The sequence below is a fragment of the Opisthocomus hoazin genome, chromosome Z, assembly GCF_030867145.1.
Source record: "Opisthocomus hoazin isolate bOpiHoa1 chromosome Z, bOpiHoa1.hap1, whole genome shotgun sequence".
NCBI classification, from domain to species: Eukaryota; Metazoa; Chordata; class Aves; order Opisthocomiformes; family Opisthocomidae; genus Opisthocomus; species Opisthocomus hoazin.
The window spans coordinates 74480892-74604153 of NC_134454.1; the positions used below are offsets into that span (position 1 = coordinate 74480892).

At 42.9% G+C, this 123262-nt stretch overlaps 1 protein-coding gene across 1 annotated transcript; it reads left to right on the forward strand.

Annotated features, from left to right (window-relative positions):
- Nucleotides 1-13873: 13873 nt before the first annotated feature.
- Nucleotides 13874-95065, forward strand: PLCXD3 (phosphatidylinositol specific phospholipase C X domain containing 3). The gene is made up of 3 exons (XM_075411591.1): nt 13874-14011; nt 64085-64793; nt 88648-95065. The coding sequence occupies exons 1-3, from the start codon at nt 13909-13911 to the stop codon at nt 88802-88804; spliced, it is 969 nt and encodes a 322-aa protein (XP_075267706.1). The 5' UTR covers nt 13874-13908; the 3' UTR covers nt 88805-95065.
- Nucleotides 95066-123262: the final 28197 nt, after the last annotated feature.

The window sequence follows — 123262 nt, forward strand, 5'->3', positions numbered from 1 at the left end:
TCTATCACTGCAAGAGTTTACCACCTCAGAGAAAAAATTTCTATAAAAAATATTTCAACATTATGCCTTACAGCTTTATGCCCTTCTTAAATTAACAAAAAACTGCCAGCTGATGAGAATTTTGATATACTATCATGAAAAGTTTTAAATGAGAGGTCTCCTAGAGAACGTCCACAGAAAGATAATTTTTTAGATCAGGACAAAAATACAAAGTAAATGGAGATGTCCTAATAAGCAGGAAATGCTCCACAATAAGACCCTGCTGTTACTTTTCCAGAAGGATGAGGCCCAAGGAAAAGATAAAAAAAAGAAAAGCGGAGGAACCATTTAGCACAAACTTACGCAAGTGAGAAGAAGCCAAGTGATCTGGAAACTTTTGCAAGTACAAGGCAAGGTGGCTATTGCCTAACGTGCTGATTTTAGGCAGGCTGGCTTCAGAGTTGAGCTGCTTAGGCAGTACTTGAAGAAGTGACAAATTCAAGGCTTAAAGGATGGTGGTAAATGAATTCCCGCCTGAGAAAGTCAGAAAATATTGTTAACTGTGGATAGCTGGGCTGGGATAAATCCTGACCCCAGCCACGTGTCTCTCTGGAGACCTTCACACACCTATGTCGCCAGTCATCAGGTCTTCCCTGATTTCAGTGTTACAGGATCTGGCACTTCCTACACAGAATAAATGCTGGTATTTTAGAAGTTTTATGGATTTCCAGTAAGACTAAAATAAGGTTGGGGATGAAATGTTGACACGAGGGAGTGCTCGCTTGCTTTTTTTTTTTTACCCCACAGATGTTAGTTCTGCACCTGAAAAACACCTAAAAAGCATTGGCTTGGGGAGACTGATGTATAAACAGCAGCTTTTCTTGCAAAACCTCATCTTCCGAAGCACATTTCACCTTAACTAAAACAGTAATTTTCTTCAGGAAAATAGTGCTATCTGTTATGATTGCGTTTGGCAAGCCTCTCTAGCTTTACAGTTGTTATTTAGAAACACAGTGTTTGCCAACACGATGCAATCATAGATGCAAGTGTCTTTACTTCAGAGAGGAAACAGCTTTGAAATGGCAAATGAAGTTTGGCAAATTTTGGCAACTACTTTAACAGCGAAATATTACTGAAAATATTTTTTTGTTATGAAATTACTCTGTTTTCCATGAGAGTTCCTGCTGAGCCAGCTCAGGGACAGCAGACTCAGTGGTACCACTTTCATCAGCTAAGGCAAAACCTTGGTGAAGTATTAACACACATCTACAGCTGTCTCCTCAGCTCTGACTGATTTGAAATAGTTTATTCTTTGCAGACTGAGCATTTGGCAGGCTGAACTGAGATGCTTAGATTATTTGATTGAATTCCTTTTCTATGATAATGCCATGTTTGTTCAGACTTGCCTCCTGTTTGACACTAGGGATAGGTATTTGGGCTCCATAGTTCTCCCTCAGCCTCCTCCATATATTGCGCGTACAAGAGTTGGCATTGCAGTTTGGTTTGTTGCTTGGAGACAGCTGCAGGGACGCACAGCGGCATAAATCACACCTGACTCTGTTGCTAAGGAAATAAGACCGTCTCCTGCTTTTCCTTCAGGCCTTGTAATAAAAGAGGCAAACAAAAATCGTATTCAGGATATTTAAAATATTGCTTTAATTTAACAAAAGTGAAAAGGAAACTACATAACGCACATCTGTAACAGCTTTCCTGGGGAACAAATACTGCATTTTCTTTCTTCTGGAGGTGATTACTAGAAACACAGGATTCGAACACATTGTGTGATGGAGGAGAATAATTAGATACAATCTGGATTTGGGGCATAAAGACTCAATAAAGTTTTTGGAGGGTTTTAAAGTTGCAGAGCAGTGCCTGCTGCTCACCTTATTGGTTGCAGAGTTTCAAAGAAAAAAAACCAAGAAAATTTTGCTACAAAAAGCTTGACTGCAAAAGTGAATATTGGACTTGAGAAGGTAGTTTTTCCTTCAGGAAGACCATAAAAGAAATTAATTTGTCAAGCTAACGAAGAATCACAGATGCATACTTCAGTTGTCCTTGACAAAATGCTAATGAGAAAATTAGCTAAGAAAATATATTTGGGGAACAACAGAGAATCTGTGAACACATTTCTCATTGTCTCCCAACCTTCCCTTAGACTTCTTTCCCAAGAGGAAACTGGGAAGCAGCGCGAGTGCGAAGGCTGGTCGGGTGGACATATTTCTGCTGCTGGTCCCTCACAGCAGCAGGCAGGACTCGGCCATCCTCTGCTCTGAATTATTCTCTCCCCTTGATGAAAGCGACGCGCATAGAATCATTGAATGCTTTGGGTGGGAAGGGACATTTAGAGATCATCCTGCCCAATTCACCTGCAGTGAACAGGGACATCTTCAACCAGACCAGGTTGCTCAGAGCCCTGTCCAACTTGTCCTTGAACGTTTTCAGGGATGGGGGATCAACACCACTCTGGGCTAGTTGTTAACTCCCTTTTTCTAACCACCACTTCACAATGTGCAGCATATGTTATTTGGCCCTTTTTCAAACAAGACAAACTTTCTTATCTTTTATCCTTTGCAAAACCCATATAAGTCCTCTATCTGCACAGCATACCAAATCTATGTCTTGCCTTGTGTTGGAAACAAAGTTCATCACCACAGGGAAATACGCGCTTGGAAATTTTGCTCTGGAGAGGTATTAAGAGGATTAGAGGTATTGAAGCATTTAGAGTCTGTTATCAGTATTGGCACTGAATTGCAGCTTTCATAATTATTTCTTTATGTCTCATTTATTTATTTTGATTTAAACCTAGATAGAACCTATCCCTGTCCCTATGCATTCCTCATAACTCTTGAGATGTGTCTTAAATTTCTCAAGCTTTATCAAACAAAGCACAAGCAACAACTTTTATTCCCTCTTATGAATCTTTTAAAGACCCCAGCTTAAATGTCCATCATTTATCCTCCTGAGTTTTGTGTTCAAAATTCAGGAAACAGAGCTGGACTTTGTAGGCTCGACCAGAATACCTTTCTTAGGCGAAACAGCAATGTCAAACAATACCTATCTTTCCCAGTAATCCCTCCCCTCTGATGCAGGGCAAGACTGATGGCCTGAATGGCTGGCCCGGTGGAGTCTGGTGGAGGCTCAGGTGGATGGTGGGCCTTGCAGCTTTTCCCCACCATGGGGAACTTTGGAGCTGTGGTAGCCACTGAGGTGAGCCGTAGAAATGCCAAAGCAAAATCCCGTGCAGGCTTTCACATGCACATCTAACCACCTGAATACTAGCATGCTAACTATCCCTTCAGGTTGTTAATTTGTATTGCACTAGTGAGTAGAGGTCCCTACTAGCACATTGCTGTGAACAACACCTGAGCTGAAGAATTCACTAGTATAGTTAAGAAAGTGAATTGCAAGGAGAGGAAAAAGTGAAGAGATACTGAGGCATTTCTGATGAGGGTGGTATGTAGCGTGGCAGAGAGTCTGCCTAACCATTGCAAGGTGTTTTGTAGGTGCTGTGCTGTAAGTGGACTAAAAGGAGGATTTAAAAGAAATTGCTCTTCTTTCTCCTTTCTCCTGCCCTCTTATCTCTCACAGACACAGGCAGTTTTAGCAGAGAGATTTATTGCCTTTTCTTACTCATATTTTTAAATATTTTCTTTATGAATTGTGTGTACATGAAATGCCAGAAGTTTCTTCTGTATCTAGCAAGACTTCCTTTTTTCAAGCACCGGGTGCACAGTAAAAGGACATTCAGATTATCCCAATGTACTTTTGTGGGGATTTTTTTTTTCCCGAAAGTTATTATTCCTTGGTTGGCAAACCATTTATCCTCTGCTGGCACACAGAGAGCTTCTGAAATCCTTTGCTCTCATATTTTTCTTAATTATCCTTCTTCATTGTCCTGCAGCTTCTCTCCATGCAACAGAAAGAAGGTGGCATTTTAAACCAATATCTCAGCTGAACTTCTCTAACACTGAAAGTTGCTCAAACAGTTTCTCCCAATAAAGAGAATTTCTAGAATATTTTATAGTGTGAACTACTGGAGAAGAAAGTTGGGGTGGTGACTAATAGTTATTCTCTTAGAGTGCTGAAATCCCTCTAGCATGGGGGATGCAGCACGTCCCAGATGGACTTCCAACCTCAAGTGTGCACGCATGAAGCACGTTTCTCACAACAGCTTTGCTTTTTCTGGAGGCAGTAGGTTTTCAAAGTACTTAATTTGCTCTCTGAGATGCCTTTAGTTTGGGGGATTAAGGACATCCATCTTCACACAGGTCACGAAAATTATGAATCTGCGATCCCGATCCCAAGTTTGTTTCCAGGAAAAAAGAACGATGCAGGAGATCAGTGCATACTTCTGATTCTTATTTGCAATGGAAAAAGTAGCCTCTGCTTTTCCTCCTCCTTCCACAACACTCTGGCTGTTTAGCCAACAGTGTGACTTGCAAAGCTCTTGCAACACCCCAGAGACAGCTAAAACAGTGCTCGTGAAGGCTGGCTCCCTCGTGTTTGGCAGGAAACCTCCTGACAGCTTCAAAAGGCTGAGGATTTCACCCACTGTGCTTCCTCAGTCTGCGCATGATTCAAGTTGTTTATCATCCAGACCGTTCATAAACTTCCTGTTGCCGCTTCTCTTTCAGCAGCTGAAAATTCTTCCAAAAATGAAATTCTAAAAATGAGAGTTTTGCTGGTTTCTTCATATGGCTAGTGGAATAACACATCAATGGTCCCATTTTTCAGATCACATACGCTTAACGTAACAGTGAGGAGACATTATCAGTCTATCTTTACAATTTAGCTGCTGCTGAATATGCTGTACCATTTCCACACAGAGATTTTCAACAAAATACTTATGTCCTCAATCAGTGTAAATTTTCCTTCATTCATAAATATATGTTGTCTGATTTTGATATGCTTATATATGTACACTTGCATAAATCTTTTGATTTACATAGAACTGCATCTTACCACACTTCAACCCAGAAAGAATACTGTTAAAACAAAAGGCTACTCAAAAATCTTCAGATTTAACAGAGCACTTAATAGTATAATAATTAAGCCTACATGAATACTTCCTTATCTTCTGCCACTGTGCTCTGCTCAGAAAGATCTTTTCATTTGTCCAGAGAGTGACGAAAGCAAACACTGGTCTTTTTCTCTCCAGCTTCTTCCTTGCCTCCAAGTCCATCCGTGCCTCCTTCATCTCACAGTGCCTTTGCTGGTGCTGGGGATGACCCTGACAGCAGCTGTGGACACAGCCCAGCCATCCCCGGGCTCTCTAGAGCCAGGCTCCATTTCAGCCCCAGCAACCGAGGAGCTTTCTCAGCACTGCAGCCCACCGATGCTGACATACCCAGCACTGCTCCGGCCAGCCTCCTCCTGAGGCTAGTTCATCTTCAACCTCAGGTATGTGGGCTTTGCAAAGCTGTAATTGCCATGAAGAAAACATCACAGATGTCCCCTTAGGTGAAAGCACGCAACAGGGGAACTAGCCGGATTAAGTTTCTGCTTCCCACAGCAGCAGAAATTGGAAATCTGTTGCTTTGCACATGCAAGAAGGGGTATTTCAGTGAAGTTTGTATGTTTGTGTGCAAGCCCTGCAGAATTATTTCGCTTTTTGTTGTCTTGTCTGTGTGAGCCCCCATTGACCTCCACAGGGTCTGGAGCCGACATGAGGAAGAGCAGATGATGCACATTATAGCAGCATCATGCTCTAACCTGTTCAGCGCTTGGAAAAAAAACACATGTTGAAAGCAGCTGGTTTGAGGAAAAGACAGGGAATATTTATTGCTGTGAAGGATTGCTTTTCCGTGTTGCCCCCCCAAATTTTAGTGAGAAGATGGAGTATGTGAAAAAAAAGCAGAACAAGTGATCGATCTAATGTACATTAAGGCAAAGAGGCGGTGTGCTGGCTTTGTTTTGTCATTGGAGTGACGCTTTGGATTTGCAAACGACACTTCGGATTTACACTCCACTTTTGATGAGAGACATTCTTCTCCCTCTAAAAAAAAGATGAGCTGTAGTGCTGGCAGGGGGTTTTGTGGGGATAAAGCATGAACCGCTGTGCGCCCAGCCCCGGCGCTGAGCACTGCCTTTCCCTCCAGCCACTCATCCCGAATGGCCTCATCCCTCCCACCGCCCTCCTCCTGGGATCCGTCTTCCCAGCACCCTGTTTCATCTACCTGATGGCAAAAGACAGCTTTTGAAGGGATGAGTTTCATTTGGCCAATGTGTACTTTTCAACAGGGCTCTGGATGTCAGGAAAATGCAACCAGTCTTTAAGGTCTAGAGTCCAAAAGCAAATGCTGAGACCTTCTTTGTTTCTGACCGCATGTAGCTGCTTCAGTGGATCAAGGCCTTATTCTGGTTTCCAAGCTACTGCATCCAATGAATAATAATTAAAATTGGGTAAAATAGGAAAACACTGCTGAAATACTGGCAGGCTGCGAGGAGCACTGTGTCAAAGCTGTAACTGCATGAGCTGCTGGAAGCGTGGAGGAGCTGCAGCGTACCGGAGGGCAGTTGGTGGGCTCTCCTGCCTGCGCGAGAGCGGTGGGAGGAGGCTGGTGGGGGCCAGACTTCACCTTCTGCCCTTTGCCTTCCTTTGTGCTGCTTGAGAGTTATGCGGGGAGAAGTCTCTGATGGCCTTTTCAACCCTGGTCTTTCCCAAGAGCATTAGAAAAATATTTTACAGGCTAGCGGCTAAAACGTGTGAGTTTTTACTGCAAAAAATAATGAGGTTTAATCTTAAGGGAATTGTACCTTTATTAGGAATTCCTCCTATCTTTTATTCGCTCAGTGTCATACGGCTCATTACATTTTCAAACTTAATTATCTTTCTAATCCAGAGCTGCACTGCATTTAGCGAAACTGTTTTTAACAACTTCTCATTCTGATAGCAGGTCGTGATGCACAGCAATTAGGGCCCGATTCTGTGGGCAGAAAATTCTTTTGGGAAACAGTGCCTGATTTCTGATGTCTAGCTAGAAATATTTACAGCCTTTTGCAATGGTTCATTAGGTACTGTGTGGTCAGGCAGTTAAGGTGCTAGGTGCATAATCTAATTTGCCATGTAGGTCAAGGGTGAGGCAGCAATTCAAAGCAGAGAGAAGCGGAGCCGAGTCCACAGGAACTGGGAGAAGCTGGATGGCAGAGGGACAGATGCTTTCTGAAGGAAAGGCGAGGCCAGCTCCTCCACCCCACCACCCTGGAGGATGGAGGCCCAAGGCCAGAGATAAGCCCCAGAACTTGGTCTGCAACCTCTTGGTGATACCACCACCTTTGGATATCGACTTTCTCCATGCCCTTGGGGGATTCTTCTCCTCTCTTTGTTACCACCACTTTTTCCATTCTCTTGTTCTATCTCTCTTTCTCTCTCACCTAATTTCCTTGGGCTGGCAGAAGAAATATCCCTGGTTTCAGGCAAGAATTTTTATGTTGTTGCATCGGATATTACCTTTGAACAACAACCCTGTAGCATTCCTTAACATCACAAGGTGGAGCGGGGCACACCATGGGAACGCTGACTTCCCACAATTAGTTGTCATCTCTGTTTCTCCAGTGTCCATGCTGACCTTTTCACACCTCTTCCTCTAGAGAAGCAAGGTGCACCACCCCTTTCTTTGGGGTTGAGACACTGCCCTGCATCCTGTGCTACCTGACCTGCGAATGCCAAGCTGGAACAACTGCATCACTCACACCAATCGTGGGGTGTGTGTAATTACCTCTCAGCCCCCCAGCAGGTACTGACGGCCGCCTGTGAAATGTGGCTACCATACCCATTTGAGCACTGTGCGAAAATCTCATTAGTCCTGCTGACTATTTTCAACACCGTTTGGGAGTGCTTCATTACCATGCAAACAGCAAGAGTCGGTTTGGAAAGCCTCATCCAGGATGCAGAAATGTATCTTTCATGAATCATGACTCCAGTTGCCAAGAGTGGAGCTGACCACTGTTAACACTCTGCAGCTTCTGTTGGAAAGTCTCTATGTCATCCATCATCCTTTTCATTTAAAAATAGAAAAGACTTTTCATCTCCAGTGGCTTAGGATATAAGCACACTAGATGCATCAGCTATTAACCAACTGATACGAGTTTCCATCCAGGGGATCCAAATCCCACTGAATTCAGTGGAGTATTTTCACTGTCTTCACTGATTTTGGACTATTCTCCAACAGGCACAGAAATAAAAAGAATTTGTTTATTATTGCTTAATATTTGTTACTTAAGCACCCATTTTTAAAAATAATCCTACAGCAAAGAAAAAGGAACTACGTAATAGTGCATATGTGCTGCTCAGTCATAGCCAGGATCAATTACAAGATGTTATTCTGAATATCTTGATGGTAAAGAGTAGTTGTAAAATCTGAGACTCGCTTTTAATAGCATTCAACTTCCATACTTTAACAAATTTTCAAAATACTCTATTATGTAGAAATATTTGCCTCTTCTCCCTCAGCTGCTAAACACCCTGTCTGATAGGTCTGAACTACATCCTAAATGGCTGACACATACAAACTGATTGTATCTTCTGCAAGGCCTCTGGTGGAGCACTGTAAAATCCTGCAAACGCTGCCCACTTTTGATAATAATCTCACCCACTTCATTCCTCCTACCTTCACTGATTTTTCTGCATATGGGTTTGTCTTTTCTTACCAATATGTGATAACACAACAAATATTGTCAATGAAAATATTTTTTTCTCTTAACTTGGTTCTGTCTTGCATTTTTAACAGTTTTTACCCGGCCTTGAACATTCCTAATTTGTCTATGCTAGCTACAACCCCAAAGGTAAGATCTCAGCATCCAGACAATCTGAATTCTTCTGGAGTGCGTTGCTTTTTAGTGAAGATTTTAGTTAGACTGGTCAAAATTTTCTATTCATAAAAAGGGCCCTTTTTTCTCACAAAACTAAGTAGAATCATGGGACTATCTGACTGTCTTGAAAACTTTTCATTCTTTTTTGCTGCTTCTGGAAAACTTAAAAGTTAGGAGGGTAGAGGTTAGTCTGGGGCTTTCAATAGCATTTTTTTAACCAAAGGTAGATATTTTCATATTGATAAAGTCTTTTCTGACCACTTCAACAGCACATTGGGTGGCTATGTGGATTATGGTCAGCACTGGAGCTGCTTTGGCATTGCCTCTGGTAAATCCACCACTAAACTAGCTCATTTAGCTCTTGTTTTTGTTAAAACATGGTTTTCTGCTTTGAGAATGTGCTGCAATTCAAATGCTTGAATCCAGCTTTCTCTGCAAGTTCTTTATAGAGCTAAACATAGGGCCGGCAAATCACAGAGGCACTTGTTCATGCCAAAATGTTCATGAGCTTCTACAGAAAATTTATAAACATGGTCAGACCTGATTAGAAACAAAAGTGACCTCTCTCTCATCCTTCCCTGTACAAAAGTCGCATACTCTCCTGTGATCTTAGCACTGGCTAGCAAACAGGGCTTTTCGTGTTCAGCCATTGCTGCTCTTGGTAATGCTAGTAGAGTCTTTGCAGTAATGCCAACATAACCAAACTCGTTTGTTTTTAACCAGCCAAAAAAGTAGCCACTGCTGCGTTTTTAAACAAACATTTTAGGTGAGACACAGCATGACTCTGCATGACAAACACAGAAAAGAAAAAAACAGAAAAAATCTTCTTCCAGAAACAAAGCAAAACAAACCTTCTTGCAGAAACCTGAGAAATACTCTACAGAGAGGAGTAGCTATGGTGAAATTGATTTCCACCTGAGGACTGGATATAAATATTATCATTCATCTTCTAGCCTCTTTATTTCAAGTTTCCAGAATTTGGTTAATTATAATAAACTGTGCTGCCATACACTTTGTTTCATTCTGTTCTAATAGTAGATGTCATATGCATTTTGGACTTGATTTTTATTTGCGTTAAGACACGTATACACCCTTGGGTCCTCTATAAAGTACTGCAACGTATCTGCTTTGGTTATAAGGTATTCAGGTAAAACTTATGTTGGATTTTTGTATTAACTCGTCATGTTCGGAGTCTCTGTAGTTCACAACAACAAAAAGTGGAGATAAGATAAACATCCTGACATTTGTCAGCTGCCCAGAACAAATATGACTCCTTCTTAGATTCAATATCAGCACCAGCAAGGTTGCTCACATTTTCTTAGTAAAGAATAACAAATCAGCGCAGAATAAACCACATTTTATTTCGCCTGAAAAGCAGAAACAGACATATTCTTTCCCATGAAATGAAGAAAAGACTATTTACACTGTTTCAACAAGGCTTTTTTTCTGTCTACTCAGAAATTTTGTAAGCTGTTTTGACAGGACAAATACTGCTAAATAGAGATTGCTTAATGAATGCATGGTGAGACTGTCAAAGTAGCCAGATTAAGTATGAACTGACAACAAAAATACTTGTCACCTCTTCTGTTCACTTTTATGGTCATGTAAAAAATTATCTCTTCTCATTCAATCAATCTGCTTACTTTGACTCTTTAGGGTTTTATATGCTTGTCTTACAGACAAAAATGACTTTTTACAGCTGTTAGCCATGAGGAGCAGTGAAGTTGAGAGTAACACAGATCCACTGTGTTCTCAGGTAATGAAGATAATTGGGAACTCAGCTGCAGACAACTGGAAGGGCTTTGCTGCCCAGATGTGACTGATGGCATCATTTAAAGCCATGAGAGCTGCAAACATGGGCTGGCAGCCAGGATTTGTTCTGAAAAACTTCTATTAATAGAAGTGGGCAGTAAGAAGGAGGAAAAGACCAAACCTCAGAAGCAGAACCTACTGAAAAACCTAAAATATTTAAACAATAGTACTTCTGCTGTTCAAAGTCTCATTTTGATTTCATTAACTACAGATTTAGAGCAGTCTCTAAATAAATCAGATACAACAGGAAAACTATAGAGAAACAATGCCCTATTAAGCCATTTTTTCTTTTATGTTTCAGAAAGGAATATACTCTACTTGATTTAGAGAAAAAGATCTTGCTACTCCTTTCTTAGATAGATGCCAAGGACATATGAAAAGGCAAAGTATCTGACTTGTAAAATGACAAAGTATAACAGTGAATGTTTACCATTAAAATGCTAATTTTTAAGAGAACAGAAACAATGGAAAGCCTTTTTTAATAACAATATTAATTTTCAGTGCTGAAGCGACATTCCTGCTGGCTAAATTACTCTGTTTTTCTGTTCCATAGAAGCAGAGGTGTCACTATTCATCCATACTGTTACAGCTGCAGACTGGAGAGAACACAATACGTGATGAACAGGTAGTACGATTTCAATTTTCCTTCTCTTCATGGCATCTTCGGTGAGCTCAGCACAGCTGTGAATAAAAGAGCAAAGGTGCTATTTATCAGTATCTTGGCATTTTCGTTGTACCTGCTCTCTTTTAAGCTTTTAAAGTATTTAATTCCTGGAATCCACTTTCTTTGACAGTTCTGACTTCTTATGTGTAGTGATTTCAGTTATTTGACCAAAAATGTTATTTTTATTTTTTTACTTTTTTTTTAAATAGGAACAAAAGTTTGTATGGATACTCTGATTTTGATTTACAGGCTGCCATTGTTTATAAAACATTTAGAATTAGTAAAATGTCAGATTCAAGCTAAACCACAGTAAGCTGCTCTTCAATCAAGGTAAGTCAAGAGTTTGCTCTAGTTTTTATTAAACTCTTCCCGAACAGATACACAGAGAAATGTTGTATGTATGTATGTATGTATGTATGATACACAGAGAAATGTTGTATGTATGTATTCAGACCACTGCAAAGCTCTAAAAAAAAGCTACCCTTCAAAGTAAAATCTTTCACAAAAATGTTCTTCAGATTGCTGTAGAAATGTTTCCAACTTTCTGTCCCATAAAAATCTTCCCCTCCTACCCCACTTCCCTCCAAATTATTTAAGCCTGCGTTCCCAAAGCTCACAGAGACTCAGAGACAGTTTTTAAGCCTGCTATCTTGTATCCACAGTTCACTAGAAACAGAGGCAAACCTCTTCAAACGTGATTGGTGTAAGACATGTTACATGGGACTGGTTTTTACAAAGCAGAGTATCCATGGTTTGAAAATCCAGACTACGAAGAATGTTACTCTGGGCATTAAAAAAAGGAAGAAGATACAAAAGTTCTGATTATTTGTGGAAGCAAAGGCCAACAAGTTGCTTGTCAGTGCAGAGAGGGACGTTTACAGCTCTCCAGTAAAGTGGAAAGCATTACTGAGAGATCTGGAATGATATCAGATAGTTTAGGCATTATTATACATAATAATACATTTTTAAATTACAGGGTTTTGTAAGTATTTGTTTTATTTTGCTCTGAGCTACACCTAAAGCTTTGGAGACTGGAAAAGATTAACAATGTGTTCGACCTTTCAAAAAGCTGTATACTTCAGTTTTATCTCAGAAAAGATAAAACACGTAGTGGAGTGGGTAAAAATTCAGCAGCAGTTTTCCAGGTAACCAGTGCAATCTGTCAATAACTTTGCCACTTAAACTGATTTGATCCAGTCATGTTGATAAAAACATTCACCACTCCTTACTTGAATGCTCTTTACAAATCTGTAATTTTTTTAACCACAATTTCCTCCTGTCCTTTGAAGATGATGCAAAGTACCAACTTCCATGTTTAGGTCCTTAGTGTATCCAAAATGTGGATTGTCTTTTTTGTTTCTTCCTGTTTACTAATACCAGTGATTTCGGAAAGGGTAGATTAGCACCCTAAGATGCAGGAAGTGACACTGAAAAAATTAAAACTGTCTCGCTGAATGTTTGCTTACGCCTCTCCTTTTTCATGTACTACTCGATTCAGATTCAGCATCTCCCCTGAGGTCAACCATCTGTTCACATTTCCCCAGTCAAATCCCACCTTAAGAGCTATTTCTATCGCAAAAAGTGAGTCAGCAGAATTTCTTTTATTTAAATACCTTGGAAATATTCACACATTTTCCAGGAAACCATTCCTTTATTTTGTGGCTTAAGGAAGAGCTTTTCATGATATTTGCTCTGGAAATGTTGACAGCAAGAGAAAAAAAGGCTGTTATTAGTTCCCTGTGTTTTTATTTCCAAGGCCAGCTGTTACAGAAGATGTTGAGTGAGAACACGAGCCACAGGACCGCAGCGGGCCCTCCTAGGAACTGAAGGTGAAGGGATAACTGATCCTGGCTCAGGTGTGGCTATCTCCAGGCTCTGTTTCTGACAGATCTACCAGGTGAGCTTCCACACAGGCATCAACAGCTTTGATCGAAAAACAGCCACACTGAAGTCAAAAGATCCGGGGTGTTCTTAACAGCTCGAGCTTACAGAGCTTTATCAGGTTTGTTCATTCACTGATCTGGAGGCAGCAACGTCAACGGTTTTGTTAATGCCAACACTGAAGATGCTTCTCCAAAGGCAGGTTGGGGGTGAGGATGGAAGATACCACTCTAGATCACCCCCAAAGGGCAATAAAAAATTACTGCCAAAAAACCCACAGATCTCCAATGGGCGTGCAAAAAACCCACAGATCTCCAAGGGGCGTTCAAGTCAGAAGCGAGGTGTTGTTTTTCTGACGTGAGCAGCCCACTGCAGAACGAGAAGCCCCTACGGGAGGCCGAGCAGCCCCCGGCCCGCCGCGCTCGGGGAGCTCCCACCAGGGCTCGGGGCCACGCAGGGGCCGGCGCAGCACCCCGCTAAGGCCCCGCTGGGCTCTGCCGTCCCGGCTGGACGGCGGTGGCTGAGCCGCGTGCGGGGGCCGTGACCCCGCTCCCTCCCCCGAGCCCCCCCGCGTTATTTCGGGCGGGTTCGCTCTCCCCGCGACCGCCGGCGAGAGGGGACGGGGCGGCGGCGGCGGGCGGCCCCGCAGGGCGGCGGCGGGGGGGCAGCGCCCGGGCTCGGCGGGGCGGGGGGAGGCGGGGCCGGGCCGGGCCGGAGCGAGCGGCGGCGGCGGGAGAGCGGCAGAGGGGCACGGCGGCGGCATGGCTTCGTCGCAAGGGAAGAACGAGCTGCGGTTCGCCGACTGGATGGCGGCTCTGCCTGGCAGCATCCACCGCACGCCGCTCACCAACCTGGCCATCCCGGGTAGGCGCTGCCGCCCTCCGCTCCCTCCCTCCCCGCGGGCTCCCGAGCTGGGAGCTTGCCTGCGGCTCTGCCCGGGGTGGGGGCCTCGTAAACTTGGGGGGGCTGCCGCTGCCGGGCGGGGGGCAGGCGGCCGGCTGGCTGTGCGGCGGTGGGCAGCCCGCACCGCCCCGCGGTTCGCGTTCCGCCTCGACGCTCAGCCGGGTCGGGTGAGAAATGGCGGGTCGCGGTGCTCTGGGTGTGAACTGCTCCTTCCTTGCGCTCTCGGCGTTTTAGGGGTTGTTTCTTTTTTTTTTTTTTTTTTGGTGAGGTGTGAACTCGCAGGATGCGTGTGGGAATGCAAAGCGGTGGCTGATTTGGACCGTTCCCGGCCCGAGGGAGCCCCTCGTTTGGCGAGACCCCTCCACCAGCCCCCCGGTCCCGCCGAGGTGCCTGGTAGGAGCGGGGTTTCGAGATGCTGAGGCTGTCACGTTTCTTAAGCTCCGCACGAGAAATGTTCGCTTTTTGCAAGTTTTGCATAGCAGCTGCTCGTGTTGCGGCAATTTTCGTAGCAGTGGTCAAAGATGGTTTTTTTAAGGCAATGTAATTGCAGGAGCTCTTTGCTAGAATGTTTTCTATAGTTTCATTTAAACACAAGCATGCCCTTGCAAGATCATGCATGTCTCAGTTTCTCACAGTTTACACAAGCTATACCTAATATTTTACTTGCTACACTCATTTTTTGCTATTGTTTGCATGTATCCTGTAAAAAATTCTGTCCCTCTGAAGCACAGGAGTCCAGCATCTGTAACTGTCAGTGTCAAATTATGTTGGAGCTGTAAAAGCTTTTGGTGTTAATAACTTTCCATTAACCCACAAGCTGTGGAGCGTTCTTGTAGAATATTTGGTATGAAGAGAAGTGAGTGTTTGTGATTCACTGGGTCTTGACAGGTTAAATGTGTTGTTTTAGAGACTTTCTGTTGCCTTTGAGGAGATCATGATCAAACTTACTTGCTTCCAGGTGCAAGAATCTGCCTTTAACGTGCATCCCCTTTAACTGGCTTCCTTGACTGAAGCATCTTGAGGCCGTTACTGGTGCATCTATCTCACCAAAATCTCTCAGTGACTTTCTCGTAGCCTTTTTGTAAAATACAGGGCAGTTTTTCACAGCTGGCCTTTTTCAGAGCTTTGGCAGTAATAATACAAGCTTTCACGCTTTGTTAGCATGTTTGAGTTTTAAAAAAAAAACCCAAAACCTACTGTGGGCTGTAAGTGCCAGTCAATCCCAATACTGCATTAAGCAGCGGGCAAGTTCTGCAGCCTGCAAGTGCAGAGATTGACCGCTTATATTGGCAGAAGGGTTTTGTTCATGTAACAGCCGTGTACACAGTCTTGCTTTTCATGAAGTTAGCAGCAAAACTTCTATGACTTGAGTGGCGTAGTGTTAAAACCTTTGAAATTTGCCCTTCTGTTATTGTGAATTGACACAAACCTCACTTATCTGCCTATTTCATTTTTAAAATGCCAGCTTTGGCAAATAGTGTCTCATAGGGAGAGAAAGCAATATATTTCATATGAATTTATCAGTTAGGGAGCCTGCCATGCGGGCTGTAGGTATTAGTGCAGTTTAAATATTAGCTTCTAACAGTGGATTTGTTATTATATTCACCATACAATGTGGAAATATGCAACATTAGTATAAAGGCAAACATGGGATTGGTTTCATCCTTTAAGAAGAAATAACCTTTGAGACATTCATAATTTGGAAGTTTCCTCTCGTGTGATCACACCTGAATGTTAATGCTATGTGTGCATAATAGCTATTAACATATAACTGCTAATCAAGTAGTTAATGCAAGAAATGTGTAGACTCCAAAACCTCGTATGTCAAATCCTTATAGTTTTAACTAGCGAATTTGTAACTGATTTGGAAACTAACATTTAATTACTAATGTATTAATAGTTAATAGAATTACTGCTATATCTTGTAAATAGCATTTTGTTTACATTGCTTTTCTTTTTCTTCTTACCAAAAGAAGTTAACAGGACTTTTTTTTTCTTTTTTCCCAGCAGGATGTAAACTTCACTTGCATAGCAGGAATACTGATTTTGACCTTAATTTGGCAGGGTAGAGTTCAGTTCTGGAGCCAGAGTAACAGTTCAATGCTAATGTTGAAGAAAACAAACTCTTAGCTTGAAAACGTTAGAATGAGTTTTCCAAATGAATGTATTATCACTTACCCAATACAGAAGACGTTCCACTATATTAGGGGAAAAAATGTTGTTGTTTCATTAGAAATCATCTGTACATTTCTCATTGTTTAGGAGGAGTGCTTGGAACTGAGATGATGTACTGTGCTGTTTTTGCACAGACATGCATGTAGTATCTTAGCTGTTGCAAAAAGAAGTGCAAAAACCACAGTATTCTGTCGTGATCATATTTAAACAGCACAGCTGGAGATGTGTTACGTTCATATTATGTTTAAATACATGATTGACCACACTTTTTTTTTTTCCAGTTAGTCAGTTGTTAAACTTATCCAGGCACAAATTCATACAGTTTATCACCACTTAAGGTTGTGTAGTCAGTTCTGGATTTTGTTAATATTCCAGTAAATTCATTTACTTGTTTCATTCTCTGCAGTTCAAGCCAGGTACTTTTCCTAAGACCAGGAATCCAGTAGATGAGGCAGAGATTTCTAATACAACTTGTGCCAGCTTTGTTAGAAACTTTTACATTTGATTTTCTTCCACATACAAGGATGATGCATTATACGATGATATTTTCTGCTTTCGTTCTGCTGTCTATGTCTATATTCTCTTGCACCACAAATGGCAGATTTTAATCAAGTGAAGGATACCAGTAGCAAGTAATAGTATACACTGTTTGTAAATAAAATAATCTCTTGGCTTCCAGCAAAAAACTGTGCGTATTTAATCTTCGTTTGCTATGACAATTAAGACAATGAAAGCATATATTCTTAGGGTTTCAGCCCAAGGTGTACGTCTCCTAGTGTTCGTAAAGTGCCTCATGTTAAAAAATCACAACAGTCTGGCTAAGAAAAAGGGGGAGAATTGTGGGTTTTCTTGTTGTCATTGGTTGGGGCGAGTAGAGGGAGTGTCTTCTGGTAGGTGGTGAAGTGTAGTTTTGTTGAACACATATGCCTCTTTGACCAGGATAAGAAATAGTTTTTTTGTAGATGATGTAAAAGAACCAAAATGTTTGTGCCTCCAAGTCTAGGCTAGAAGGTGAGGTCCAGAATGCGTATGTATTCTGCTGTGTTAATGCCCTCTTCTTAATCCGGATTGCCGATACGAGCTATGTGCAATGCGGTGAAACAGACGTCAGTAGGCAGCATTTCCTTATGAATTGACCCACTTACTGATCAATTAACTTTCTTATTGACACTCAGTAAATATATATCTGGTTTTATATCAGTCTGAGTTTTGGTACAAATACTGTGTGTAATACATGTTGCCTTTTCCCCTGAGGGTAGTATTCCAAGCATCTGAGAAGTCTATAAGAATAATTTGTGATGGAAAAAGAAATTCTTCTACCCAGGTAACTAATCCCTCTACCAAAATTGATGCTAGCCTAAGACCTGCTGTATGAGCCGTCCTGATGTGTGCTAGGAATATGTCTGTCCTTCATGTAGTGTAGATAAAATCTTGTGAATGAATCTGAGACCCAAAATATCCCTTGAGGGTGTAATTTTAAGAGTTGGGGCTCTTCAGGCTTTCATTTCACAGGAGCATTTTCTGCTTTCTTTGAGCGTTTGAAACCTTGGGCCTCAGCATGTGCTCTTGTCACTGGAGGATTCACCTCGAGCAATACAATTCTTGGTGAAAATTATTTTCACAGTGATACCAGCTTGGCAGCTGCGTTAGTTTCATATAGTTCGCTAAGAGGAATGCACAGGACCTGACTGGCTTCTTTTGTTTCTCAGATGAGATTTTTTTTGTATGTTGACCTATAAAGTTCTTTGTCCGTCAGCCAGAAAGCAATTACTAGACACAGCAGAGCTAAAGTTGGCTCATTTTAAATAAGAAGCTGTTGGCAGGTGGAATTTTTTTAAACTACCAATCTTTAGAAAGAGGCTCTGAGACTTAAAATTTGTGTTTCCCACTGTCCCCCCATCATTTCTCTGAAAAGCAAGAGCAAGACCTCATAGAGCATTAGTTTACAAAAAGGGAGGGTGTATGTTAGTGTCAAAGATGTATTAAGAGATGGGAGATAGTACAGGGAGACTTGGGAAAAACACGCATGTTGCTGTAGCTGGAATATTTTATCCATTTTGTGAATGACGACACTGATGAGGTAGAATAACCGTTCTGTTTCAGAGATTTCAAATTCCTGTCTTCCGTTGTAAATCCTTGCAAATGCTCAAGTGATTACTTCTTGGGCAGACACTTCTCATTCTCAGCCCCACGGGGAAATTGTTTTGTTTTAAAAATGGCTAGAAATACTTGCTTGTTAGTTACAAAGTTACACAACCTTTTCACTCTTTAAATGTTATTAGGGAGCTCTTTAATTCTGAGCTTGAATAACCGATGGATTGGATGTTCTTAGAGTGAAGAGTGATGAGTAATTGTCTTTGGGAAGTGCCTGGGACCTGTTTCACCCTGGTCTGTCCACTAGCGGTCAACAGAGTACCTCCGTTTCGCTTGCCAGAGCCCAGTTCTGTAAAAAATTGGCTTTGTCTAGAAACGTAAAGTGGTGATGCAGGTATACTTATAAATAAACCGGTAACGCAGGTTGCCCGTTAGCTTTTGCCATGTGTGTAAGTATCTGGAAGAACCGTTTCTTTTTCTACATGCTAATGTGTCATTTCCAACCCTTTCAGGAATATTGCTGTGTGAGACAGATTCCTGTAGCATTCGCCATCAATTTCCCCTGCCGTGACATGTTTCTAGCATGCACGAAATGAAGCTGTTTGGTTCCTCACACTGCCATAAAAACTCAAACAGTTCAAGCCCTTCAGTTACTTGCCCATCTGCTACAAGAAGTAATTTGAAACCGCTTTTGCTTGGTTTCCCAACAGCAGCTATTTATTTAATCCGGCAATCTCTGTCCACTCTCTCCTACGGCTTAGTTCCAGCAGAGCTGGCTTCTCTGACCTGCCTTGCATCCCACGAGCATGGCAGGTGTGGCAGAGGGAACGGCTTTATTGCCATCTGGAATGATTCGTCTCTTTCCACCTCATTGAATTTCTGTTTCATTTAGTCTCTTGGCTGAAAACTTCTTAACTGTTCTGTGTATCCAAACTTCCCCTACCTTCTAACAATTTTTAACTTTGTGTTTGGTATGTGTTTCATGTTTGGTAACTTTCTACAGTTCTTACTATAGTGCGACTTATTCTGTGTCTTTCACACAAAATGATACTTGCTTTGGAGATGCTCAGACATGCTCAACTGTGCAAGTAATTACAAATGCAGGTGCAATGTAGACACAGTTACGGAAACTAACTGTAAGCCTCGTAAGAGGGCTATGCGATCTCTTCTACTGCTCTGCATAGAGGTATTAATTAAAATTTAATTAGAAATTGACTGTGTATCTTTAATAAATAATTTTCAGATTTAATGAACAGATCCACGTTTAACAGTTCTGCTCTTCAAAGAGCAGCAGGTTCCAGGGAGAATAACCTCCATGCCCATCTTGTCCTTTCTTCAAAGTAGGTACAAATTATAGATGCTTATTTTGTGAGCATATCTTTCTGCAGTCCTTACAGTAAAGCCCATGGGACACTGCAAAGAATATAATTTGGAAAAAAGACTGTTCAAAATCTGAAAGTTTCGATTTCAATCTAAAGTTTTGCAAAGCTGAATGGTTGTTTGTTAGACCTATTGTAGCATACTGTGGTTTAATCTGATCTTTTCCAGCCATCAGGTCGAGGAAGGTTCTCATCCCACTCTGCTCTGCCCTAGTGAGGCCCCATCTGGAGTACTGCGGCCAGTTCTGGGCGTCTCAGTTCAAGAAAGACTAGGAACTACTGGAGAGAGTCCAGAGGAGGGCTACGAGGATGATGAGGGGACTGGAGCATCTCTCCTATGAGGAAAGGCTGAGGGAGCTGCGCTTGTTTAGCCTGAAGAAGAGCAGGCTGAGAGGGGATTTTATAAATGCTTATGAATGTCTTAAGGGTGGATGTCAGGAGGATGGGGCCAGACTCTTTAGTGGTGCCCAGCGACAGGACAAGGGGCAATGGGCACAAACTGAAGCATGGAAAGTTCCGTCTGAACATGAGGAAGAACTTCTTCACTCTGAGGGTGACAGAGCCCTGGAACAGGTTGCGCAGAGAGGTTGTGGAGTCGTCTTCTCTGGAGATATTCAGGACCCGCCTGGACAGGTCCTGTGCAGCCTGCTGTAGGTGACCCTAATTTGGCAGGGAGGTTGGACTAGATGACCCACAGAGGTCCCTTCCAACCGTTAACATTCTGTGATTGATTCTGTGATTATTTTGAATAGTTGTATAATATCAGCTAGTAACTGTACAGAAATACTGAAATGCTGGGGTAAATCAAGGTAAACAAATGCAGTGAAATACTTCTTTTCCCTTTTCAAGTAGCCTGCCAGAAATGGGATTCACTAGTGATTTCCTCTGGGGGACACCCATCTACAAGAAGTAGCAGAAGGAGGATCCGGGGAACCACAGGCCTATCAGTGTGACCTCAGTACTGCGAAAAGTTACAGAGCAGACCATCTTGAGTGCCATCAGGTGGCATGTGTAGGAAAACCAGGAGATCAGGCACAGTTGGTATGGGTTTATGAAAGGCAGGTCCTGCTTGACTAACCTTATCTCCTTCTATAACAAGAGAATGCACTTAGCGGATGAGAGAACGGCTGTGGGTGTTGTTTACCTGGACTGTACTAAGGCCTTTGACATCATTTCCCACAGCATTCTCCTGAAGAAACTGTCAGCTCATGGCTTGCATAGGCATATGCTTCACTGGGAAAAAGTGGCTGGATGACCAGGCCCAAAGTGTGGTGGTGAATGGAGTTAAAAACGTTTGGTGGCCGGTCATGAGTGGTGTTCCCTGGGGCTCAGTACTAGGGCTATTTATGTTTAATATCTTCATCAGTTATTTGGATGAGGGGACTGAGAGCTCCCTCAGTAAGTCTGCAGGTGACACCAAGCTGGGCAGGACAGTTGATCTGCTTGAGGGTAGGAAGGCTCTGCAGAGGGATCTGGACAGACTGGATCGATGGGCCAAGGTCAGGTATGTGAGATTCAACAAGGCCTGGTGCCGGGTCCTCCCCTTGGGTCACAACAGCCCCATGCAACGCTACAGGCTTGGGAAAGAGTGGCTTGAAAACTGCCCAGTGGAAAAGGACCTGGGGGTGCTGGCTGACAGCTGGCTGAAGACGAGCCATCAGTATGCCCAGGTGTCCAAGGCCAACAGCATCCTGGCTTGTATCAGGAATGGTGTGGCCAGCAGGTGTAGAGAAGTGATTGTCACCCTCTGCTTGGCCCTGGTGAGGCTGCACCTGGAGTACTGTGTTCAGTTTTGGGCCCCTCACTGCCCAAAAAGACATTGATGTGCTGGAGCGTGTCCAAAGATGAACTGGTGAAGGGTCTGGAGAACAAGTCTTATGAGGTGTGACTGAGAGAACTGGGATTGCTTAGCCTGGAGAAAAGGAGGCTGAGGGGGGACCTTATTGCTCTCTACAACTACCTGAAAGGAGGTTGTAGCCAGGTGAGCGTTGGTCTCTTTTCCCAGGTAACAAGTGATCAGATGAGAGGAAACGGCCTCAAGTTGCGCCAGGGGAGGTTTAGATTGGATATTAGGAAAAATTTTATTCGCTGGAAGAGTTATCAAGCATTGGAGCAGGCTGCCCAGGGAAGTGGTGGGGTCACCATCCCTGGAGGTATTTAGAAGATGTGTGGGTGTGGCACTTAAGGACATAGTTTAGTGGTGGACTGGGTAGTGTTAGGTTAGTGGCTGGGCTTGATGATCTTAAAGATCTTTTCCAAATTAATTCATTCTCTGAATGTACGATTTCAATGATGATTAGTTTGTGCACTTTTTTTTGTGTGTATTTATGCTTCTGATAGAAAACTGTACCAGTGCTGTGTATCTTTGCAGAGCTAGACAACTTGAGTTCATATTTCACGTTTTTACAGTAAGGGTTCCATTTCCTTGTTGGCTGTAAATAAGTAGCAAAGAAATAGTTTGTTCTAGGAAGTAGTTGCTTAATGTGGAATTCTGAAATAATTTAGTTTTTCTGTACCACTCGCTACATGGAAGAACAGCAACAATATAAATTGCAGTTTATAATACCAATAGTAACCCCTCCTTAAATTGTTATCTGTTGAAAATACTTGAGGCAAAGGTGATGATCTTTCTTCCAATCTAGATCAGTGCCTGGTAGATGGAGACTAAATGCTGAAAGGTGCTGCCAGGTCGCTTGGAAGCTGAGGGTCCTCCGTTTTTCGTCAGCTCAGGTCCAAGTATCCAGAGAGAATCTTCACTGTGTACGTTCCTACTGTAGCAAAATGTCATAGACACTTAAAAGTAGTTTTTCTTTAGGTGGACTGGAATATATTGTTTGCTCTTTTGGAAGAACAGATTTGGTCTTTTCTATCTGTTTTAAAACCATCCCACAGTTTTCACAGCGATCTAATTTAAAACAAATCACTAGAACAGTTTTCAGGTGCTTTGCCACCTTTTAAGACATCTCTGTTCATATTAAATAAAGTTTAATCTTTGCTTCATCTAATCTCTTAACTGGTTATCTCACATACCACTTGCTTAAATATTTCATCTTAGTGTTTCAATTATGAAATAAAATACTTCAATACAGCTGGAAAAAGAGAAAGGGATGGAAGAAAAAATGTGTTTCCTTAGTTGTGGTTTCAAGCTCACTCCCCTCTGTGTGTGACACTTAGGACATTTCAGATGATTGGACATGTGTGATGTGCAGATGCTATGAATGCGAAAACCTGTCCATGAAGTTTGTTGGATTATAAATTTTGCTTGTGATTTAAAAAAGTCAGGATAAAGGGCACTGAATTAACCTGGCCTTTAAATAAATTCTGTAGCTTTTTTTTTTGACAAATCAAAACCCAGTGAGATTAATAGTATACTTTATGCTTTACCTTGTTTCCGTGCTATCATCTATAATGTATTTGTATTTTGAGAGAAGTTTTTTTTTAATCATATTAAAACATTGGGCATGTATTTATACTTTGGCAGCTATGCAACTTGATTTTATATCTACGAAAGTCTGCTAAACTGGGACTTACGTGAGAGTAGCAAAAATGTACAATATATGAGTTACATGTAGTGCTGTGTGATCAAACTGTTGGCTTAGGTCCCCAAAGTGTTTTTGCTATGTCCTTTTGTTAAAACTTCATATTCTTCAAAAATAGATGCTTCAAACTAGTCTGGATGGTCACACTGAAGCCAAATGACAAGTTTGTACATCTTCTGGACCAGTGCGTCACTGAATTGTCTTCTAGTGTTTCACTCGGATGCCTGCCATTAAAATGTAGAAGAGAAATGGAGAAGTTTTAGTAATTTTTATTATCTGTGAAGCTGCTGTGTGATCTTAAGAAAGCTGTTAGAAATCTCTGCCATGTTTTCTGCTTTGTACACTGGGGCTGGCCTTCTACTTAGGTCTCAAGAAGACTGCTGATACTGGGGCTGGCCTTGTACTTACTTAGGAGGAGAGCTGGGTTAGGAATTGTGCTTCATGGGCTGTGGAACATTTCACTGACGCCTAGGCAGTGCTTTGGGAGAAAGGCTGTTTGTGGTTTTACACTGCAAAGCTCAAACAAGCTTTTGGTGGAGTGCTGCTCTTCGCCCATGTGAATGCTACCCAGAAGGTGCTTTCTCAGTAGAGATGTCTGAGTAGATATTGATTCTAATTGCTAGCGCAGGAATCCCAACATGTCTGCTGTTTTAGGATTGGCCTTATTTTTTTCTGTTGAAGCGCTTAAATTTTGCAAGACTGTTTGTTGTAATTGTGTAGATCATGTTCACAAATACTGTCTCAGAAGCCTTTATAAGTTGGGGAGGCGGCGTTCCTTATATATTGTGTGTGCAGATGCATATTCCCATCACGTGATCCAAAAATGTGAGTCTTTTGCATTGGTTGCCTCAGACTTGAAGTGTCTGCTTTGACATCTCAAAAGTGGCTTATCTGTGTGTGGTAGGCAGATCAGTAGATCACTTTCAAGCTACTGCAGAAGACATCTGCCAGTTGCTTTTTCCGCTGCTGGAAAGCAAGGAGGACTACCTTAGCACTCTGTATTGCCAAGCAGTAGGAGTGAATCATCAGTCAGTGCAGTAGGGTGAGTTGAGACTGAATGAAGCTGATTTTGAACAGAAATTCCCAAGTTATCCTCAGCCACAGAAGGGGGAAGGAGGGTGTTGACTGGAAATTCTCCTGTAGGCAAAGATCTAACTTGGACGTTGAATAGCAGATGCTGTGAGTTTTTCTGCATTCATCTCTCTATCCTCACTGCGCTAAAAAAAAAGTGCTGTTAGGGGGTTGCATCATTCCATCTCCAGAATCCCCACAACCTCTTCTCAGCAGGTGCACACTAGAATTAGTCGCTGCCTGTGCGTAATGGACCTCAGAGTACAGCACAGGAGTCAACAAATTGCATGTTTAAATTCAGGACTACTTAGGCTATGCCAAGTCTGGAATTTTCTGTTTTGGTTAGTGTTTGTGGGTTGGTCTTGTTTTTTTAATTCTTCAACTTTTCCCCCAGTTGCTATAGTTCTCTCGGCATCTCCAGGGTTGGAGTGGAGGCTTTTCCAATGGCACTAGGATGCTCAGTTTTGGTGGACTTTAATCTTCAAAGCATTGCTCTGTTGGAGTTCTGGCTTGCTCTGCATCTGATGCAAAATTGACAGCCTTTACTCTTTCCAGGAGGAGAGGTTGCCTCAAATGAGTCCTGTATGGGAGGGGAACGGGGAGCACATGTGTTTTGACCTTCTAGTCATGCTTGAAGGCTTATCTAGTAGTGCAGGCTCTTGCTGGGAGAGGGAGCTGGACTCACGCCGTTAGCCAAGCGTTATTTAGTGCATGTGCCTAGTGAGTGTTTTGAGAAACATTTTGTAAGTTGACAATAAATAAAGAGAAATCAAGCCAGCTTCAGAAATTTTTGGACGTAGCTGTCTTACAGGGGAAACGAGCCAAGGGACACTGTGACGAACATGGACAGTGCATGTACAGATGAATGCTGTTGCTTCTAGTGTGCAAGAGGTGGGAATCCCTTTAGTCACAGTGTGGAATAGGGAGAAAGCTGGTTTTTATAAGATCAGCCCAATAATTACGCAGGAATCACTCCTCATCAAGAAGCAGATTTTGAATTCTTTTTCTCTTGCCAGTGAGGTTTTTTACATGAAATGGTAGGACTGCTTACACCTTAGGAAACCTCTTACAAACCTGGAGGATGAGAACCACAGTTGAGCCTTCACTATTTATGAGTGTAATTCAGGTGAGAATTAAATTCATGCCTCAGTCCTTTAGAGGAATCAAGGCATGTTCTGAGTTAGAAGAAAATCTAAAGCACGGAAGAAGTGAGGAAATATATCGACAATTAAACGCAATGCTAGTTTCCAAGCTACAGTAATACTTTTAGGTCAGCCATCCCTGCGCTGTGAGGAACACCTGACCAGACACTGTACCAGGGCAGTTCCGTGCTGCCTGTGGCTCGCTTCCCACTGGTTGTCAGCTAGGTGGCATTAACCATTATTTTTGGCTCCTGCCAACACTGTCCTTACTGCCCTGCCAGCACTTCAGCCTTAACCGCATGGAAGAACGTCTCTAGGATCGAGGCAGAGAGAAAATCTGTCCCCTCGGTGTGTGGTTCTGGAGTGTGAGTCACATCCTGCATTACAGAAATAGTTCCATAAGATGAAGGCAAGCCAGAGTTTTGATGGTCTGGAAAAAAAATTACTAGCATCTCCCTTTCTGAAGCTTATCTTGTAAAAATGTGTACTTAAAAAGAACTCCCGTTAGTGTTAATTTACACAATTCCTGAATCTGTGTCTTAAAATGCTGTGATGTCTAGCAGGGTGCCCATATGATACCAAATTACCCTTTTCCCTTTAGAGAGTGTTGCTAATTTTCTGAGCAGTTTCTGAATCTGCAAATGAAAGAAGGAACAAAGCCAAAACCCATACAATTATCACAGTATTTGTTACTCTGCACATGCTACCTGAACAGCCCTTCCATCCCTAACGGAGTCCTCTTTTTACCCTCGTAAAGACATTATGCTTTTCAAAGAGCATTTGAGGTTCAGGAATGTGACAGTGTCATTCTACGTAAGAGTGTGTTTCTGACTGCGCTGTGCTCCGTAATCACAGTTCTGTGGTTGCCTAAGAAGAGTGTATTGCTGTATAATATGTCAGAGTAGATTTTCAAAGCCTCAGGAAGAGCAAATGGTGAGAAATCACGTCAGCCAAAGGGGGGAGGGGGAAGCTGGCGATACCAGGAGTAGAGGCTGAAATCTTTGCTGCTCCTGTCCATTTCAGTCCCAGTATCCTTGGGGGTCAGTTGAAGATGATGTCCTGTAAATTATTCTATGAGCTGCCTTTTAAAGCTTTTAATGACACATTATGTTCTCACACTAGAAATTATGAAATCCTAAGGAGATAATTTGCTACATCAAGACCATGGAGAAGATTGGTGTTAGAGACCCTGTGAGTTTCATATTTTTGATGGAACTGTCTCTTCCTACAGAGTATGCAAATGTTTCTGAGTCTGATTAAAGAATATGAGCAGTGCTTTTTTCAGAATGGCTCTCCAGTAGGAGCATAACTATCACAGCATGCTCTGGTGGTAGTCAAGGAGTGAAATACAAATGTCATTTTTACTCCATATATATTCAGCTTGGATTTAAACTGTGCATTTTTACCAATGAGACTGCTAGCACAACTGATAGATTGAGAAATGAAATCTGTTAAGTGAGATTAGAGTTCTTTCCAGAAAAAACACTCCATCTCTGCACGAGGTTTCGTGGTTGATGCAGAGTCTATTTAATGGAATTATTCTGTGGCTTGAACTGATTTCTTCTTCTGTGCTATGCAACAGTCCAGCATAAATAATCATTACCTATTGTGGCCTTAGAGGTCTGTAAAGAGACTTGGATCTGAAATCCCTTAAGGCTGTTGTTGTCTGTTTTCCAATAAATTGAATATTATCAGGGAAAAGACTTGGAAAGTAACAGATGCTTTTCTTCATTGGCAGTTGACAGAAGCCAACAAAAAAAGGAATACTTTATTTGGGATGAAAAAATAGGCATTTTCTCATTCAAAAATTAAAAGTCTTACTTCACTTATGAGCTGATTTAAATGTATTAATTCAGTAATGGCAAGATAGATCAAACTCGAAGGATTTATTTCAAGCGAAGATTTTATGTTTAAAACACCATATAAATAGCTGTGTTGCCATCTCCCCGTTGTCCTGCTCTCCAGCAGTGACCATATGCAATTGTAGGGAAAAGCAAGATGAGGAGCAAGCAGATCTGCTGCTTCGCTTGTATACTCTTGCAGATTCCAGCTGCTAAAAATGGGGTAAATTTTTCTTTTATTTCACCGAAATACTCATGCATCTTCTAAATCTTTTGGTGATGCTGGGTGGAAATACTCATGTTTTTTCAAGACCATGAAAAAATACTCAGCTAGTTCTGCTCAGAAAGCCTCTAAGGTCGATATAGCTTTTTATTTTGTGAGTTTTTCCAGATCTTGAGGGTTTTCTAACTGCTGTCGGGATTATTTTACAAGTAGGACATTTATTGTAAAGGATTCATTTCCAGGGAGCTGAATGCCCCTGTAAAGAATGATGTACTTCACCAAAACAATGCATATTAAGCTCCTATTTTAAAGCTGTTTTAAAAAATGAACAGATTTTTTGTTGAAAGCTTCCCTTACTGTGACATCTGTAATACAGGTTTGTTTTTTCAAAAAAACCCCACGCTTATGTTATATATTTCAGTTTCTGGTTAGTGTGGACTTATATCAGAAGTAGGACTTGTAGGATGGAAACACTTGGCGAAGAGCCAGGACGAGCTGGAAATACTCGAGAACGAAGTGTGTTTCTGCCTCCAGTGTTTTAAATCCACTTCTGTTGTGGAGCTGGCTGTTGTAGGCTGGTTTTGTTGAACAGCTTGTATTGAGTTCTACTACGATTTTGGTGTGGATCTGTAGATATGTCTGTTGATTCCCTTGGGTGTTTCTGTTCTGTAAGCCAACCATGGAAGATTACTTTCCTCTAAAATAATACCTCGCAGGCATTCTTGAACAGTAAAATGTGTAAGCTTGGATTAATAGGTGATCACACATAAAAAAATGTTCTTTCTTACTGATTTAAGTAATAGACAATATTTTATAGAATGGACAACATGCCTTGTTAGTTTAGATCTAACAAAAATAATCCTTTTTCTGTCACCTGCAAGACCTGAAAAGTGTGGTAGTATCACCACTTTGCAGAGGCTTCCGAGATTTATGTCGGAAACTGAACCGTTACCACTTCTTTTTATTAAAAAAAAAAAATATCTGCAAGAGGCAGAGGCTACTCCTGACAAGGTTATGAAAGAATATTTTACTGCAGTGCCAATTTTGCTGCGTGCTTCAGGAGAAATTTTACCTGGATCGCTAAATGACTGTTTTACTTGTACGTGCCCTGAAGCAGTGAGTATTTTTTAGTCTTTTAGGACAAAAAGTTTCGTTTTTAGGAGCCAAAAGTGGTCAGTGTTATCTAAAATACTCACGTAAACAATATGGAGAGAATACGTGGGCTGACACAATGTTGCTCTCCAGATTGAACAAGGAGTGATAACTCTGGCAAAGTTAATCAGGGGTGTTTAAGCATGGCTATAACAATTTCTTATAACCAGATTTTTTTTTCTCACTTTATTTTTTCCTTCATAATCACTACACTTACTTAGTTGACTTATACAACTGATAGTGCAATCCCACTGATGGGTAGTTTTTGCTTTCCCTAGTCTTACTGTCTTTTGATATTATTTATGAAATTTTTCATCCTCAGTTTTTAAAAATCAAACCATTATTATTTAGTATTGGAATTAGGTAGTTTCTTGTGTCTTTTCATCCTTTTTTGGCAGAAAAAGTAACATTTGCTAAGAGTTTTCCTTTGGATGTTTATTTTCCCTGAGGCAGAGTAATATCTCAAATATGGACAGTTTAGAATGAATTTATAAACATAGACTGTTGTGTGGTAGATTGGGGTAGATAGAGCTGGGTGTAGCAATGAAAACCACATTGTTTTCAGCTATAACCTGTATTCAGTTTTTCTGGCTAGAGTATAATCCTTCCAGTATCAGAGTTGCTTAGGTAGAGCTTTGTTCTCAGGTTGTTTTATAAAAGCTCAAATTCTAAAAGCTTACTCATATCCTCAGAATAGAAAAAGTTAGAATGTGAATAGGGTACAATGTGTCTGTGATCCTGGTTCAGTAGGTTAAAAACATTTGGGATATAGTAAATTAAAATCATGAAAAGGTACTTCTTGAATGTCATGATCCAGGGAACTTACCTGAACACTGACATAACCTTTAAGAGAATCAGCTATGTGTGGGAAACTAATTTGCGGGAGTTTGCTCACTCCTACGTGCTATAAAGACTACACATGGGAAGACGGATTGATGAATCTGGCTGATAAATAGGCTGCAAAATGCAGACAGTATTATTATATGCTGACTGGATACACTCGTGCTGACCAGACCCACTTCTTAGGGAAGTCTGCTGCCTCCCTGGGGCTGGGGTTAGAGATGTGATGGGGAAACTTTCTGCTCTGGTGCAGCCCTCAGATTTTTAGCCATTATTGCTTTTTCACGTGGACTATGATGAAGTTGCAATAAGAAATCGAAGGATGATGAAAAGACACTTTAGGGCCTTGGGACAACTGGTTAAGGGATCAGGAGCACAAGTAGCTTTTTTCCTTTATCTTTCTGGTTGCAGGGAATGTTGTTGGAAGAAACAGGAGGACGCAGCTGATCAATGTCTGTCTCCAAGCCTGGTGTCACTGGCAGAATTTTGGGTTTTTTGATCATGGGTTGGTCTACATGGCACCAGGCCTGGTCTCAAAGAGGAAAAAGGATCTTTGCACAGGAGTTAGCAGGGCTGATTAAAAGAGCTTTAAACTAGATTTGAAGAGGGTGAGGGATAAAGCCAGGCTCACTAGTGATAAGCCTTGAGGAGGCATGCCAATGTTAGAGGTATGGTGTGCTAGCGAGGCCTTTGGTCTGCTCCATGATGTGCTGAGTACACTGGAGCACATTTGAAATGTCTCTGTACTAATGAGTGCAGCACCTTAGCCATGTCAGTGAGGGCAAGGTATGGAGACTCAAAGATGCAAGGGTTGTCAATGCATTAGAAACCACAGAAGCACCTGACAGCAGTCACATAGAAATTAGGGCTTCTTGCCAAAAAAAGGTGACAGGATGAACAGCCCAACTGAAGTGCATCTACGCTGATGCAGACAGCATGGGCAACAAACAGGAGGAGTTGGAAGCCACTGTGCAGCTGGAAAACTGTGATACAGTTGCAGTCATGGACACATGGTGGGATGACCCACATGACTGGAGTGCTTCCATACGTGGCTATGAACCTTTCAGAAGTGATAGGCAAGGAAGGAGACATAGTGGAGTAGTCCTGTGTGTTAGGGAGTGTTTTGACTGTTTAGAAGTTGACAAACGGTGATGAAATGGTTGAGTGTTTATGGGTGTGAATTAGGGGAAAGGCCAATGAGGCAGCTATCGTGATGGGAGTCTGTTATAGACCACCCAACCAGGATGAAGAGGCAGATGAAATATTCTATAAGCAACTGGCAGAAGTCTCACAATCGCTAGCTCTTGTTCTCATGGGATACTTCAGCTTACCAGATGTCTGCTGGAAATACAGTACAGCGGGGAGGAAACAGTCCATGAGGTTCCTTGAGTGGAAGATAACATCCTGACACAGCTGGTGAGGGAGCCAACGGGGCAAGGCACCCCACTGGACCTGTTGTTTGCGAACAGAGAAGGACTTGTGGGTGATGTGATGGCTGGAGACCATTTTGGGCACAGCAATCATGAAGTGATAGAGTTTGCGATTTTTGGAGGGGGGTTAGCAGAATTGCTGCCGGAGGGCAGACTTTGGCCAGTTGAGGGGCCTGGTTGATGGATTCCCTTGGAAGGCAGACCTGAAAGGCAAAGGAGTCCAGGAAGGCTTGACATTCTTTAAGAAGGGAATCTTAAAAGGTGCAGGAGCAGGCCGTCCGCATGGACCAAAAGACGAGCCAGTGGGAAAGAAGATCAGCTGGGCTGAATGGAGAGCTTTGACTAGAACTCAGGAAAAAAAAAGAAAATTTATGACCTTTGGAAGAAGGAGCAGGCAACTCAGGAGCTGAGTACAAGGATGTTGTGAGGTTATGCAGGGAGAAAAGTAGAAGAGCCAAAGCCCAACTACAAGTTAATCTGGCTACAGCAGTAAAAGACAATAAAAAGTGTTTCTATAAATACATTAGCAGAAAAGGAGGGCTAAGAAGAATCTTTATCCTTTATTGGATGCAGGGGGAAACACAGTGACAAAGGATGAGGACAAGGCTGAGATACTTAATGCCTTTTTTCCCCTCAGTCTTTAATAGTAAGACCAGTTGATCTTGGGGTACCTAGCACCCTGAGCTGGAAGACAGGGACAGGGAGCAGAATGAAACCCGCATAATGCAAAGGGAAATGGTTAGTGACCTGCTACACCACTTGGACACACACAAGTCTATGGGGCCGGATGGGATCCACCCAAGGGTACTGATGGAGCTGGTGGAAGTGCTCACCAAGCCACTCTCGATTATTTATCAGCAGTCCTGGCTAACTGGGGAGGTCCCAGCTGACTGGAGGTTAGCAAATGTGATGCCCATCTACAGGAAGGGCTGGAAGGGGGATCTGGGGAAACACAGACCTGTCAGTCTGACCTTGGTGCTGGGGAAGGTTATGGAGTATATCATCTTGAGTGCCATCACTTGGCATGTACAGGAGAACCAGTGATCAGGCCCAGTGGGGATGGGTTTATGAAAGGCAGGTCCTGCTTGATTAACCTCATCTCCTTGTACGACAAGATAATCTGCTTAGTGGCTGAGGGAGCTGGGGTTGTTTAGCCTGGAGAAAAGGAGGCTGAGGGAAGACCTTATTGCTCCTTACAACTACCTGAAAGGAGGTTGTAGCCAGGTGAGCATCAGTCTCTTCTCCCAAGTAACAAGTCATAGGATGAGAGGAAACGGCCTCAAGTTGCGTCAGGGGAGGTTTAGATTGGATATTAGGAAAAATTTATTTGCTGGAAGAGTTATCAAGCATTGGAGCAGGCTGCCCAGGGAAGTGGTGGGGTCACCATCCCTGGAGGTATTTAGAAGATTTGTAGATGTTGCGATTAGAGACATGGTTTAGTGGTGGACTTGGCAGTGTTAGGTTTGCAGTTGGACTCAAAGCTCTTTAAGGTGCTTTCCAACCTTGATGGTTCTGTGATTAATGCCAGCCGAATTTACTGTTTCGAAGCAAACTGTGGACTACATTACATGATATGAAGGGTGAATTTGTATGCTTGGAGTATGTGGAATGACTGGAAGCATGAACAGCTTAGCTACAAGATAATGAAAAGAAATCTCTAAGACACATAAAGGCGGTGAATCTTTTCGAGAGGTGATCAGCAAAAGGCAAAGGTAATGAAAACCTTTTAAATTCCTTGTTTATGACGCAAGTGCTGGACTCCCATGAAGCAAATGATATCTGCATAGATTTTTCAGGCTTCTAAGTGCTTAATGTCAGGTGGTGATTTACAAAATGCAAATATTTTTTTGTGATATTTAACATATTTAACATATTTTATTAAAGTGCATACCTGCCAGTCTGGGATTTTTGCTGGTACTTGCTCAGGTAACGTGTATGTGAGTTTACTTTCATGGGAGCTTGTAAAAGTTTTAAGTGTAGATTTTCAAATGCACCTGGAATTCACCACACCATACTCTCAAGAAGTCAGAATTAGGTCAGTGCTGAGGTCCATGTACATGTTGGCCTAAATTGGCCCATCTGAACCTTAAGTGCATGCATATGGACTAGCTGAGGACAGCAAGTTTTTTATGTTTTCAAGGCATTTTGAAAGTGGCCCATTAGGTGACTGTGTTTATGACTGTCTGTCCTGATTTCACCATATTCTTGAATTCCTGGAGATGGCAGTGAGTAGGGTTGGGATATAACAAATTATTGCAAGGATCCATCGCAGCCCTTTAAAAGTGGCTGTACACCTTGCAAGGTAACTCTTTAGGCTCCCATTCAAAAGTCTTGCACACTTTTTCATTCATATTTGTATATGAATGAAATATATATGATTTTTATATTTTTTAATTTGTGTGTGTGTATATATATATAATTTGTCCATTCATGTTTTTTCCAACTGTAGTGATCTTCTCAATTAATTATGCTCTGTGTACAGGTCTTCAGTGTAAAGAAGTAAAAATGCAGTATGACTTTTCTGCTCAAAGTTCATAACTACTTAATTGGTATGTTGGAGCTGGTAATATTCAGTGTCCTTAGTCCTGTGTTGGACACCAGCTGTGCCACTGATTTGATAAGTGCTTATTAAAAGTACCTTTAAGACTAAATGCTTTTAATCAAATACTTTAACCAGCTAAACGTGGGCATTTGTAGCTGACTTACCTCCTCAGAGCTGAGATATCACTCATATCTGGACTTCAAGACTACTCGCTCACCTTTCCTCCAGAGATGCCTTAGTGACTGGTGTTTTATTCTTCAATTTTGGAAATTAGCTCTTTGAAACACGTCGTTAAAAATGAACTCCCAGAGTCAGGTTGGTCCAACCTGTCCCTCTCCCTGCTGTGCATACACAAAGGGCTTGAAGATTAAAGAGCCTGGGCTTTCTCTGCATTTTACTTGGGCACAGGCCTCGCATGCTGAGAGTAGTAGTTAGCAGAAGCATTATTTTAAATCCTGTTGGATTTGTACAGTTATAAAGAATCACAGAATAGTTTGGGTTGGAAGGGACCTTTAAAGGTCATGTAGTCCAACCCTCACCTGCAATGAGCAGGGACATCATCATGATCAAATGCTTGCTAGAGACCAGCACGATGTTACTTTGGTGAGTCGGCTCCTTGTTAGACCAACCCTCCAGGCAGGACTGCTGAAGGTATTGCTGGCAGTAGCTGTGTTGCTCTTCATGCACTGGGAACAGGTATGCAAACAGGACATAAACAAGAACAGGGATTTGAAAAATCCATTTGCTCTCCATTCATGGCTGCCACTGCTAGTGTTACGCAGATTTGTCTCTTTCTCCCTTTGTTTTCTTTTGTCTGTCCGTCTCTTGTCCCTTTCTTAGACTGTACAATGTCTAGGGCAGAGGCTGCCTGTGGCAGCCAAAGTTCTACTGAGGGGTAATTTTAGTGAAATCCTAAACTCCTTTAAAAGAAACAAAACCACAAACCCCAAACCAAATAAAAAAAAAAACCCAGGGTAAAGGACCACACTTGGTGTTGCGCTGACTGCTGAGTTTTTTTGATGAGTGAGAGAAAGTAGAGGTCTCAAGAACTAAAAAGCTGTCCTGGGCCCAAATCCTGATTGTTTTGAAGTCTGCCTTTTTGAAGACAAAGCAAAACTTTTGCTCCCCAGGAAATCAGATTACCCCTTCAAAGGATAAAGAATTAGGCTTCACATGATGCTAAAGTAATCACTTGGTTAATAGATACAATAATTTGGACATGCATTATCATTGCATTGACTCTAATACGTATGTGTGTGTATGTGTACAGATATTTTTCTGCATCTGTTCATTAAAGTGATGAGTCCCCATTGAAGTCTTATAAGGGATGAAATTAAAACTTATTTTGCAAGCTGCACAAACTATATCAGACAAGTTGAGTGACAGATGAACAAGCTAGAAAAGGAAAGCTTGTCTGGAAAGTTCTTTCCCTTTGTAGGAAACCCTTAGAAGCTGAACAGTCCTTTTTCAGAGTAAACGTGGCCACTGTCTTCACCAATTCTGTTCCTCTGTTCTCTGTTTGTGTGGCACTGTTGAACATATGGGCACCCTGTACTGGGTGGTGCAGAAGTGGTTGACTAGCAGTACCTGTCTTGCTCTGGCAAGAACCCACGTGGGAACTCTCAGAGAAGACAGGTAAGTTGTGTGTCTGCTCAGATACTTTATAGTAGTGATTGCTGTAGTGTTTGACAAAGAAAAAGAGTGTGCTTGTCAAGGCAAATTATTTTTATTTACTGGATAGGTCTTATCTTTACATGTTGTAAATGAAAGTGCCCCAGAGAAGTTGGGTTCAACTACCAGATTCTTGCACAGACACTCAACTGCGGTGCCTGGACGTCTCCCAGGTTTTTAAAAGATAAATGACAGTTATTTTCTTTCTCTCAATTTATTTTGTTTCCCCAGCACCTGTACATGATCTGTCTGTTTTGGCTGGAAAAAACTGCTGGGGGGAAGCAAACTTGGGAAGTGGGGATTGTGTACTGGTGTGGGGTGGCTTTAATTCCCCGTCTCCGCTGCGTGTGAGAGCTGCAGCCCACCTTCCCACTGCAGGCGGCTGCCAGGCACTTGGAGCAGCCCCACGCTTTGGTCTTGCACATTTGCAGGATTATGCCTAAACTAGTAGCCCTGTCCTAGGGGCATGTTCCCTGCAAATAACTCAGTGTTGATACTTCCTCTTAGGTTATGAAACTCTAGGATTTAGGGCCACGGGTCAAATGCCATCTCTCTCCTCAAAGCCTTCTTGGTAGCTAAAGCCCGCCTTTGGCAAAGGTCCATCTGTGTGTGAAGTGTAGAGTGGGCTCCTTCAGGACTCTGACCGTGACCGTTAACAGCAGCTGCTGACAGGGCCTTCCCTGGAACACACGTATTTTACCTATAGAATAAAGCATGGGTCGTCTGAAGCGAAATGACAAATGCCTATATGCAAACCTCCTCTGCGTTCCCTTGGCTCTGCTGAAAACCTCCTTCACTGTAGACAAGGTTATTATGACTCTGTTTCAGTCCCCTTGCACAGCCTTTTCTTCTGTTCTTATCTGGTCTCTTCTGCTGTAGATGATCTGTTTTATTGCATTGTCTCTTCCTGTCTTTTCTTTTGAGGTTTTTCCATTTTCCACTTACGAGTTGCGATTTTCAGTATCTTCTCTCTCTGCCCTCCCTCTGCCCCCAGCTGCCGAGTATTTGTGTTTGGTACAGTGGTTGGCAACCGTTAGCAAGACAGTCATCTGGCCAGGAGTCATCATTGCCAAGGATCAGTAATTACTTTCTCTGGACAGACAGAGATATTTCAGCTCCCTCCTTGAGAAAAGAGACGTGGAGTAAAAGTTGAGAGCAATTCAGAACTGCTACAGTGAGACTGGAATTTGTAAGATGATGTGGTCAGATTACCCACATTCACTGGTGTCACCGCTGAGAGCAGGGCGGCAATGAACAGAGTGGCAGATGCTCTCTATTAACCGCTGCCCTCCCACCAGGGGATGGGAAGAAGGGGGAAAAGGGAAGGAGACTTACGAAATGGATACAGAAACACCTTTGCTAATAACACTAATAATACCAATTGCAATAAAACTAAATACACAAAACCCAGTTTCCCAGCACTGGGTGCTGCGGGCGCTGGCGTCCCAGCAGCAGCTGCCAGGCAGCACCAGGAAGCCCTGGACTGGACATTGCAGTAGACAGGAACTGGACTTGGAAATGCACAGATCGGAATCAGGATCGCAGGCAGGACAAGGAGCAGGGTCCTCTTCAGAAGCCGGCCATGGACAAAGAGAGCGAGACCCCCATGATCCCCCAGCTTTAAACTGAGTATGAGGTGCATGGCATGGAATACAGCGTTGGTCCATGTCGGGTCACCTGTTCTGCTCACCCCCGCGCAAGTGCGACCCTTTACGGCTCCTCACTTGCTGAACATAAAGGGTCTGTCAGGGACCTTGGCTGCTATAGAAATAATTATAAACATGGGCCTTTTTCTGCCTTCCATTCCTACCGTTAGCTCAGTAAAACTACAAACACCAGGTGTTATCAGCTCTGGAGTGGACACTGAAAAATAAACAACCAACTTCAGAAAAATGCCATTACTTAGAAGAACTTAGATGTAATGAAGACTCACTAAAAGAGAATCGGTTCTGTTTTAACCAAAACCAGGACAATTCGGTGCCACAGTTTGTTTCCAGTTCTAGTGTTGTTCTGGTGGGTTTTTAGAGCTTCAGAAATGGTGATGATTATGGAGAGAGCAGTCACTTGTCCAGGGACAATATCATGAAGAAGCTGTGCCAGGTTGGAAGTCTGCAAAGGTGAAATGGACCACGTTTTCAAGCTGAAATGGATGCTATCTCTGTAACTGCACGTATCACCAGTTTGACTGAAGGAGGAGTCTTACTTAATTTCACTGTGATGCTGCTTTTGAAGTGAAATTTATATGTTCGTAGATCAAAGAATATGGACACAGGAACCTTGTCTGCTAGGATTCATCAGAGATAAAAAAATTTTCAAAGGTGGAATACAGATGTAGGATTAAACTTTTGGCAGTGAAATGGGCACTGGCTTTGGAGACTTTAGGCAAACTCCATGTCTTTCTGCTTTCATCAGTTAAAAGCTTGTCATCTTCCCCAGCTTTGCTGTGATTGTTCTATAGGATGCTGCTGGATGTGTGCTAAGGAAGTTCTCAACTGAATGGAAACTAATAGGGCTTTGAAATATTGATGAATAAAAGGTTAATTTTTAATTCCCCATCAATCTAAACTAATTGGAATTCAATGTGCTTTTGTACAAGAGACTTTCTGACATCATACGGTTTAATGTGTCTGCACATTTAAGGAAGTGTGGTACTACAGGATTTTACTTTCCCGGAGGCCAAGGTGTTAGGTTACTAGAAGAAAATTGTTTTGTGTGCTTCTGTTTATAGTTATGCTAGTGGTCAAAATTCTGTTCTTGCATATTCTGTGACTGTTGTCATGTAGCAAGCACAGCTTCTGTTGAACTAATACAGCCATAAGGTCTTCCAGAGCTCGTGCCACGGATCATATGTTAATAAATTAATATTGAGACCACCTGTAAGCACAGATATAAAGCTTGTTGGTGTGCATTTATGTGTTCCTTCCTTGTGCTGGATCACTGACCTGCTGTGGCTTCAGTCTTGAACACTTGCATTTGTGCTTGTGGCTTGGAAGAGCTGAACCAACTGGAATGATGGTTGTCTCACTTCTCATTCATGTTTTGGCTGTCTGATGGTTTCACGTAATTAAATTTCAGTAATTTCTGTTGTGTCTGTATTTGGAAATAGAGAATGGTTGTCACAAATCCTGATTTTCGTTAGTGGGATAGAAGTTAACAAAGTACAGTGGAAAATAAATGTTTATCACTGTTTTTTGTAGTCAAATGTTGTTTCATTTGAAATGGATGAAATACACGTTATAGCCTCTTTATACTGCCAGGATAAAGGAGCTTAATAACACTACAAGAAATAGTGGCAAAGAACTGATGAAGATGTGGAAGTCTGTCTTTCTGTCCCAGGAAAATACATTATTCGGTGACTGCCACTGTGATATGTGCCTGACTGGGCCAAAACCCAGCATAGTTGGTGCTCAAATTGCATTTCTGTTTGAGTGAGCACGGACTGTGTTTGCATAAGCAACAGCCAGTCAGTAGGTACGACCACAAACAGAAGCCGCTAATGGTAGGTCACCAAAATATCTGCTTTACTGGTTGTTGTCCAGAAGACCAGTTCTGTTTGTGTATTTGTCATCGAAACATTTATATGAGGCCATGTCTGGTATTATGAGTTTAGCCACTCCACTGCCAGGGAAGATAAACTTGGACTCTTTTGCTTTTGCCTCCGTAATGTCTTTTTTCCTGCAAAACTGGGGAGATGATTGCTGGTGTATGCACTGTAATAAAGCTTGTCAGACACAGCCAGCCAGAATTCTTCTGAATTCACATTTAATTTATTCACAGCACAGCATGCAGAAGAGCTGATGACTGGAAGTTAATGTGCTGCACTTTAATGAGATAACTGTTTGCCTCCCAGGTTTTGAGGTTTATGCTAGTTTTATTTGTCAACCTGGCCAAAGCCAGAACCATAAGGAATCACCGCTCTACACTGAAATATTTTATTTACTTAGTTGATGCTGTTGCCAGAAGAGAAATCAGTGAAGTAATTAAATAGTCCTGCTTCTATTTTAGAAGGGGAAATTTTTTTCTGAGCCTGCAGTTTACAGTATGTCCTTGTCAGTGCTCTGGCTCACGAGTATTACCTAGATAAAAATATTCTATTCACAATTTCTCTATACTTGTGGAATCAAATTTTCACCTGTCTTTGAAAATTGATCCCCTCTTCTCATTTCCTTTAAAGGTCTGTATTACTGGGGAGGAGAGGCCCGGGGAGAAATGTAGGAACTCCAATATCAAATGCAAATGGGGAATTTTCAGGGTGACAGAGAGCTTCAGAGTCTTGTGTTAAACAACAGATGATATGGCTGCACTCAGGTTTTTAAATCCAGTTCATGCCAATTGAGTCCTTGCTTTGCAACTCAGTCTTTGAACAGTGGCAGTTTCTCCTCATTAACGAGTCACTGCATCCATAATGAAAAGAAGATGAACTCTAGTCAGGAAAAATGAGGTTATGATGCGTCACTAATGAGACCATTTCTGTCGTGTGCTGGGAACACACAGGGGTCAGGAGGCACCTCGGAGCATCACCCCTGCAGACAGCTGGCGAGTGCCAGCCCTCACAGCTCTGCTGTCCGAGCCAGACTCCCCCGGGGTGGGCAGAGAGGGGCACGGTGCGTGGACATGGTGTCTCTTATAGCAGTCTTGCAGTCTGAACTGCTTCAATCAGTGTAGTCCTCTGAGAGGCTTGTATTGATTTATCTAGAGCCAGTTAAAATATCGTTTTAAGTCTCACTTGTACTCATGCCACTCTTCAGTGGCCTTGGCGGTATTAGGTTAACGGCTGGACTCGATGATCTTAAAGGTCTTTTACAACCTAAATGATTCTGTGATTCTATGCAGAAGCATTGTTTCTGTACACAAAAGAGTGCTTGGAAAGGAGACAGAGCTAACATATTTCATGTGTGTTAACCTTTAATGTCTAAACCCTGTCAAAGTGAAGGTCAGATTGACCTTTCACTTCACCATTGTACCTTGGTATTATGTTTTCTGCAAAACCAAAGCGAGTTAGACTTGCTGCCTTTTGCAGCAGGAATAGAGCCATGTTAAGAAACTCTGTACATCTTGTTTTGTGCACCATTTGTGACACAAGCTATTATCTGTTTGGATACAAACGCATAAATAAATAATTATTAGGAAATAACTGATAGATATGCAGGAAAATGCTGTAACAGGCTTCAGCTGAAAAGTGGCTGATGTTAGATACAGTCTCCTCTTGTTTCTTTGCTGCTAACAGAAGGTTGGGGGGAGTGGAGGGGGATGGGGAGGGAGTGTATAGGAGGGGATGTGCTGCTAAGCATAATTGGTTTTGGGAACAGGGACAACCAAATTTGTGTCCAGTCCTTCACTGAGCGACTTAAAAAAAAGACATACGGGGCTATATTTGGAAATATTAAACTGTATTTGGCAGTCAAGTCAGGTGATGTAACCCACAGAAAGCACAAGACTGAGCTGATCTTCTTTCTTCAACCGAATTAAAAAATGTTTATTTGCAATGCCGTGCAGGTGGAAAGAAGCGCATAGACAAAATATCAGGACATTTGCCTATGTGAAATGATTTTGATTTGTAGGCATCTTTTCTTTTTCTTGGGCCATGAGCTGCCTGTTAACGTGTGTGTGTTCCCTGGATGTCAACAGCATATGCAAAGGAAAAGTTGTGCATGTTGCAGTGAGGGGTTGTGGAGGAGGCTGGAGCAGAGGGGCTTTGCCTTTGAGCAAGTGACACCTCTGCAGCAAGACAGTTCACACTGCTGCTGGGGTTTCTTTCTCATCTAAATGATGGAGCCTTAGATATTAGAGCAGTCTGAGATTAATAGTTACTTATTTGGCAGAGGAAAAGATAAATTACTACCATGGATTGCCAAGTGCTGCTTCCTGTGTTGTTAAGAGCTGGCAGCTGAGTTTCTTACCTGTTGATCAGGAGTTAATGGGATTAGCTTAACAAAAAAACCCAGATTCACAAAAATCACAGAATCACAGAATCACAGAATAGTAGGGGTTGGAAGGGACCTCTGTGGGTCATCTAGTCCAACCCCCCTGCCGAAGCAGGGTCACCTACAGTACGCTGCACAGGATCTTGTCCAGGCGGGTCTTGAATATCTCCAGAGAAGGAGACTCCACAACCTCCCTGGGCAGCCTGTTCCAGTGCTCCGTCACCCTCAGAGGGAAGAAGTTCCTCCTCATGTTCAGACGGAACTTCCTGTGCCTCAGTTTGTGCCCATTGCCCCTTGCCCTGTTGCTGGGCACCACTGAAAAGAGCTTGGCCCCATCCTCCTGACACCCAGCCTTCAGATATTTGTAGGCATTTATAAGGTCCCCTCGCAGCCTTCTCTTCTTCAGGGTGAACAAGCCCAGTTCCCTCAACCTCTCCTCGTAGGGGAGATGCTCCAGTCCCCTCACCATCCTTGTAGCCCTCCGCTGGACTCTCTCCAGTAGCTCTTCATCCTTCTTGAACTGGGGAGCCCAGAACTGGACACAGTACTCTAGATGAGGCCTCACCAGGGCAGTGTAGAGGGGAAGGAGAACCTCCCTTGTCCTGCTGGCCACACTCTTCTTGATGCACCCCAGGATCCCTTTGGCTTTCTTGGCAGCCAGGGCACACTGCTGGCTCATGGTTAACCTGTCGTCCACCAGGACACCCAGGTCCCTCTCCGCAGAGCTGCTAAATATTGAAAGTTTAAGAGGTTTGGGTTTTTATTAGCCTCCTGCTGTTCAAGAAACAGTCTTTTTAAGGACTTTCCTCCAAATTTGTGTCCAAGGGTGTCCAATCTGACCTTCTTGTTATTTTTCTTGACGCTTTCATAGGGATTCCAGGTCAATTTGTTGCTGGCGGTGGGGGTTTCATCATTTTAATGGGATTTCATTTTTTTTCTTGTTTTGTCTGTTATCAAATTATTTTGGCAGCGTTTTAGGGTTTGCTGTATAGTGCTTGGTTTTGTTTCAGGAATGTTTTTTCAGTATGTTGGAGCATGTTTCTTGTTGCAATTATTTCCTGAGGATTTGAGTAGCTGAGTGAAAGAGATGATTTCTCAGTGTTTTAAATTCTCTACCTAGTTTTATATAGCAGTTAAAAATGAGTAATACTTAGAGGTTTGGGGGTGTAAGTCTTCTGGGTATGGTGTGCAAATTTGAGAAGTAAATGGTAATGTGGCTTAATTTTTGTTCATTTTGGGCAATCTCCATTCAGACACCAAATTCAGTATTTTCCCATATTGCAGCCGTTTCCTGATGGCTGTCATAGTCCTAGGCACACAGAAAAGATAATATCTTTTGAGGGCCGGTGCCTATAATTGGAAAAAATTGGATAAACTTCTAGGTATAGAAGCTTTTCTCCAGGCCTAAAATGGAAGCAGCGGACTTCAAGCTAAGTACAAAAATACAACCTGACACTAATCTAATGCCAGTGCCATCTAAGAGTAAACACAGTCTGAGTACCTGAATCTGTGAAACATGAAATTGTTGCTGTATGGATATCAAATGGAGTCCAGCCTGGGTTGTGCTGAGTGTATCCCAAAAGATGCTTTCCCTTGGACGGCCAAGGACTGACCATCTGGGCACTGTTCTCATGTTGTGGGGAGAGAAATAACAAGATGGCTTCTGTAATTTCAGTTTGTTCAACACAAAGTGTTTTGGGGGGATAGGATGTTTCTCCCCATAGCACGTCTGTCTCGTAGCTTGCAGAGAGCGCTCAGGCAGGGTTTGTGGTGGTCCTCTCTGGGCTGTGCGTGGCTCCGTACCTTCCTCTCTACACTGCTCATGTAGAGCAGATGTGGAAAGAGAACGGTGCACTTCCCCACGGGTGTTTCTGCAGACTTGTGACAGCAGCTCTGGTCTTGCAGGCTCTCCTTCCTTTTGTCCTTGTCCACACCTCCCTACCCGTCACATCAAACACGGGGTGCTCACTCCTGGTTTCAGAGCCCAGCTTGCCTCAGCCTGAAAGTCCTGAAAGCCGTGGAGGGCTGGTTCTTGCCTGCGTTCTGTTCTTTGCCTGCGTTCCTGTAGTAATGGCCCTTTCTCTTGAACTTAAGTCAGCGTTGCCCACAAGCACCATCACTTTTAGGCTTTCCTCTGTATTTCTGTGGGGGATGAACACTGTTTCAGAATGGGAGTCTTATTCCAGTCTTTCCCTAAAATTGACCTGTACTGTGATGTAAATGCATGAAGCACTTGGAAAGCAATTGATGAGCTCTGACCTTTTTTTACACCATTAGTTCTCATCTTAGTGCTTCTTTCAGCTCTCATATTTTGATTTTTTTTCTACTTCATGCGTTTCTTTTTATCCTTAGATGGCTAGATCCTTGCAGAGATACAGGCTGTCTGTGATGTGTCTCTGTAGAAGTTTCTTCAGCTCATATTTTGAGCAAGGCAGCTGTGCTTCTTGGTGAGGACTTCTTGAAGCTATCCCAATACAGACGTTACTGCTCAGCGAGGCACAAAAGAAATGGAGATATTGCTGAATATGGGAAAGCACATTTGAAAATTAAACAAAACGCAAACAAACTGAACATTTCTGGTGCTCAGTTTGAAATATTGTGGGCCTGGATTTCCGGACTTCTTGCACTCTCAGCTATTCTTAGCCACCCCGCAACACACATTCTTATCGCCTAGCCATACTGCTTCCTCTGGACCATGTGGCCTGATGCCTGGACTTATGAGCACCTTCAGGTCTTTCTGATGTTCTCTTGTGTCTGCTTACAGCTTAGTTCCTAAATAGGGATTGAGAATTTTTAATTTTTTTAAAGTATGATTTTCCAGCCTTTTGAGACCCTAACTTGCCCATGAGTAATACAGGGATAATCTTTCCCTCCCCTTAAAGATACATCCATTAATAGTGGATGTACCTATGCTGGGATTCGTCTCACCTAATTTTAGCTGCCTGAAGTGAGCTGTTTGTCTCATTTAAAGAATAGAGAAAAAGAATCACCTGCATTGGTGAATTATCCTAACTTATATTAGACACCTATACCTGGACAAGGTGAGCACACACCAGAGGTCCTTCTCTTGCTCTCTTACCTCCTCAGGAATTTAGATGACCAGTAGCAGTTTAGATGAGAGGCTTAATTTTAAACTGCCACAACTGAGGTGGTTGGGGTAATAAACACAGATCAGCTAAGTGGATGTTCATCTTTGTGGTGAAATTAAATACCCAACACATTGCTGCTCCTGCAGACAGCATGTGTTCAGCTGGGGGTGGTTTTACTACTAGATTTTTGTAGAGATTTCCCACAATTTCTAATTCCTAATGCTGAGGATTCAAACCCACTGATACTCAGATCCTGGAAATCTTGTCTGTGTGTAAATACCACTGTGCAGTTGCAGGAGCAAAATCATAAAAACATTTATTTCCTTTGGCTTGGTTTCAAATAGGGTGATGTCATTTTTATCAAACTGCCTCTATTAGTGCTTTAATTCAGCAAACAGAGATTGCTAAGTAAGGTTCCTTTTCCAGCCAAAATGTCAATCAGAGCTGCATGCTCCACAGAGTACTGTGCAAATTAACATTTTAACATTGCTATTGTAGTAATTATTCTGAGCATCTTTCTTTTATGACACTCACAAGAAAAGGGATGACTTGTCACTGAGTTTCCAGACTCTTAATTTTCTCCCTATGTAAGTGTGCTCTGCCGACATCTCTTTCCCCTCTGGCTGTGCAGTGCTTCTTCACTGCTCGTACGCAGCTGGGAGCGCCTTGTCTTTGTTATTGAGCTGCCACAATAGAGGGCAGGAAGGATCCAAACAGCCTTTGTGTATGCGAACAGGTGGTTTGAATGTTCAGAGTATCCGATGAATAGACAAACATATGATTTGACTGCTAGGGAGATGATTTGATGGCAAACAAAAGGTCACATACCAGCAAAACTGTTAACTGGTGACATGAGGGTGGGGACTGCAGTTCTGCTCACTATTCATTTTCCTCCTACACTGAGGGTCAGATTCTGCCTCCGTTGCAGCTCTTTTTGCTGTATAGGATGAACAAGCTTTTTGGGTGACATGCCTGTGCGCAACCACTAAATAGAGCATGCAGCAGACAGGGATGGATTTCAGCACAGGTTGGTTGCTGTATGTCTCCTGTTCCTCTCTATAGACCATTTATGTGTGGCATCACATACAAACCCGTGCCTGGGCACCTGCATTCATGCTTGCCTCATCGTCCTTGAACACACTTCTTTTACTGTCCAGAGTGCAATGCCCTTTGTTGCTGCTTGACTGGTGAAAATCAATCAGTGCCATGAAATGTGGCTTTCTGTATGCGAATAATTGAACTATCTTGTTTCTGGAGTTCTTCACAGGTCGCTCACTTGTGGAAGAAGGAAACAATTAGTGTTTGATGTGGATTTGTACCTCTGCACAGAGAGCTATGTTAGTGAAATAAGGCAAAAGGTGGAACATATCTTTTGCTTGGGGATCACGTGCAATTCTGGCATTGGGTTTGTTTTTTTTTTTTGAACAGCTAAGCACCTGGAGTGAGAAGTACCTGTTCTTGAAGTGTACTGCAGCAAATAAAGAAGCCATTGTGTTGCCAGTCTCTGCTCAGATAAAATAGCTCGCAATTCAAAAGCTCTTCATCTCAAGGTTTTGTGCTGATTATTCCTTTGGCTTTCATTCACCTGCACCAGGTTTGCTTTTTATTCTTACTACTTAGGGGAAATTATGGTTCATCTAGCAGATCCAGCAAATTCGTAAAACTCAGCACTTCATAACTGGGCTGCATTGAACCTACCTGGAATAATGCTTGGAAATCAACTATAGATGTGGAAGAACTGTATAGTAATGAGATCTGAACTTAAGTAACACCAACAGCTACATCACTGTCGCAGAGGGTAGAGATCTTTAATTTCAATTTTAAATTCCTGCCTCTTCAATAGTAATGATGCATGTTGTAGTTAAGCACCGCCAGACTTCAAACTGTCTGTCTCACTTGGAAGAGCCTAGGTGTCACTGACTCCCAGCAACAGACAGACTCCTGTGAGAGTTTCAAAGGTCTTTGGGAACAGAAAGATAGACGTGTATGCTCAGAACATTTTTGAAAAGACTTGAAGAAGATTAGTTTCTGTGTCCTGTTGAAATGTATTGAAAAAAAATACTAGTCCTTATAGCAAAGGAATGATTTCTTTCTTTTTTCTTCATTGTGTTCACTGAAAAGAGATTCTAATACTTTCAGCAGTTAGTTTGCAAGTGGCTTCCAAAAAACCAGAGTACGTAATTGGAAGACAGAAATGTCACAATTCGTGATGCAAAAAGAGATCTTTTTTCTTGTGTTAGTGACTTCGGTAACATCAAAGCAACTGTGTGTTGATAAAGATGCAAAACTGCTTCGTAACAAGTGCATAACAAATTTTCTAGACAGTGATTATAGTGTGTAAATCACAGCTAATTAAAGTATGTCAGTAACATAATGTACAAAATGGCTGATTGCCAGTTGCGCAGATTTAGGAGCTTCCTGCAAATTTTAATTTTTGATGAATATACTTAGATTTCAGAAAATGCCCTCTGATAAGAGGTGTTTGTTTATACATCAGTGCTGTTGCTAGTAACAGAAGATTACAGACTACGTGTTTGTCATAAATGAGAAATAATTTGCCATGCAATTATTTTGGTACTTTCTTCTTAAAACATTGAACATTTTCACAGTATGCAAGGGTGAATGTTCTACTGTTGTGAGCACAGAACAAAACCGAATTTCTGCAAAAAGGCCTCTTGCGTTGTGCACGGGATCTGTCTGACCAGTGACGATGCTACGGGAGCGGAATGTCCAGCTTGCGGCACCCTCTGGAGCACCGTGTGCCTCCAAGGATGATATACAGACTCTGCAGCTGCTGTCGTGGCTGTTTTCGGCTCGCTGAACTGGCAGCGGCGCTGAGGGGCTGGCCTGGCTGCCCATGGCACAGGCGTCTATCCTTATGGTCCGTGACAGGCGTTAACGAGAATATTGTTAAGCTGTTGGCTGAGTGTCCACTTGCACCAGGTACTACCTCAACTGAAAACTCAGCAATGCCTAGTTCCTGCGCAGCGCTTCTTACTAGGAGACTTGTAATGGGAGAGAGTGTGTCAATATCCTCCATTTTGCAGAAGTGACAACTGAGTGATGAAGAGCTAGGCTAAGCACTGAATGTGCCTTGCACACAGCTCTCTGGGTCACAGCTGTGTGTCAGAGGGTTGAGGGGTCCTGGGAACTTTGGCTCCACGTGCTCCACAGCCTCAGTGATGTCCTGGTAGGAGAGCAGTTCTGCATCCAACAGAGTGGTTAAGGTTGTGAAAAGGCTTTTTAAACACAGTTAAATATGAAGATCTGGGTCTCTATCCAACTTGATCCACATTTAGGTAATTGCAAGTGGTTTGCTGGATTGTCTTTTTCCCAGTACAGCTGCTCCTAAAAGAAACAACAAGGATTTTTTTTTTTTTTAAAGGTCTCAGTTACTCAAAATTTGTCAAATTGCTGAATTAATATATGTCTATAATATACATATATATAATATATATTATATATAATTATATAATATGTCTATAATTGGGAGAAAGGCAGAGAGAGGAAAAAAAAGACAGTGTCTGATAAAGACTCTTCTTTGACAGTGTGGCTTTGAAAGTGGCAATAATAGCAGTATGGAGCAACTGCTATTGTGTTTGGCTGTGGAGTGAGACTGTCAAACTGAGATGCTGTCTGACAGTGCCGTTTTATTAAAGAATTGCTTAATGGCTAAAGCAAAGGGTCTTCTTTCATATAAGCCACTCACATCTTCTCATAACTGAATCAGAAATGGGCTGTCTTGAGCAAGTCCTTGCAAATGTCTTGCAATAATAAATACTCAGGATGGCACAGAGCTAGAGAGTAGAGGGAAAGGGGATGTTAAGGCAGTTTGGTCTGTGGTATTCTGCCTGAATAATAAGGGCAATCTCTAGCCAGAAGAAAAGGGTGACACAGAAGTTATTAGGGAATTCAAAGGAAGCATGAAAGTATTTGTGCTGGCATCATCAGTGCACTGTCAGCTTTACCAGTATCGTCAGCTTTACTAGTATCACCAGCTGTGGGATTATTGCAGATAACAATATTTTCACTTCTAAGCTGAGGAAGTGTCATGTTAAAGCCAAAACAGAGTCACTCTATAGTGAACTGCAGTCATTGCCATGATGTTCAGAGAAAACATGGCTTTTTTGGGCACATTAAAGACAAAACATTCCATGTTCAGATGCTTTGAAAGGTCTATAAATGCATTTACTAGTTTGTAAGTTTTACTATGTCAAAGTTAACTTTTGAACCAGGAGAATGAAAACAGCTGAAATGAGTTAGAGGGAGGATGAGGATAGTATCCAGTTGCATGTCAGGAAATTACTATGAAATGTTGTATTTATGTAGTGTTAGTATGAAACAGCTAAACTAATTATTGTTTTTAAAGACATGAGCATATCCAGTGTAAATTAGATTCATCCTGAGCCTGGACAAATTGCAGATCAGCTGACTGTTCATTCAGTTAATCAATAGTACTGCCTGTGCTTTTTCATTGACTTCTTAATGCTAAATGGTAAACACTAACAGCCAGATCTGCAGCAGTCTAAACTGGCCCAATGGCTCATTAGAGCTATACTGATAAATACCAACTGGGAGTCTGGTATGGACTGTAGACTGGAAATTTAGGAAGTGGAATACTGCTATTTTATAACTTCTTTAATTTATTTCTTACAGTCCTTTGTATTGTAGAGGGCTGCATTTGATTGCTGTATTGAATCGAGCAGGTATACTATTGGCAACAAATAATTGAAATCGGATTGCTAGGCATAGTGTGTTTGACAGTACTCCACGCTGATTGACTGTCTGGGGCTTTAAATTGCCTGTTCAGTGACGGTAGAAGAGATGAGTAAAAGGCAGGCATTGACAGCGTGAATCCTGTCTATTCTGTGTGTCTTTACTTGTTGCCATTCTTTTCCAAAATGAAATTATTAGTCTTTTTATATTCCTGGACCAGAAAGGATGTGGACCAGGTGATGTGACTGATAGACACATTTTGCAGTCCTAGCTAAGACTGTTCCAACCGTGGCACTTCCAATGCTTACCTGTGGGGGTTTTTAATTTGATCTACCAGCTAAAATAGCAGACAAATGAGTCCTGTTTCCTGCCTGTTGGTTGAGATGGAGACCTTCTTCTAGGCCTCTGGTGTTTTGCTGTGTTTTCTTTTCCAGTCTTTTGTGATACCTCTTGGTCTTCAACGTCAAAAATGAAACAAGTCACTTGTGTGGATAGGAAGATTATTCAGAGTTATAATTAAAAACATAAAAACTTTGTAAGGGGCATTATTAAACCTCATATTTTAGAGTTTAACCTTATTCAGAAGTCAGGTTGTGAACCTGTGGGGAAGAGGAGGTGGCAGATTATCCCCTACCTCTGTCTGAAGGGCTCTTAAACCTCTGCTGCAGTGTAGCCCCTGGCAGAAAAGGGATACTACCTCGTCACAGCGAGGTTGGTCTGACAATGCTTGCCTGAACCGCACTGGGCTGCAAACATACTTGCACCCAGCTTGGATAGGATTGATTTTTAAACCTCCCTGTTTGGTTGCACTGAGGCCTCCTGTCTATCCACACCTCACAGTCAAGGAGTAAAAACGCAGGTCGTCTTGGCTTACGTTTCTGTTTAGTAGTCACCAAATAAATAATTTTATTTAAAAATTTTGTTTGGGTTCTCCTTTTCCAGCTGGGTGCGTCTTTCCACTGTTGCCCTCTATAAAGCCTCTTGGCTCATGTATTCTTGTCTTGGTGTTGTCTTGCTGCAAGAGACTATTTTTCTGGCATCAATCTAGTCTCTTACAGGTATTGCAGTTGCTTTTCTTCATGCAGCGTGCAGCCAGTTACATTTTTATCTTCTGTACTTGCTCCTAGAAAACGTAGTTGACAGTGGCTATACTTGACTGTGGAGATCTTCCATGAGAATTTGAGCGGAAAAGCATGGTGCAAGAAGGTGGTGGAAGACATGAGGGCAGCATTGGCTGTGAGGAGGACGTGCTCTGACACCTGCCACAGACTCCAGGTGCCAGCAAGCTCAGAGTGTGTCGTCGTCTGATGGTTCATGAGGCCTTGCAGCCAACGTCTTATGAAAGCTACCGCCGTCCTGAACTCTCACACAGAAAATGTTTGAATGAGATATTTTACTTATTTTGCTGTTGGATGTAAAAGTCAAATACTGATTACGCAGAGGACACAGTGAGGCCTCCTAGGAAGATTTTTTTCCTCTGTAGTACTTTCCCAGGGAGCCATGTTGTATAGCAGTGGTTGTACGTGGTAAAGCAGAGCTGTGCTGTATTTGCAGACCTCTGGGCTTGAGAAGGCCAGTGGCACCATGGTGTGGTAACTTGGTGGAGGGGTTACGTTACGGCCAGCTGAATGAGCCCGCATGCTTCCTCATGGTGATGCTGCTCCAGTTGCCTATTCTCTTGCACTGTGTTGAGTTACAGCAAAACATGCTGGCTGGGGGGGTCCCCATGAGCTGGAGGGATACTCCATTTGTAAGTGTGAAGCTGGTGACTTTATGAAGTTCAGTCTTCAAGTTCTTACGGCTGGTTTTGTAGATTTTTGCAGGAAAAAATGCTTTGGCAAAGATCACGTAGTGTTTTCCACTTGCATCTCGGGACCCAAGAGAAAATATTTCATTATTTCTCTCTAGTGAACATGAAGTCAAATATTGCAGTGTCTGTGGTTATAGCTGAGGAGACCTTGCATGAGAGAGATGACTTCTAGAGCACCTTGTCTCAGGAGACATGGCTTGCATTCAGCGCAGTGGTGAAGAGAGTTGTTTTGTTTGTTGCAGTTTGTCAAATATGCTAGGCAATACACAGAACTAGAGCAACGTCTGATGCGAAGACTTGCAGCCACCAAAGGATAAGGAACGGTGCAGAGCAAGGGGAGTGGATGCTTCCCTCTTCCTCCCCTTCCTTTGCAGTGTTTTACATCCTTTCGTTATTTTGCAGCCTTGGTGTGGTCAGCCAGCTAAGTTTACACAGGCAGCGTATTAAAAGTGATCTTTTGAGGGTGTCTGTATGTGAAAGCCTTTGTGAACTGACTCAGAAAAGTGAATAATATTTCTCCCACCTACTTTCCCAGGTTTCTTCCACGAGAATCAGATGAACTGCTCAGATTTGCCCCAGCTTTTTAAGCTCGGTGATTGAGAAAATGAAAAGGAATCTAGTGTGGATTTCTTGCATGGTAATAGAAAACTCTTATCAATATTGTTCCTAGGATAGCCCATCCTGGAGTGCTGATAAACTGTCAGTGGACTCATTACAGTGCAGGAGGAATCCTTATTCTCTGTGTCGCAGGTGTCCTTGCAGCAGAGTTTGATGCCTGTAGAAACAATTGAAAAATGTTGCCTTTAAAACTCTTGTGGAGATCCATCTCAGATGGCAATGGCTTTCTTGTAGGGCTCGTAAAAGTAACAGAAAACCTGTTATAGAGCATCTTTCTTCCACTGGCTTTGCAATGCAATCTTCATTTTATCCAGCCACACCTCCTGCTTTTCCTTTTCTTGGCCTTCAAATAACGAGTAAAAATGCAGAAACTGTATATGCTGTGCAAGTAATTTCTGTCAGCTACAAGATCACTAGAACTGTTCAGTAGTGATTCTCCGATTTAATAGAAAATACTGCACTGTTGTTTTTTACTTTTTTTTAGAAGAGAAGGGAGAGCACAATGAAATAGGAACTATACTGACGCTAATACACATGTCAGTGCAGCCAAGAGTTAGGAAAGGGCTATGCTGTATATGCCAGAGAAAAAAAATGTAGATCAAAGAAGAGGGGAGAGGCAAGAGATGGGGTGATGCAAAACCAAGTACCCGTAATGTTCTGTGTTGCCAAAAAGATGCAATAACAGGTAAGAGAGAGATCTGTGTAATCAGAAGCAATTATTTCAAGGGAAATTTCTCTTGTTACCAAGAGTATTAAAAGACATTTTTCATAAAAATAAATAAATAAATAAAAGCCCAAGAAGCAGAGGTTGTCTGATTTGATCCTATTTTAGAATGTGAACACTGAATTACTTGTGGTTATACATAATACGTAGTGCTTTATGTGTGCAAGGAGAGGAAGAGGTATGAACAGATCAACGGCCTGCTCTCTGTTTATAAGCCTCCTCCACTGCATACTGCCCTTCAAGGCTGTCCTTTCAGTGGTAGCAGGAGGGTTATGAACAAGAATTATGATTGGAAGGCACTCACTGTGGGGAGATGCCATTTCGTGTGTTCAGCAGAGCTGCCTGGGGTCGTCACAGCTTCTTGCTAGTCCCAAAGCTACTGGCTCACAATTCAAGTGCTGCTGATTGCCCCAGGAGATATGACTTGGATGCTGATGACATACTCAACCAGACAGGAGCTGGTGCTGGAATTAAATATGCCCCAAACTATTCCTGGCACATTAATTTTATGCTTAGAATCAGATATACCTGTTGCTGTTTTTTTCTTCCTGAAATGTTCAAGTTCTTATATGCTAATCTCTGACTGAAGAAGAAAAATAGCCAATACGGTACTCCTGAGACGAGTGTTTAACTAAAATGTCAGATCTGGTAGAGATCTCTGATGCATCTGAACAAGCAGCAGTGAGTTTGCAGAGCAAAAAGAAAAAATAGCAAAGTAGAATTTGTTTGCACTGTTCCCAAAAAGTAAAAACTTAATTATCATTTGTGGAGTGCTGGTGGTAGGGGCAGAGCAGTAGCTAATAAGTATTTAATTTCCAAGTGATTAGAGAGGTAATTCGTCTTCAGATTATAGTTGTCCGTAAAATGCAAGGTTGTTTGTGATGCTTATTAATGTGATATAGAATAGTCTATATTCAACCTTCATATATGCAGTCAAATTCATAAATGAGAAGGCTGTGGCAGTCTGCATATCACAGCGCTTGACCTACATCATGCAAGCCATAGTGTTGTGTCTGGTCTGCTGTTGAAGTTGTAAATTTTGATGATATTATACCATAAGTTTTAGGTGCTTGGTCAATCCTGATGTAAAAATTCTTTTAAAAAATTGGTGGTTACTCTTGCTATGTGAGAAATAAGGGCTGATTTACTAATTTTTGTGAGTTGAAGGTCTTGTTACATGAATCCTGCTGACTTTTAGCCTGATAGGTGAGGGGAGCCTTTTTCTGTCAAAGAAGTTGTGCTATGTGTCTACTGACAAACCATTGTGGAATCATATTTACACAGGTTTTAAGAGTTTTAAGGCTTTTGCACGCTTTAAAATATTCAATGCTTTGCACAAACGTCCAACAGGGTTTTTTTTTTTTTGTATTTAGTATGCATACAGGTGATAATACTGCTTTCCTCCTCCACCTTTTTTTCTGCGTACAGCTGAGAGGTTTAGATCACATTTGGAAAAAATAGTGGGGAAAGCACTCCAACTGATTCTCTCAGTCCTCAACACAATCATTTCTACTTCTACATCTATAATGCAAAAATGTTGCCCATGCTGTTTGCATTTAGATGTCTGCAGGAAATCTGGTGGCCTGAACTTGTGCTCAGCAGAGCAGCTGGGTATGACTCTAGGGGCCGTGGAGATGGGGAGGGGTGGTGGACAGTGCTGCTGCCCAGAGCTTGCCCTGCTGTGGTGTCAGGCGAGGTCTCCACTGAGCTGATTAAACATGAGAATTAGCGTGCTCTGCTCTGTGCTATGGCCTGATCTTGCAGCCCTTCTTCAGATTTCCAGTGGTGTTAATCTTACATTTGTCTGAATAAAGACTGGCTTCTTTAGAACCTACTTTTGATGAAACTAATAATTCACTTAATGGTGAGCTTTTAGAGTATAGTAATTTGGGGCTCTTGGAAAGCCCTCGCCATTCGCGTACTGCTCCACCATGCTGTCTTCTGTGTGCTGTCTCTGTGAAGTCTGCAAGGAAATCTGTCTGGAGGTGGTTTGACTGAGAAGAGGTAGGAGGCTATCTACACCTTTAGCAGTGTCTCAGAAAATATTATAGCACCTCCTCCTACACAAATAATTACAGGACAGTAAGGAAGCTGCGAAGTAAGAGCAGAAAAGTGCTTTTAGGAGGGCAGCATGTGCTAATCTTCTGCTAAATAACAGTTGCTTTAGCAGAATTGATCTTGTGATGTCCATAGTGGTGAATACGCTCACACTCTTTGGAGAGCTAGAAATATAATTACAGCTTGTTTTTTAATATTGATTTCCTTTTCAATGGAGTATTGAGAATTCAAAATGCGTAATTAACTGATGTAGTGTTCTAAGAGCAATAGCAGTTGGTCTTTGTGTTTGCAGGAGGGAACTGTAAGAGACTGAATGTGGGTACTTTTATGTACACTGAACATATTAGTATGAATTGAATAATGAGTAACCTAATCAGATTTTTAGCCAAACTTGGCTGTCATACTCTGATAATTGCAAGTTATCTTCGGCCTTAAAGCCCAGTAGATCCTTTCCTGTCTTCCAGCCTGTTTGATTTTAGAAGGGAGTTCCTTATACCAAAGCAGCAGTTCTTAGGTGAGGCACTGATCTTGGCTCAACCTAGTGACCAGAAACACTTACCCAGTGCAGGCACTGCCATAGTCCACAAGTTGTCTCTTAAAAAAAACACCTTAAAATGGTAACAGCTTTGATCTAAATCAAGAGCAGTTTGTCATGGTCATGGAGATTACTGGCAATGTCAACAGCTGTAAGCTCCCCTTGGAGGCAACTGTAGTCATGTTCAAAAGCACAGAACAAAGTGATGCTCAGGTGTGTTTCATGGGTGATAAAGACATGCCAGAGGAACAAGAGTAAGTAGTTACTTAAAATCTTTCCTTGTGTGTGAAAATTCTATTTATAGGGAGGACAAAAACATACAGTCATTCCAGGTCTGAAAGTTGGTCACTAGATACGGGATGCCATTTCCAGGCTGATGGACTACCAGTTCCTCTTTCTTCCTAGCGAAGAAGCTGGTTCAGACAGGTCTTTCTGAGCAGTCTTCAATGATCTGTAGTAATCTCTGCAAACATTTTTCTTTCTTTCACTTGCTTCTCTTTGGACTCAGGAGAACAAGGGGTAGGATCAGATGACCTCCAGAAGTCTCTTCCAAACTCAACTATTCTGTAATTCTTTGAAGGGTAAACTCTCTGTTCTCTATTACGTTGATCAAAGAGCAGTTGCTTTGTGCTGGGTGTTGAATGTTTTGTACTTTGCCTCGTGCAGCTCTAGGCTGCATCCATTGATCCAGTAGTTGGTATGTCTGTTGTCATTGTGCTGTGACCTTCGATGTGTGTTGAGGTGCTCCAGCTGAGAGGTTTTGGCTAAGAAATGCAGAGTGCAATCTAAGGCAGAAGTAGTATTAGAAACTGCGTCTGGCAGAGGTTGACAAAATTACTTTGAAGAGGCTTTTAATACAGAGTAGTTCTGCTAACCTTTGCAAGCAAACGGTGTTAAAATGTTTACGTACTAATTAGTTTGCACCTATCTGGTTTTGCAGATTGTCCCTTTGACATGCACCTTTGCCCGCAGTAAAGGTCCAGATCAGGCAGCACAGCACAGGTTCCTGATGCCATGTCCCTAGGCACAGGACCAAGGTTTGAGTTATGGGTATGTATGATTCTGATGGCTGGTCCAGGACTTAACTGGTAGCAGAGGGAAAATGCACATTTACCTCTTGCAGGAGGAGGGTGGAGGTCTAGGGGGAGGCTGCCAGTTCGGGAAGTAACAGGGCAGGAAGGAAGCACACATTTCTTTTCCCTTTCCCAAATTGTCACTGACGTCTTCAAGGCAGAAGGGGATACAAGCGGATGAAGAGAAGAGTTTGTTGGAGGCAATAGGACTGGTACAGAGGACTTGGGCGGACTGAGGAATAGGTATCTGACAGGGAAATTGTGACTGTGCTGTATTTGCAGCAGCATCTAAATTCTTGCAAAGTTAATAGTAATGTAGCAAGTGTTGCTTTAGCATCTTCATTCTCTGTCACTTTTGTCACATTTTTTCCTCCATGCGCTCAAACAGGACGAGAATGCATTTTCTCTTTTTTCATTGCCTGTCTCTTCTTGCTCCCTGATATTTGACGACTTCAGTTTATCTGGTGTTAAGGTAACTCCAAAGCAATTTGGAATTCTATTCTTTTGAAAGAAGCTAAAGCAAAATGGGGCTCTTTCCTGCAGACATTCGTGCACATAATTAAAATCTTCCAAACAGTGAAGTATGCTTAGAATTGGACTCTGGATTTGTACTTTATCGGTAATCTCCCATTGAAATCCAAGGTTAATTCATCCCTATAGTTATAGTTTGAAAGCATTAAAATGGGTACTTAACAGATTAAAACCGTTGACTTTGGAAGATTTAACTGTCTGGATATAAAGTTGTCTGTTTTGTATGACCTGGAAAAAAATTTGATTTAAAAAATGGAATGATTTGCATTCATGTTACCTCACAGACATTTCAAGTTTCTTTAATGGGCTTATTTTAAAAATGTCTTCATTTTGGTTTATGTCTTTTTTACAATAGAAACTTCAGGGCTTTTATGTACAAAAAGTGGAATAGCTCTTCTGTTTCACTGCTTGAGAGGGGGTGATTCAGTTTGCTTCAAGTTATATATGGACTAGCTCACCAGCTACAAAATGCAGGCCTATAAAATATTTTTTTCTTACTTTCTGACTAAACAATTCGCTTGAATAAAGCCCAGATATTCTTACATATTAAAAGATATTCCTCTCATGTAAGAAAAGTCTGACTTCTTATTTTTAGTGAAAATCTCAATTTCCATGCTGAGACCAAGTTACAAGAATGTGTGGTGGTTTGGCTGGCCAGGACTCTAGGAAATGACTTAGCATTGAGAAGGTTTCTTGAGCATTTGGAAAGCCGAAAGGTAGGCACAATCCTGCTGGTGCTGCAGGCAGCCTTGCCTGAAAAGCTTGGCTAGTTTATGGGCACTGCAGGAACTTGTGGGTGGGGAGTTGCAGAAATCCCATGCGACTGATGGAGGTTGAGATGGGTGAATGAGACTCTGGATGAGCTTCCTACGGGGTATGTGCACCCTTAGTGGCAGTTTGGCTGGCTGTGACTGTGGACTTTGGATGGGTGAGACCTGGGAGGTGGCCAGCTCAGTCTCTGCTGGCTTCTTAATTCAGACACAGAACAGAACAGAAGCTTTGGGCATTGCAGGGAGACAGCTCCCTAGTCTCTCTGCAGAGGGGCAATTTTAGACTACTCAGTTCCTTTTCACCAGATCTAAGTTGACTTGCATGGGACTATCTGTGCATCTTTGACTGGTTTACCTGGAAACAGCGGCATGGTGGTTGGAGAACTGAGCTGTTTCTCATAGGGTTTTGACAGAGTGTATGAGCCTAGAAAGAGGTTTTATGGGTAGCAAAGCATTGTCTGTACACATTACATCATAACTTAATGTGATCAGATGCATAGCCAGTGGGCCAATGTATACACGAATGTGTCATAGATGTCCTCTTTTTCTGACTCTGAGTTGTTCATTATCTGGATTTTTGCATTACCTGAGTTAGCGTCTGCCTCTCTTCCCATGCCTTTGGGTTGTGGAGTGCTGAGTGTATATAGGTGGCTAAGCCCTGTGACCTTTAGTTGGTGTCAGGGGCACACAACTGGTGATGAACACGAAGAACAGCTGATAAGTGAGGCAGTTACCTGTGGGGAGGCTGAGTCACTGCACAATCTATAATATCTTTTTTCCTCAGTTGTTTTTGTTTTGCTCTCCTGAGTAATCTTTTTATCAGACAAAGCTTGTATCACCCAAGCAGATTTAATGCTAAAGGTAACTGAACTGTCAAGTCTGAATTGCATTGCGCTTGGCAGCACCTTTTGACTTCCTGAGATGTGCTGTGGCTTTGATGGAGAGAACAGCGCTCATTCATCTTAAAAAGAAGGTGGAACACAATATTGAGGTGCACCAACTCTAGTGTTCTTGACTAGGCTTTGCTGTTCCTTGAAATTCCAGTGTGGCAAGGAAAAGATTCATAGGGCCTTTTCCTTATTGTGTTGTTTTTTTAAGGCCAAATAAGATGGTGAGAACTGACCAAGTGAGATTGTGAGCACATCTGCATTGGTCTGTGGTGTACCAGAGGTCATGGAATTTGTCCCAGCTGTTCTCCACAACATCTGAGAAGTGGGTTGTGATCTGCTGTCAGTGACTGTAGAGCCCTCATTGACAAGAATGTTTTCAAAAAAGTTAGGCTGCACCACATGTGACATTTCAGCAGTAGTCACCAAGGGATGTCATCTGCTGGATATGGGAAGACAACAGCAGGTAAAGTTTTTAATTACACCCAAACCAGTAGTAAAAACTCGGCTTCCAACAGCTATTGGACGACTCCCAGCACAGAGACAAGAGAAGCTTGACATCTGCAGGAGAAGGAGAAGAAAGACATGCCAAAAACTGTGAAACATTGCTTCTGATTGTGGTTTTTCTATGACTTGAGAATCTTCATGGTGCGACTGCTGCTGTCAGGAGCAGGCTGGGCAGCAATGTTTTATTCAATACCTCTGTTTTAGCTGCTGTTTGCTGGGCTTTTACTATGAGGAATGGCCAGAGCCAGCAGTGAGGCAAGGGGAGGGCAGAGCAAAGTTCGGCTATACTTACCCACTTTATGAATAGTATGTTAAAGCTTAGCCACCAAAAATAGTAGCTTCGATGTGCCTCTGTGGGACTGAAGAAATGATTCTGAACTGAAACGAACTCTCCCTGAGGGATTTTTTTCAGCACTGGGCCCAATTATTTTTTAAATGGGGGGTTTAGCCCTCCAGGGAAGCCATAAATGTGTCCATAGCTGAGCTATAATGGGTTATATATTCCCGATCGTCCTATTACGGGAATTCAGTAAAGAAAACACGAGACCGTTCTCCCTAGTAGAAGTGCTGGCAACTGCTTTCTTGCGATCAAAGTGATACTGCACATTTTACTCTTGCATATCTTAATAGTGTTTGGCCACGTCTAAGTTCATGAAAATTTAATGTCTCAATGGTTGAAACCGGCCACTTCTGGTTTTTGGATCATGGCTGGTGCAGACATTTTAAGTATCTCTTGATAATTGCTTCTGAGGCTGAGAGACAAGAAACAAGTGGGTTTTTGTCTTGGGGGAGGGGGGAATAAGCAGACACAGAATAATTTACATTGGAAAGGAGCTCCAGAAGTCATCTGGCCCATATCCTGCTCAAAGCAGAGCTGACTGCAAGTTAGAGGAGGTTGTCGAGCCAAGTGTCGAGCATCAGGAATACAGAATCCAGCCCCGCTAGGCACCTGCTCCAGGGCTTAACTGGTCTTGTAGGGAAGTTACTTCTTCCTTATGTCCAAGTGAATGTGTCTTTCTGCAGAGCTGCTGTCTAGCCAGGTGGTCCCCAGCTGTGCTGCTGAATGGGGTTGTCTGTCCTGAGTCCATCTTGCCTTTGAACTTCATAAGATGCTGTCATCCAGCATCTCTGCTGTGCTGAATTTTCTTGGAATACCAACTCTCCCCTCATGAGCATTAACCTCTACCCCCAACTTGGTTTCACCTGCAAACTTGCAGAGTGTGCTTCCTATCACATTGTGTCACTGATGAAGATGTTAAACAGAATTGGCTTGTAATCATCTGCAAAATAGACTTTGAAGCTTCAACCACAACCTTTTGATCCTGAATGGTCCAGGCAGTTTTTCACATACCTTACTTATAGTGTGCTTGTTTAGTTGGTGTCTTCCCAGTTAGACTGCAGCCATATTATGGGAGGCTGTTAAAAGCCTTGCTAAAGTGAAAGGAAAATTTTGTTTTCCCCCAAAGCCGTCATTCCATCCTAGAAGGCAATCAGGTTGGTCAGACATGATTTGTTCTTGCTACATCTGTGGTAGCTGTTCCCAGTCACCTTTTTATCTTTCATAAGTTGGAAATGGTTTCCATGAGGACTTACTCTGTGGTCTTCCCTGGGACTGAAATGAATCTGGCAGATTGTTGTTCCCTGGATTGTCCTGCTTTCCCATTTTGAAGATGAGTTTAACTTTTTCTTTTTGACTGCAGTCAACATGGCCTGTTAAAGGTGAGAGAGGGCAGCTTTACAATTATCTTGGCCTGTGCCTTCTGCATGTTCAGACGAATCATATTTTGTCCTGTCTGCTTATATGTCTGATCTATATAAGTAGTCCTTAACTCAGTCACCTTTTACTAATGAGAAGCGGTTTGAAAAATAAAAAGTACTAGGTAGAGAGACATGAAGTGCGTGAGAGCAGACCTTGCCAGTGAAGACTAAGGCAAGGAAGATACCAAGTACTTCAGTAGTTTCCTTGTCCTGCATTATGAGGTCTCCTGCCCTGTTTAGTAGTGAGCCAGCATTCTCCTTGCTCCATGTTGCTGCTGGTGTATCTGCAGGAGCTCTCTGTTGCCGTTGCTATCCCTTGCAGGTTTCCCAGTTTCCAATCCCTAGCAGGTTCCCCATCCTTTGCAGGAACTCTGGCTAAGCTGTGCCCTTCCTAACTCCCTCCCCGCATTCCTTCTCTGTTCCTCCAAGGCAGGCTGTCTCTGCTTACACCTTCTGTACATGGCTTTTTAAGTTTGAGCTCACTTGGCAGTTATCCATTCAACCAAACTTGCCTCCTGCCTTACTGCCTTGTTTTCTTGCACACTGTTTGTATGCTTTAGAGGGGTCTCAAGTTCATCCATTTCTCCTGAGTCCCTTGGCATTTAAAGTAATTATCCCAAAGGCTGCCATTTACCAATTCCCTGAACAAGCTAGTACTGCTGCTCTGAAATCCAGGATCTTTATTCTGCTATTTGCCTTCCTTGCTTTCCTCAGTATTTTAAATTCTTACATCACCTCATAGTCAGTCTGGCTAAGGCTGTTGTCAACCTTCATGTCCCTAGCCAGTTCTTCCTTAATTTGTACCATGTCCAGCAGTGCGCCTTCTCTACTTAAAGGAGTGCCTGCAGAAAAAAGTCTTCGATGCTCTCCAGATTGCCTGTGCCCTGCTGTTTTGCTCTTCCTGCAAGTGTCTCAAAGTTCCCCACAAAACAAGTACTGTAATTATGAGGTTTCTTCCAGCTGTTTAAAGAAGGCTTTGTCCACTTTCTCTTCTTGACTGGGCAGTCTGCAGCATATGCACACCATGTTTACCCCTTGTTCGCCACCCACGGGGTCCTGATCCATGAGCCTTCATCCTTGACTCCTGGAATCAGTGATATGTTTTGTTGTTGAAATAGTGGGAAAATAGTGTGCAATATTTTAAGAAAGTGCTAGACACTTAGTAAGCTGGTGAGAACGTATGTTTGCACTCAAGAGGAGTATCAGCTTACTCCTCTACCCTGTGTGACTTGGGACAAGTCATTTCCACTCTCTTTGCTTCCCCATGTCTCAGACTGTGAGGTCTCTGTGGTGGAGACTGTCCCAGACATTAGGTCAGTGTGTCACCTGCCCTGCTATAATAAAGGTAGCTAATGTGGAAGCACTGCTACCTTCCAAAGATTGCAGGCAGCATTGCATTAGTATTTCTGAATGTGCCCTGCATCCTGTCTTCATAGGAGCTAAGATTTGGTAATACAGAGAATCTGCAAGTCTGCTTCCCAGTGACAAAGTAGGATGGGAATGTCCTCGTGCACCAAAGCAAGGTTGGAAGGAAACCTGGTTGTTAAAAATAAGCATGTGTTCATACAGGATGCTCTCATTACCAGGAACACAGTGATTTTGGGCATGATAGTGGAAAAGATCGTATGCTAATTTGTTTTGCAAAGTGTAAGGATTTTGTATTTCCCTAAGTTACATGAGTAAGTTGGTTAGGACAGTAGGGCAGGATGAAGGCAAAAGGAAATGTAGATGAGTGCATGATGAAAACAAATACTTAAACGACCTGTTCAAATTACTTTTCATGTGGAGAGACAAAATATTAACTGTATTGTTCAGTCAGGAGGAATCTTTATATACTCTTGAATAGCTGACAGGTGCTTCGTTCAGTGTCAACCAAGTCAAGACTTACTTTCTTTTTGTAGTATTTATAGGGCTTCCTTGTTTGGGTTACAAAACATGCGGGTTCTCAGTGCACTGTGTGCTTTTCTCTGTACCTTCCATGTAGGAATCATGATTTTTAGGCTCAAATATATGCATGAAGACCTCAATTAAGAAAAAATACTTTTCTAAACTATCCTACTTGTGCGTTTAGTCGTTTCTAACTATGGTGTTCCCTCCCACCCCCTCTACCTTCCTTCACTGTGTTTTGCATTACCAGTAGCTAAAAGCTACTTGCTGACAAGTTGTTCACCTTAGTTTTCTGCATTGAGAATTTGTGTTGCCTTCCTCGACTGAAGTAGTTCTAAGTAGTGTTTGGCAATGTGTTGCCTGTTGGCCATGGTGGTCAAGTTTAGCTACCTCTTCTGTCAGGTTGCCAGTGGCTGTAGATCAGACAATAAAGGACAAGTGGTTTAATTAATCTCAGTATAATTTTGAGCCTATCGCTGCAATCAATTGGTCGTGTTTATACATGTCCTTATGCTGACATCAAATCCTACTGAAATGAATGGGACTGCAATGGACAAAGTGAAGGTTTGCAAGATCCATCCCTTGCTAATAGCAGTAGCTATGCCTTGTTTTAAACAAGACTGGATTTACTTTGATTTCTAGATTAGTGCAGGTTACTTTGAGCAGAACATTTAATGTATCTCATTGATTTTCCCTGTAATGCTGTTGAAACACAAGTCACTGCTCTAATAATCTGTTTTACCATTAAAATTCTGTATGCAGAGCTGGTCCCCTGGGATGTCAGTGTGTAACCAGATACTCCATGATCTAATCAGGTTCTACAAGGAATATGCTATCGCTTCAACACTTAGCAGTAGCAAGCTTCATCAAAATGGAAAATTTATCTAATATTTAAAGTAAAATGCAGTTCAAAGAGACAATCATGAAAAGCAGAGGTGTACAAAATTTTAAGACATTTCTCAGGGTAAACAAAGCCAAATCCAAGCCTAAGATGATTTGTCGTGACTCCATTTATTGTTAAAGAAGAAGATGTTATAGCTGTCACTTCAGTTTATAGGGTTTGTTCCAGTTCAGTTAAAATAGCATCGCCATCAGAAATGACTGACTGGCAGGATTTCATTAATGCGATACTTCTTTGCCACAGCATGCGTGCTTTGGAAAATAATTTTGAAAAGCACCTACAAAAGCGTCAGCAGCAGGCAAGAGTTGTGCTGAGAACTCGTTTTGATGATAGGAATTGGATCACTGAGGGCCTAGTGCTACAGTCCATTTCAGAAATATAAATCATGTTGATCTTGAAGGATTTTTGCAAGCGTTGCGATGCAGGCTGAGGAGCAGACCTGCGTGCCACACTGAGTCTGGCTAGAAGCATCCCTTCTGGCTGTGACAGTGGGAGTGTGTCTCTGCCTGCAGCTGGACAGTATATGATTTCTGTTGTACTTATGTAATAAAGGAAAGCAGAGAATTTTAGGGGTAAATTTAAGAAGGAAAACAGCATTCGATAACCTTGTTGATGACCAGATGAGACTTGAAGAAAAGGTCAGAAAGGTTACACGTCCTTGATATTTTTCAACTCATTTTTTAGCTGGCTATAAAGGTGGTGGTGGGGGATGTTATAGGTTTGTTTTGTTTTTTCCTTAGGTTTTGCAAACCAGATAGTGCATGATTCAGTGTGCAGGGCGAAACTCTCCTTGTTGTCTCTAGGGATTTATAATGTGACTAACTTTGATGAAGTTACACCAGGGCTGCTTTGATGTTCAGAGCCTGATGACTTCAGTGGGCTTGAAGGCGGGAGTAAGAGCTAGAAGAGAGTGAGGGAGTGCCCAGACAAGCAGTGAAACAGGCAGTACGTGTTCTTCAAGTTGCTGCAAGGTGCTGGTGGGATAAATGCTGCCAGACAAGTGTAGTGTGTTGAGAAAAAGGGTAGGGGAGGAGTCCGTTGGTGAATGTTAGTACAGGTCAGAACATTACGTTTATTAAGAAAGAATCACTGATGACTTTTAATGTATGAATACAAGATTGATCGTTTTCCTTTGTTGTGTTTTTAGGGTCTCATGACTCATTTAGCTTCTACATCGATGAAGCCTCTCCAGTTGGACCTGAACAGCCAGAGACGGTCCAGAATTTTGTGTCTGTTTTTGGGACTGTGGCTAAAAAGCTGATGAGGAAGTGGTTGGCTACACAGACCATGAATTTCACCAGCCAGCTGGGGGCAGGTATACGGTATTTTGATCTTAGAATTTCCACCAAGCCCAGAGACCCAGATAATGAACTCTACTTTGCTCATGGTTTATTCAGTGCCAAAGTCAAGGAGGGTCTGGAAGAGATCAATGCATTTCTCGCTGACCACGCAAAAGAAGTAGTCTTCTTGGACTTCAATCACTTCTACGGGATGCAGAAATATCATCATGAAAAGCTTGTCCAAATGCTCAAAGACACATATGGAAACAAAATGTGTCCTGCTATATTTGCCCATGAAGTCAGCCTCCAGTACCTGTGGGAAAAGGAGCACCAAGTGCTGGTGTTCTACCACAGTCCAGTGGCTCTTGAGGTGCCATTTCTTTGGCCAGGCCAGATGATGCCAGCTCCCTGGGCAAACACAACAGATCCGGAAAAACTGATTCAATTCCTCCAGGCATCAATCACCGAAAGAAGAAAGAAGGGCTCCTTTTTTATATCTCAAGTAGTGCTGACACCAAAGGCTAGTACGGTGGTGAAAGGGGTTGCTAGTGGTCTGAGAGAAACCATCACAGAAAGGTAAGCTTCTGCCAGGTAACGTGTGCTGACTGTGCTGAGTGTGTGTGTTGGTAATGCTGCTTTTCTAATTCCTTTTAAAGAAACTCTGGCAGATGTGTTTTTTCCATGCTACTGTGGGTTAGTCAGAACTTGGGCATAATCCTAAAATATTTAAAAAGAAACACATTGATGGACAATCTTTTGTATCTTGAAAGAAAATGTGGCACTAAAGTCTAATGAGATCTTATGGGATTGGCTTAGCCTGTTTTTTTTCTGAATGCAGGTTTTTCTATTTGTTTTGTTTTTCAAATGTGGTTTCTTACCATGAACACTGAACATCTTGCCTTGGGTTTCCTTATTGGATGCGGACAAGTCTATCTGAATTATCTGGATCATTTAAGTTTTTATTTATGCATCAGGCTTCAGGTATTGGGTAAGTTTTTTTTGGTTTTTTTGGCTCATCAGCAAAGCCTGACGCTACAGAATCCTTAACTACCTTTACACAGCTTAAAGATGCGTGGCTTTTTTCTCTGCGTACCACCACACATGATATCAAAGATATCAGGACACTATTAGAGTGAATTTGCCTCCTAACAGGCCTTAATTTTTCATGCAGGAAAGAGACTGCAGACCATCGTAGAGGTTCTGTACATGGAATACTGTGTTGACAGGCCATTAGTTGTTACATTACAAAAAAAAACATCTGTGCAAGACATGCATTATATATACCATTCTGACTTTGATAAATCACAGCCAGTTTTCAGCTTACAGGCATATATGTTTGGCTACACTCTTGACAACTTGGTAGGAAACCCGAAATTTAATGCCAAGACACGAGATATTTTTTCTTCCCTTAAAAAAACAAAGAAGGGTTGCAGAGTGTAAAAAATTTATAATGGGGATCAATGGCCTGCTAATGTTCTGCTCTCTGCATGGATGTGCCTGTGCCAGGAAGGTCTGTTAGGAACACTGTCCCCTTCTATGAGATGAATGATGCAGTGCCTGTGGCACTACAACGTGCAAAGAAAGCATGCCTCATTTTTGAGAAAGGTTGAACGATTTTTATGACAGCTTTCCCCAGCAACTGTTAACTTCAAAAAAACAAGGAAAAACTTTACCTGAGATGGTAAAACACTGACACAGAAGGTTTTATAAACAGTGGAAGATGATTCAGAAGTGCTTGTGTGACTGCACTTGCAGCACTTTCACTTTGTATGTCCTCCACGTATGTTTTTATAGGCTACACTGGACTGGGGATCTTCCTTTATGCTGAATCTGAAGAGCACTTCACTACTGAAATACTGCTTTGAGGGATTTTACTGTTAAACACTCACCTTGTTGTTCAGGGATTTGTTTTCCATGGTAAACATCTTTCTGAGTGTTCTTTACAACATGAAGTAGCACATTCAAGAAACTACTGGATTCTTCTTAAAACTTGCTGCATCAATAAAATAACCATTAAAAAACCTCTTCTACTTCTCTGGCTCATAAAGTGCTTCCCTGATGCTGTCTGGAAAAATAAAAACTTCATATGGATTCTGGATATGTTTGGCTGAGCTATGAATGACTTGAGCCTTTGGACTCTTTAGTATGCTTTTCTCTGCAGCAAATTTTGAGATTATAACTAACTTGAAATGTCAGTAAATAATTGGGCTGAAAATACGTGGAAATGTTGCTTTTCCAAATTGCAGCTCAGATTTTTCACATGAGCCACAAGTGTGTAATCATGTCTTCTGCAAGAATACTTTTTTCCTTCTTTGCATAACTCTTTTAACCATTGCAGAAGAAATGGACCTTTAAAATTATCTCCAAAGCTAGTATTTAGTCTTCGAAGTGTAGCATCTCATTTTGAATCTTTGTATTTTTATTACAAAAATACACTGCTGGAAGACACAGGCTTTGAATGTGTGTTACTCTACACAGAAACTGAGCTTATATATGGAGTTAAGTGCTCTAAAAGTAAACATAAAGTATACTCAGAACTGCTCTTCATTTGATGGTGGTCCTGTTAAAAAATAAATAGATGAGCAATTAAAGGATGCAGCACAATTAGTAGAATTTACAGAACTCTCTTCAATCTTGCTGCATTAATGTGTCAGTAACTTCAAAGTGTGTAATCCATACTGAAGGGTCCAGGGCATATGTTCAAGCTGTGCTCTGTTTGCTACTTTGAACCATCTCATAATTATTTGTAAAAAGATTATTCTGTCTTTTTCAGAATAAATACACAGTTGTGTCCAGGTGAAGGACTTACGTGCTTTGTTGTCAGTTGCTGCATAGATTTATAAATTTTATACTATTTTCTGCTTATTAATAAGCAAAGAGCTTTGCATTAAGAATACAGTATCTTGCTTTTGGCAGCAGTTTTGTAACCGTGCTTGAGTGGGGTGTTTCCCTCACACTGAATTTTGAAAAATCTGAATGCGAATGTGGAAAAAGGTTGAATTTTTCAAGGAATTCTTGTGTGTGGGGTTTTTCCCTGAAATTAGGTATTGCATTTAAGAAGTAAAACCCATAGTAGTCTCTTTCCCCCCTCCATGTCTACAGTGGCCATTTTGATTTACATACTGACTTAATTCTGAGAAGAGTAAAGTTTAGAAAGTTTGGATCCAATAAAACATACCAGATTTTGATCTCTGAATTCACTGGTTATTCGTGATTTGTGATTATTTGTGATTTGAAGAGCAGTGGCCACCTTGGAGGGAGAACCTGGTGTCTCTCAGTCGCAGCATCTGTCAGACTAGGAAAACCGCAACCAGACTCCGTGCAGCAATCCATGCTCCTTTCTGCTGCTGTGTAGCTCATGTTGTGAAAGAGCATGGTGAAATATTCCTCCCTAGCCAAGCTGGTTGGTTTGATAGCTATTCATCATGGCTGCTTGTGGTGGTGGTGGTGGAGGTTCGCATGTTCAAACTGCAGTAGGGCAGTCTCCCAAGGTGATGCATTTCAGAAGAAGTGATGTTATTCCTCAGCCTGTTCCCCACAGCACAGATATGCAAGATGGGAGGCCCACAGTAACCTGGATTAAAAAATACCATCCTCCTAAGGCTGAATTCCGTAGAAGATATACCAGGACTGTGTTTTACTGCTAATGCTTGTTCACGGGCTTTGCTGCTGCCATCACTGGTAGCGCTCTATGGGACAGTAATTTGAAAGAAGGAGAAATTACAAAGTCATCAAGCTTTCTATCCTGTATAAATACAGGAGGGAAAAGCCATTCCTCATAAGCTCCTCCTAGGACCACAGCTCAGCGTTACAAAACTTTGTAACACAGCTTTTGTCTTCATTACTTGAATGAGGAGAATCGCTTGCATGCATGCGTTTTACGTTTCTTGGATTTGATGAAAAAATTTGAGGACTAACAATATGTTTTCAGGCTTAACATTCTGTCACACACAGTTTAGATGCCAAGAAATACTCTTTGATTAGCAAATAGTACATACCAAATGAATTACATTCCCTCTGCTTATTGAATTAATTTCACAGTGAGGCAGCTGCCTTTAGTACATCTGAAGGGCGGTTGTGAAACAACCTTTTGATGAGTGTAGAGCTGTTCTTAATAATCTAGTTTGTTTTCTGGTTTTCAGAGAAATTACTAATATTATCTCTGACACTAGAGACAAGCATGATATTGTTTTTGTTCTTTCTGAGGCTGAATAATATAGAAGAAGAGTAGATGTCCTTCACAGGTTGCAAAAATCCTGTGATACTTTTAAAGCTTTCAAGAAATAGAAAATAAGCACATACCCAGCCGATTGTCACTTGATTTCCAAATTAGTCTCTAAGGATAATGTTCTCTGTAGCTCGCATGTGACTAAGTCCTTGCCCACCATGCTAAAACTTCCCCCTTAGCAACCAAAGCAAAAAAAAAAAAAAAGAAAAGAAAAAATAATCCTGCACTTGAGAATGAACCTTTGAAGTGGAGGCAAAGTGCCACACTATTAGCAAAGGGCATGGTAAGTAGGCCACAGAAGCTGTCTGGAGAAAGGCCATCTCTGGGTGCAGTCATAAACTAAGCAGGGTCAGATTTAGCTAGAGAATAGGTGAGTTATTATGTGAAAAATAATCCCCGAAGTTGCCAGAAGTGGGATTTCTGAGTCAATTACTGAGGTTGCACTCCTCCAAGCTGTATCTAAGCCAGCTGAATTTCTGAGAGTTTCTGTGTTGCTGGATGAGTGGGATTTGATGATAGTTTGATCCACACTTGGTACTGACTGATGCCATTCTTAAACTGTTCTATGTGATAAAGAAAAACAAGAGCAGAAATGGCAACTGTGGCAACTGTATTTTGCTAATTGTCTGGGCATTCTTCCTGCTTGTAACCTTGATGTCTGTCTCCATAATGGGCTGCAGGAGAGCCGCAGGCTCCGATGAGCTGATTTGGGGTTGGGACTCAGCGACCCCCTAGCAGCACTGCAGGCACTGTGTGAGCTGTTCAACTGCCGAGAGGCAAGTGTAGACTTGGTCCCTCAATAACATGCATGGTACAAGCACACTTGTCCTTCACTGCATTTAACTTTGGAGGTGGCTGTCTTTTTTTTTTTCTCCGCCCTTTTTTTTGTTGTTGTTGTTTTGGCCCCGGAAGGCACGAATCATTGTTCTGGTATATTAGTAGGTATTTCGAAAGTACTCTTGGCAATCCCGCTAAATCCTGAGTATTTCTGTTCCTCCTCAGGCTATCCGTAATTACTTTTCTAGTCTCTGCACAAGAGGTGATCTCTGTGTTTGCACACAGAGCAGCACAGGGAGACCTTGGTTTCATCTGAAGCATCTATCTGCCACGTCAACAGGCCTGCGCAGCAAAATCCCGAATGGGCTGTGTATGTTCAGGCTGATTTTGCTGGCAGGTGTTTTAGTGGCATTTCAGCATCGGAGAATCTCTGTGCACAAGGATTTTAGTATAGCATTCCTATGGAAGTGCTGGGTGGTTGTATCTGATGGCTTTGGTCATGAACCTGTAATAGTACTAAAATGCCACAAAATACAAGAGCACAGCATTTTTAATAACTTTGTTAGGGATAGGTATCTGTCTACATACCTATTAGTAGCCTGTGAGATTTAGTCCAGCAAGGAAGTCAGCATGTTGATCACCAGCTCTGTGACCACCAGCATTGTCGGTGGCTGAGGTTTGAGGGGTTTGTTGAGGGCAGGTGGCTTGGTGTTTTCTTTTGGGCGTGGGAGTGCCTCACAGTATCTTCCTCTGTTTGGCCTTCTTGTAACTTTCATCATGTTATGCATCAGAACACCTGCTTGCAGTTACAGTATATGCTGTGTGACTACTTACAAAGGTATTTTATGGGTTCCCATCATCTCACTCTGAGCACAGTCTGACCCCGCGCATATGGAAAGCAGCGTTTCTCATCACAAAAAGGAAATGTTCGTTCCCTCAGCCCCGCTGCTGTAAGCTGTCACTAACGTCTACTTGTCTCAGAGATTTCATGGTTCAGTCTGCATGGCTGCTGTGGTCAAATTGCAAGTGACTCATTAAGCCAGTTGGGTTTTCTTTGATCTTTCTGACATTACTAACATCATTAAGGAAACTCTACAGCTAATGGATGCTAACAAGTACTGATCCTGGAGGAAATGCATTTGTTGATGCTGGGCCTGGGTCTGCCTAGCTGCTTATATCTCATTGTGAAGGGAACAGTTCCTTGATGGGTTGGTCCTTCTCCTCTTCGTTTATAAGGTATGAAATGAGCACAGAGATTTACACAAACAAGTCTTGCCAGATTTATTCACAAGGTGGCTTGCAAGGTGATAATGACTGTAATACAAAGACATTTAATACAAACTCAAGCAAATACAAACTCAGCAGGTATGACAACATCCATGTTGCTGTATTGTATCAGCACTTACATGCTACAAACCATTGCCTTCAGGACTATATCAATAAGTACATCTATAGGCACATCCTTGTCAATTTTTAAGCAGCAATCTGAGCAGTTCTGGACTAACTAACATGCAGTCACTATACATTTGGATGTTTTATTTCTTAATACCCTGTATCTGCTCTGTGGTCCTGTGTGGTAGGAGGTGGATAGAAATTGTCAAAAAAATCCTGTAAGCTCTTAAAACCATGTTGCATATGCTATATCATTCCAGATGCATTTGGGCAATTCTCAGCATCCTCCAAGAAGTTAGAGGGATTTCAGTTGTAATCTAGAGTGAATGCCTCCACGCTGTCCCTAAGTCACCTGCATATCCCCAACTTCTGCAGTGGCTATCTCCTCTTGGATGGTAGGCTAAGGAGGCCTTAGCTGCAGAAAGCCCCTGGGATCCGTTGTCAGAAGGTACACCAAGCGTGCAATGAATTTTATTAAATGCTTCCCTGTGTGTACAAACAAGTAGCCTTTGTGGACTGAATGAGCAGTTAGGCATGCAGGCTATAGCCAGAGCTGTTTTGGGGAAAAGCTTGCTGAGGAAGCAGTAAGGGATCCTGTCACCCTGGTGCCACATTTGTACAAAAGAAATGGCTGGAACAGGGGAGTGGAAAAGGCAGCCAGGCCAAAGGTCTTGCTGATGTACCGCCTTCTGTACGATGCAGAACTTGCACAGGCTATGAAAATGCCCATGGTTTTCTTCTGTTAAAACAGAGATGATGAAGTTTGTTCACTAGGAATTCGGTAATGTCTGTGGGGTGCAATGCAATTCTTTCTCCGGGAGCCACTGTCATTGTGAAAGATCCTGGTTTGATACAAGACAAAGTTTATTTTAATTTATTTTGTTCTTAAAGCCTGGAAATGTTTAACCTCATTTTATTGATTTTTTTTTTTCTCTACAACTTTACTCATCGGCAAAGGTTTCATAATTCCATTTTCTTCCTATATTGATTTTTTTGGGGGGTGGATAAAATATAAACTTCATGTAGTCAGGGATTATAAAAAGAGTTTGTCTGTAATTATAGCGATAGCATTGCATGTACTGTCCCAGGCTGTACAATTGTTTCAACAAAGCACAGCCTATTACAGTAAAATGTCTTTCAGTATTTATCTCAGACACTAAGAAAAATAATAGAAGACTTGTCTTCAAGGCACTGAATGATCATACAGTGGGATTTGACCTTTGGCAAGATTTTAATATTGTAACTGTTGATCTGAGAATTTTTGTAACTAAGCGACTGTCATCCAGAATGTATTATATCATAAAATACTATTAAGATATGAAGGAGACTGAGCGGTTAGAGTGGAGTAGGAGCCATGGTGAGATGCAGGCACTTTCCCACTGAAAATTTTTGTTTTCTGAGCTATAGCACAAAGGACAAACCTTACCATCATTTGCTTCATAGTGGGGTATCAAAACATAGTTAATTTTACCTTTCAAACAGCGTTGCAGCGCTCTCAGTTTTGCCAGCAAATGCTGTTGTGTAGTAAATCAAGAATGAAATCACATCTTGGGTGATGGGCTCCTTAATTTTGCTGCTGGACGGCAAAGGGGGACAGCCGTGGACCTTTATTGCCATTCTACTTGGATATACATGCCCTGAAGTCTGAAACTGGCTGTGCCTTTTCCAGTGAGACCTGTTCAAATTACAGCTCTGAGGCAATGCCGTAATCCAGATAATTCCTACAGGTATAGTAGTGTGCTGTGTTGTTTGAGTAACTGGGAAGGGATCATTTTTGCCGGTGCGTTTGCTGCTGTGTTTTCCAAGGTTTGAGTGGATGTTGCAAAGACGCTTGCCTCCTTGTAAGCAGGCTTCTCCTCAGAGCTACGTTCATTATGGTTTGCCTTGGCTGAGCCACTGGCTGTACAGGGCTCGTGACTACTGTCTCTGAGTCAGGAGGAGGATCTGTCTGTGCTTAGGACCCCTGTTGTTGCATGCTTTCCTTAGCTTACCTAGAATTTGGACAATTAAGATGAAAGAATTCAATCTGAAACCAGATTGTTACCATCAGCCTTTAAAGTTGCCCTGGGGAGGAGTTAGGGAAGGGGTATTTCACAGCCAGAGAGGCTCTTTCAGGCTGTCATCGGGTGCTACAGAGTCAGTCCTGAAGCTTATTGCTGGAAGGTCGTCAAGGTACACCAGTGTGGTCTACAGCTGGTGCTGTTTCTCTGAAGAGCATGAGCGCATGGCATGGCGGCCGTCTGTGCCTGGTTTGGTCCATCTGTTAAGCACTCTTCTGCAGAAAGTGAAGGGCAGGGCTCAGCCAAGAGCAGCAAGGTCACTGCTGTGCCACTGGAAATGAGCGCTGCGCTCTCACTGTGCTCTCACACCAGGCAGAGTAAGTTCTTCTGAACCTGTTTCTGATCTCAGCTCAGGGCACGTTTGGCTGATAATGATCTGTCTCACCTAGTGGCATGTGCTGCTGTCTCCCTGTCCATCTGACAACGTTTCAGTGCTGTTACTGTCTGGCTGTGCCAGAGCAGAAGAGACGTAAATCCAACTGGATGCTTTTCTCTTGGTGGAAAGCTCCCTCCTCTGAGCTCTGCAGTCTGAGGAACAGTTGTGGAAGCAGTAATCTATACAATGAGTATCTGGGAATTTTTCTTCTAAGGTATTTCTCATGACAGTTTTAGGTGGGCTGTTGCTTGGAAAAATATTTTCGAGCTCAGGCAGGACATTTCCAGCATCAACCGTACCAGCTGTGCAGCTCTTCTCAGGGTACATCTCTTCTGAGATGCAGACTCACATCTGCTTTTTTTTTTCTTTTTTCAAGTGGTGTGTATTTTTTCGCCAGGCCCATGCTTGTGAAGCCTTGTCATCTTTTAAATAAAGTGTCCACCAATGCATCATATACCAGCGCATTGGGTCACACTGACAGACACTGTGCTGTCTAGCATATCTATGCCCAAGTCAGTACTGGATGGAGGGGTGCAGTGTCTCTCTGGCTGGTCTTTGATGCTTCATGCTTGATGCTTTGTCCTGGCTTCACCAAGGGCAAGTCCTGCCTGACCAACCCAGTGGCCTTCTTTGATGGAGGACTGCATCAGTAGACAAGGGAAGAGCTACAGATCTTATCTATCTGGACTTCTATAAGGCCTTTGATGCAGTCCCCCACAACATCCTTCTCTCTAAATTGCAGAGCGATGGATTTCATGGGTGAATGATTTGATAGACAAGGAATTGGCTGGACAGTCGCATCCAGAGTGTAGCGGTCAACAGCTGTCTGGGTGGAGATCAGTGACAAGTGGTGTCCCTCAGAGGTCCATACTGGGACCAGTGCTGTTTAATATCTTCATCAGTGATGTAGAGAGAGGGATGAAGTGCGCCATCAGCAAATTTGCAGTTGTCACCAAGCTGAGTAGTGAGGTTAACACGCCTGAGGAATGGGATATCATCCCAAGGGACCTGGACAAGTTCAAGAAGTGGGCCAGTGTGAACCTCACAAAGTTCAACAAGGCTAAGTGCAGGGTACTGCACATGGGTCAGGACAACCCCTGACACATGCTAGGAGATGAAGGGATTGAGAGCAGCCCTGCCGAGAAGGACTTGGGGGTGCTGGTGGACAAAAAGCTGGACATGAGCTGACAATGTGTGCTCGCAGCCCAGAAGGCCAACCGTATGCTGGGCTAGCTTGGCCAGCAGGTCAAGGGGTGATTCTGCCCCTCTGCTCCACTCTGGTGAGAGCCCACCTGGAGTCCTGCGTCCAGCTCTGGAACCCTCAGCACAGGACAGAGCTGGACCTGTTGGAGCGGGGCCAGAGGAGGCCACAAAAGTAATCTAAGGGCTGTAGCACCTCTGCTGTGAGGAGTGGCTGAGGGAGTTGGGGCTGTTCAGCCTGGAGAAGAGAAGGCTCCAGGGAGACCTGATTGTTGCCTTTCAATACTTAAAGGGGGCTTATAAGAAGGCGAGGACAGACATTTAGTAGGGTGTGTTGCACTAGCACAAGGGGCAATGGTTTTAAACTAAAAGAGGATAGATTTAGATTTAGACTGGATATCAGGAAGAAATTTTTTACAACGAGGGTCGTGAAACACTGGAGCAAATTGCCCGGAGAGGTGGCAGATGCCCTCTCCCTGGAAACATTCAAGGTCACGTTGGATGGTGCTCTGAGCAACCTGATCTAGTTGAAGCTGTCCCTGCTTATTGCAGAGGTGTTGGACTAGGTGACCTTTAAAGGTGTCTTCCAACCCAAACTATTCTATGGTTCTGTGACGTTTTTGTTGTGGTGTGTCTCAACAAAATATCCATCCTGGCTTCACTCCAGGAGGATTTTATTTTATTGTTGATGCATCCTCTGCAATCACTTGCTATATTTTTACAAGCTATATAATGTATTTTTTAGTCTAGCTTTTCCCTGATGTCTGTGATGTTTGTTTCATTTGTGGTATATAGCAATGCTATTTCATAAGTGTGGAGTTCTCATTAAATAAAATATGAGATCAATTCAGAAGTTACCAGTATTACTGGAAACAGGAGACTTCTCACAATGTTTGCCTATTTTTAGTGCTGATCAGAACTATCAAGAGCTCACCAAATCATCGAAACATTTTTGTTTTTAAAGCTAATTTGAGATCACATCAGTGCTATATTGGTTAATATTTTATTTCCTTTTTTGAGTTTGGTCTACAGTTGTTAGTTTTGCTAGATGTGGCAGCAAGTGCACTTTTGTGTAAATTGTTTCAACCCAGAGATTACAAAACCATTTGTTCTTTTTCCCACTGGTGCAGCTTTTTATTGAAAACTGCAGATATCTTAAAGTCTACTCATCTTTTCAGCAGTGCATCTTTCAGTGGTTTTCTCCAGGGAGGTCTATTTTAGCAGAATAGTTTATGTCACAACATTTCAACTTTGTACTTCTATTCATTCTGTCTTGTCTTCTGATTTATGTTACACTGTTAATTGCAATATTTAATGCTGTTTCTATATTCACAGCTTTTAATTTTTGTATGCAGAAATAGGTCTTGAACTTTATTTGATGGGAAAGGCCAACATTTTTATTTGCTTTCTCATTTGAAACAAAATGACATTTTGAAATGCTGGAGTTTCTCACAGAACAGCTGTTCTTGGTTTCAGGCCGGATCTATTTAATACCACATGGGGTGTCTAGCACTGAAGTACCCAGCCTTTACTTGCCCCTCGATATCACTGTTGATCAAGTGGCAGTCTGCAGAAAGTACCATACTTTTTCTCTCGTTCCTAATGTCCATTTTAATTTTGCTTATGACTATTGGAAATTACAGTTTTATCCATTAGCTATAGGATGAATACCACTGGCCAAGCAAAGTAGCAGTATTATTAGCAATAGTAATTCACTTGTACATGGTGATAAACACTGTAGAAGGACAGAGTTCTTCAGGGAGACACTATTGTCTAAGTAATACAGTGGTGTATCTCCAGGACCTATACTTTTTTGCAGGAAAAATAAGTCCGAACCTGTTTTTAATTTCTCTCTGAGAAAGGTCATCTTCATTATTTTGGTCAAAAGTGAAATGGCCCGACTGTAATCTTTCAAATTTAAAATGATCTGAAGTCAAGGTGGACAGCATGATGGTAGATGGTAGAATTAGTGATGTGGGATGATGCAATGTGGAAGAGTCTGACTCAGCTTTATGACTGGTCTAAAGTTCGCTGTCAGTCATGTTGCCATTGATTGCATCATCTAGACATTTCAAGGCTGTTGGCTATGAGGTTGAGTTAAAAGAAGACTATTGGCATTAGATTACAAAATCTGCCAGTAATGAATATTAAAAAGGATGGCTTAAAGATCAGCAGAAATATCTACCACAGTTAAACAAGCAGATTTTATTCCTTCCTGTGCATTTTTTTGAACAGCACAGGAATTAAACTGTACTACTGCTACCTTAATGATAGGCCCTTGTGAGATGGTTAAAATAACTGTATTAATCCTGTTTATCTTCATGTTAAGTTCTGCTATATTCGGTGTGGAGCTTGGAAGTTAGTTTTTCATCCAGTGTTTGAATTGTCAGGATTCCTCTTGGAGCCTGCTTTGCGACTCTTGATACCACTGGGGAAGATGTTTTATAAAAGCTGTAAGAAGTGAATACATTCAAGCAGAGAGGGGAGTGATCTGTATAATATCCATAGCAGAATTGCTGAAGGACTAGACTCTGAGCATTTTACACATTAAAGCAGACCTATGAAAACAGTGGCTTAGAGTGGAGAGCAGCAAACATAATGCCCTTATCTGAAAATGGCAGGAGAGTGATCTGAGTCCCTCCAAGCTCTAAGGAGAAGGCAAGACTGAAGAGCTTAGCTGGAAAGAAGTGATAAAGATACAGAGGTTAATGGAAAGTAGCGTAAATGTTGATGAGGTTTTGCCAAAGGTGGGTGGTGTCAAACGATCTTGATTTGTTTTGTAACTAATTCTATGGAAACTTTACAGGAAAATTTTGGGGATTTCAGTAGTGTAACTGGTAAAGCGTTAAGTAGGATATTATCAACCAAAATGGAATTTGGGAATCAGAAATGGAATTGAGACTGTTTGGAAGCACCAGACTGAAGAGAAGGTAATGGTAGCATTCCTCATAAAGCCTGGTTGTCTTTACTATTTCCATGAAACACCTTGGATTCAGCTGTAGGAGACTGCTAATGGAGTTTGCTGATGACAGAAACAGGCTATCATTATAACAGAGGAAAGCTGAGGGGTAGCATACAGCAAGAACTGGATGCCTGCAATATTTAGAAAAGAGCTGGAATTCAGTGGTATGAAATGCAAGGTCATAATGGTGGGAGCGTGCTGTGTTAGGGTGGGATCTCATCAGCTGGGGAAGCTGGGCAGGGCAGATGCCCATGGCTGGCAAATCTGATGTATCACCCATGGCTGGCAAATCTGAGCCCTCAGTGGATATCATCTACGAAAAAGAGCAGTGTCCTATTGATATGCACCGAGGCATTTCCAGCATGTGCAGAAAGGTGGTGATATTGCTGCCCAAGGTGAGGGCAGCATACCTTTTTGGAGATCCTGTGGAATTCTGATCATTCATGTTCTGGGGAGTAGATTACAATTGGAACGGATGCAGAGAGGTACTACTAAGTAGGATAGTCAAGGAGTGAATTGCTGAAGACATCTAGAGAGCTTGTCTTGTTTATCCTAGCACAGTGAAGCCTGAGAGGCTGTGTGGTTACTGTCTATAAATATCATAGGGGAATAAATATGAAGGAGGTAAAAGAACAGTTTAGGCTAAAGGCCAGCGTTCTCACAAGAGCAACAGTTTTACACTGAGTAAATAAATCTAGACTAGAAGGTGAGAGGAGGGCTCCTTGCCGTCAGGGCAGTGAAATTTTCCAACAGTCTTAAAGCTGGAAAAGTGTGAGTGAGAAAGCTGACTGCTTTTAAGATGAGCTTTGTCAGCTTTTGAAAGAGGAACAGAGGTCATTAGCAGGTTCCTCCCAGGCCCCCTTCTACAGGAGGACAGCACGACTGCTAACTCAGCTTTTCAAAGACAGCTGTGGATGGTCTTGTCTGTGCCGCTTGCTTTGTCACTGGATATGGGAGGACAGGACCGCATGGCGCAGCGTTCCTCTCCCTGCTCGGCTGCTTGCAGGAGCCCCAGGAGCACTCTGGTCTGAAGGCATGGGAGAAGCCAGTGCCCGGGGATGGGGAAGCAGGCAGTCTTGCAGTATTTGTTCATAGCCCCATTTGTTGTGAGAGGGGTCAGAGAAGTCGGTGTTAAGGGGACAAATTCAGGAATGGCAGGAAGATAGCCCAGTGAGCATGTCTTCCCCAGCCGTAGCCAGAACAAACGCTTCTGTGAACAAACACTGTGAAAGAGCCGTGGCTAGTCTATAATATCTCCTGGGTACTGTATTTGGCATAACTACAATTGGTATAGTACAGGGTTTATTATGTAAATGCTTTGGGCTTGTTAATACTGGGTTGTGAGGAAAGCAAGTGGAAGGAATGAGGAGCAGCTCAGGGAAGGTTGCTCCTGGTAAATGATTCACAGCAATGCCCAGGATGCTGTTTAGGAGGATGTTGCCTCTGGGATCCAGCTGATTAACAAAGCTGGTTTAGCTGTGTGAGGCCAGAGCTAGAAGCCAGAAAATGTGTGAAGGATAATAAGCAGCTTACTGTCCCGCTCCGGTGAGATGGAGCAGTCATTGTGGAGGAGCTAGTGGGTGTGTGATGCAGCCTGCGGCCTGGGTGCTGGGCTGGGGTGCTGGGTGGCAATGGCAGCAGTGTGATGAGGATCCTCGGTGCTGTGCATCTATTGATACAGACCTTGCAAGGGAAATGATAAACCTAGCTCGCCACATAAGGGCTTGTGAAGAAGGAGGTGGAGGAGGTTCAGTCCACGCAAAAACGCAGTTCCTAATATGGTCACAGGAAACAACAGCAGGAAGCAGAAGAGGTGATGCCTCAGATGGAGAGAGGTACAGCAGGGAGGTGTTTTGGTGCTAAACAAAAATATGCTGGAAAAACAGATTTGTAAGCACACTTGATACTATTTGTGAAATTGGGTCAAACGTGATGACTAATTGTATTTGAGGAAAATACGTAGGAAAACATTTCAGCTTTATGTTTTCTAACTTATTGGTTTAGAAATATTGAAGTGTTTTGGCAGTTTCAAAATAACTTTGTTTTAAAATGGCACATAATTTTAAATTATTTATATTTTAAAAGTCCAAAAAGTAAGAAAAGAGTGTTTAATTGGCTACGTTGAAAATTAACAAGACATTTAATTTTTTTAATTAACTGAAAAACTGTATATTCCTATATAATTTTGTCCCCCACCATCTCATTTCCTGACTTGTTTTAATCATATCATTCAAATCAGAGCTGTAATTACACTCAATTTCCACTACTTGGATGTGTAGCCTGAAGCTGATTCCTCTTGCTGTCCAGATAGCAGCAGTGATGAAAAATTACTATTTCCCTGTACCTTTTTTCAAAGGCAATTATTTTTGTCATAATTTTCCATTTAAATTTCATTGGGCAGTTTGCTTCATTGTAATCTACTGGCTGATGTTTTGCAAATGAAGCAGATTTCCACCTTCTCTGAAGAATCAGAAAGTGTTAAATTCCTGGGAATGCTGCAAGACCCATCTCGTTACTGAACTTCCTCTGATTTGAGTATGGTTATTTTCCATGCATTTTTCAACGTTACATTCAGTATGAATTATTCTACCATATGTCTGTCTGAATAATGTATTGTGGAATAATACTGAGCAAGGCACTATGGCAAACACGTGCGTGCAGTTTTATGCACTTTGGTTGTCTGTTCTCTGCCACGGCATACTCTGATTTTATATCTCTGCTTGGTGGAACAAAAAAATTAGAACCACTTAGAGCTATTTATCTGAAAGAAAATGGAAATTGCTTTGCTCTGTGTTCAATAGTAAAGGATTCAAATACAGGAGAGATTTAGTTTAATTTTGAAGCATCTGTGGGAAGAAAACATTACTTTTGCAGGCTACAGTATTAGACTAAAAAATTTCTGTATTTTACCTAAGTAATTGAGATTTATTGTACTATCTATTTCAACGGAAACTGTGCAATGATGTGTGAAATTCTGTTACAGGCTATACAGCAGAGTGATAGTGCTGGCAGCCAGAAGTTTCTTTAATAAACTCTGCCTTCCACCTAGCTGCTCTGCTTTCCCTGATAGAGATATGTACCTTTTTAATAACTTTTCCAGTTACTCAAAACTGGACTTTTTTCAGAATCACTGTGCTCATTAATTTGTGTTCCAAGGATCTGGGCAAGGCTAAACACTGGTAAAAATTATCTCTTCTTGTTAACTCTATTTCATTGTTCTCCACATTATATTTCAGAGTATTTCCTCCATGCAAAGCCTTTTTTTTTTTTTTTTAATTCATTGCCTTCTAATCTCTCACTTCTTTCATACATCATTCAAATTTTACATGCTCAAAAATGTGAGTTTTTGTAACAAAGGTGGGAGCCATTGGCAACAAATGAAACTGTGAACTGGGGAGTAGCTGGGTAGTTCAGTACTTGGAGTCCCCTAGCAAGTTCCTCAGCAGGAGATCTCTTTGAAAGGTCCCAGGCGATACGTGGTGGCAACCCTTGGAGAAAATGAAGCCGTTGGCCAAGTTTGGTGGAGGAAACCTGGGTCATGAATGGTCTGGTAGTGACTACAACGTACACTGGTGACCAAACAGTTCCTGCTCTGCAGTCAACTCTTAACACCTGTTTTGAATGGTTTTAATGCAGTGATTAAAGTATGATGAGTCTATGAATAAATCATAAATATTTTTTAAAGAACTAGAAGATAAAAGGGGAAAAAAGCCCCAAACCTGTAGCTATTCCCTTGGCTGGTGACAGATGTTTTCTCATGTAAAGCAAAGGTTTTCTCTGTTTCACCAGCAGTGGAATAAGTTCCAGTTCTTATTTCTGTAGTCCACTCTTACTGTAATTTCTGTGGATTTCTTGGCGTTTCTGGAACAGTCAGATTTGTGTCTGGAGCTGGGACCAGGAGCGACTGTCTTAAGCAGGTAAACCATGCCACGTGCAGGTATCTGTGTAAATGGGTGTTCAGGCTTATCTCTGCTGGGGCCACAAAAGCTTGAAAAGAATGACATCTGAACAGAACTCGCATCTCTCTTCCTCTTCTGTTTTCATAGCTTAAGACTTGCACCACTCTTAAGAAAATGGGAGATGTTTCTCTTCCATATGATCTCCAAAGAGATAACTGATTACAAGAGCAGTTGATGAACTGGTCTAACTTTATCTGCTGGAATACTGAAAAAATCCGGGCTTTGAACACAGGCATCCTCATGGCAGGCAGTAGTTTTCCTATTAATCCATGGACTACCATGTATTTGTCCATGTTATCCTAACTATGGTGTGTTACGAGACCTTGCTCAGTCATGATGTAAAACCTAAGTGCCTCACTTTGTGCGGTAGCCGGTCAAGATTTTAGCTCTGGCATTTCCCACTTCAGCTCCCCACTATGTTGACAAGGAGAATAGCCAAAATACTAGAGTTGCCTCATTAATGAGATATTTTATAACACAGGGTCCACGGACTGCTTTCCTGTCTTCATTCATCATGCTGTTAGTTAATGCTCTAGGTGCAATGGCTAAAAACACAGAATCAGGAAAAAAACCAGGATGTTGAACATTAATTGCCTCTAGAACCATCATTTGCTGCTATTAAATATCCCATTGCAATTTTTTTGTACAATCATAGAGGTGTAAGTTCAATAAATTCAGATGAAGTGTTCTTTGAAGGGAGGGTAGGAAAGGCCCTTTTGAGATCATTTCTGCTTCTCCTTAAAAATGAAACCCAGAAAGCCAACAGCAGCTGAATAGGAGAGTGAACACTTCTGGCCCCTGGCGACTCTGCAGAGTACAGTGCTATGATCAATTACCTTAAAATAGTAATCTGACCCCAGCACGGTATTCTGTGTTATCTGATTAGATGCATTTCCAAACTGCATAAAGCAATTGGAGATGACTGAATTATAGATAAGCATTTCAGAAGAACAAATTCAGGGATGTTGGAAGTTAATGTAGGTAGTTCTTGCAACGTGACAGCTCATGGGCAGTGTAATGTCCATTCAGGATCTGGGGAAAGGAATTCCCACCTGTGTGCCTTTGAGACTATTAATAATAAAATTTCACCCAGCATTGCCCATATTTTCTGGTTCTAGTCAGTCTGGCCTTGGTACTGCCAATTTTATGACCACATTACTGCTGCCTAGAGAGGATCTGAGGGGTAAGGAAGTACATCTAAGGAGTTCCTTCCCAGCCCATTCCCGCTGAGCTCATGTAAATCTCTGTGCTTCACTTCATTGGTTCCTTGGTTGTGCCAATTCAACAATTTTTGAGGTCCTGGTGTAAATCAAATATCTTCAATGAACTGGGGTCTTTTGGAATAGAGGGAGAGCAAAGATGGCTGATTTGTTTCTGTTAATTCAGACCATTTCCATGTGCTGCTTTTTGTTTTGTCCTTACAGGTCTATTAGTGCGACTGAGAAAATGGTAAATTTTCATCAGGGGACAGAAACAAATGGCTGGCTTCTAAAAGAAGAGGACCTTTTAAACTAGTTTGGGGACAGAAGAGAATTATGGTAGAATGGTGTATTGTGGAATGGGACCTAAGGTTCATGTTCTTCAGGGAAGCTTATTTACTGATGAACAGTAAATCTTTAGCAGGAACAGGGTGAGGACCTGGTGAATGCTCTTGAGTAGAGCACCTTAGTACCATTATTTCTGGTGGCTCCAGTTGAAGCTAATGATGATGTATAGGGATATTTTACATAAGGATGCTCTGAATACAGAGGAAGGTTGTGACATGTCCATCACTGGAGGCTTGTAAGAACTGATTAAACCAAACATTTGCCAGGAGTGGTTTGTATAGCTGATCTTTGTGTAGTTGATCCTGCCCAGGCTGAGCTGGATGAACTTAAATGACTTTCCAAGGTTCTTCCCTGTAGTGATTTTTATGATTCAGTGACACGGGAGACATCCACGGCTCCCACTGGAGCGATGAATTGTCAACATCCTTGAAAAGCCAAAGTCAGTGTGTGGTGAGTTATGGCTCCAGAATTAATCAGTGTTCTTGCAAACGTGGGTAAAATTGGATGGAGGGGGTGAAATGTTAAAAGAGTGTAGGGATTCAGGCTCGTAGGAGTACGTTATCCTGCAGAGGAGTGTTGTTTTTCTTGAAGAGTAATGCCTATTTGCGAAAGGCTGCAGGGAAGCAAGGTGTGTACCTCACTGGAGAGGGAAGAAATGCTGTGTGTCATTTCTGCCCTGAGAAACTGGACCCGCTTCAGTTCGCAATGGCGTTACTGGTAATGGGTGCTTAATGCTAGGCAGCATCACACTCTGTAAATGAGACCAGTTTCTCACTCTGGGTTAGGTTGTACTGGCTCCCTGCACTCCAGAAGAAAACTTATTTTCTGCCTTTAGTGATCAAACTCTCATTAAACAGTGAACAGCCCTTTTGTTTTGTGTTTACAAAGTTGCTTTTACTCCTCCTCTCCCTTGAAAGCTCTGCGGAGAGGAACGGCTGTTTCACCACAGGAGGTCCTGTCTTAGAGCACTGCTGTCGTTAGTCTTCTGTCACGTTGTCAGGCTTTGATGACTCAGGCAATAAAAAAAACCACTCCTCTTTCTGAACTAAAATAGCCTAAGAGCAAATTTTCTAAAGCAAATTTTAATGCAATTAGTTAGGTCATATATTTTTTCTGAAAACTCATAATAGGACTCGCTGTTTTGCTACTTGAACTGAAGCTACTTGAATGTTTAATTATTATTTTTTAAACAAAATTCAGTACCGTTGGAGTCCACGTGAGATCTTTGATAGACTAAAAAAAAAAAGAGGTCTTGAATATTCAATAGCTTCGAAAAGGGCTGTGCATATTTTATAGTTTAGGGCAGTGTTTCTCAGCTGAGTTCTCTAATGCATCAGAAAATGGTTCCTCAAAGAAGTGGAAAACTTAAAAAGAAATCTGCACACATTTCTGTTTATATGAGCAAGCAAACAGAACAGGGAAAATAGAGGTAGTAAAATAACTGTGAAAGCTAAGCCTGGATTTTACTGGTTTGTAAATGAAAATCACTGTAGCAATGCTATGTGAGAAAGTATATGGTTTCTCAACAAAAAAAGGCTGGAAACGGTGATGTAAGGCATGTTTGCGTCATGATGTAAGCCGTCCTGATACCCACGCCATGCCCAAATGAAAATACCTCTGACCTAGTGAGGCACCGCCCAGAGATAAAAGCTTTGGTCTCAGAAGAAATATAGCCATGTCAAACATCTCTGCGTGACACTGCCGTTGTCCAGTGTAGTTAGGTCCCTACTGCCCCAATCTCCTCTGCTCTCCCCTTCTCCCACAGACATTTTGGTGGGTCCCAGAGCTGCTGCAGGAGGCTGCTTGACAGCGTGGGTGGCAGCGTGGACCTGGCCACTGGTGCTGAGGTGCAGTGGTGATGGGCTGGGGCTGGACCACAGCCCTGCCCATGAGGTCCTTCCACACCGCATCCAGTCACATCGTTTTCACCCCCCTGCTTTCTCGCCCTCCTGGGAGTGCAGGGCAGCAGTCTGGTACCACCTAGTTCCCAGTCAGTCCGAGTAAATGATGTATTCTGTACATTCCTTCAGCACAGAAAATTTTTTGCCAAGATGACTGGTCTCAATCCATAGTCAAACCAGGTAACGTGTTGTTCCCTTGCTTCCCCATCACTGCTGAAGGTCCCCAGTCCTGTGGCTTTCCCTTCCCTCCCTTGCCAGTGCTGCTAGCCCTCCCTTCTGCAAGGGGAGTGGAAAAAGGAGCCAACTTCAGATGCTGGTTTGCGGGGCAGTGCTGCACTGGCCTAGCAGGGTCAGACCTGGCCAGCCCCAACCCAGGCTGGTGGAGCTGCAGCAGGGTCAAAACCGTGTCCTGGGTAGTGGGTTGAGAGGAGGAGACACCTCTCTTTCTGCCCATGCAGGTTTTGCTGGTGGGCACACCTTCTCTCTTCCCTGGCTCTAGGCTAAGGCAGTTAGCACCCTTCTGTGTATATGGCTCAGCGTTACACAGTGGCTTTTGCAGCCCGTAGGGGTTAGAAGCAATTCCTTCCAGGAACTGGGATTGTGGCAGCAAGGGCTGGGCTGCTCGGTGGTGTGACACAGCCGACTGCACGAAGTTTGAGGGCTGATGGTGTTCTGTGTCTGTCAGCTTTTCCAGCTGCCTGGCTCTTCATTTGTGCCATGTTAACACAGGACTTTTCATCTTGTATGCCCTTCAGAACTTTTACTCATGGTGCTGAAACCTCACAACACATCTCTTGAGACCAGTAGGACTCTTGAGCAACTCATCCAGCTTTTACTACATCATTTACAGTGGGGGCACCTGAGGCACAGGAGGGCTGGAAGACTTGAGGTTGCCCTCAGGAGAGCTAGAGCCTGTCCTGCATGCAGTTTCAATAGTGGCATTGCTACTGTTATGACACTGTTACATATACGCTAGCGCAATGGAGCTGTGGATGTAGTTACAGTATGACTACACCACTGTAGTTACTGGCATAATGGCAGAGTTCACTAACCCTGAGTATCTACGAGTGTGGCCTGTATGCACACAGCTGGGCTGTCCTCAGCCCTTGCAGGGCTGGGATCTGAACCACTGGTGCCAGAGCTCCCGTGAGACCCTTAAGCATGGACCTGAACAGCCTCCGCAGGAGAACCAGGACTTGCCTAACACAGAGGTAGCGCTGCTTTCAGGGTTTGCCAGCTGAGAGGCTTGCGTATGCTCATGTGCAAAGTCATTTCTTGTCAACATTGCGAGAATATCTACTAAGACCATGATACGTTCTGGGTTTCTGTGAGCACAGTGATGTAGGTGGCTGCTACACAGCATGGTTTGTGTTCCTCTGACTAAAACCCTTAATGAGAACAATTACTAGTTTGAGGCATGCAGAGGCTGGAAATTACAAGGAAGGGTGAACAAGGTTTGTGCTGCTATCACAAAGGCACCCTGAGGAATGTTAAAGCAGGCTTGTTCTAATAATTATTGTGAGCATGTGAGATATTTGTACTGAAACTGAGCAACGTGTGGTTTCTTATTGATATGATCTGCTTTCAAGATGGTACTATGGGAGGAACATGATGTGTATGTGTATTTTCTATGAATTTCTATTGTAGGCAGAGTTGCATAACTTAGATGAAATCTTTGAGGTCAGTGGAATCTTTTGCTCAGTTTTTTTTTTTTTTTTGCAAGATTGTGTTCTTTGGCTTTGCTATGCAAATAAGCTTTTTGTTGGATAATCTCATTCACTTTTTGACTTACCTTTGAATGCTCTCTAGTCTCGTGAACCAAAGATTTCCATGACTTCATCTAAGAATTTGCGTATGAACAAAGGGTCACGCAGCTCTGTTTTGTGTGAAATATCAGTAAAGTGTAAATAATCCATTTAACCACCAAGCCTAACTGGAGGTGAAATGGCAGGGCAAACTGAGTTTAAGATAGAGCACTAATCAAAAGGAGGCATGACTATCTGTTAAAGGCTGTCTTAAAAAGAATGGAGTAGGAAAAAGAAAATAGTATTTTAGTCTATATGGCTAAGTATATAGACAGCAAACTCTGTAGTCTGAAGACAGAATTACATCAGAAACAGCTTCAGAACAAATAAAGGACACCAAAAGAAGTTTAATTATGCCTTAGGGGGGAATAAAATATCAAGGGTATCAACTTATGCAGAAGGAAGGATGAAAAAATCAGTGCCTGCCTACAATCAATCAGTTCACCATTAAACCTGAAACTCTTTGACCTTAAAGAGGATGATATTAAAGTCAAAGGCAATGTACTGCCATCTTAGTTCAGCCCTGTGTCTTTGTCCAGTGTTCAGCAGTGTCTCTTGCACGTGAAGATGCAGTGGAGTTTTCAACTGCTCTGAGCTGCCTTTTATCATCTTGGTGGTCCATGCTGTTCTGCTGAGATCTGTCCTGGTTCTGGTTGCTCGCGGATATTTTCAAACAGTCCAGGCGTTGCCAGATATTTAACACCTGACCTGTGCCTGTTACAGTTCCACGGAGTGAAGCTTTTCGGGATTATATAAACTTAAATCTAAAGATGTTGTGCATACATGCATGTGCTTCAGGCAGATCAAAATGATGAGTAAAAGATGATGTGTTGCTGGGCTTAAGTGTGGATCTCACAGTGGATTTAAGCACATTTTTCTGAAGCAGAACCTTAGTGTTGTGCATTTACTTGTAAAATCATGGAAGGGGTTAATTAGAACTGCTTGGATTTTTCCTGTACTAAATTGTTTTAAAAAATGACTGATTCTCCTGGCCACCACCAAGTACAATCTGTGTCTGCTAATAGTTCTGTTTTCTTTAGATCTATTTTCCTAAAGCTTTTGGGAGCAGATTTATGTTCAGCATGTTCAACTTGATTTACATTACTGTCAGACCAACGTTTTACATTTACCTTGCCTCTGTGAAAAAGGCTGTACAACGTGCTGACTGAGGGGAAATCACAGATTTATAGATTTTAGAGCAAAGGGAGAATGCGATGTTCATTGAAACTGACTGCTGCCCTGCCCAGTCTGTAGGTTCTTTTATTTGACTGAGCAGCTTGAGGTTGACTGAGAGTGTATTTTTGGAATGGCATCCAGGCTTGATTTAGACTCCAGGTGTTGCAGAGTTTGTCACAGTTGTTGGGAGTTTGTTCCAGTGGTCAAATACCCTTGCTCTGAAAAATCTGTACCTTATGTTTTCTGTTAAATTCTGTCTTCTAAAAGCTGGATCTTGCTGCTTGACTTCCTCAGCAGGATGGGGGACCCCATTGTTTTTCCATAGATACTTCTTGTGATCATTAGTTTATATTTTTGTGGTGTTGAAAAATTCTTTTATACTCACAAACCCAGTTAGGCAGACAGCTTTTACACCCCAGTATTCTCCTGCTAAGGGTCTGACATAATAAAAATACGCCATCCTAGAAAAGAGTGGGGATGACTGTGATGCTTTTTACTTCAATTACTACCTGTGGGTTTATGATTAAATATAATTCACGGCTGGGATATTAATAGTGGGAAAGAAAGGGTATTTGGTATATGCTGTATTTATACTATAGAAATCATGGTTGCTCCATCGTCCCCAAAAATACTATTTTCAGTGGTTCCTTGAATGTGTCAGACATGCTTTGCAAATGGCTTGAGTTCTCTGTTACTTCTTTTTCCATAAACAATTCCTGTGGAGTCATATGGCCGGATGATATTGAAAAGGTATCTGGTCTATGCCCCTGCCCCTAGGCAAGATCAATAATTACTGTGAGCCTGTGTGATCTTCCTTTTGTTATTTTCTACTAAGAAGTTGAAATGCAATCAAAAAATTATTTCCAGGGAGAATGAAAATTATGAAAAGAAGGGTTTTCAGAAAGCCTAAGTGGCAACCTGTGTCCTTTCTCACATGGTTCCCTTAGAAACCAAGTAAGATCAATGGGAGTCACTGTTGGTAAATCCTACCTCGATGCATTTATCTCGCTGCTTTATGAGTAATTATTGTTCCTGTTTTCTCCATAGGGCTCTTCCTGCAATGATGCAGTGGGTCCGAACTCAGACACCAGGAGAAAGTGGTGTGAATATTATCACTGCAGATTTTGTAGAACTTGGTGACTTTATCAGCACAGTCATAAAGCTCAACTATGCCCTGGATGAAGGTGAAGATGACACTACTTGATAGTACTACAATATGTGTGTTGTTGCGTTACTTAGAATTTAAAAAAAAAAAAAAAGATTGCATTTTAAAAGAATTATCTTGATCTTCCTATAACACACTGAGGTGTTTAGGGCTTTAGTGGGTGGGCGTAGGGGAAATGTTTTAATCAGTTATGATCATTTTTTACATTTGTGTTTCATGTGAAGAGCAAAACTAAACATGTTTACAGTGTTTGATAAAAGAAGGCCATTTACATGTTTTCCATGACGTACCAAATGTGATTTGTTTGTCTTCTATGGTTATGAACAGTGCCAAGAAATTTGCTGCTTTTGGAGCAATGGGATGTGTGGGCCCTCTGCCTGCCCACAGCAGGATTCCTGACGGTGTGAGCTTTACACCGGGACACGAAGGACAGTATATCTGGCCTGAGAATTTTAAACTGCTGCACTTCATCTGTTAGGTGGTTTAACTGATTGTGTTTATCAGTGAGCTACAGGTTTAAATGCCTTTGTGAAGTAAATCCAAAGTCATGCCTCCAACACACGCATAATCAGTAGACAGTAAACGTGTATTATGTAGCTTGCACAGAGCGCAGACTAAATCCTGCTTGCTTTTCATTTTCAAAATGGTGTTTACCGATGTCTCTGCCCCAGATCAAGCCAGCAGATAGGTGGTGCTGGCCTAACTCTGTACTAGGAGCTGCCAGTGCGTATTTTCCCTGGATTTAGCAGGAACGAAGTTAGGCCAGCTTTGAGCACCACTTCCTCCCAGGATTCATCTTATTTAAGAGCCTGATCCAACGTCCACTGAATTTACTAAGAAAATTTTGTGTGTCTAGCATGGATTAGGCATGGGATAAGTAAATTGTGTGTATTGTAAGGTGGGCAGGATTTTGTCCCATAGCAGAAACCTGCTTTCTGCAGGACTAAAACTGCACTTAAAAAAATAGGTGCAGTCTAAGCTTCTCTTTAAGGCAGCTAGAAACACAACACTTGTCTGCTGATTACAAAAAAAATCAGTGCCAGTTTCATCAGTGAAAAACTGCTGTACTAAAAAGCGTACTAGTTCAATTTCTGGCTAATAACAATACTCTGTAGTCCTTAAATTGTTTGTGGGATACAATACTGCCTAACACAAAGCTGGAAGTCTACTGAATGGCACTGTTCTAGCAGCAGAATAATCTATTATCCTACTTCTAATAAAACATATATAAAGCTCAAGTATATGGAAAATCTACTGATTTATAAAATGAGAGCCTTGCAGCTGTATGGCACCTACCTGGATACAATGCAATCAGTCACATCTCCTGGACACATCAATGCACAGGCACGCAACTTTGGAAAGCAAAACATTTCATTTGTGCAAAACAATAGATGCTATAATGTCTTGCTAGGAAAACGCTCTTTGAAACATTGCAGGGCTTTATGGGATAAGGCTAAGGTCAAGGTTCCATTGGTACTACTAGAACTTTCGTTTCAGTTAGAAAGAGAATGGCATCATATGTTTGCTGTTTTCTGACAAATGAGAAGGACTAAGTTTAAGGAAACAAAAATGGTCTGATCTAATAGGTGGGTTGCTGGGGGAGTTACAGGGTTTTTGTTGTTGTTTTTAGCTTGGAAGAAGCGGAATAAAATGAACACTTGCTGCTGTTTTGTACTGAGAGGGTGCCTTGGAAAAGGTGTGTATGTGTGTGTGTACTGTGAAGACACAAGTGTATGTGTAGTATAATGACACATTTAAATGTAGGTATGTGACACAAAGACATCCATGTACACTTGCTTAATGATATTTGGGTTTCTGGGAAGGAGTATTGTAGATTTGGTTGAAAAAACTGTGCAGGTGTTACGAAGTTACGATGCCTCCTTCAGTAGCTGTTTTTATTGTATAGTGTAGGACTGTAAGATTCATCCCCAGTGAAATCCGTGATCTAAGCCAGTTAGGTTTTTTACAGCGTTAAAACTTTTCCTGAACTGCCCCAAAAATTTTCAAAAAGCCACGACCCATCTCTGCATTGAGCAAAGGGTAGGACTGTAGTGCTTTCACCCACACCTGAGCAAGATACGGGGTGGGTGATGCACTTCGTTTCCAGTTTCCACAGGCTCTTCAAGCAAAATTCATGTAACAGACATGTAAAATGAAACACGAGCATATGTTTTTTTTTCAACCCACCCTAGGTGGGTGTCCCACATGGAAAAATGAAAATGTTTCCTTATGCATTGGTGATGTGGTGTGAAATGTTATTTTCCTTTTTTCATTTAGCTGGATTTGTTTGGTTCCAGATTCTACCTGTCATCCGTCAGCTACTTAAGTATAGTCAAAAGAGTTAACCTATCTTTTTAATATAGTAATCTGAATCCTTGGGTGGAGCAAAAAATAGGTTTCTTTTTCTGGGTTCTGACTGAAATTATGTTGACTCTGAGAGCGTCAACAACACTGAGTTCCTTCTGGGACCCCCGGCTCAAACACACACCAGACACACCGAGCTTTTTGCTTACACAGAGGTGTACTCAAAGCAAATGTTCTGCTGTATTTAAGAAAAGTGTGTGTGCGTGCCTGTATATATGAATAGATATAGAACTGTCTTGAGCTTGTTAGCATTGTTATGAAATGTTCGCTTAGCGTCAGTTTTATTCTAATTATCATTTGGGTGCTGGAAAATAAAAGCAAAGAAAAAAAAATCCTCTGAGAAGGATAATAGACAAATCATATAGTTTCTCTATTAATGGGGAAAAAAATCTTAGCAAAATGTTAGATTTTGGGGAGGAAAATTGTGTTTTCATTTTGCTGTCTATCTTCTTTCTGTTGGAAAAGCACGGCACTTTATGTTAGGGACACGTAAACAAACTTGCCTTAATTACTAAAACAGAAAAGTGTGTGGGGAGGCATACTAGCCATGCTTTTTCTGGCAGTTTCATCTGCGAGACCCCAAAATTGTAAGTCCTGATAGGGATGCACTCCTTGTTGATACAGTTTGGGAGTTCTCGCCAGAAAAGAACAAGCCAGAAGGGACTATGCAGCACAACTGGAGCATTCGAGAGCCCAGTTTCACCACCCATGTGCAGCTGAAACTCTTTAATTTCAATTAGAAATGTACTTATGGGGCTGGGTCAGATGAGCTGTTCTGACCTGACTCATTTGGGTGGTTTCTACACATGCATTATGAGGAATCTTGCATGGGAAATTAGATGACTGTAATCGGCCCATCAGAGGAAAAATACCTGTCTACACTGTTGATCTTCATAAGCATCAGTTTACTCAAACTGTCGTTCTGCCCCAAAATGTTTTTTTTTTTACTTCCTGTGCTTATTTTCCCTCTCACTATGTTCATTGCATGCACATCAGGTAGTAGTGTTTTCTGTTGTTTTCACATGATTACTTGCTCCTTTCTTTTCAGTCATACTTGAAAAATTGCAACTGCACTGCACGACACATGTTGTGCCTCAGCTGGTGTAAACCTACCTGGGTCCATTTTTCAGTTTACACAGGCTGAGATGTCTTTCTTTGGTACTGATCCAACCTGCAGTGATTTGGACCAAATAGCAGCTGGTCCCGGGGTCTGATTCCTGCCTTGTGTGGAGAGGGGCAAGATCAGAACCGGACCACAGGAGCCTAGTTTTAAAATCAGTGGGTTGTTTGCATCCACTTTCTGTTGTTTGCATTACTGGTTTTGTAGGTCCTGCCATTTCAAGCCATATTTTAAACATCTGCATGTGTGTATATATATGCATACATGCGTGAAAGGGAATGTATGATCCTGTATGCTGGGCTAAGTCTTTGTGTCATACTGGTATAAATCTAGACTGTATCTGCTGACTTCAAAACAGTTGATGAAGTTTTACTCTGGGATGAAAGGGAGCAGATAGTCAGTGTATAGTAAGTATATGCTGTGTTGCAAAGGAAATTTGAAATTGCAAAGGTTAACTCTACAATATCAAAAAACTGGAGTGCACAGTGCTCCAGTGCTGTTTATCCTGAACTTAGTATGTGAAGCACTAGGTATTAGCAATGGAGTACACTATTTGGGGATCTTAATCATTCAGTTAACACGATTTTAAACTTCTAAACTCATTTTTAGTGAAGTAAAAGCTATTAGCGTATATGATGTATTTGCCATATCTCAGTGGTAGCTTCTGTGTTATACAGTCAATGTTGTTCTGAATTGTGTATGTTTACCCAGTGATGAGGCTGAAATATGCTGTATAGTCTGTGCAATGTATTGATTACAAGTATGTTGGTGTTCAGTGATCTATTTAGTTTTTACTGTGCTGCTGTTTTGTAGGGGTGTGTGTGTGTTTGGGAGTATGGATTGTCTACAGTGTATGAAGAAATAATAATCCTAAAGGAAAAGGGCAGTTATGTAACCTGCCTTAATTCATTTGCATAATCTTGTTTAAACCCCATGATTATCAGTTCTGATTTCAGACGTTACTGGGGATTGTCCATAAGGCTGACTCCCTGGCTTTATGGCATTAAAGTGTTAAACTTGAAGTTATTTGGAGCTCCCTTAAGTATTGGTAAATAAAGAATAGGGTGTTTTTATGATTGACTACCTTGATGGTACAAGGTGGCAGAGAGGTGGTTTCCAGTGTGGTACAGATAAAATCAGTTCTGTGCGCACACAGCTCCCACCGATGCCAGCAGGAATTGTGAGCATGTAGTTGAATGGCCTGAAATTAACCTTCTGGGATACAATCATGACAGGAGGGTGGTGATACCCTGGATTTGGGGAACTGCCTGAATGCTATGTAATGATGCTCATGTCCTGTGCTGGAACATAGCCGTAAATTCGCAGGAAGAGCTTTGAACTCTGCTCCAATCTAGCTTGGCCTGTAAAAATCCTTAGGTAAAGATGATAAATGTCAGGGGCTGAGAGCAGCCTGGCCTGGCCTGCCCACGTACAGCATTCTGCTTTCAGGAGCCGTGGCAGCTTTGATTAAAAAAGCTACAATAGTTGCCCAGTGGCTCGCAGGACATAGTGCTCTGCCCACAGGTATGACCTCTCTACCATTCCCACAGCCAGGTCTAGCTCTCCGTGCGTGGTTTCTGACTGAGATGCCTCTGCCTGATGCCAAGGGCAATTCTGAAAGATGTACTGAACACAGAGAGGGTCCACCTCGTGCCTGGCTGGTTGGACAGGAGTAGGCAGAGGGTGCCTGCCCCACGGTATGTTTGGTGTAAGGTCAGCTTCAGTCAGAGCCACCTGAACAGTGACTGAGGGAAGGCAGGAGTCTGATTTCAGACCCTCTTCTATTATCTTTGTCTAGTCAAAATGCAGCATCTTCCCACTCTTCTCCTTTGCCTCTGCTCAGTGCTCCTTATCACAACTGCTGCATACACATCCCTGTAACTGCCAGCTGTGAGCAACACTGCTCAGAGTGAGTATTATAGGTTTGTTGTCCTCAGTACACCATAGCAATCCACAAGTTCTTGTAAGATGTTAAGGATAGGGGTCTAAAAGATGGCAGCATCCCACATCTGATGTCCTGGGATGGTTTATCTTCACACTCCAAGTTATGCACACATGTCCTCTTAGATGGGCCTCACCTTGACTGATGAGAATTCAGTTATAAACTTTCTCCCTCCAAATTAAAAATGGCTTGGATGATATGCCAATGAGTATCTCCTAGGAGGGAGACACAGTTAGGCTCTTTCTTCTGCATTGAGATGACACATACTACTCTTTTCCCTCAGCTCTGGGTCCTACAAAAGTCAGTTTGATTGGGAGAGATTCCTCGAGTAGCTGAAATCAGTTTTGCTGTGAAGGTGGAATCCTTAAAGCAGAATCCTGCACTTATGTGGAATTATTATTATTGAAAATAAAAATATGTAGTTTAAAAATATAATTTTAAAAAGAAAAAGGAGAAATATGTGGGCTTGCCAGGACAGTCATTAAGTTTTTGACTGCCTCAATCATCAGTAGCTTTTTGATCCTGTAGGTGATGGTTAGGATGTTACTGCCACACTGCCTCCTGACACTGTTCAGGGTCTCTGTACAGAAGCCTTATTATTCCCACTGAGCATAAATGCATTTGAATAACTTCTCTGTTTCGGTGGGAAGGAGAGTTGTTCAACATCGAGGACATGGAGCTCCCTGTTTGTTGTGCCCACAGAGGTTCACAGAGCTGCACCTTCTCTTTTTAGGATCTATTCAATCGTACTTTAATAAGTGTTGTGTAAAAAATGCCTACAGTTCTGTATAGCAAATGTGAATTTTTATGACAAGAATGTGTATTTAATGTAAAAAAAAAAAAAGAGTAATATTAAACGCAGTTTCTTTGTATCCAGTGAAACATCTAATAAAGCTCTAGTACCTGCATTCTTGGTTTATGGCTTCATTGCTGCATTCAAGACTTTACACGTAGGAGGCTTCTTAAACGCAGGTTTGCGATGTGGGATGGAGTTGGATGTTAGTCCCAGGCTGTGCTGTTATGTTAAGGGCGTGTGTGGACAGCCCCGTGAGGGCATGGCAGTGGGAGCACCATTTCCACGTTGTTGGTGCGGGACTCCTGAGTATCACAGGATGCTGCGATGTGTTTGTGCTGCCAGGGATGCAGCAGGTTCTCAGGTGCCTCTTTCCACGGCAGAGCTCTCCAGCCCCAGTTTGCCTCAAGTTCCAACGTGTAGGGCCCAGCTCAGTAGCCTGCATGAGCCCACGCTGCTATCCTTGCCATAGGTGGTACCTTCTGAGGAGGAGGGAGATGGAAGGCAGGGACCAGCCCTCTGAGGTGTCAGTCTGTCCCACTGCTCCCCAGGGCCTATCCTTTGGGCATTGCTGCCCACGGCTCACACAGGCACAGTGAGGAGCACCCACCACTGGTGCAAACCCAGCTTCCCTGAAGGTGCTGGTGGAGCAGATTGGCTGCTGCTCAAGCTTGGCTCCAGGATGTCTCAGCCAGCCCTGACCCCTGTGGGACTCAGTGACCTGCTGCTCTGAGGGACATGTGGGCAAGCCCCCACCAAGAGCGCTCTGCACCCAGGAGCATGGCCAGCAAGGCTGGCTCTGCAGCATCCTGCGATGGTCAGGTGTGGCATGTTAGAAGATAAAGCCTTTCTGCATGGCAACAACAGCTTGGAGATTAACACTCATATAACTTTTTGTTCCTGGCAAGGCCAGAAGTGTTGTTTTCCAGGACAAATCTCTTCTGCTCACCTCTCCTACCAAGTCGCAGGCAAACCCAGCCCAAGTGCTCTGCTCCCGCATTCTTCACGCTCTCTCTCTTGGCCCAGTTTGAAGTCAAGTGGCCAGGTGCAGGCTGTCAGGGTTGCAGAAGAAGATGCGGTGAAAGATGAGCAATGCCAAGGAGGCCTCCCTGTCAGTGCCTCCCTGCAGAAGCCTATTAATTAGATTTGCCTGCTGCTTAAAATGTCTCCCCTCCTTTTCCTACCCCACAGGTACTGTCTTACTGGCGGGAGAGTATGGATTGCTCAGTACACAGAATGAAGTTTCCTCCTTGCAAAAGTGGTTGTCTTCTCTCTCCTTTTATTTCCTAAACTACTCCATAAAAGAATCATCAGGCCAACTTTATCATGTTCTTGGAACAGCTACTTTATTCCAAATATGGGTTCCCTCTGTCGTAGCTTAATATAGTGGTCTGATGATACGTGAGAACATGGCCAGCTGAGATGCTGGTGCCTTTAAGAAAACATAGGTAACACTAGGTGAGACAGGTATTTAGAAAATGGTTCTGATGGATTGCAGAAAGTAGTTGAGTATTAAATCACTGGATTTGAGAGGAGGGTGGAAAAAAAAAAGTTTTATATGTTTTTAACTTGGTAAGAGACTTCAATTAAAATGCGACTGTTCTCTCTGAAGGTCAATTTTAAATAGATTTTATGGAAATAAGCGGTTTCTGGGCATAGGCATGGTGTAAACAATAAACAGGACTTTCATGTTTTTGGCCCAGTTTCTTGCTCCTTAGTGCCCCAGCTGCAGTTTCTGGCATTATTCGTTTATTTCTGTTTTTCTCTGAGCAACTGTGAAAGTTCTCACAAAAAAGTAATTGCATTGTGAAAGTATTGATTGAAATCAAAGTTACTTGAATAACTGGTCTTAATCAGGTTTAAATCTTCAAGTACAAAACAGCGATTTAGATAATGAATTTTAGTCTTGGTTTCCCTTTTTTTCATCATAGTGTTTTGTTGTCTAAAGACAGTGATTTAATCCTTACAGATACCCAGTAAGACCTGGTTTAACAACTAAATGGAATAGCACATTAGACTTCGTATGTCTTTGTCAAACAGGAGGGTAAGCTATACACATGGGTAAACAAATACCTGTTTTACATACATTAATGCAGATTGTTATTTTATCTTTTGTTTTGTGAGGAGGCAGCGAAAGGCATTTCTTACTTATGAAGTTAGTTTTTTGATTTTTTTCATGCTGTCTCCTGAAGATGATTTGACCAAATGAATACATACAAAATGAGCGCTATGGCTAATAAAAGAATTGTTGTAAATAAAATGGAGCTAAATATGCTGGATCCTAAAGAAAATCTGTATCATCAACACTGAAATCTATGGAAAGTCGTTTACTAACTGAAAGAAGTTTTATCTAGAGTTAGAGAAATGACTAGGAATTTTTTTTTTTAAGTTATTATCAAGTTCTCTTTTTTTTTTTTTTTTAGGAGCAAAAGGCCCCAAAAACTTATGTGTACTTTTTGTTCGTAGATGAGCAGAAAAGGGAAGTGTTGCTGGCTTTGAAGTAATTTTTTTAAGCTTTGAAAAAGCTGATTATTGAATTAAACTAAAGAGAGAAAAGCTTATTGATTTCTACTGCAGAGATCCCACATGCGAAAAAAATCAGGGCTTCTTCATTTCAGCGTCGGTGCTTAGAGCTGGGGACCTTACACATTTCAGCTTTTTACATTTGTCCATGTTTCAGTATGAACATAGTGAAAATTATTTTACAGTACTAAGTAGTGAATGTAAGCTTTTGTTTGGATCAGTATCAATTAATAAAGCTTCCATCTCTCCTTTAAAATATGGGAGTAATACCCGATTTTCATACAGTCATTAATAGCTAGCAAACCTGCCCAGAAATGAGGGCAGCTGGAATAAAATCTGCAGCTTTTGGGAGAGAGGGAGAATCCTGTGCTGGTGGAGAGGAGCGCAGTGGGGGTGACACAAACTGTGGAAGGAGCTGATCAGCTGGAAGGGACCCGAATGCAAGGATGAATTTCACAGGATAGCTCTGAACAGGATGTCCTGGGGGGCTGTGATATAGAAAAATAAATGTATTTTGGCAACAGTCAGTGAGAAAGTGGGAAAACCAAAGAACAGCAAGGCTTTGTTCACCTTTGTGAGAAAGGAATTACTGTCTCAGGAGGCATCAGATGGTAAGGGAAGGAGTTTGCTTCTTGATGAAATGCAACAGTAAATGCTCCAGATGTTTTGTTTCGCTGGGAGATACAGTTGTACATACACTGCCAGGCTGATTACACAGATTCAGCCCAGCCAATGTGGCCTCAAAGACACATCCCAGCACCTTCACCTTCACATAAGCATATTCAAGCCAGACTGAGCCATGGAAACAGAAAAACGTAAAGACTGAACAATGGGCTGCAGGCAGATGGAAGCTCGCAGGGCTTCCAAGAGCCATTGCTCCCTCACAGCATTCACATTAGAAGGAAGAAAGCTTTAAAAAACTCCTGTGCTTGAGTTACGCGTTGCACATGGTCCTTGCTCATCAATGCCACGCGATCTATGCAGATAGTTTTCTTGTTCCTGTACAGTTTGGACAGGTGAGGAAGCCTCATCCTCATTAGCAAAGCTATTGTCTGACCAAACCAATTCCATTCCCCAAGTAGTCGTCACATTTCTGAAACTTGTAAACATCTTAAAATAAAGCTTGTACAATTTTCAAGGGTGAATTGGAGAGCATGAGCTTGGGTGTATTTTACATATGTTGGGTACCAGGTGGATGAAACAGCCAGAATAGACCTTACCTTGGAGTACAAAAGCCTGTTATTAGCCATTTATCTAATTCCTCTGGCTTTGCTCTTCTAGTAACCCAAAAACCATGAAACCCATCTCTCAGCTTGCATTCAAATCCAGGAGGATGGTGCGTTGTGTTACTGGGTGATACCTGAACTAATTGGTTATTCCCAGGCTTCCAAGCCCTGCCTGCCCTGATGCAGATCTGTCCTGGAGATGAGGCGCTGTGGGCGACAGCACTGATGCCAGTCATGGTTTAGGCCTTCCATCGTTCTCTAGTGCTGTACTCATCAACCTGGCTGTTGTATGACCAGAGTCATCAAAGATCTTGCAGAAGGCTTTTGAGGGTTGTTTCTTGATAGCGAATCACCATTTATTTCCCTGCAGCAATGGGAAGATTTGCCCATGTTCATTAAAACACTTGATCCAAAATCTGAGCGAACTCCTTTTCTACTGTGTCATGGATCTGCTACCCCATAAAACTCACCTCTGTTCTTCCTCTAATTACAGAATTAAAAAAAAAAAGAAGCATGAGAAGTTGTCAGAAATAAAGCATACTGGATGTATTTCTACATACTTGAGCCTTGTAGCTCACACGGAATCACTGCAATCTCCCAAAGTGGCCAATATATTTTAAAAATCCCATTCGCATTGGATTGTTTCAAGAAGAAGTGTCTGGTGTTATATTTTAACTGAAATTAAATATACAGTTAGCTGTGAATACAGACAGTGAATGGCTGTAGCCTATTGTCTGGGCTATTGAGAAACATGTGTTTGTCATCTGTCTACCCTTCTATCCCCTAATGACTGTTAGCATCAGCATTGAAACAAACTGTAAATAATGGAGCAATAAAACTCATTTGCTGTGGCGGTCAAAAAGGCAAATCACAGTAGGGATCGTGAAGAAAGAAACAGGAACAAGCCAGAGCAGATCATGACGCACTATGTTCGTCTAAGCAGCGTCTGCATCTCGAGTACAGAGTGCAGTCTGGCTAGCCGGTCTTAAGGAGGGTGTGACAGATCTGAAAAAGACTCAGAGAAGGTCAAGAAGGATGAATAATGTTGCGGCTAACTTGCATCTCAGGGAAGACTTGGTCAGGACTCTTCAGTCTGATATGAGGAGGTGTGGTTGATGGCTGTGAAACCGTGAGTTGGTGTGGAAAGGGTTGACTGCAACTGGTGGCCCACAAGCAGGAGAAGGCGTCAGCTGAACCTTGCTGGAGGCATGTTCAGAGCAAACAAAAGGAGGGGGTTTCACCTGCTGTGTAGTTATGCTGAGGAGCTCCTTGCCGTGGAGTGCTGGAGTGGGCATTGAATATTTTCATCAGCCCAAAGGGAGATAAGTCAAGTTCATGAGAAATAAATTTATTGAAGGTTACTAAATACACAGACAGTGGATTCATCTCAGGGTTTTCCTAAGCTGCAAATAGTTGGGGGCTGGGAGGATGCTTAGGAGCTGTTGTTCATAACAGAAAGAAAAGTTATTACTTGTGGTGGTAAATAAAGCGTAGTCTTTCACACAAATCAAAATCCGATAGCACTTATCTAGTGACAAATAGGAAAAAAGTTAATTCATGTTATATGGATGGGAAGGTAAACTCTGCTTGGATAGCTCACCCTTGAGCACCCCACTGATTTATTAGCACAGCATGACAGAATAATTCAGGTTCATCTATTTCCATATTTAATCCTTCCTAATGCCCTTGGCTAGACAGGATTATCAGATGCTAAAAGCATTATCTTGGAGGAAAGGATCCTGCTACGCTGCTATGCCTTCATTCATCTATTTGATGTACATATTTTCATAAGAGTGCCTGGCTATTCACCCAAACCACACTTGTGTAAAAGTATTTTTGTGGGCTAAAGATTTGCACTTACAATTTACAGCAGAGTGGAGAGCCAGGAGTACTTTATTAGCGGTAGTCACAGCTTGTCACAGGGCCTCATATCAAACCGACCTGCACACCTTGTCTCCATAGTCCAATCTAACAAGCTGTTGTGTCTTCATGCTCCAGGTTCAATGAAATAAAGACCGCAATAGACTTTTCCAGATGAAAAGCAAGCTTCCACGTTGAATGCCTTGGGATGATTAACTATGTAGTTATACAAATAGGTAATCACACGCATGATTCATGGACTTGCACAAAATAGCAGTGCTCCAATTAATCAAACCTTTTAGAGACGAGTTTGTCGTCTGCTTGAATTACTGCATTACTAAAGCTCTAATATGGTCAGATCAGGTGCATTCTTGTAATATGAGGATTATTACTCTGCACATCTGCTTGTGCAGACAATGTACTCTGCAAGAAAATCAGGTAATCTGTATTCTCCTTGCTAGAACAGTTCAATGTGCAAGCTAAACTTGGCTGAACCTTTTTGTATGTGTGCATAATCGTTCTGGATGTAAGGGCGAAGGGAGGGGGAACTTCTTTCGAAAAGCTGCTTGCAAAATGTGGCAGCACCACCATAAGCACCGACTACATAGTCTGAACACTGGGATTTTAGCTTGCGTATAGCAAAATCAAAATTGAAAGCAAGGGAATGGTTGGGGCAATTAGCTGCCTCCTCTTTGAAACGCAGCAAGGCAAAGCCGGTGTATTTCAAGGCTAGTGAAAATTAGTGGTGGCTGTTATGTCACACATCACCAGCTAGTGCTGAAGTACACTTGTTTTTTTAGTGAGGACTAGGGCTCCTTGTGTTTACTGCGTAAGAGGAACATTTACCTGGACAAGCTGGAGAGGTGGGCCTGTGTGAACCTCATGAGGTTCAACACGGCCAAGTGCAAGGTCCTACACCTGGGTCGGGGTAATCCCTGCTATCAGTACAGGCTGGGGGATGAAAGGATCGAGAGCAGCTCTGCTGAGAGGGACTTGGGGGTACTGATAGACGAAAGGCTGGACATGAGCCGGCAATGTGCGCTGGCAGCCCAGAGGGCCAACCGTGTCCTGGGCTGCATCAGGAGAAGCGTGGCCAGCAGGTCGAGAGAGGTAATTCTGCCCCTCTACTCTGCTCTGGTGAGACCTCACCTGGAGTACTGCGTTCAGCTCTGGAGCCCTCAGCACAAGAAGGACATGGAACTGTTGGAGCGGGTCCAAAGGAGGGCTACAAAAATGATCCGAGGGCTGGAGCATCTCTCCTATGAGGACAGGCTGAGAGAGTTGGGATTGTTCAGCCTGGAGAAGAGAAGGCTGCGGGGAGACCTGATTGCAGCCTTTCAGTACTTAAAGGCGGCCTATGGGAAAGATGGGGACAATCTTTTTAGTAGAGACAACAGTGACAGGACCAGGGGTAATGGTTTTAAACTAAAACAGGGTAGGTTTAGGCTGGATATAAGGAAGAAATTCTTTACAATGAGGGTTGTGAAACACTGGAACGGGTTGCCCAGAGAGGTAGTGGAGGCCCCATCCCTGGAAACATTCAAGACCAGGTTGGACAGGCTCTGAGCAACCTGATCTAGTTAGTGGTGTCCCTGTTCGCTGCGGGGGGGTTGGACTAGATGACCTCTAGGGGTCCCTTCCGACCCAAAACTTTCTATGATTCTATGATTCTATTCTATGGGCCACCCAGCCAGCCATTATGGAGTACTTAAGATACAAGAAAATTAGGCTTTGTGTTTTATTTGCAATAATTTATTAAGAGCTGGTGCCCTGGGCTACTCCTTTGCGCTGTCCAGAGGGAAGCACATCAGGTAGGATCTCAGCTTTAGAAGTGTTGAAATAAATGTTTCTGGTTTTATAAAAATTTGGCTGTAATTTAGTCTGATGATGACAAATTGGCGATTTCAAACCAGAAATAGGAGGAGATGAAAGCTAATGCAAGCCCACCCTTCCTGGAGCCGTGCGAGAGGAGGCTGTTTGCTGGTGAAAGGAGTAAACATGGCTGCTGCTGCTGCTGCTCTGAAATGTTTGTCGTCTTCCCTCTGCTTTCTTGTTGATAAAGCCTGAATCCTGAATTAGAGCTTGATAAAATGACTGGACAAAGAGAAATGTAAATCAAAAATTTGTGATGAAGTTGCTTTGCAACTTTCAGGGCTGCCTTTTCTGTACATTGAAAGTGTCAGTTGTGCAAAGGCTGCAGTTAACAAGTATCTGTAAAGTGTGTTAATTTGCCTGTAATCGTAATGTTTAACACAGTAAAACTCTGGGGAGCTTTTCCCCTGAAGTTCTCTTTGTGCAGCCGAGATTAGATTTTGGATTAAATAAATACAACTTTAAGAGTAAAAAAGGAGCTTAATTTGAAAGACCAAGTTGCTGATGTGAGAACTTGGGTATATATTATTAAATTAATTAGTCAGTGAATTTCCCGCTACTTTTTTTTCTTTAAAATTGCCTCTTTGCCAGGCATTCAGAAGAAGCTCTTGACCTTGTAGAAGAATTAAATAGCTTGGGGAGTTACGCTCACAGTTTTGTGTAACTTTTAGTCCCATAGCATTGTGCAGAATAATAGAGAACTGGACCAGAATGTCTCACTTTTCATATCAAGCCTTGACCTGCTACTGCTGCAGGGAGCTTTTTTTTTCCTCTTTCTTGGGCATCATGGAGAAAAACAAGACAAAAACCTGACACAGTTAACCAATGTTGTTTAATGCCAATGTCCTGCAGCTCATATTACAGCATTTGCTGCATCGGTCAGATCAGGTAAGTGCAATGAAGTGGTTTAGTGGAAAGTTTGTGGGAGCAAAATATCAGTGCTAACTTGATCTTGTGTGTCTTGTGGGACCCAGTGCATACTCAGAAGTAGTTTGTTAATAAATGTTAATGGAATTTATTTACAGGTCTACACAAGTTCTCTCTTACTTGAAAGCAAGTGGTAAGTATTCTAGCATTAATGTTCTGAGTGCTATTTTGATGCTTTGAGAATTTATGATACTGAGTTGCAGGAACTTTGTCAATTTTTTTCAAAGGCCATGTAAAGGAGCTGAGCCAAACTATGTTTACAAAGATTTGTCAGTAAACCTATATATTTTTCTCCTCTAAGAAAAAAGAAACAGCGATTCTGCCCTGTAAGTATGCACTTAAAAGGGAGATAGGTGATCTTCTCCAAAGAGGAATTGCCTTGTGTTTTTATATTTTGCAAGCTTGCCTGTGGGTTTGGTTTTCTTTTTTTTTTTTTCTTTTCAAAGTTTGTTTCCTGAAAAATACGGTTTTTCAACAGAAAATTGCTAATCTCTATCATGTTAGCCAAATATTTTGGCAGTATGGGAGCCATGGTTCAAGCCCCAGGCAGCTTCCCAGGAACAGGTCCAAATGCCAACTGGTGTGCAACTCTTCCATTCTCTTCTCCTGAGGCTCTTTTACGTTGCACAGAGCACTTCAATAGCAACAGACATGGAAAACAGAACATCTGATTCAAGTCCATACTTCCCTAGTAACTGGACAAGATGGAAGGAAATAAAATGGTCTGGGTTCTCTGTCACTATTTTTGTGATTATAAAGGGGGTAGGTAGCTTTAGAAGAGTAAAGGAGAAGAGAATACAAAACATGTTTGTCTCCTGTGGTTTCTCATGCATCTTTTCTCGAATTGCTATACAAAACCTGCGTGGCAGGTGGTTCAGAGCACACTGACCTTCCAAACAGAAACCCCTTTTTGTTTCTGAGTAGAAACAGATGCAGATTCTCCCTATGTTATATGTATTTGCATAAGTGCAGCTGTTTGGGAGTCAAGCACCATCTTTCAACATGGGATTGCCTTGTGCTTGCCTCTTACAGCATTTCTGGTGTGAGGATGTGCCCAGGTTTTGCTCTGTTTTGCCTGCTCTCAATTTATTTTCTCCACTACCTCAGAGCTTGCCTAACATTTATACCTCTACAAAGTGAGGGTAAGGTATTGCTGCTTTAGTCTGCTAGCACTTCGTATTTAAATGGCAAAAGCATAAAGCCTTGGGAATGGAAGCTTCTGTCTGGATTTTGGGGGCAGTTGGGGACAGTGGTGGTGGGAGTCTTGGGGTCTGGCACATGCCCAGCTGCCCATGGGTGAGCAGAAACAGCCTTCCCAGCCACCAGTGAAGGCAAACTCTGCTACATCATGTTGCAAAAGATCCTCTTTTAAACCACAACACGGCTGCCAGTTTCTATACCTTCAAGCCGTTCTTAAACAACAGCTTTTTCTTTGTCTATCTGACTGTTTTATCTAAGCTGTGTCATTTGGGATCCCATTAATTGCATTTTTAGGATAGGTGGAGATGGCTCTTCCATTTGATGGCGTGAAAAACCAGAATTGCAGACTCAACAGTTGGAAGACTATTAAGCAGGTATTCTTTATTACAGCGCCAGGCACACAGGGGATCACCCCTCCAAACGTGTGCACTGAAAGGACACACTTACTAGGTATGTATGCTATGTTAATGTACATATTCATTAGATTTGCAAGAAATGCTTATCACAGTTTTACCGAGAACTCATTAGTATACGGTCATATCCGTCGCCCATGTTTGTTTGGCGTCTCTCGGTGATCGGCGGGGTTTTCAGATTATCCTGCAGCCTCCTTACCTCTGTAGTTTGTACACCTGTTCTCCCAAGGCCCAGCCGCCTAAAGGGATTATTCAGGAGTCCCTTGTCTTGCAACCATTCTGTCCCACTGAATCCTGCCCCTTGGGAGTCATCAGGGGTTAAAAACATTGCCACTCACCCTGACCTCCAAATCCTATGCAAAGAATGTTGCACTGATATTGCAGGTTTTACGGAATTTTGCAGTGGCTAATTGTGACCTAAGCTGTCCCCAGGCACCTTTACTGGTCCTTCTGATAAACCCACAAGTCTATCATGGGTTTTTTTTGGCGGGGAGGGGGACAAGAAAACATCCGCTTTCAGGAGAGCATCCCCTCCCTACACAAAAATGTGCTTGTGAAGCCTAAATACACTGAAGTTAGACAGGATATAGAGGACCTGGGCTGCATCAATCTGTGATAATTCCTTTCACAGTGTTGCTCAAGGACCAAATCAGGAGAAAACAGGCTGCTGGAAAACAAACAATGAAAGGGCAATGTGGGCAGCTGTGAGGCTGCTGGGGCGATTTACCTTAGTGGCACCAGCCAAACATTCAAATGCGTTTGTGTGGTGCTTTTAACAATTCAAGACTTAAATGAAGATCAGTGCTTTACAGTGGCTTCGCAACCTGTAAAATCCTACATTAAGGAGCCAAACCTGTAATGTAAGATGTGCTTGTTTTATCCTGAAGTCCATAACTGTGCAGGTGCTCGATATGTAATTTCCAGTGCCATGCACTGTTAAGGGTGGCATGACTTGCTTTGTAAGCCTCTGCTGCTTGATTCAGCATCGTTGTGATCTAAAAGTTATATTGCCATGAATTATAAAACACAGTGATTCTTACTACGATGCTGATCCACATAGTATATGTTAGCCCTGAACTTAGCACTGAATACTAAGGCATTAAATGGCAGCGTTTGCTTGCCCTTGCAAGGGGTGATGGTGCAGCTGCAAGTCACTCACCTGAATGCAGATAACAAGGTTCTGCTGTGACTTAATTAATACAGATCCAGCTTTCATGGTTATCCCTGAGGATGTGAAAAAGATCAGTTATTGCTCATGTTTGTAAATTCTCAAGTGAGTAGTGCAATTAGGCTTCAAGTGATATTTAAAAAATTAAATCAATATTTTAGTAGCACCTCTTCACCATTCTAGCCTTGTGCTAGACAAAAAACAGTAAGCCTGGCTATAACAAACGCGCCTGCATGTATACATGAGGCAATATTTGCATTGAATAAGTTGTGATTTCTCCTGGGGGAGCATTCAGCACAAGCTCCCTGTTGTGCAGCACTGTTCTCTCACTTCACTTGTAGCTGAATGTGTCCTACAAATCCACCATGTATAGTTTTTGTACTATTTTGCTTTATTTAATGTACTTACCCCCAAAACCGCCTCTGGATCACATCGTCTTTCATTTTAGTCAGATCATGAGGATTCTAGAAATGGAAAGTCTTTATGCACAGCTGCTATGAGATACCAGCTGGATCATGTCTAATTAGATAGCACACACTTTTGGCAATTTTTGTTTTTTTTTAGGCAATGGATCGTCTTTTTCCTCAACTGTTGTAATTCTTTCACAAAACCTTTAAGATCATCAAAACAATAAAAGCAAATTCCTGTCAGTGAACCTGAATCTCACTTCACTCATTCATAAGAAAAATGAAGCTGAGTTAATTTGATAATACCAAAACCCTCATTTTTTTATTTAGGTATCTTGTTTACAATTTAAACAATTCAAATTCCTTCCCGGGCTTGGTCATACAGAACATAGTCCTCTTTACTATCATCTTCTTTTCCAGACTTGCAGGTCTAGGCACTGTACTAATCCCTCCTCTGCATACTTACCTTCTGTTACACTCATTGAGTCTCTCTGACATTTCATCTAAGAGAAGCTTCTCACCTGACTTGCTCTTAATATTTTTTTTAAATTAAAAAAAGCTCCAGCCACTATGATCACAAAATTTTAAAAGAATTTCAAAATGAAAAGTCCTTTACTGTTCTTCCTAGTGCTCTGCATATGACCTTGCTTTTAAGTTTGACCTTTTCTGATTTTTGTCTGAAGAAATAGCCTGTTTGTACCTAGAGATGGAGCTAACCATGGCTGTAGCATTGTAACTGCGCAGTGCTGTTTCCATGCACCTTAAAAAATTCGGGTCACTGGCCATTTCCCCACCTTTGCAGAGCAGAATTAACGCTGCAGTGTCAGCTGGACATTAATGCCTTTAATTGCCTTTAATGAAATGAAAGATATTTTGCATGACCTTCTTGGCTGGGGTGAAAAGCAGCAAAAAGAAGGCAAATCTCTGATACATGTTGCTTAATTTGTTTCTACAAGTTCCCTTGGGCTACATTACTGCAGTGGTGCAATCAGCTTTCTTCACAAGGCCCACCATCATTAGCAGTGCTAAAAAACCTCTCGTTATGAGTATCATTACAGGGCAAGAGTGGTGTTAAGCAAGTTTTCATGTAATGTACAGTGGGTCTGGTGATTGCAATATGCTGATGCTGCACGGTGTTTAACTTCTTCCATGTGTGTTCAGCAAGACTGACTTCAGATGTCAAGATGGAACATTATATAGCCAAACCTATGAGCTTGGAATATTGCTTTCGTAGTCACCAGAATGCCTGCATGTCCCTCAGGCTGTGAAGCAGCTTGTGATGCCTCAGTGGAGAGGGATACAGTGGCAGTCTGGAGCAGCCTGTGGAAATCATAACCAGGGCAGCCTAGAGTGCTGCCACGCCTCTGTGCAAATGGTGGGTGAGCAATGGAGGGAAGGAAGAAAGGAAGGAAGAAAGGGAGGGAGGGAAGGAGGGCACCAGCGGAGGACATCGGCAGCAGGTCATTGCTGCACTGCAAACTGGACAAGCAAAGATGAGTGTCGCAGCTGGGGTGGCTTTGTACCAGGAACATACACAAAAGCTGGGAGCCAGGGCTATTCATGCCCAAGCACTGGGAATAGGATTATTTAGTGTAGAAAGTGTGGGTGGGAAACCAAGCCTCAAAATGCCTGCAGTTAGCAAGGCTGACTCACCAGGGGCCCAAGTGTGGTGCGTTAGTCATGGGACCTCCTTCTTGTGGAGGTAAATCCTAGAGGGCAGCACAGGCTTCCCTCTTCAACAGCGTCCTCCATCAGCAGTCTCCTTGCATCCTTGTGGATTGCAACTGCAGAACAAAAATCCCTCTGGTATGTTCCCCCTTCTGCACAGTGCTGTCTTCTCCCGCTGGTGTGAGCTTGTGCAGCTGGCAGGGAGCACAGAGGGGAGTCCAGGCTGCGCTCAGGTGGGTTGCAGGATGTGATGAGAAGCAGAGCTGGTTGCTAGCGATGTCTTTATCCAAGAAAATTAATGGCTTGAAGATCTTGTAGTGGATTTAGAGGTGAACAAATTTTTTTTTAAATAGGTCAATAAACCCTTCAGTCTGAAAATAGACGAGGAAAAGGGTAAGGCAACTAAGTGACTTGGTGTAGTCTGTAGAAAAGAAGGTGTAGGACTGGGTGTTGTAATTTCTAGTTCCTAACCTTGTGTTTGGTTGTCTGGACTATGTTTCCCTCTGCTGCCCTATCTTGAATTTAATTAATTTAATTACTTCAGTGAGAACAGGAGGAAGATCTGGGACTTTCAAGGACAGCTGAGGGAGTCGGAGACTTACTGCTGGTTTCCAGAGCGATTTTGTTGTTTTTAAAGCCAATTGGAAAGCCAAGATCTCAGGTTACTTGTAAATGGTGGCTTAGGGAGTTTGAGGCTCTTTTATTCACTTCCTGCTTTCAAAGCAGAAATTCAGAAGAATTATGTGGGCCCTGGTTTGTGTGGCAAGGTTTTGGTAGTGGAGGAGGGGGTATAGGGGTGACTTTTGTGAGAAGCTGCGAGAAGCTTCCCCTGTCTCTGATAAAGCCAGTGCCAGCTGGCTCTAAGACGGACCTGCTGCTGGCCAAGGCCAAGCCAGTCAGCGACAGTGGTAGCACCTCTGTGATCTATAGAATATTTACGAATGTTTAAGAAAGGCAAGAAAAAAAACTGTGGTGCGACGGCAGTTAGAGAGAGGAGTGAGATGAAGTGAGAGAAACAATTCTGCAGACACCAAGGTCAGTGAAGAAGGAGGGGGGAGGAGCTGCTCGAGATGCCAGAGCAAAGAGCCTTCCCTTGCTGAGGGAGCCTTCCCTCTTGTGATGAAAGCCATGGTGAGGCAGGCTGTCCCCCGGCAGTCCATGGAGGTCCACGGTGAAGCAAACCTGCACCTGTAGCCTGTGGAAGAGACCCCACGCCGGAGCAGGGGGATGCCCAAAGGAGGCTGTGACCCCATGGGTACCTTGCGCTGGAGCAGGCTCCTGCCAGGACCTGCAGACCCATGAAGAGAGGAGCCCACGCTGGAGCAGGTTTGCTGGCAGGGCTTGTGACCCTGTGGGGACCCACGCTGGAGCAGTCTGTTCCTGAAGGACTGCACCCCATGGAAGGACCCACGCTGGGGCAGTTTGTGAAGAGCTGCACCCCATGGGAAGGACTCTTGTTGGAGAAGTTTGTGGAGAACTGTCTCCAGTGAGTCTTCACACTGGAGCAGGGGAAGAGTGTGAGGAGTCCTCCCCCTGAGCAGGAAGGAGAGGCAGAGACAACGTGTGATCAGCTGGCGGTAACCCCCATTCCCCGTCCCCCTGTGCCACTCAGGGCGGGGGGAGGTAGAGAAACGGGAGTGAAGCTGAGGCCAGGATGAAGGGAGGGGTGGGGGGAAGGTGTTTTAAGATCTGGATTTATTTCTCACTATCCTACTCTGATTTGATTGGTGATGAATTAAACTCCCTTTTCTCCCCAAGTTAGTCTGTTTTCTCTGTGACAGTAATTGGTGAGGGCTCTCTCCCTGTTCTTACCTTGACCCTCGAGCCTTTCATCATGTTTCCTCTCCCCTGCCCAGCTGAGGAGGGGGAGTGATAGAGTGGTTTTGGCGGGCACCTGGCATTTATCCAGGCCAAACTAAAACATTGACCACTGCACATAGTACTAGGGTTCCTTGACAGGTAAGTATGCACATACGCTTTCCACAGTGCCTTTTTAAGACACTTCTGAAAAAAAATGTGAAACAAAGAGTTGTGTGACAGGTAGACTTACAACAAAAAAATCACAGTATGACCTACTGGATCCACCTCTTGAATGCCTCAAAATGTGTTAATACCGGTAAGGCTGAAGATCATAAACTCAAAAATGAGTCACTGAGGACCTACTGACACCTTGGGCAGGGGAAGGGCGAGCCTGTGGCTGCACGGACATCCATGGCAGGGAGCAAGGAAGGAGTTGGTTTTCCCTCTTCATCAGTTTAAGTGGGTGGGTTTCCACCAACGTCTGCTACAGAGGACTTAGCAGTGTGAGTAGATCATGTAGGCAAAATGGAGATGTCCCTTTATTTTCCTAGATATGCAAGGATTTATAGTGCAGCTCAGGCAATTAAGGCTGCCATGTGCAGCCGAGCTGGGAGTTGGGTCAGCCGGAGGGTCTCACCACGGGCTCTGAAGGAGCTCAGTGGGAAGGATGAGGAGGAGGGTGTCTGGTGGAATGACTGCCTGGGCCATATGACGTAGTATGTAATTTTTCTTGGTGTTCAAGGAGACATGCACACAGTTATCCCTGGAGACAGAGGCAAGCACATTAAATTTGCCCAGCCAGCTGCGCTCTGCATGCAGGCCGTGTGCAGGTAAATGCACATGCAGCAAGTTCGGCATGCAGCTACTCTTCAGACACACAAATGTCAGCTTAAGGCATGAGAATGAGAGACCCACAGCTGAAAACCTAGCCATTAGCATGCAAAGGAGTTTCAGTGTCATCACAGTCCCCTGTGCTTTGTCTTACCTTAAGTGGATCATGCATAAAACATTCTGAGTCATGGTGAAGAGCACAGCTCCCTTAATTGCAGGTGAGCTATGTAAAGATGGCATGGCAGCACCACCAACTCCATCCCACTGTAGGACACAGGGAGTGACAGAGAAACAGTCATCTCGGCTCTGTCAGTGGAGCCATCTCGGGAGCCTGCCTGCCTGCCTGCCACAGACACGTGTGTGTCTGCAAATCGTAGTTAGATATATCTACAGCCACAGTTCCTGGCTCTGCTGTGGGGATACTGGACTGGGAGTCTAGGTCCACACCAAGGCTTGGGTAGCGAGCCAAAGAGCATGCCTTTCTAATGCGACTTCTCCATCAGCTCTGGATTTCACCAGTAAATTCTGTCCAGCACTGGACAGAATTTCCTCATCACAAAAGTGCATGCATGTAAAGGTTTATTCATGTTTTCAGAACTGTAACTAAAGAAGAGGCAGAGCTGCATTTGAGACAAAATTTCTTTCAGGATTTGTGGAAAGCTGTGGTAACTTAGAACTCTCATCGTGCCCATGGCAAGGATGTTACCAACCAGCAGCAGCTGTGGTGTAACCTGCCAGCTCTGAAGACTTTTTGTAGGGTAGGGACACTTGTGGCAGAAGATAGAGGTGATGTTTATTCCCAGGGAACGGAAAGCAAAGCACCATTTCCAGATTTGCCCTTTTTCTGGGGACGCTTTGCATAGCATTTGCTATGTACAGAAGGACCTGCTGCTTGCTCCTCTGCTTCTGTTATGGGTGACCTGTAAAACAAGCACACAGAGACGCGTGCATATGTCTGTCATGCTAGCTGTGGCTCTCCTTAGGCAGATCTAACCATATACTTGTTCAAGGTACTTTCTAGATTCATCGTGATTTGTAGTGTGTCATGTTTCTTGGAAGCAGCCTGGTTCAGGTCACAGAGTGTAATTAAAGGCAATTAATGCAATTACTCACAACTGTGCTAGTGATTATGCTCTAGATGCCATTATGCCACTATGCCTCCTGTTGCTGGCCCTCACAGGCTGTGGCTTTATGTTCTCCTCGTGTTATCATTGTGGTTAAACCAGGGGGCTGGAAATGGGAGATAAGTACAATTTATTGTTCCTAACTCCCCTCTCTCTGAAAATTTCATGTGTGCTAGACAGAGCCCAAACCCATTTGTCTGTTCTTTTTTCAGTTCACTGACAGATGAAGAATGAGAAGAAGAGAAGGGTGAAGATTGCCATGGAAAATTGTCATAGTTGAAATGTTACAAAGCACTTATAGCTAAAAAATATATTTTACAGTAGTCTGTGCTACAGTTAAACATGTACTAAATATGTCAATTTCCCCTAATGAGTTTTATAATTATTCAAAGGAATTATAACTTTAGGCAGTAAAATCTGAAAGGCTTGAATTAGCTGTGAACTTCAAAACTTTTCATTTGGAATCCAGCCCTGTCTTTCCCTTTTGTCTCAGAGCTGCCAAGTAATTTACAGTTCAAGAAAGGCTAATGGAGCTATAAACAAAGCACAGATGCCTCTCACATTTCATTTATTGGGCTGTGGTGTGAAAATAGCCACTGCTTCCAGAGGAGGGCACATGGGTAATTACAGAAGTGCCTCAAGTCTCCTGCTTATCTGCAGAACAGGTACACCATAAATCACCTTTCATCTTCAGTGGGGCTGGCTTAAGGGACTGAAACCTCCCTGAATTCACTCTCTGTCCTCTGGGTTTATTTTTGTAAAGTGAGTGTTGGCCTACTGGGATGATCGTTAAATGCATTAAGTCTCTAAACAAGGACTGACTCTACTGTAAGCTCGGTTTTAAAAGCTATCTCAGATCGCTAGTGGGATGTCTTTGGACCACCTCATGAGCCTGTCAGTCACTGCACACATATTAAAGTTTAACATTTCCCGCTCGCACCAGCACGAAACAAAAATATCTCAGCTGAGCTGAATGGGTTTGAAACCGTTTTACAGCAATGCAGTTGTGACCGAGTTCATTAGCACCAGGCCAGGGCTGCCTCGTGCTCTCCTCCGCCTTTCCTGAAGTGCAGGTTCCGTCGTGCTGGAGCCTGGGCGAACAGCACTGTCCCGCTGCGGCTGATGTCTCCGGGCACTGCCTGCCTCCAGGGCCAGCTGCTGCTGCGGGGCCCGGGGCACTGGGTGGCCTGGGCAAGCCAGAAGCTTCAGCAGGGAGGGCTGACCCCATCTCCCTGCTTCCCACGGGGATGGTGGCAGGAAAGAGAAGTCACTGTCCTTGGGAAGACGCAATAGCATTCATCCAGTGCTTCCTCTGGAGAAGGCTGGCTGTGAGCAGATACCCGTAGCTGATGGTCAGCTTCACTGCAAGCAGGTGTGTTAGCACAGACATGGATGTTTTCAGGACATGAGTCCAGGTGAGCAGAGGTAAGCTAGCCTGCACGTGCACCTTGCAGTTCACTCCCTGGTTTGCTGAAGCTGGGTTTGCTAGCCATGGGACCTTGCAGGGCAAGTGGTCCTGTCAGATATAGACAGGTTCTGTGCAAAGCTGGGGCTGATCTTCATCTTTTTAGTAGACAGCATTGCCCTGCATTGAAGAGGCAAAAAGGCTGGTTGTCTGTGTACCAGCCAGCCAGAGGAAAAACTTTCCAGACTGACAGTTTTCGTGAGCCCTTATGATAAGCATTTGCACCTCAGCTGACAAGAGCCAGGGTTTGATTTTTGTGTCTGCTCAGATATATCACTGGTGAAACTGCAGCAGAGCTGCAGCAGAGACCTTGTGGCAGCCCACAGCTTGTGGCCCTTTTCATGCACTCCTGCCCAACCCCCCTAAACTTCAGCTGTTCCACTGTGTGTACGGCTTGCAAGGTGTTTTGGAGAGCCAACATTTAGATGCATGGCATGACTATAAATGGAGATCAGAAACTGGGCTTCTAGGATATAATATTTAGGATAGTTTTTTGTGATACCAAAGGTTACGCAGCTTCTACCTGGACAGGGCATTATTTCTGTTCTGCATTGCTCCCACCTCCATTGCCCTCAAACACCCAGTGCCTGGGCGGATTAAGGAGTCCCCAGCTTGGGATCAGCATCCCTGGCCAACCCAGCAGCACCGTGACACAGAAGCATGGTAAGGAATGCCACCTTAAATGTCACTGCAATGCACAAGTGAACAGGAGCTTTCAACTACACGTTCTTTGGGTATTTAGAGCACATTCACTACAGTGGTATGACTACTGAGAAGAACAAGATAGGAAATAACATGCCATTGGGGAGGGGAGAGCCTTGATGCAACTGGAAATGAGCTACCACGGCAGGCTAGATGAATGCAGGTTAGTTTCCATACAGTAACCAAAAGGGTTTTCGTAAGAGTGCTCAGTGTGCCATCATCTGCTGCATCAGGTTAGTAGAGCTTTGCATCTTGTGTCTTTTGACAGCTACAGCACGTGCACGTTTGCTTGGGGAATTTCCTTAGTGTCATGTCTCCAGCCATGGAGGAGAGCCGCTATGAGCAGTGGCTATAGACTAGTCTCCAGTCAAACCTCTTCTGTTTTGTGGGAATTGGTGTCAGGTATGCTAGGGCTGCTTTCCAAAAGGATGGCACTGTCACGAGTGCACATCCTGGTTCTTGGCGAAAATGAAGACTAGGAAGAGTTGTAAGTTGGGTGGCTCCTGAGTTACCAAATAATAAAGCCTAATCTCGTTCTCTAGTGTTGGAAGCAGAAGATAATATGTGAAATCTTACATTAATGATCAGTTTATTATACACATTGGTCTGTATCTACAAAGTCATTTAGGAGTCAAGGTTGTGTTGACTTGAGCCTTGCTTTCATTTCAACGTCCTGAGGCTCCTGAACTTTGCTGTGGAACCCAGCTGATGGGTCATACAGCTAAAACCTGAACAGCCAGAGTGTTTCACAGCACAGTCTGACACCGTCCCTAATGTCACCCCACTCTGAACAGGCATGACATGTGGGTAGTTAAGGCTTGGCGGTCTGAAGATGTCGCGCTGTACGGAAAGGTAGTGTCCCCCCGCTCTCCTGATAGCCAATAGCGTTTAACCCGTGAAGTAAGCAGACGGAAGTGATGCTGTAAACCTAGGCTATATAACGCTGTGTTATTTATCAATAAACGCCATTTGCCGTCCACCACATTGGTGTCTGCGTGCTGATGACCCGAGCGGCCGAGGGGTGCGTCGCCGAGCCGTCCCTAAACCAGGTCGCCACGCCAACAAAGGCGACAATGACAGCAATGCTGCTGTTTTGTATCTAACTCAGACAGAAAGAAAGGGTAAGGAGGACATACAGTTCTGCTTCCGGCACGAGGAAGAAGAATTGAAGATGTACAAGGTGAGCTGCTAGCTATCATCTCTGGTCAGTCAGTTCTGGTGTGTAGACTGAGATTTGAGCTACAGCCCTGAATTTTCTCCATCTGCCGCTGAGTCATTGCCAAACACCGTCAGGAACCTCTGATCCTGATTTGCCACAGAAAAAAACAAGCTGTTTGTCCTCTTGGCTCTGTAATGTACTTCAGATTTGACGTACAAGGTTCATATCTGGTGGAGAAAGACTCCTTCAGTGCCTGGTATTTGTGTTTTTTTATCATTATAAAGTTACCAATCACAGAGAAACTCAGGCAAAAATTATCCACAAGTTGCAGAGATGAATCAGGAGAGCTCTTGATTGCTATCACTTCACAGACCCTGCCTAGTGATCAAATAAATTGAAATCTCTTGGCCCATTACTCCTGATTCATCTAGTTTCTCACTGGGCAGTTTTAAAAAATCGCAATTTGAAGTATTTATTGTATCAGTGTTAAATGCATTCTGTATTTTAGATTTGTAGTTTGATTTCAATACAGAAAAGCCCCGAAAAACTTTGTCTGTTGGTGCTCCCTAGTGGTGAAGTTTGCCTGCATTAAAGCTGCAGGAACTTTGCTAATGATGGTGCGATTCCATATCTTAATTGCTTTAAATTTAATTCCCTCAGAAAGCCTCTTTGGGGATATGAAGTCATTCACACCTATCAGTGCTTGCAGGACTGCTGTTTCATGTAGCACAGGGCATTTATGATATGAAAAATATACAGAGCAGCAAAGAAAATCCTGTTTCCCTTCAAAGGCTTTGTTCATATCCGTCCTTCACATTAACATGCTACCTAAACTTTCTTAAATACGATGGGATATGCCACTCTTGTTTCTTTTCTCATCCTGTATCAAACAGAAAGCCAGGCACCAACAAAGTCAGGAAGTCACATACAAACACACACACACACACACACACACACAGAGGCATGGAGACTATTTCTGCTGTCAAACCCATCCCCAGGGTCTGTTTCCAGCACTGAGAGGTGCAGTTCCCAGCAGGGTGGTCAATCCTGCACTGGGCTCCATGGCTTCCTCCCCATAAACGTGCCAGGCTGGCAACAAAGCACTGGCCAAAAGGACTTTGATGAATGCCAAACTGACATCAACCCATGGCTCACACTTGGGCTGAACTTCACCGAAGTGAGAAATACACGAGAGAGGAGGAAACCCCACAGCCATGAGTTCGCTTTTGCCTGCAAAATAGCTGTATTCAGCCAAGTGCCACGACTCCTTAGCGCAGCACAAGCCAAGCACAACCACGTTGCCTCTGAGCAACAGCTGTTAAGCCAAAAAAAGTCTCTTCTGCCCTCATCCACTGCCAGCTGTGGTACAGGAATTACTCTGAGCCTGAGCTGATGGACAAAGCCTTGCAGACAAGTTTTGCACTGGTAAATCCTCATTGTGTCAACCTTTTCCAGCATGAAAGCCTTTGGGTTTCTCCAGCACACACTGGGTTTTTATCTACACAGGCAAACAAAGGAACAAAAGGAGAAGCTGGTGCAACCTGTATATCCAGAATTGGTATTTCCTAAATATATATATAATAATATTATATATATTATAATATATATATGCAACATATGTATAAGCAGCTAAAGCATCTATATACCTTTCAGATTACACCACCCTCAAGCACTCAAGCCCAGCACAATAGTGTTGGCTCAGGTTCACTTATATGTAACGTTGCTAAGGCGAGAAAAAGCAGTACCACAGCACCACATATGCAGAGACAGTGGGATGCTTCTGCCCCAGAGAAACTGGAGAGTTGGGCACAGAGGAATCTGATGAAGTTCAACAAAGGCAAGTGCAGGGTCCTGCACCTGATGAGGAACAACCCCATGCACTAGTACAGGCTCAGGGCGGACCTGCTGCAGAGCAGCTCTGTGGAGAGGGACCTGGGCATCCTGATGGATGACAGGTTGACCATGAGCCAGCAGTGTGCCCTTGTTACCAAGAAAGCCAGTGGTATCCTGGGGTGCATTAAGAAGAGTATGGCCAGCAGGTCGAGGGAGGTTCTCCTTCCCCTCTTCTCTACTCTAATGAGGCCCCATGTGGAGTACTGTGTCCAGTTCTGGGCTCCCCACTTCAAGAAAGATGAGGAGCTACTGGAGAGAGTGCAGCGGAGGGCTACGAGGATGATGAGGGGACTGGAGCATCTGTCCTATGAGGAAAGGCTGAGGGAGCTGGGCTTGTTCAGCCTGAAAAAGAGAAGGCTGAGAAGGGACCTAATAAATGCTAATATCTCAAGGGTGGGTGTCAGGAGGACTGGGTAGACTCTTTTCAGTGGTGTCCAGCAACAGGACAAGGGGCAACGGGCACAAACTGAAGCATAAGATGTTCCATTTGAACACGAGGAAGAACTTACTTACTTTGAGGGTGACTGAGGGTGACGGAGCACTGCAAGAGGCTGCCCAGGGAGGTTGTGGAGTCTCCTTCTCTGGAGATATTCAAGACCCGCCTGGACCAGGTCCTGTGCAGCCTGCTGTAGGTGACCCTGCTTTTACAGAGGGGTTGGACTTGATGAGCCACAGAGGTCCCTTCCAACCCCTAACATTTTGTGATTCTGTGAAACTGCCATTAATCATGGTCCAGAAAAGGACAAGGCTGACAGTTTACATTCTTCTGAGAATGGGAAACTGTCCCAGCACTTCGAAAAGCCCCAGAGAAAACAGCGGAGTCAGAGGATCATCTCTTTTTGCATAGATGCAGTAAGTCTGAACAGTGAATGGGAGCACTGGGACAGGAGTGGTTATTAGGCATGCACCCAGTTCCCTTCACCTCTTCCCAATGGGGTGGGTTTCATGTACTGGTTTAATCATGCAAGATGATTACCAGATGCTTTTGTTGATGATTATCAAACTTTTTTGATAGTAACACCCACTGTTAATCAGGGATCCTTGTTGCTTCACATTGTTCCTTTTGAAGCTTTTTCTATCTTTTTTCCTACCAGACAAGATCTTATCTTGCTACCATCAGCACTGTCAGCAGCATGTTATCTTTTTCAGGAAGTTGAGACTTACCAGAAAACTGGCTGGAAGCAAACTGAAATCAGTCTGTGCCACCTGTAAAGGAAAACTTCAATTTCTGCTGTTCGCCTTATGTATACACGTTACTAGATCTTCCCTCTCAAAGCAAGAAAGCCCACTAGGGCAGATGGCTCCAGCAGCTGCAAAGTGTATTTCCAGTAGCCTGTAACAGAGCCTTTTCTCCGTGTACTTCCCATGACTTGAGCCAGCTTTTGAGAGCTGGTTCTCTGGGAGTGTCCAAAGCTCCAAGACAGGCGATGGACAACCCAGCTCCCCTTGCTGCAGATGGGGAGCAATTGCCCTGGTAAATATTGGAGAGATCAGCTGTGACACAAGCCTCTGTCTCCTGAACTCTAGGTACAGTCATAGATATTCATGGTACCGCCATCTGCATCAAGCATTGATACAGCTGCAGAGTTGTTTGTTACATGAAATGACAGGTATTTTCTCCTGTCTTTTGTTTAGAATAGCTGCTCAACTGTGCGGTACAAATGCCTCACAGCTCTGTTGTTCCTCCTGTTTGCTAGCACTCCAGAAGTACTGTCATCGCTCGTAGCAGAACTAAACACAGATGCAGCTCCCAGCATGACTTGCTGGGTGATGTTTCAGGGATCATGACTCTCCAGCCATATTTGCTGTCTCAGACCTCAGCATCCATCTCTCACTCCAGTGCTTTCCATCCACCCTCCATGAGGAGGTGAGGTGGCTGAGTGCTGAGTGAATGCCTGTATGCCATGTTTCTGAGTGGTTCCCTGTCCTCTCCTCTCCTCTCCTCTGCTGTTAAGGTGCCTTACAAGCATGGAAACTGGGATTTAAATTCCCTAGAATTTTTTTTTTCCCACTGTGTGGTAGATAGAAGCCACTTTTAAGAATTTCATTCCCCCTGGCAGAAGGAGTGCTTTTTCTGCTTTGGGGATATGTACCTGTGCTGTAGTTGTGCTTGGGTAATCCCATGGTCATGATCTGGTCCATCAGAGCAGCCGCTGGGTGTTAATGGGGGGTGAAATCCAATGTGACATCTAAGGGTGAAAAGCCTTAATTTAAGTTTCAGGTGATCTGTAGGATGAAGAAATGACAAAACAGCAGACTGAAAGCATGGAAACGAAGGAAGGTGCTGAGCTGGGGTTTTCCTCCTTGGCTCCTGTACAGCCGTTACCATGGGGTACAAGCAAGAGGGCTGAGGCTCAGCAAACAAGGCTCTTGCTAGGCCTTCCTGGCATTGCAAGCAGTGAATGCGCTTTTCAGAGCTAAACACCCTGAACTGTGCCTGAACATGTTTTCAGAAGAAGTGGCCAATTTGCTTGCTGCTGCCCCAGGATGACCTTCATGCCAAACCCGACTATGATGAAGTGCTGAGTCCTGGGCTAGCACTGATGCACCAAATACTTCCAGCTTGTTAATTAAAGTCGAGGAGCAGCAGAGAGGGAGTGCCTGGCTGTTTGTTGGAGAAAGCAGCTGCAACTCCACACTTTTGAATTCTGCCGCATAAAATCTGAATCCGCTAACGCAACACTTGGACGGAAATCCTTTCTCTCCACAGGTGCTGCTGTTTCACAGCACCCTCTGTGCTGCTACAGCCCCTCTTCTCGAAGCCTTTGCCTCCACTCTTTGATCCCACACCTCCTCCAGACCAGTGGCGGCAGCTGGGGAGGCGGCAGCGGTGCGTGTCTCCGGGTGAAGCAGAGCACAAGCGATGGGCGCCTGGCTGCCGGCGAGCCTGCCGCCTCCGCTGTGCCGTGCCAGTGGCAGTGCCACCCCTGTCGTCAGACAGACTGGCCATCAACAGAGTAAATAAGATGTTTTACGGTTCATTTTTCTCGTTGCCACAGGATATGTCAAAACAGCTCGGTACTGAAGCCATTCAGATGGTCTTTCATGCTTAAAGGTGCCTTCATTTTTTTGTTTCAATATCGCTTCTCATGGGGGGCATATACGGTGATAAAAGTTTAAGACGAGGGAAAATACCTCACTGAATTATTGAATTAAGTGCAAAGTGTATTGTCCTCCCAGTCCAGCCTGATATTAAATTTTAATCTGCCATGTAGGGATGAGAGATTTGTCTTGTACTTTGTTTTCAGGAAGATCTTGAAGGGAAAAAAATGTCTAGTGAATAGTATTAGTTCATGTTCTTACAACTCCAGACGTTGCCAGAGAGCAGACAGCTGAAGCCATGTCTGCCACACCGGTGCGAGATGAGGGGTGTGGTTCAGTAAACTCTCGCTATTCATCACCCAAAGAACTGGAAGTAGGTGGCAGCAGTCTACAGCTGTGAATTTTATGGGACAGGGTGGATGGTTTTTCCTGTCTCTGCACCTAGGGGATCTGGAAAGTACCAGGGGCTGTCACTTCAATTGAAGAGCTATTTGACTTCTGTTTTGCTAACCTCTCAGAAAACATTGTGCTGTTTGCCCCCTTCCTTATGCCCTTCCCCGTTTACAGTTCTGGAGTTTCTCCCTTGAGCAGAGCTTTGGGGTGAGCACATAGGTGGCTCTCAGAGAGGGGTTAGAGTTTGACTCAGGAGGATAATATGCAGGATTTTTTTAGTAGGAGGAATTAGATATAGGATGAAATAGATGAGGCATGACCTTGTGAAACCCAGCTAGAAACACTACAATCTCAGGCAGAATTCTCACTGGATTTCTTCGTTCCCTTTGAGACAATATTTCCCCATTCTTTGAAAAATGATCTTATATAAACACATCGCAGCAGAGATGAAAGGATGTTATGTTTGTTTTGCTGGAGAAATATTTCTTGAAGAAATGATGAAATTGAGGCCATGGATATATGCGTGGACACTCCCAAAGTCTGAGTGTTGTAAAATGGCATGCATCTATACACCAACCTCTCTGGGTTGCTCCCAGTCTGATTCCAGTGGTAGTGCTTTGGTCTTTGGGGAATACTGCACCAGTGCTTGAGACCAGAGACTTGGTAAGGCACAGCATCCTATGGGTGTGAAAGCCTGCAGGACCACAGTCCAGAGGAAGAGCCTCTTTGGCTGCTGATGCTTCTACACGTGAACATCAGTCCCAGAAGGCACCCTTGTTTGCATAAGCCATCACTTGCCATGTTGCTGACCAAATTTTTTAAGTGCTTGTGCCTCCAAGCAGTCTTTTTCGATTTCTCATACTTTTAAAATGTCGTGAGAAAACCTTGCAAATAGCTGACTGTGAGGACGGAAAGTGAACATGAAGTGAAGTGTCAGCACTAGTGTATTGCCTGCTGTTCAGACGCCCCGGCAAAACCTGTGGTATAAGGGAAGGATGCACATATGTGACTGCTGATCTCCAGCCAGGGAAGAAGAGAGAGATGGCCCTGAGGATACCCCACAGACAGAGCCTGTGAGGAACTAAGCAATGCATACGGAGAGCAGTCCTGTGGTGTCACAAGGTGAGCTGCCACACTCGGGAAAAGCTCCTTTCTCTAGTCACTTTGGTTATATGAGTGCCAGCTTTGCTGTCCTCATCCACACCCTTCATTCCTCTGATCAGCTTGCCTGCTTGCACATGAGCTGACAACCTCCTGGGTCACATCAGCAGTTGCATGCAGCTTTGCCAAAATATGCGATAGCCCAAGTAGTGCTCTTTGCTGCTGTGGCCCATCAACTTCAGGCAACTGAGTTAGGTTCACATGAACCCCATCTAGGTCCAGGACATCCAGGATACAATATGGATGTCCTCACACTGTCCTACAGCCTGGACTTTGGTGTGAAGTCTGCCAGTGCCACTCTCCACATAACATTCCTCTTAATGCTAACTGTGCTGCTTGTCTGCTAGCTTGTTCTCTGATTATGAATAGCACAGGCTGCTTGTAGACTGTGTGAAGCTCCCTTTCCTTGTAATCATTTAAAAATTTATAAACTTTTTAAGTAACTCCTTGTTTTCCTGTTAAGAAAAAGTGTAAAAGTGGTTTCTCAGATAGAAGGTTTTAGCTGTCTGCATTATACTACTATAAATGCTGACTTGCAGCTCAGAGCTGTGATTTGTTTCTACAAGCCTGGTGAAAGCCAGGCATCTCCTGTTTGGCATCTCAATGGGGCTGGAGGGGCTGTCCTCAGTGAGCTTGAAGTGCTGAGGGTTAGGAGATGCTCTCTGAAAGGCAGAATCTAGTATTTTTCAGATAACTTTACAAATCCCACCCAGCAGCAACCATGGAACCAGTGGTGACTATTTTGATTTCTTATGACAAGTTTACACAATGTAATAAGGATCTGTCAGAACATCAGTTTGCTGATTGTGCCCTCCATTGGGTAACAACACTTCGTTGGCCAAATTCAGAATTGAAACAAAAAAAACCAACTGGAAAGGCAAGTGGGAAATGAAGCTATGCAAGAAGTTCTGAGCTGTTTTTTCAAGGATATGAATGACTTTGGGTCCCAACAAATTGGGAAATATGTTTTGAAGACTCTGACACCTTTCTGCCAGTGTGCTAGAGTAAAAGGGGACTCAATGCAGCAAAGCCCTCTGGGTGGGATGCACGGCAGGTATTTGGGAAGTTTTTGGGTTATGTTCCAGACTTTGATTACTTTTTTAGGGCAAACTGCTTCCTTGGTTTGCGCTTGTCATTGCTGTTTTTGTTCTGCATGGGTGTATTCTCTTGCTTTCCATTTTAATTCCTGCCCTGGCACCTCAGTGTTGGGGTGGTACTTGTGCTGCAGGGCAGAGGCTCTCAGCAGGTCTTGTCTTCTGGCTGCACTTCCCCAGGGTCACCGTGTTCTGGGAGATCACCACGGAGGGCAAAAGGCAAAGAGCTGTAAATAACCTCAAAAAGTATTCGGATTTTTTATTTCTCTGGGAGCCACCCTTTGCAGAGAGGGTGCAGCAGCAGACAGGTATTTTGCCCTGGCGTGGACTCACTTTTCGTAGTGAAAGCA

Bases quoted from the DNA above. Each gene is read 5' to 3' on its own strand.
- PLCXD3 (XM_075411591.1), top strand. From the start codon at position 13,909: ATGGCTTCGTCGCAAGGGAAGAACGAGCTGCGGTTCGCCGACTGGATG. The intron at 14,012-64,084 runs GTAGGCGCTGCC...TTGTGTTTTTAG, and splicing joins CACCAACCTGGCCATCCCGG to GGTCTCATGACTCATTTAGC. The intron at 64,794-88,647 runs GTAAGCTTCTGC...TTTTCTCCATAG, and splicing joins AGAGAAACCATCACAGAAAG to GGCTCTTCCTGCAATGATGC.